Source organism: Bos javanicus, chromosome 23 (genome assembly GCF_032452875.1).
Source record: "Bos javanicus breed banteng chromosome 23, ARS-OSU_banteng_1.0, whole genome shotgun sequence".
Classification (NCBI taxonomy): Eukaryota; Metazoa; Chordata; class Mammalia; order Artiodactyla; family Bovidae; genus Bos; species Bos javanicus.
The window spans coordinates 5,542,540-5,686,718 of record NC_083890.1 but is presented as its reverse complement, the minus strand read 5'-3'; the positions used below and the strand labels follow the sequence as shown (position 1 = coordinate 5,686,718).

Sequence of the window (144,179 nt, the reverse complement as noted above, 5' to 3'; positions counted from 1 at the left end):
AGTATTAGTACTCATTTCCAGATTTCTTCGGAAGTCTTTCTATCTCTGCTAAGTGATGTGACAAACGCTGTGTGTTCCTGTGGGTCACAGAGCTCTCCGTATCTCTGAAAAGAGGGTTCTGGAGTTGTACTCTACAATGTAGGATAAGGAGGATACAGTACAAAAGAAAGCTTAATCCCCCTTTGGCTGGGTGATTCATTTCCTGGTGGAGGTGTAATGGAGCAATTTTCACATGATAGACACCCACACCGTGGCCTCCGTCTGCCTCTTGTATGTAGAAAAACTTTAGCCCAAGAATAAACTTCATTTGAGAAGTGAGAAAATGCAGAAACAAAGGAAAGCAGTCAAACAAAATCAAATAATAACAGTTTAGTCATTAAGCAACTCAAGGATTTTAGTTCCTCTTCAAGGGCTACAGATAGTAGGTGCTAAGTCAATTCAGTCATGTCTGACTCTTTTTCACCCCGTGGACTGAAGCCTACCAGGCTCCTCGGACCATGGGATTCTCCAGGTAAGAATACTGGAGTGGGTTGCCATGCCCTCCTCCAGGGGATCTTCCCCACCCAGGGATCAAACCCACATCTCTTAAGTCTCCTGCATTGCCAGGCAGGTTCTTTACCACTAGCACCACCTGGGAAGTCCATTATAGACAATATTCTGAGCCACATCCTTTGTGCTCAGACATACTGAGCACCAGGGGTAAGTTAACTATGTGACGACCAAACTCCCGTAACAAGAATTTCAAGAAGTGGCCTCAAAGAAATGGGAACAAACCAACCCTAGAACTGAAGATTAACTGTATGGACTTAAACCAATAAAGATGACGCTGCTCAGACCACCAATGACCAATTTCAAGATGACTGTCAGAGTTGACTGTGCTGTTTCTGCCTCTGGCCCCCTCCCTCCACTGATACACCCCTGAAACTCCCCTTTAAAAGTTCTTGCTCCCCTGGCTGGCAGAGGGAAGTTTGTGTTTTTGGGACATGAGTTCACCTTCTCCCCAAAATTGCTGACTTCCTCAATAAAGCTACCTTTCCTTTTACCCAACACTTATCTCTTAGTATTGGTCAAGAGCTCTTGAGCAACGAGCTCTCCAACTTGAGATCTATAACAGAAGTGATACCTGAAAACAGGTGTGTCACTAAGCAAGACCAGGATTCTACAGACACTGTATAACCGGGGTCCCCGATCCCTGGGCTGCAGAGCAGTATTGGTTCACGGCCCATTAGAAACCAGACCTCACAGCAGGAGGTGAGCAGAGGGCAAATGAGGGACACTTCATCTGCTCCTCCCCACAGGTCCCCCAACTGCTCGCATTACCGCCTGAACCAACGCCCTCCACCCTGTCTGTGGAAAAATTGTCTTCCATGGAACTGGTCCCTGGTGTCAAAAAGCCTGGGGACCACTGATGTACAGGACTGTTAGCACATGGTGATTTATTAAATGTTTAACACAGCAAGATCATGTGAAGAAGCATTGAAAAATGAGTGTGGCATTACTTTTCACTGCTCTGAGCCCTGCAGGAAGGAATCATAGGTATTCTCTACCTTCTCAAGAGGACAAGCTCTTCTTCTTTGTAAAGTAGATACTCCTTCTTCACAAGAAGACGTCAGGAAAAAAAAAATGCTTTTGTGTTTTATGAAGAAATTGCAAAGGGAGATGGAAACCCTGGTGGCAACTCTTTATGACTTTTGGAGCAAGGAGGCATCCGAGGAAGAGAAAGTTACGGCAGCTTTGCATTCAGAGTTGAGGTGTGGATGTGGGGAAGGGCATAAAACAGGAGATACCCATCAAGCAACAAAGAAGTTTCAGGACTGAAGTTTTGGAAGCAATACAGGGGCCTGAGAAAGCTTATTTGAAGTTTCTTTCTTAGGAAACCAGTGCTCAAAAACAAGCACATCTTCCTGGGTACCTGTGAGCACCAGGCATGTGGTGAGGAGCAGGGAACGGGGGCACCAAGTAAGCAGCACAGCCTGGAAGCCCAAGCAAGGGGCCCCCAGGACAGAACCCGGGCTCGAGGAGAGAGTGACACATGGAGCGGTCCAGCTGGAGGGTTCCATTGGTTTGGGCGGGAAGCTGAGGAAGACCCCCTCATCGGTGACACTTCAGCATCAGTGCTCACCAAGATATTCTGCTCCCATTTGGAATTGAGGTTGCTATGGAAAGTGTGGAATTTTTTTTCTAAACCAAAGAAGCACATGAGCCTGCATGTTTATATAAATTTAGGGATGGAAAAGCAGTTCCTGGAAAAAAGGTTGATAGAGGTAGTAGCTGTGGCTGCATTAAACTCGATTCAGTAATCCAATCTACTTTCATTGTTATTAAGAGCACTTAACACGAGATATGCCTTCTTAAATTTTGGGGGTTCAATACAGTGTTAATAACTATAGACAATAAAGCAAAAGATGACAGGATCAGTGTTTATGCAATACCCAAAAGTCTCTTTAGGTACAGTATTTAAAAGGATCTTCAATGACTGTATATAATCCTTGCATCGTGTATTTTGAGAGCCCTCCCCAATTTTAGCAAAGCTAATATGACTGATAACACAGACATTAAAAGCTCCTTTCTCTTTATGATACACCTGTAACTGTTAGACAGGTGAGTAGCCTGTATGCAGAATGTTAAAAACAGGCTAGGCTTTCTTAAGCATTTTCTATATAGTTTAGGACTTGGGATAGTATTGATTCGATTAGTAACATATAGTATGTTACACTTATACAGAATATTTTAATCTATTGATTATGTATGTATTGCCTAGTGGTATCAAATAGAGATTAAAACATGGTAAGCAGATAGAAGGACAGCAAGCATAGTCCTCAAAGTGTCCCACCAGTGGGTAATTTATGGCTTTCTCTAATCTAGTTAATTCTTTATGCCTTGTTTCTCCTTTGTAAAGTTGAAATAATACTACTTGTTAATATTTATAGACTATGCTTCAGGATACTATGCTTTGGGAGAAGGAAACAGCTACCCACTCCAGTATTCTGGCCTAGAGAATTCCATGGACAGAGGATCCTAGCCAGCTATAATGCATGGGATTACAAAGAATCCGATATGACTGAATGACTTTAACTCACTTGGGATACTCAGATGAATGATGTAATTAGATACATATATGACACATAATTTAACGACCACTTCACTTCTTGGGTTCAGTCACTCAGTCATGTCTGACTCTTTGGAACCCCATGGACTTCAGCATGCCAGGCTTCCCTGTCCATTGCCAACTCCCTGAGCTTGATCAAACTCATTTCCATTGATGAGTTGGTGATGCCATCCAACCATCTCATCCTCTGTCATCCCCTTCTCCTTCTGTCTTCAATTTTTCCCATGATCAGGGAGTCAGCTTTTCCAATGAGTCAGCTCTTCGCATAGGTGGCCAAAGTATTGAAGTTTCGGCTTCAGCATCAGTCCTTCCAATGAATATTCAGAGTTGACTTCCTTGACTCTTTGCAGCATTGACTCTTTGCTGTCCAAGGGACTCTCATGAGTCTTCAACACCGCAGTTCAAAAGCATCAATTCTTCAGCATTCAGCTTTTTTTATGATCCGACACTGACATCCTTACGTGACTATTGGAAAAATCATAGCTTTGACTAGATGGACCTTAGTTGTCAAAGCAATGTCTCTGCTTTTTAATATGCTGTCTAGGTTGGTCATAGCTTTTCTGCCAAGGAACAAGTGTCTTTTAATTTCATGGCTGCAGTCACCACCTGCAGTGACTTTGGAGCCCAAGAAGATAAAGTCTGTCACTGTTTCCATTGTTTCTCCATCTATTTGCCATAAAGTGATGGGACCGTATGCCATGATCTTCATTATTTGAATGTTGAGTTTTAAGCCTCTTTCACTTTCATCAAGAGGCTCGTTAGTTCTTCTTCACTTTCTGCCATAAGAGTGGTGTCACCTGCATATCCAAAGTTATTGATATTTCCCCCTGCAATCTTGATTCTAGCTTGTGCTTCATCCAGCCTGGCATTTTGCATCTAATTTATATACTTTGCATATAAGTCAGATAAGCAGGGTGACAATATGTAACCTTGATGTACTCCTTTCCTGATTTGGAACCAGTCTGTTGTTCCATGTCCATTTCTAACTGTTGCTTCTTGACCTGCATACAGATTTCTCAGGAGCCAGGTCAGGTGCTCTGGTATTCCCATCTCTTTCAGAATTTTCCACAGTTTGCTTTGATCCATACAGTCGAAGGCTTTGGCATAGTCAATAAAGCAGAAATAGATGCTGTTCTGGAACTCTCTTGCTTTTTCTGTAATCCAAAAGATATTGGCATTTGATCTCTGGTTCCTCTGCCTTTTCTAAGTTCAGCTTGAACATCTGGAAGTTCTCGATTCATGTACTGTTGAAGCCTGATTTGGAGGGTTTTGAGCATTACTTTGTTAGCATGTGAGATGAGTGCAATTGTGTCATAGTTTGAACATTCTCTGGCATTGCCTTTCTTTGAGATTGGAATGAAAACTGACCTTTTCCAGTCCTGTGGCCACTGTGGGAGTTTTCCAAATTTGCTGGTATATTAAGTACAGCACTTTCACAGCATCATCATTTAGGTTTTGAAATAGCTCAGCTGTAATCCATCACCTCCATTAGCTTTGTTCATGGTGATGCTTCCTAAGGCCCACTTGACTTCTCACTCCAGGATGTGTGGCCCTAGGTGAGTGATCACACCATCATGCTTATCTGGGTCCTTAAGATCTTTTTTGTATAGTTCTGTGTATTCTTGCCACCTCTTCTTTTTTTTTTTTTAATTTTATTTTTAAACTTTACATAATTGTATTAGTTTTGCCAAATATCAAAATGAATCCGCCACAGGCATACATGTGTTCCCCATCCTGAACCCTCCTCCCTCCTCCCTCCCCACACCATCCCTCTGGGGCGTCCCAGTGCTCCAGCCCCAAGCATCCAGTATCGCGCATCGAACCTGGACTGGCAACTCGTTTCTTGCATGATATTCTACATGTTTCAATGTCACTCTCCCAAATCTTCCCACCCTCTCCCTCTCCCACAGAGTCCATAAGACTGTTCTATACATCAGTGTCTCTTTTGCTGTCTCGTACACCAGGTTATTGTTACCATCTTTCTAAATTCCATATATATGCGTTAGTATACTGTATTTCTGTTTTTCCTTCTGGCTTACTTCACTCTGTATAATAGGCTCCAGTTTCATCCACCTCATTAGAACTGATTCAAATGTATTCTTTTTAATGGCTGAGAAATACTCCATTGTGTATATGTACCACAGCTTTCTTACCCATTCATCTGCTGATGGACATCTAGGTTGCTTCCATGTCCTGGCTATTATAAACAGTGCTGCGATGAACATTGGGGTACACGTGTCTCTTTCCCTTCTGGTTTCCTCAGTGTGTATGCCCAGCAGTGGGATTGCTGGATCATAAGGCAGTTCTATTTCCAGTTTTTTAAGGAATCTCCACACTGTTCTCCATAGTGGCTGTACTAGTTTGCATTCCCACCAATACCCCAAGACACATATTAATCAAATTAACAAAGATCAAACACAAAGAACAAATATTAAAAGCAGCAAGGGAAAAACAACAAATAACACACAAGGGAATTCCCATAAGGATAACAGCTGATCTTTCAATAGAAACTCTTCAAGCCAGGAGGGAATGGCAAGACATACTTAAAATGATGAAAGAAAATAACCTACAGCCCAGATTATTGTACCCAGCAAGGATCTCATTCAAGTATGAAGGAGAAATCAAAAGCTTTTCAGACAAGCAAAAGCTGAGAGAATTCTGCACCACCAAACCAGCTCTCCAACAAATACTAAAGGATATTCTCTAGACAAGAAACACAAAAACGGTGTATAAACTCGAACCCAAAACAATAAAGTAAATGGCAACGGGATCATACTTATCAGTAATTACCTTAAACGTAAATGGGTTGAATGCCCCAACCAAAAGACAAAGACTGGCTGAATGGATACAAAAACAAGACCCCTACGTATATTGTCTACAGGAGATCCACCTCAAAACAGGGGACACATACAGACTGAAAGTGAAGGGCTGGAAAAACATTTTCCATGCAAATAGGGACCAAAAGAAAGCAGGAGTAGCAATACTCATATCAGATAAAATAGACTTTAAAACAAAGGCTGTGAAAAGAGACAAAGAAGGTCACTACATAATGATCAAAGGATCAATCCAAGAAGAAGATATAACAATTATAAATATATATGCACCCAACACGGGAGCACCACAGTACGTAAGACAAATGCTAACAAGTATGAAAGGAGAAATTAACAATAACACAATAATAGTGGGAGACTTTAATACCCCACTCACACCTATGGATAGATCAACTAAACAGAAAATTAACAAGGAAACACAAACTTTAAACGATACAATAGACCAGTTAGACCTAATTGATATCTATAGGACATTTCATCCCACCTCTTCTTAATACCTTCTGTTTCTGTCTCTATTTCTTTGTGAATGTGGAACCTAAGATTGATGAGGGTAAGTGATGTGCTGAAAATAGTATTATAAGTTAGGGACAGGGCTAGAAATATAGACTAATGATTATAAAACTAACTAGTATAAATATGAATAGAATCAAATTCAAATCCAGAAATTCCCAACTATTTGTTTTATGTAGAGCTTAATGACAGGTTTGGTAAATTTTCAAAGAAAGCCACTCACATACTAAACAGATCAGATCAGTTGCTCAGTCGTGTCTGACTCTTTGCGACCCCATGAATCGCAGCATGCCAGGCCTCCCTGTCCATCACCACCTCCTGGAGTTCACTCAGACTCATGTCCATCGACTCAGTGATGCCATCCAGCCATCTCATCCTCTGTCGTCCCCTTCTCCTCCTGCCCCCAATCCCTCCCAGCATCAGAGTCTTTTCCAATGAGTCAACTCTTCGCATGAGGTGGCCAGAGTACTGGAGTTTCAGCTTTAGCATCATTCCTTCCAAAGAAATCCCAGGGTTGATCTCCTTCAGAATGGACTGGTTGGATCTCCTTGCAGTCCAAGGGACTCTCAAGAGTCTTCTCCAACACCACAGTTCAAAAGCATCAATTCCTTGGCACTCAGCCTTCTTCACAGTCCAACTCTCACATCCATACATGACCACAGGAAAAACCATAGCCTTGACTAGACGAACCTTTGTTGGCAAAGTAATGTTTCTGCTTTTGAATATGCATACTAAACAAGAGTATTATAAAACTTTTTTTTTATTCTAAAGTTCTTGCATTTGGTATACTCTATCATTGGTTTGCCAAAATCTGTGAAAATTCTATGGATAGAATGAGACAGTAATTGGAGAATAAAGTTACAATGGAAATGCTATAGGTGCTAATTTGAGATATGAGTATAACATCTAACTCTATTTCCTTCAGTGAAATATATTATGAGTCTTACAAATCTTGAATTAAACATTTCTCTCCACTATTGTCATCTCCTGAAGTTTCTCAAAGTCCAAAAATTTTTTCTCAAACTTTATTCTGCACACATTTTGCAACATCTCTTTCAGGTGTTACTGTAATTTTCTATTGTCGTAACAAATTACCACAAGCTCCGTGGTTTAAAGCAACACAGCTTAACCATTTACAGTTCTAGAGTTTAGGAATCCAGAATGGGTCTCACTGGCCAAATATCAAGGTGTCTGCAGGACTGTGTTTACTCTGGAGATTCTAGGGGTATAATCTTGTTTTCTTGCCTTTTCCAGCTTTTAGAAGCTTCCTCTTCATACTGTTGTTGTCTCTCTGCTTCTTCCTCTTCTGCCTCCTCCTTACATCAATCACAACCCTTCTGATTACATCCCCTCCACACACAAAATAACACAGGATAAGATTATCAGCCTTGATCCCATCTTCTACCTTAACACTTCTCTGTCATGTAAGGTAACATATTTCCAGGTTTTGGGGATTTGAGTATGGACATCTTTGGAAGGTCATTAATCTGCTTACCACAGATGTTAAGAATTAAAGATCCTCAAATGACTAGTAGATATAGGAATAGTCACCATAAATAGCCATATTAACTTCAAAAGTTCAGCCCTCTTTTCATTATGCCTAAATGTCAAGGCTATGGTTTTTCCAGTGGTCGTGTATGGATGTGAGAGTTGGACTATGAAGAAAGCTTAGTGCAGAAGAATTGATGCTTTTGAACTGTGATGTTGAAGAAGACTCTTGAGAGTCCCTTGGACTGCAAGGAGATCCAACCAGTCCATCCTAAAGGAATCAGTCCTGAATATTCATTGGAAGGACTGATGTTGAAGCTGAAACTGCAATATTTTGGCCACCTGATGCGAAGAGCTGACTCAATGGAAAAGACCCTGATGCTGGGAAAGATTGAAGGCAGGAGGAGAAGGGGACGACAAAGGATGAGATGGTTGAATGGTGTCACTGACTCAATGGACATGAGTTTGGGTGGACTCTGGGAGTTGGTGACAGACAGGGAGGCCTGGCGTGCTGCAGTTCATGGGATCACAAAGAGTTGGACATGACTGAGTGACTGAACTGAACTAAATGTCATACTAATTACTTAGACAACTTTTTTAAACTCAAACGTTTGTATCTTATATTTTTTCTGATCATTAATGAAGATGAAAATACCCCTGTCTGATAATTATTTGAAAACATACAATAAATGGAATCATATATGATCAGTACCACCACCAGCCAGTCAACATAAGCACACAGAATTTGAAAGTCTGCCTGGTAATATGAGTAGACAGACAAGGAAAAATGTATTCGGGCATTTTAAAATAGAAAACACAGGTTTATAATGATGGTGAATCGTTCCTTTCTCATAATTTATATTGGAAAGTGATCACACATATTTTATGCTCCTTGAGAATTTTGTTCTTTTTTTTTTTTTTTCCCTTAATCAATACATCTTTGCATTAAAACTGGAGAGAAACTTTGTGACAGGCAATTACAGAATCATTTTTAATTTTAAATGTAATCTGTGTTATGTGATTATCCAAAATATGTTGATTTAAATAAATACATTTCTGAAGGAGTTTGCCAACTTCTCTTTTTGAAATATAAGTTCTTTCCTCATTATTTATTGAGGACACTGCTCTTTCCCAGTAACTCAGCATCATCATTTGCACATTAATTTCTGATCAAGATATTAAATTCTGCTATTCTTGTTTTGAAGTAATATTTTCACTGTTGCCTACTTGCAGTCCTAATCAATCAGTACCAACATTACTATAAGAACATATCTTAAGGATTGTTGTTTGTTGTTTGTAGTCAGTAAGTCTTCTCTGACAGTTTGCGACCCCATGGACTGTCGCCCACTAGGTTCTTCTGTCCATGGATTTTTCCAGGCAAGAATACTGGAGTGAGTTGCCATTTCCTTCTCCAGAGGATCTTCCCAACCCAGAGACTGAATCTGCCTCTCCTGCATTGGCAGGTGGATTCTTTACCACTGAGCCACCTGGGAAACCCATCTTAAGAATTAGTCCACACTAATTTTTTTTTTTTTTGGAAATCAAGAAAAAGAAAATCAGCTCACATTTACTTTACAAAAGCTTCAAAATGTAAAGCTTATTTAGTTCCCACCTTAATCCTGTGAGTTGAGTACTATCTTAATCTCATTTCCCAAGTGAGAAAACTGAGATGTGGGGAAATTAAATAATTTGCTCAAAGTTGGGTAGATGGGAGTAGTAAAGCCAAATTTCAAAATCAGATAGTCTGGGCTGGGTTTCCACCCACCTGCTCAGCGCTCTGCCTGGAGTGTTTTATGGGAAGCACATGAGTTCCCTTTGTGCCTTGGGGGGGAGCTGTGTGACCCACCATACCTAACGCTATCACTCTGACAGATTCCACTGGGAACTGGAGGGCACATTTGATAGACAAGGAACCACTGGGTGTGAGGGCCTCTATTCCCAAAGGGGGAAGAGGAGGAACAAGTCTTACCAGCCCCAGACAGAAACTAGCAGAGTCCTGTTTCCCTAGTCCTGCCTCGTCAGCCTTGCCTCCTCCTAGCTTCACAATGCTGCTGGTGCCCTGACAACAGCCCTTACATCACTGTGTCCTTCCCAGGATCCTAAAGCACCTTTGTAACACTTACAGGAGCAAGCCCCAACAGCTCTGTCTGGCTCAGGAGATCTGTTTCATCGTGTCTGTCTGATCTTCTACTTCTTCCAAATGTAGATTTCCCAGTTCCAAAATCTCCTACTCATACCTTACTTTTCTTTTTCTCTAACAAGTTATAGCCAATCCCACTGACTTCAGCTTGAAAACATACTCCAAATCCAGGAATTTCTCAACACCTTTCCGGCCACCACCCTAGACCGCATAACCCTCATGCCTTGTTTGGACCATTGACACAGCCGCCCGACTGGTCCTGCTGCTTTCTCTCCTCCCTTTCTACAGAATCCTCCAGACACTGCAGTCCTAACCTTTCACAGAAGTTACTCTCTGCTAAAATCCCCGAGTATCCACCTATACCACACTGGATAAAAACCACGAGGCTTTACCAAAATGTGCAGAGCTTAACATAATCGGGCCCCAGAAATCTCTGACTTAATTGCTTTCCACTCTTACATGTGAGCAATTTGTACCAACCACTTGGGACATAATATTTTTCATAGGTGTGCCTATAGACTAATTTCAAAAATTTTAGTATCACTCCCTGGAACAGTAAGATAAAATAAGATGGAGCCCTTGGATTTTATATAAAAATATTGATTGAAATTCCTGGGGGTAACAGTCATTATTCTAGTTGAAGTTGCAGTCTTTGAAGAAATGCAGCTTTTTTTTATACACGTCTTTATTTGGAAAAATTAAGAATTAAAGATCATCATTAAGTTCTCCTACAGCTTTAAAAAAATTCATTTTAACTAGATATAATGTACCACTAATAACAATGACACCAAGGTTGTTACTAATTGTGCAGGTGCAGGAGGGCCAAGAGGAGCTGCTCCACGTTCAAGGTCAGGAGGGGCGTCTGTGAGGAGATACCCCTCGTCCAAGGTAAGGAGCAGTGGCTGCACTTTGCTGGAGCAGCCGTGAAGAGATACCCCATGTCCAAGGTAAGAGAAACCCAAGTGAGACGGTAGGTGTTGTGAGAGGGCATCAGAGGGCAGACACACTGAAACCAGAATCACAGAAAACTAGCCAATCTGATCACACAGACCACAGCCTTGTCTAACTCAGTGAAACTAAGCCATGCCGTGTGGGGCCACCCAGGACGGGCAGGTCACCGTGGAGAGGTCTGACAGAATGCGGTCCAGTGGAGGAGGGAATGGCAAACCACTTCAGTATTCTTGCCTTGAGAACCCCATGAACAGTATGAAAAGACAAAATGATAGGATACTGAAAGAGGAACTCCCCATGTCGGTAGGTGCCCCATATGCTACTGGAGATCAGTGTAGAAATAACTCCAGAAAGAATGAAGGGATGAAGCCAAAGCAAAAACAATACCCAGTTGTGGATGTGACTGGTGATAGAAGCAAGGTCCGATGCTGTAAAGAGCAATACTGCATAGGAACCTGGAATGTCAGGTCCATGAATCAGGGCAAATTGGAGGGTAAACAGGAGATGACAAGACTGAACGTCGACATTCTAGGAATCAGCAAACTAAATAGACTGGAATGGGTGAATTTAACTCAGATGACCATTGTATCTACTACTGTGGGCAGGAATCCCTCAGAAGAAATGGAGTAGCCATCATGGTCAACAAAACAGTCCAAAATGCAGTATTTGGATACAATCTCAAAAACGACAGAATGGTCTTTCTTCGTTTCCAAGGCAAACCATTCAATATCATGGTAATCCAAGCCTATGCCCCAACCAGTAACACTGAAGAAGCTGAAGTTGAATGGTTCTATGAAGACCTACAAGACCTTTTAGAACTAACACCCAAAAAAGATGTCCTTTTCATTATAGGGGACTGGAATGCAAAAGTAGGAAGTTTCAAGAAACACCTGGAGTAACAGGAAAATTTGGCCTTGGAGTACAGAATGAAGCAGGGCAAAAGCTAATAGAGTTTTGCCAAGAGAACGCACTGGTCATAGCAAACAGCCTCTTCCAACAACACATGGACATCACCAGATGGCCAACACTGAAATCAGATTGATTATATTCTTCACAGCCAAAAATGGAGAAACTCTATACAGTCAGCAAAACAAGACCGGGAGCTGACTGTGGCTCAAATCATGAACTCCTTATTACCAAATTCAGACTTAAATTGAAGAAAGAGGGGAAAACCACTAGACCATTCAGGTATGACCTATATCAAATCCCTTATGATTATACAGTGGAAGTGAGAAATAGATTTAAGGGACTAGATCTGATAGATAGAGTGCCTGATGAACTATGGAATGAGGTTCGTGACATTGTACAGCAGACAGGGATCAAGGCCATCCCCATGGAAAAGAAATGCAAAAAAAGCAAAATGGCTGTCTGAGGAGGCCTTACAAATAGCTGTGAAAAGAAGAGAAGCGAAAAGCAGAGGAGAAAAGGAAAGACATAAGCATCTGAATGCAGAGTTCCAAAGAACAGCAAGGAGAGATAAGAAAGCCTTCCTCAGCGATCAATGCAAAGAAATAGAGAAAAACAACAGAATGGGAAAGACTAGAGATCTCTTCAAGAAAATTAGAGATACCAAGGGAACATTTCATGCAAAGATGGGCTCGATAAAGGACAGAAATGATATGGACCTAACAGAAGCAGAAGATATTAAGAAGAGGTGGCAAGAATACACAGAAGAACTGTACAAAAAGAGCTTCACGATCCAGATAACCACGATAGTGTGATCACTCACCTAGAGCCAGACATCCTGGAATGTGAAGTCAAGTGGGCCTTAGAAAGCATCACTACGAACAAAGCAAGTGGAGTTGAAGGAGTTCCAGTTGAGCTATTTCAAATCCTAGAAGATGATGCTGTGAGATGCTTACTCCTTGGAAGGAAAGTTGTGACAAACCTAGATAGCATTTTCAAAAGCAGAGACATTACTTTGCCAACAAAGGTCCGTCTAGTCAAGGCTATGGTTTTTCCAGTGGTCATGTATGTATGTGAGACTTGGACTCTGAGGAAAGCTGAGCACCAAAGAACTGATGCTTTTGAACTGTGGTGTTGGAGAAAACTCTTGAGAGTCCCTTGGAGTCCATCCTAAAGGAGATCAGTCCTGGGTATTCACTGGAAGGACTGATGCTGAAGCTGAAATTCCAATACTTTCACCACCTCACGTGAAGTGTTGACTCATTGGAAAAGACTCTGATGCTGGGAGGGATTGCGGGCAGGAGGAGAATGGGACGACAGAGGATGAGATGGCTGGATGGCATCACAGACTCAATGGACATGAGTTTGAGTGAACTCCGGGAGTTGGTAATGGACAGGGAGGCCTGGCGTGCTGCAGTTCATGGGGTTGCAAAGAGTCAGACACAACTGAGCAACTGAACTGAACTGAACTGAAAGAGAAAGAATCTTTAAAGATAAAGAAAAAAAAAATCTGATTCTGGCTTATCTTTTAGTTTGATTATCCGATTTTAATTTTTGGTAATACCCAGCAAAAAATGAACCTGTAAAGTAGCTCCTCCTTTTCCTTTTTGAAGTAAAATCACTCCTACAACTAAAAAAAGAAGACTTTTCTTTATGCTCTATCTCAGTATACATTTCAGGAAAGTTTCCACAATGTGGTTTTTATGGATATTTAAAAAGTAAAGTCCATTTTACTGATAAATAAACTTTTATAAAACTGAATAAATGAATGTCTTCTGATAAACTTTTCTTATTTAAGGTTGACCTGGTTCTTGCAACCAGGACTCAATAGAAAAGAAAAGTACAAAAATGTTAAATAACATGATGAGATAATTATTATTTTTTTTAATTATGGTACAACATACACAACAAAATTTTACCATTAATGCCATTTTTAAGTGTAGAGTTTAGTGGAATTAAGTGTTTTCACATCATGTAATGCCACCATCCATTTCTGTAATATATTTTTGTCATTGCAAGCTGAAACTCTATGTTCACTAAACCTTAATTCCCCATTTCTCTCTCCCCAGCCCCTGGTAACCACTCTTCTACTTCCTGTATCTATGAATTTGGCTATTGTAGGTACCACAAACAAACAGAATCTTATATTTGTCCTTTTTGTGCTTGTTTTGTTTAACTTAACATAGTGTTTTCCAGTTTCATCCTTGCTGTAACATGTATCAGAGTTTCTTTCAGTTTTTATGCTGAATAATATTTCATTGTGTGTGTATACCACATTTATTTTATCCATTCATCTGTTGAAAAACATTTGAGCTTTGTCCACGTTTTGACTATTGTGATTAAGACTGCTTTCAGCCTCTTTGTGTGCACACCTCCTAGTGGGATTGCTAGGTCTTATTCTCTTTAATTCTGTTTAATTTTTTGAGGAACTGCCATACTGCTTTCTACAGCAGATGCACCATCTTATATTCCCATCAGCTACGCCCTATAGTTGATATTTCTTCACGTCCTAACATTGGTTGTTTTCTACTTTTTAAAAAATAATCCTCTTACTTGATGCGGGGATAATTCTTTTTTAATCTCAGAATAAGGAAGACTTTTGGCTTCTCAGGTGCCTCAATGGTAAAGAACCTGCCTGCCAATGCAAGTGACATAAGAGATGAGGGTTTGATCCCTGGGTCAGGAAGATACCCTGCAGAAGAAAATGGCAAACTGCTCCAGTATTTTTGCCTGGAGAATTCAATGGACACAGGAGCCAGGCAGGTTACAGTCCACGGGTGGCAAAAGAGTCTAAACAACTAAAGGATACTTTTCCAAATATGATATAAAACCAAAACGGAGAGAGAGAGAAGCCATGAAATATTATGTTGATGAATTTCATTACTCAAAAGCAAAAATTTTTAAGGTTTCTGCAAGGCTGAAGTCACCTTAAGAAAAATCAGTATAAAGACAAACTAAAAAATAATTGTAACTTTCAGACAGAGTTAATTTCCCTAGCTTAGGAAAAAGCTCCTTCAAATACTTAAGGAAATAATCATAAACTAATGAGAAATGGGCAAAAGATATAATTAAAAATTATAAGAATAAGAAAACATAAATAGATCGTGAGTATATGAAAGATGAGTCTTAGGTCATCCATCCTCAAAATGATATCTACTGCATTAGGCCAAAATAAAGATTCAGTAGTAAGTACACAGTGAGTACATTTCATATATTTTCATTAACAATCCAAAATTTCTGGGAAGTAGAGCACAATCCACATATAACTCAGACAAAAAGAAAAATCGTTCTTATTTTGAATTCAGCTAACATAATTAATTTCTTTAGGACAAATCAGGTTAAGACATTATTGTATAAGCCAAGTTATTGAATTGCATTGTTAAGTTAGTTCAGTAGAGCAGCAACTTACAGAGAAGTGAAAGAAAGTGAAAATGTTAGTCGCTCAGTCGCGCCTGACTCTTTGCAACCCCGTGGACTGGAGCCCACCAGACTCCTCTGTCCATGGGATTTTCCAAGCAAGAATACTGGAGTGGGTTGCCATTTCCTTCTCCAGGGGATCTTCGCAACCCAGGGAGCGAGTCCGTGTCTCTTGTGTCTCCTGCATTAGCAGGCAGATTCTTTACCGACAGAGCTACCAGAGAAGCCCAACTTATAGAATGGTTGCTCCAAAAAGTATATAGGGAAATTTTTACACCAAACATTTATTTCTGAGGAGAAACCTTGGAACTTTTTGGAACTTCCAACACCCTCATCACCAGAGTTTGAAATAGCTAATCACATTATTCATACATATGAAAATCTCTAAAAGTCTTCACTCATTATGAAAAATGTGGTTTCAGTGAGTCCTGTAACTATTTAAGTGTAATTCTAAGATTCCTCATTAACTCTGAGAATGATTCTTCCTTGAGCAAAATTTCTTGGTAAGAAAAATATATTTAAATTTCATGAACATTTTATATGGGAGGTATTTAATTGTCATGTTTCACATCAGAGGGTCAGAAAGATCAAGAGCATTTATGTAAGAGCCCTTCTCATTTCCCCCATGAAACTGTCAGGGAGAAAGTTTTCCTCTCCTCTTCTAAGATCTTTTGGCCGGTAAAAGATTTAAATTGACATGAAACAGATTAGCAGCAGAAAATCAAATAAAAGTTTAATAACAAATATACATAGGAGAGACTCAGGAAAACTGAGTTACTCTCCAAAATGAACCAAAGCCTTCACCTTAAAATACCATTTTTGGATAAAGATGAAAATAAGATGTTGCAGGTAATGGTTGGGATTTCAAAGAGGAGGAAGGCAATTCATATAGAGATAGAAAAGCTACTGTTTGCTGGGCTAGGCAGAGGTGCCTGGATGCAAAGTGGACTCGGACCTCTAGGTTCTGCCAAGTTCTCTCCACCATGCCCAACTCATATCGTTCCAGATATCTCTGTTAATAGCTCTGTTCTGGGAATGTTACCAAATCCAAGCTCTGTCTTCTCATTGTGTGATAGACCAATAATCAGACAAGGTGTTGAGGTAAGGCACATGCTGTGTGTGTGCTAAGTACTTCAGTTGTGTCTGACTCTGTGGGGCCTCATGGACTGTAGCCTGTGAGGCTCTTCCGTCCATGAGATTCTCCAGGCAAGAGTACTGGAGTGGGTTGCCGTGCCCTCCTCCAGGGGATCTTCCCCACCCAAGGATCAAACCCACATCTCATGTCTCCTGCATTGGCAGACAGGTTGTTTACCACTAGCACCACCTGGGAAATTCAAGGTAAGGAATAGTGACTTTACTTGGAAAGCCGACAGACAGAGAAGATGGTGGACTAGAGTCCTAGAATACCATCTTATCAGGGTCTGGATGCCAGTTTCTTTTATAGAACAGAAGAGGGGGGAGTAAGAAAGTAAGTTAAAAGACGTTACTCTTGCAAAATATCTCCTGGCTTGGCCAGCATCAGGGAGGGGATGTATTAATTTCTTCTTTTCTGTAGCCACTCACAGATGGGCCGGGTCAGAATGTGTTCCTTTGAGCTGGACTTAGGCACTTCAGTTTAACATTCAGGCAGAGGGGGCAAGGCTTGCCACGGGAACCTGAGGTTTCCCCAACCTCATATATACTTTCATCTATAGACAGCATCTTTGTAGTGATTATAAAGCAAAAGCAACAAAGGGCAAAGGTTGTCCAACAAGAAGTCAGAATTTGCTCTTTCCTGGTGTAGAAACAGGCCCTTTATCTAAATCCTGCTAGGCAGTGAGGGGGCAATAATGAGAAAATCTCCCTGAGTCATGTTCTTACAAACAGTCTACACTAATCCTCATGCCAAAGAGACACATTTTGGGATGACAAACTTTCCTCCCTTATAAAACCACTATTAAATGAGCAATTAATATTCATATAAAGGGAAAGCTAAAGTTAATGAACTCAAAAAGTTCTTTTCTACACTAGATGTTAGCTTTTTCTCTGACTCCCATTAACAACAGAATGGGAGAAAATAATAGCAAATGAAGCAACCGACAAACAACTAATCTCAAAAATATACAAGCAACTCCTACAGCTCAACTCCAGAAAAATAAACGACCCAATCAAAAAATGGGCCAAAGAACTAAATAGACATTTCTCCAAAAAAGACATACAGATGGCTAACAAACACATGAAAAGATGCTCAACATCACTCATTATCAGAGAAATGCAAATCAAAACCACTATGAGGTACCATTTCACACCAGTCAGAATGGCTGCGATCCAAAAGTCTACAAATAATAAATGCTGGAGAGGGTGTGGAGAAAAGGGAACCCTCTTACACTGTTGGTGGGAATGCAAACTAGTACAGCCACTATGGAGAACAGTGTGGAGATTCCTTAAAAAACTGGAAATAGAACTGCCTTATGATCCAGCAACCCCACTGCTGGGCATACACACTGAGGAAACCAGAAGGGAAAGAGACACGTGTACCCCAATGTTCATCGCAGCACTGTTTATAATAGCCAAGACGTGGAAGCAACCTAGATGTCCATCAGCAGATGAATGGATAAGAAAGCAGTGGTACATATACACAATGGAGTATTACTCAGCCATTAAAAAGAATACATTTGAATCAGTTCTAATGAGGTGGATGAAACTGGAGCCTATTATACAGAGTGAAGTAAGCCAGGAGGAAAAACATAAATACAGTATACTAACGCATATATATGGAATTTAGAAAGATGGTAACAATAACCCGGTGTACGAGACAGCAAAAGAGACACTGATGTATAGAACAGTCTTATGGACTCTGTGGGAGAGGGAGAGGGTGGGAAGATGTGGGAGAATGGCAATGAAACATGTAAAATATCATGTAGGAAACGAGTTGCCAGTCCAGGTTCGATGCATGATGCTGGATGCTTGGGGCTGGTGCACTGGGACGCCCCAGAGGGATGGTATGGGGAGGGAGGAGGGAGGAGGGTTCGGGATGGGGAACACATGTATACCTGTGGCGGATTCATTTTGATATTTGGCAAAACTAATACAATTATGTAAAGTTTAAAAATAAAATAAAATTGGAAGAATAAAAAAAAAAAAAAAGTAATTGGCTTCCTTGGTGGATCAGATGGTAAAGAATCTGCCTGTGATGTAGGGTTTCAATTCCTGGGTTGGGAAGATCCCCTGGAAAAGGGATAGGGTTTTTGAACTGTGGTATTGGAGAAGACTCTTGAGAGTCCCTTGGACTTCAAGGAGATCCAACCAGTCCATTCTAAAGGAGATCAGTCCTGGGTGTTCATTGGAAGGACTGATGCTGAGGCTGAAGCTCCAATACTTTGTCCACCTCATGCGAAGAGTTGACTCATTGGAAAAGACTCTGATGCTGGGAGGGGTTGGGGGCAGGAGGAAAAGGGGACAACAGAGGATGAGATGGTTGGATGGCATCACTGACTTGATGGACATGAGTTTGGGTGAACTCCGGGAGTTGATGATGGACAGGGAGGCCTGGCGTGCTGCAATTCATGGGGTCGCAAGGAGTCAGACACAACTGAGTGACTGAACTGAAATGAACCCACTCCAGTATTCTTGCCTGGAGAATCCCATGGACCGAGGAGCCTGGCGAGTTACAGTCCGTGGGGTCACAAAGAGTCAGACACAACTGAGCAACCGACACTCCCTATTAGATATTGAATGCCTTCTCTGTGTGCCAAATGATGCTCTTGATGTTTTTAGGTAGAATCGTGAGCACATGTGATGAAATCCTCACACTTGGAAAGACTCCATGGTAATAGGAAGAGACCACAAAAAAGGTAAAAGCAAACAAAGATGTAATAGAGTACGTGTTGCAGGAATGAGTTCCCTTTCCAGGGTGTGAGGGTGGGCTCTTGTCTAACTCTCGGAAATTAATTGTCTGAGGAGACACGTGTACCGACAAAGCAAGAGATTTATTGCGAAGGGACACCGGGTGGATAGCAGCAGGATAAGGGAACCCAGGAGGACTGGTCTTGGGTGCCCTCAGCCTGAAACATCTTGAAGCAGGGTTTCCATCCCTGGCCAGCAGTTGAGGTAGGGTTGCTGCAGTGAGACCCGAATCCTAGCCACTATACCAGTGGTCAGTGACAAAGCCCTGGCTCTTCAGCTTTGCAGAAAAGTATTCCTACAAGAGAGGAGTGAAACCAGTAGCGTTTATTAGGGGAAAAAGAGTACAGTACATGTGGATAGACACACAGGTGTCCTCGGAGAGAGTAGTGCCCTTATGGTAGTTTAAATCACTTTTATGGGGCATTTCTTCTGGGTTTCCTTTGGCCAATCATTTTGATTTGCTGACGCTGAGTCCTTATTTGACATATTTCAGGATCCTCCCATGTGTGCGTGCATCTCTCAGCCAAGATGGATTCTAGCAAAGAAGACTATGGATAAACTTGGCACCACTCCCCATTTGACCTCCAAGGAGTTTTCTAGTCAGGAACATCTCCTTGACTTCAAGAATAAGAAATACGTGGCCTTTTATCTCTTATCTGGGCAGGGCCCAGCCTCCTCTCTCAATTGTCCTGCTATTAATACTTTGGAGTTTCTGACGCATGGTCCTCTCTCCTAGCATGAGTATCTCTCAGCCAAGATGCATTCCAGAGTGAAGGATTCTGGGTAGTTGGCAGGACATATTATCGGCTGACATCTCCTCTTTCTTTTTGGCCATTCCTGAGTTCTCCTGGTTAGTTTCCAGTGGCAACACCAAGTGCCTTATTGATAACATGACCATGGGCATGGCTCCTGAGGCAGATTGTCGGTTAAGAAGACTAGAGGAAAAATTAACAACAACAACAAAAACACTGGTGGCCAGAGCATGTAGAAGAAATAACCTGTGTGGATACCATACTCACTGGGAATCCGAGAAATAACCAGATACTAGAGTCGTCAACGAATCAGACAGGGTGTCTAAGAAGCCTGTAGATGACACCAACAAGGAGAGACACCAGGTGGCCAGACTACCCATGTGCTCCTTCAACTGGGCTGCCTTAGCTGCCTGAGTGTCCTGGAACCTCGGGATAATCGTCTGGTGGATGTGTTTAATAACATGGACCTATTTTATCCACTTTCATTAAGTGCTGACAATATAATAGGCACTGAAGAAGGAAGGATAATGAGGATGGCACAGTCTCTGGTATTAAGAAAATCCATATAACAGGGAAGCTGGGCAGGAAAACAAATGGTAATGCAGTAAAAATGCATTCCAGCAACGTATGGAATATCAGCAAAGGAAATCGTGAGAGTGGTAAGTTTTTTAAATGAAATCATTCTGAATCACACAAGTCATCCCTGGTTGTAGTTCAAAACTGGATCCACCTTCCCACTGATTTTCTCAAAAATACTTAGTGAGTACAACATAAAAGTGTACACAGTATGGTAGAAGATACAAAGATATATTAGACGGAAGCTCCCTCTTTACATTGAACTGTATTATGGTAGGTCATGCTATAGGTAAGGTTTCCTGTGATTCATTTTCTTTTCCAGACCTTTTTATGTAGGTAGCTATGGAGGTTCTATGTAGCTAGGGGCAAAGATGTTGTTTCCTGTTACACCAAATTGTCTGGGTCATGTAAGCATTTGTTCAAAATTTAAAATCAGAGTATCACCTAAGAAAAATATCAGGGGAAAGCGAAACCGGATCCTGAAGACACAGTATACCAAGTGTTATCTCTCTGAACATAATCACAAGATTGTCTCCGAGAACTTAAAATAGGGTCAGTATCTGTGGGGTATCATTATTTTTGTTTGTGGGGAATATTTGGATCAAATAATCATATCTGTCAAAATGACTCATAATGCCACCTGATGGTTGGTATTTACTTCTTAATAGCAATCATACCATGCTACTGAATAACCAATATAAAAAACAGAACTAAAAAAAAAAAACAAAAAACTTACCTCTCTTCTTGGAATTATTCCAACCTTTTCTGTTGGAAGTTTAATATATCATAGTTCATTTAAGGAAACTCATTATTTATTGTCTTTAATTTATAATAATTTGCCTGACATTTATAATAATTTATTTATAATCATTTATAATAACTTGGACTTCCCTAATAGCTCAGTTGGGAAAGAATTCACCTGCGATGCAGGACATCCAGGTTTGATTCCTGGGTTGGGAAGATTCCCCTGGAGAAGGGGAAGGCTGCCCACTCCAGTATTCTTCCCTGGAGAATACATAGGTGCAAGTGAACAGAACCCAGCTAGTGTTTGGGCACACACTCAATGAAGCTTAATTGAATTTACAGAGACAGAGAAATGGCCTGAGGTCTGGATTGGTGTTAAGCCGCAGAAGACAATGGGATTAGGGCCAAGTCATCAAAAATCTCTTTCCATCTCCCTTGTTTTTCTCTGCACATCTGGATTGGCTTTTCTATTTCTGCTTACTGGCTTCCTCTGCTTCTCATCTTTAAGATGAAATGGTGTTGCCACAGACCCTGAGTTTGCATGTTGTGGTTCCATTCACACACCATGACTCACTAGCTCATTCTCAAGACTGTATTTAATATGGAGAAAGTGTGATCGGCCCAGCTTGGCTCAGTAAGCTCTTCCTGATTTCTTGTTAGGATCTAGAAACTGATGCAGTTTAACGGTGGCTGCCCTCTCACCATCTGGATGCTTGAGAAGTTCCCAGGCGAAGGATGATTACTGTCAGCCTTGCAAAAGAGACATGTCCTAGTCTTGACTTCTCGGCTCATCTATGTCTTTCTTTCTACATATCCAAAGATATCCTACTCATGATTCAATTAACCAATGCATAACAACAAACGCTTAACTATTTCATCACTGGAGAAATCCTGAATTAATAGTCATTACTTTGCCCAGAGGCATAGCATAGGGGATAGATCAGGACTTTTTAAGACAGGAACAACTCAAACTAACATAACTAAAAGGGAAATTTGTTAGATCATTTAATTTGGAATTTCTAGGTTCAGGTTCAAATAGATTTCAGAGTTCAGTTTTCCAATATGTACAGCTCTACCTCCACTGCTTCCCTCTGTATATAGCCTTAATATTCCCAACTACAGAAGGATATTCTCCATGAGTCTAGAGAAGATATGTCACTATTAGATTCCTGGTGTGATATCCCAGTTACATCATGAGAAACACTGGGCTGGAAGAAACACAAGCTGGAATCAAGATTGCCGGGAGAAATATCAATAACCTCAGATATGCAGATGACACCACCCTTATGGCAGAAAGTGAAGAGGAACTAAAAAGCCTCTTGATGAAGGTGAAAGTGGAGCGTGAAAAAGTTGGCTTAAAGCTCAACATTCAGAAAACGAAGATCATGGCATCTGGTCCCATCATTTCATGGGAAATAGGTGGGGAAACAGTGGAAACAGTGTCAGATTTTATTTTTCTGGGCTCCAAAATCACTGCAGATGGTGACTGCAGCCATGAAATTAAAAGACACTTACTCCTTGGAAGGAAAGTTATGACCAACCTAGATAGCATATTCAAAAGCAGAGACATTACTTTGCCAACAAACGTTCGTCTAGTCAAGGCTATGGTTTTTCCTGTGGTCATGTATGGATGTGAGAGTTGGACTGTGAAGAAGGCTGAGCACCGAAGAATTGATGCTTTTGAACTGTGGTGTTGGAGAAGACTCTTGAGAGTCCCTTGGACTGCAAGGAGATCCAACCAGTCCATTCTAAAGGAGATCAGCCCTGGGATTTCTTTGGAGAGAATGATGCTAAAGCTGAAACTCCAGTACTTTGGCCACCTCATATGAAGAGTTGACTCATTGGAAAAGACTCTGATGCTGGGAGGGATTGGGGGCAAGAGGAGAAGGGGACGACAGAGGATGAGATGGCTGGATGGCATCACTGAGTCGATGGACATGAGTCTGAGTGAACTCTGGGAGTTTGTGATGGACCGGGAGGCCTGGCGTGCTGCAATTCATGGGGTCGCAAAGAATCGGACACGACTGAGTGACTGACCTGATCTGATCTAATTGTATAATCCAGTGGAAGACTCATGATTGATCTGTCTTGGTCATACACCCACCCAAGACCAATTGGTCTATTTAAGAAAAATGGAGTTCAATCTATTTGTATCATGTTATTTTTGCCTGAAGAATTCCTTTTTAAGATACCGATTTATGTATGAGGACTCTTTGTGTTGCAAGGAACAAAACCCAACTCAAATTATATTTAAAACATGAACAATGATTTTATACTTAGCTATTTCTAGGACACAATCATCTTATTAAGTGTCCTCTCCCCCACCTCCCAATTACTTAGAGTTTATTTTTCTTCATAAGTTGACTTTATCGCATTTCTCTTTATCATTCCTCCATAAAGTTAGGAAAGGAAAAGGCTATAGTTCCCCATTTCAGCAGAAAGACAGCTTCTAACTTCTCTAACTGTATCATGATATATGGATGTCATCTTAAACTTTATAAAATAATCCTATACTTCATTTAGTGATGCATTCATAAGTGAAGAACCAAGTATCAGAACAGACATGGGAATGAAAATTGAGGAGACTGCTTGCCTTTCCAAGATCACAGAATGATCTGTGATGCAGTTCATAGGGGCTGTGTTGGCTACATGGATCCTCATATGATTCTGTATATATTTTAGTCTGGTTAAGATATTTTAGGCTTCCCTGGTGGCTCAGAGGGTAAAGCATCTGCCTGCAATGCAGGAGACCTGGGTTTGATCCCTGGGTTGGGAATATCCCCTGGAGGAGGAAATGGAAACCCACTCCAGTATTCTTGCCTGGAAAATCCCATGGACAGAGGAGTCTGGTGAGCTACCGTCCATGGGGTCGCAAAGAGTTGGACACAACTGAGGGACTTCATTTTCACTAAAGATATTTTATGATTAAAAACTTAAATGCTACTAATGTTGAAATTTTGAGTCTAGAGACAACTTGTAGATGGCCATATGTAGATGATTTGAGCAGTCTAGTCTTTTATTTATTTATTTATTTTTTCATGTAAACATGGAAGGCCAGATCATTCACTTACCACTGTGGCTGTGAAGAGAGTGAGAAGGTACTGGAGTCCTCAGCCCCATTAGATCCCAAAGGATCAGGGAAAATACAGTGTTCCCAAAATGAGGATGTTGGTTGGACAAAATATCTAAGGACTGTGTCAGTCACTCGGTCGTGTCCGACACTTTGTGACCCCAGCAGACTGTAGCCTGCCAGGCTTCTTTGCCCATGGAATTCTCCAGGCAAGAATACTGGAGTGGGTTTCCATTCCCTTCTCCAGAGGAACTTCCCAACCCAGGGACTGAACCCTGGTCTCCTTCCTCACAGGCAGATTCTTTACCATTTGAGCTACAGGGACGTCTATCTAAGGGGCATTACAATTAGTTAATTTTCTCTAGGTGAAACTCATTCTTTCTTGAGTTCATTTTCAATCTGTTCTTATATACTGCTACCAAAAAGTATAGCCTTAACCATAGCCAACACACTTGAGAAACAATGGTGGGAGGAAAACAGAATGAATCTTTAATGAAATAAATCTTGATCTTTTCCTTGTATGGTGCCCTTCAGAGGAAGACTCCTCTGTGTGGGTGTGTGTCTGCATATACACACAGGTATGTGGTCATCACTTGCTTCCTGGTGCTGTTGAAGCTTAGATCTGAGAGGAACCCAAGGGGATAATACTTCCTCCACTCTTTGTTATCATGGGTCACTGTTCCTCAGAATTTCACACTGTTTCTGCCCTGAAACTTCCTGAGTTGCTTTTTAAATTCATTTGAGGGGACTTAAATTGCTTACAATTTTTTTTTTTTTTCCCGCAAGACACTGCTTATTAGGACACACTCCAAACCCTATTTCACCATGAAAGCTCCCTGCCTATGATAATGAGTTATGACCAATGCTTATCATCCTCTGCTGATTGACCTTGGCCACAGACCATAGACGTGTAACAATGGGATGAGGAAGAAGCCTTTCTTAAGCATGACCCTGTCCTGCTCCTTCCTCCTGACAATGTAGTGATGGAATGAATCTTAGGATGGAACACAAAGACGACTACTTCTGGGGACAAAATGCTAGAAGACAGCTTTGAAGACATGGGGAGGGAGGTGGGTGGTAAGGTATAATACACATACACCCAGTATTTTGATTTTGTACTTTTAAGATCATTGCATCAATCTTATCCATAGTACCTGGTGTATCCATCTACTGCATGTGATTTATGATTAATTTTTTTGTTTGGGTCTCAAATATGGCAGAAAGTGAAGAGTAACAAAGTAGCCTCTTGATGTGTATGAAACAAGAGAGTGAAAAACCTGGTTTGAAACTCGACATTCAAAAACTAAGATCATGGCATCCGGTCCCATCACTTCATGTCAAATAGAAGGGGGAAAAGTGGAAGTAGTGACAGATTTTATTTTCTTGGGCTCCAAAATCATTGCAGATGGTGACTGCAGCCATGAAACTAAAAGGCACATACTCCTTGAAAGGAAAGCTATGACAAACCTAGACCACATACTAAAAAGCAGAGACATCACTTTGCCAACAAAGGTCTGTATAGTCAAAGCTATGGTTTTTCCAGTAGTCAAATATGGATGTGAGAGTTGGACCATAAAGAACACTGAGTGCCATAGGATTGATGCTTTTGAACTGTGGTGCTGGAGAAGATGCTTGAGAGTCCCTTGGATTGCAAGAAGGTCAAACCAGTCAATCCTAAAGGAAATAAAGGCAGAATATTCTTTAGAAGAACTGTTGCTGAAGCTGAAGGCCCAATACTTTGGCCACCTGATGCAAAGACTCAATTCATTGGAAAGGTCTCTGATGTTGGGCAAGATTGAAGGCAAAACGAAAAATGGGTGGCAGAGGATGAGATAGTTAGATAGCATCACTGAAAAGACAGGGATTTGAGTAAACTCCAGGAGAAAGTGGAGGACCAAGGAGCCTGGTGTGCTATAGTCCATGGGGGCACCAAGATCAGACACAACTTAGCGACTGAACAACAGCAACAATTTTTAATCATTGACCCAGATTTTCTTTATCTGCTTACAGACAAATGCAGGACTGGAACATATCCTGGGTTAAAACAAAACATTTCAGGGTGCACACAGCACACTTCCATACATATCGTTATTTGTTACTGTTTCCACCAATGTTTCTTTTTTGGTAAGCACACTAAGTGTTGAGAGCCAAACAGATGATAGTTTAATCAAACACTTCACACTGTGGCATGGTACGGACTATCAGTTTCTCCTTCTGGAATGCGGAAATCCACCCTGCATCTGACTGTCTTGACAGCCAGTTCTACATTCTCGGCAGGCCTGTTATCCTTTCTCAGCTCTTTTAGTTTAGTTCAGTTCAGTCACTCAGTCGTGTCCGACTCTCTGCGACCCCATGGATCGCAGCACGCCAGGCCTCCCTGTCCATCACCAACTCTGGGAGTTCACTCAAACTCACGTCCATCCAGTTGGTGATGCCATCCAGCCATCTCATCCTCTGTCGTCCCCTTCTCCTCCTGCCTCCAATCCCTCCTAGCATCATAGTCTTTTCCAATGAGTCAACTCTTCACATGAGGTGGCCAAAGTACTGGAGTTGCAGCTTGAACATCAGTCCTTGCAATGAACACCCAGGACTGATTTCCTTTAGGATGGACTGGTTGGATCTCCTTGCAGTCCAAGGGACTCTCAAGAGTCTTCTCCAACACCACAGTTCAAAAGCATCAATTCTTCAGCACTCAGCTTTCTTCACAGTCCAACTCTCACATCCATACATGTAGGTTATTAGTTAGAATTTTTAGATCTTGAGTAACAGAAGCCAGATTGTATTTGCAAATGTAGGAGTGAGAGATGCTTTAAGAGGGTGAATGTACCTCTCCAAGCCTAAGGATGGGATTGTACTGAAGCCCACAGCAGAATCTGGACCTGGAAAGTGGAAAGCAACTAATGCTCAGTTTTAACTTTTGTCTCTACTCTGCTCTGGGCTTTTGTGAATTTATCCTCTTTGCAGATAAGTTCTCTTTGCTTTCTAATGGAAGTCCCCTACACGTGAACCTTCATGTTGCAAACTTTACAGGACGCACACATGCATTCGCACGTCCAATCATGGAAGTTAGTTAGCGTGTCTGGTGTGCAGTGTCATCTCTGTGCATCCTCTAAAGCGGTTGTGCTTTGTGTCTTTTTCCATATAGTACTGTATAGGGCACAGTGGAGAAAGCAATGGCACCCCACTCCAGTACTCTTGCCTGGAAAATCCCATGGGCAGAGGAGCCTGGTAGGCTGCAGTCTATGGGGTCGCTAGGAGTCAGACACGACGAACAACTTCACTTGCACTTTTCACTTTCATGCATTGGAGAAGGAAATGGCAACCCACTCCAGTGTTCTTGCCTGGAGAATCCCAGGGATGGGGGAACCTGGTGGGCTGCAGTCTATGGGGTCGCACAGAGTCGGACATGACTGAAGCGACTTAGCAGCAGCAGCAGGGCACAGTAGTACAGTATCTTTATTTCAAGCCCAGGACATCTGGAACCAGCATGAAAGCAGCTGTATATAGCTGACTGTTGGGTACCTAGGCTTACGGTTGGACTTTCAAGTTCTTGAAAAGGAACTCATGTGAATATAGGGGACTTACTGTACATGACTCAGTATGGCTTCTTGCAGGCTGGTTTTATATTAATAGCTCTAGATAGATACTGAGGTTGTCTCTAGATTCCAGAAAATCTCTGATTGGCTTCCCCCAGTCCACAGGTTGTGCGAGCTGAAAACCTAATGAAGTGGAGCAGTTATTTTGAAACATCATCTCCTCTTTTTAGGACATGATCATACAAGGTGAGCCATCAGAATAGAGTTTTGTAATGTAGAGAATGAGGCTGCTTCTGCCTAATTCATCTCAGAGCTTGTCTCTGCTTTGATGTTTGAAATAGGTGTGGCATGACTGCAGTAACGATAACCATAGTCATATTGGACTTTTGTATGTAATTGCAGGTTTTCTAAGCTACCTAACATCTCTTTGAGGTTGGTCAGTATTATTATAATTATACCAGATTTAGGGGTATGGATTTGTAGACACAGGCATTTAAGATGCCATGCTAAGGGTCATGACAAATCCAGGATTTGAAGGAAAGTCATCTGGCTGTAAAACTTGGGCTCATAAACTTTGGTCATATTGGATTTAAATCTTTTTTCCATCTGGATTTCTATTTTCTGCTCACCATTTCTCACTCAGATGCTCTAATGTCCCAGCTGAATTTTATAATAGATTTTTAATTGAAAATATGTTCTTTATATAATAACAAATAGCAATATAATGTGACTCCCTATAGTAAAAGTATCTCTTAGATTTGTCACTTTTTTCTTTGTTAAACATTCTCCCTTAACTTCTTTTCTGTAACTAATAATCATGATGATGGTTTTATTTTATTATTTTTTTAATTTAATTTATTTTATTTTTTAACTTTACAATATTGTATTGGTTTTTCCATATATCCACATGAATCCACCACAGGTATACACATGTTCCCCATCCTGAACCCTCCTCCCTCCCCATACCATCCCTCTGGGTCGTCCCAGTGCACCAGCCCCAAGCATCCAGTATCGCGCATCAAACCTGGACTGGCGACTCATTTCATATATGATATTATACATGTTTCAATGCCATTCTCCCAAATCATCCCACCCTCTCCCTCTCCCACAGAGTCCAAAAGACTGTTCTATACATCAGTGTCTCTTTTGCTGTCTCGTATACAGGGTTATTGTTACGATCTTTCTAAATTCCATATATATGCGTTAGTATACTGTATTAGTGTTTTTCTTTCTGGCTTACTTCATTCTGTATAATAGGCTCCAGTTTCATCCACCTCATTAGAACTGATTCAAAAGTATTCTTTTTAATGGCTGAGTAATACTCCCTTGTGTATATGTGCCATAGCTTTCTTATCTATTCATCTGCTGATGGACATCTAGGTTGCTTCCATGTCCTGGCTATTATAAACAGTGCTGTGATGAACATTGTGGTACACGTGTCTCTTTCAATTCTGGTTTCCTCAGTGTGTATGCCCAGCAGTGGGATTGCTGGGTTTTGTTTTTATTTTTAGTTTCATTTTCCTTGTAAGCAGAATTGGAGCCTTAAGGAATATCTGCTTAAATGAAGTCTAGTGTATTTAAAATAATCCCCTCTGGGGAAATAAACTTTTGGTTGGAATATGGTTGGTGGTGAAGACAGAACATGGTGCTATTCAAAAGTGAGTCTGTTTGTGTTTAAATATGAGTGACTTCATTCTCATGATTAGAGAGAAATTAAAAGATACATTCTGATATGTGAAGTTTGAGCAATTTAGAAGTGTGATTTCTGAAACTCACAGTCCCCTCTAACACCACATCAACTCAGTTTTCAGAAGGGAAAGAGGAAATGGAAGCTCCAATACTTTGGGCACCTGATGTGACGAGCCGACTGATTGGAAAGAATCTTGATGCTGGGAAAAGTTAAGGGCAAGAGAAGAAGGGGGTGACAGAGGATGAGGTGATTGAAAGGCATCACTGACTCAATGGACATGAAAGTGAAAGTCGCTCAGTCATGTCCAACTCTTTGCGACCCTATGGAATTCTCCAGGCCAGAATACTGGAGTGGGCAGCCTTTCCCTTCTCCCGGGGATCTTCCCAACCCAGGGATTGAACCCAGGACCCTGCATTGCAGGCAGATTCTTTACCAGCTGAGCCACCAAGGAAGCTGGAAGCAACTCAGAGACAGTGAAGGACAGGGAAGCCTGGCATGCTGCAGTTCATGGGGTCACAAAGAGTCGGACCCGACTTAGGAACTGCACAACAACAGCTACAGGAAATAATAAGAGACAAAATGTGAGAACGCAGGCACCATTTGGAAGAGTTAAAGAGAAGGTGCTCTTGGGTTTAATATGTCTTTCACCTCCTCATTCATTATTCGTGTATATTTCAACTAGGATTTCTTTTTTTATGGGTTTATTTTTCAATCAGGAGCCAATTAAGGTTATGACACTATAGGTGACGTGATCATGACTAGATATTTGATCTTAAGGAGTTACTGTTAAACATTTTGAGTGTCGTATTTTCTTTTTAAAAATGTTATTTATTTTTAATTGAAGATAATTGCCTTATAATACTGTGTTGGTGTCTGCCGTGTATCAACATGAATCAGCCATAGGTACCCTCTCTCTTGAACCTCCCTCTAACCTCCCACCCCATCAGACACCTCTGAGTTATGACAGAGCTCGGATTTGAACTCCCTGTATCACACAGTAAATGTCCACCGGCTATCTGATTTCACCTATGGCGATGTATGTTTCAATACTACTCTCTCCATTTATTCCATTTCCCCCTATTTGTCTACAAGTCTGTTCTCTATGTCTGCATCTCTACTGAGGCCCTGCAGATAGGTATAGTTCAGTACCATCTTTTTAGATTTCATATGTATGTGTTAAAATATACCTGTCTTTCTCCTTCTGACATACTTCACTCTGTAAAATAAATTCTAGGTTTCTCCACTTTATTAGAACTGAGTCAGATGTGTTCCTTTGGAGGCTGAGTAATAGTCCATTGTGTATACATACCATGACTTCTTTATCCATCCGTCTGCCAGTGGATATCTTGGTTGATTCCATGTCATCATTACTGTAAATAGTGCTGTGATGAACAATGGGGTGCATGTGTCCTTTTCAATTATGGTTTCCTCAGGGTATATGCCCAGTAGTGGAACTGTTGGGTCATGAAGTAGTTATATTCCTAGTTTTTTAAGGACTCTCTGTACTGTTCTCCATAGTGGCTGTATCAATTTGCATTCCCACCAACAGTGAAGAGGGTTCCCTTTTCTCCACACCTTCTTTAGCATTTATTATTTGTAGATTTTTTTGGTGATGGCCATTTGGACCAGTGTGGGTGATACCTCATTGCAGTTTTGATTTGCGTTTCTCTAATAATAAGCAATGCTGTGCATTTTTTCGTGTGTTTATTGGACATCCATATGTCTCCTTGGAAAAATGGCTGCTTAGGTCTGCCCATTTTTTTATTGGGTTGCTTGTTTTTCTGGTATGGAGCTGAATGAGCTATTTGCACGTTTTGGAGATTAATCCTTTGTCAGTTGTTTTGCTTGCTATTATTTTCTCACTTTGGAGAAGGAAATGGCAACCCACTCCAGTGTTCTTGCTTGGAGAATCCCATGGACAGAGGGGCCTGGTGGGCTACAGTCTATGGGGTTGCAAAGGGTTGGACACGACTAAGCAACTAACACACATTTTCTCCCATTTTGAGGGTTTCACCTTGTTTATAGTTTCCTTCAGTGTGCAAAAGCTGTTAAGTTTAATTAGGCCCCATTTGTTCATTTTTGTTTTTATTTCCTTTACTCTAGGAAGCAGGTCATAGAGATCTCGCTGTGATTTATATCAAAGAGTGTTCTGCCTATGTTTTCCTCTAAGAGTTTTATAATTTCTGGTCTTACATTTAGGTCTTTAGTCCATTTTGAGTTTATTAGGCTGGTAGGGAGTGTTCTAATTTTATTCTTTTACACATAGTGGTCCAGTTTTCCTAGCACCACTTAATGAAGAGACTATCTTTTCTCCACTGTATATTCTTGCATCTTTTGTCAAAGATAAGCTGCCTATCAGTGCATGGGTTTCTCTCTGCACTTTCTATCTTGTTCCATTGGCCTATTATTTCTGGTTTTGTGCTCATGCCATGCTGCCTTGGTGACTGTAGGTTTGTAGTATAGTCTGAAGTCAAGCAGGTTGATTCCTCCAGCTCCATTCTTCTTCCTCAAGATTGCTTTGTCTATTCAGTGTCTTTTGTGTTTCCATACAAATTGTGAACTTTTTTGTTCCAGTTCTGTGAAAATTACCATTGGTAGTTTGATAGGGATTGCATTGAATCTGTTGATTGCTTTGGGTAATATAGTCATTTTTATAATATTGATTCTTCTAGCCCAGGAACATGGTACATCTCTCCATCTGTTTGCATCATCTTTGATTTCTTTTATCAGTGTCTTATAGTTTTCTGCACACAGGTCTTTTATCGCTTTAGGTAAGTTTATTCCTTGATATTTTATTATTTTGTTGCAGTGGTGAATGGTATTGTTTCCTTAATTTCTCTTTCTGATTTTTTCATTGTTAGTGTATAAGAATGCAAGGAATATTTGCGTATTAATTTTATATTATACAACATTGCTATATTCATTGATTAGCTCCAGTAATTTTCTAGTGGCATCTTTAGGGTTTTCTATGTATAGTATCATGTTATCTGTAAACAGTGAGAGTTTTACTTATTTTCCAATCTGGATTTCTTTTATTTCTTTTTTCTTTTCTAATTGCGTTAGCTAGGACTTCCAAAACTGTTTTGAATAATCATAGCAAGAGTGGGCATCGTTGTCTTGTTCCTGATCTTAGAGAAAATGCTTTCAGTTTTTCACTGTTGAGAATAATGTTTGCTGGGGTTTGTAATATATGCCCTTTATTATGTTAAGGTATGTTCCTTCTATGCCTATTTTCTGGAGAGTTTTTTTTTTTAAATCATAAATGGGTGTTGAATTTTGTCAGAAGCTTTCTTTGCATCTATTGAGATGATTATATGATGTCTATCTTTCAATTTGTTAATATGGTGTATCACATTAATTGATTTGTGTATACTAAAGAATTCTTGCATCCCTGGGATAAGGGCCCACTTGATCACAATGTATGATCTTTTTAATGTATTTTTTGATTTTGTTTGCTAAAATTTGGGTGAGGATTTTTGCATCTGTGTTCATCAATGATGTTGGCCTGTAGTTTTCTTTTTTTGTGGTATTCTATCTGGTTTTGGTATCAGGGTGATGGTGGCTGGTGGAAAGGTTTTCAATCCTCTTCCTTAGCCACTCTGCCTCTGGGACTCAATTGTGGTTTTATCGCCACCTCTGCATGTGGGTCATCCACAGGAGTCTGCCCTGAGACTGACTCAGCTGACTCAGTGGCACAGCTGCTTGGATCTTGGGGACGCTGGAAGCACCAGGTGTGCAAGGGCACAGGTGGTCGTGGGCACAGGTGAGATGGCACTATTAGGGTTTTTTCCCAGCCTCTGTCCGCTCTGCCCCAGTGAGGACCAGGCATGGAGGTGGTGCAGCCACTTGGGTCGTGGGGAACCTGGCAGCACCAGGTGTGCAGGGAAGCCAGCGGCCACAGGCACAGCAGATACGGTGCCCGTAGAGTCCTCTTCCAGTTTCTGGTGGCTGGCGTTCAAGGGCTTGTCTGGCTGGCCTTCTTTGTTGCTTGGCACAGCAGGTGCTCAAAGGGCGCCCCTGGCTGATGTCCTTATCTGTTGGTCAGCTAATCAGGCTCTAAAAGGCCACCCTCCCTTGGATTTTCCTCTGTTGGGCAGCTGCTGGCCCCTGCAGGTGGGGAGAAGGAGAGGCTATAGTGACGGCTCCACCGCCTTCGCGTTCGGTGACTCTGCAGAGTTGCCTTGCCTCCTCAGCTTCCCAGCTCTCCTCCAAGGGCCTTCCCTGCTGTGATCTCCCCCCTCACATCCCCTGGGGCCACCTCCCCACAGTCAACAGCAGTCCACACCCTGACTGCCCTCCAATCCCCACACTCCAGCTCCCAGCCATAGCAAGTACCAGAGGACCTGCATCCCTGTCCAGGGTGTGAAGGCTGCTGCGTGGATTGTCCATGCAGATTGCACCCCATTCAGACTGTTACAGATCAGCTGCTTCCCTCTCCAATGGCCTCAGATGCCTCTGCTCTGTCCCAAACTACTGCTCCTACGTGAGGATCTCACCCCTGCTTCAGTTCCTCTACTCCTTGGGAGCAGGTCCAGTCTCACTCTCCCCCTCTTCTTCCCTTCCTCCCTTCATCCTCCCAAGTTTTGTGTGGACCTATATATTCCTTTCTGGTGGTCCGGGATACTGCCAGCTCTCAGTTGGCGCTCTGTGAGATCCTCTGCATCTAAAGATGTATCCAGATGCATCCATGGTGGGAGAAGTATTCCACATCCACCTACTCCTCTGCCATCTTGTCATCTCTCCATTAGTCATATATATTTTGAACCCCCTATTATGCACCAGGGATCCTGTAGTGGACAGGAACAAATAGATGCTTATTCCCTGGGAACTAAAGGAGTGAAACAATTGCATAAATTATAATTACCACTGGGACTTCCTTAGTGATCCAGTGGTTGAGAATCCACCTTCTAATGCAGGCAATGCAGGCAATCCCTAGTAAGGGAACTAATATCCCATAAGCTGATAGGGAGCTAAGTCTGCCCTCCTCAATCAGTGAGCCCAGGTTTCACAGTTAAGACTTGACACAGCCAGAAATAATATAATTAAATAAATGATTAAAAAATATAATTACCATAGTTTTGAGGAAGGAAAACCACATAGAGATATATAAACTTAGAGCTGACCCAGTCTAAAAAGCCAGGAAGTCTTTCCAGTGGAAGAAAGGGTTACATTTAACTCAAAGGAGAGGTTCATAGTAGACCTTCCTTAAATGCACACAGATGTTTATTGCAACCTTGTGAATAGTAGAAAAATAAAAGAATGTTACAGTAAATCCCCTCCATAAGAACCAGTGGAGGCAACCTAGATGTCCATCAGCAGATGAATGGATAAGAAAGCTGTGGTACATATACACAATGGAGTATTTCTGAGCCATTAAAAAGAATACATTTGAATCAGTTCTAATGAGGCGGATGAAACTGGAGCCTATTATACAGAGTGAAATAAGCCAGAAAGAAAAACACCAATACAGTATACTAACACATATATATGGAATTTAGAAAGATGGCATCTGGTCCCATCACTTCATGGGAAATAAATGGGGAAACAGTGGAAACAGTGTCAGACTTTATTTTTGGGGGCTCTAAAATCACTGCAGATGGTGACTGCAGCCATGAAATTAAAAGACACTTACTCCTTGGAAGGAAAGTTATGACCAACCTGGATAGCATATTCAAAAGCAGAGACATTACTTTGCCAGCAAAGGTTCGTCTAGTCAAGGCTATGGTTTTTCCTGTGGTCATGTATGGATGTGAGAGTTGGACTGTGAAGAAGGCTGAGTGCCAAAGAATTGATGCTTTTGAACTGTGGTGTTGGAGAAGACTCTTGAGAGTCCCTTGGATTGCAAGGAGATCCAACCAGTCCATTCTGAAGGAGATCAGCCCTGGGATTTCTTTGGAAGAAATGATGCTAAAGCTGAAACTCCAGTACTTTGGCCACCTCATGCGAAGAGTTGACTCATTGGAAAAGACTCTGATGCTGGGAGGGATTGCGGGCAGGAGGAGAAGGGGAAGACAGAGGATGAGATGGCTGGATGGCATCACTGACACGATGGACCTGAGTCTGAGTGAACTCCGGGAGTTGGTGATGGACAGGGAGGCCTGGTGTGCTGCGATTCATGGGGTTGCAAAGAGTTGGACACGACTGAGTGACTGAACTGAACTGAACAATATACCTGTATATGAGACAGCAAAAGAGACACTGATATATAGAACAGTCTTTTGGACTCTGTGGGAGAGGGAGAGGGTGGGATGATTTGGGAGAATGGCACTGAAACATGTATAATATCATATATGAAACCGGTTGCCAGTCCAGGTTCAATGCACGATACTGGATGCTTGGGGCTGGTGCACTGGGACGACCCAGAGGGATGGTATGGGGAGGGACGAGGGAGGAGGGTTCAGGATGGGGAACACGTGTATACCTGTGGCGGATTCATGTTGATATATGGCAAAACCAATACAATATTGTAAAGTTAAAAAAAAAAAAAAAGAACCAGTTCCATCCTGAGACTGTGTTTTTAAGTCCAATTTGTTCATTAAGTCCAGCAAAGTTAGCCAGGTACCCAATGAACACAGTTGGCTATATAGTACTGTACTATAATAAGTTTATAATACTTTTCACATAAGTAATACATAAAAACTAACACAAAAATGAAGAACACATTTTTAATCTTGTAGTACAAAGTACAGTAGCACAACAGCTGGCATACAAGGGCTGGCGTTGAGTGAACAGGCAGGAGGAGTTATTGGAGGATGGAGAGGAGGTGGGAGATCTTGGAGCTGAAGGATCGTCGGCAATTGGAGGCAGGGGGCACACTGCTTTCCACTCAGTCTTACAGCATCTTTGAAAATTCGCAGCTTTCAGGTTCATATGTAGGAGACTTACTGTATAAGGTTGCACATTTTTGGCAGAGAAGTGATAAAGAGATGAAAGCTTTTGAATTTTAAGAAGCCCACACTAGTCAAAGCTAGAATTAGACACTGTAAGGATAGGGATGGGTGGTGAGTAATAGCAACCGTGCAGGGGGGCAGAAGGGAAGACAGGAGAGGGGGCAGGCATCACAGGATAGAGATCCACAGAGCAGATGTGGGCAAAGGGATGAAGGGCAAGTAAACATGATATGTCTGGGAGACAGGGATACAGGATTGCAGACAGTCCCAAATTAGACCTTCCAGAAGAGGCAGGAGAATTGGCAGTTTGCTCCTGTTTTCACACTCCCCGCCCCCTCATTGCTTTAATTGCAAAAGTACAAGCTACATCTCAGACCTCAACTGCCGTCTGTGAAATCCACTCCAGGTAGGAATGACCTTGAGAACACCTAGAGCAATCACTACTGATGTATCTCTAAATAATTCATACAGCATAGGAGAGTGATGAATGTTAGTGATCATGTTAATAGCACTGGTGATCGTGGCTGCCGCATATTGCCACTCTAAACTGCCTTCGGAGACTCACATTCATCCATAAGAACGATAATATAGCTAACGATATTTCAGAAGGGAAACCTTTGTAAAGATATTTAAACTGGGCAATTTTCGTACATCTTAGCAAATAGTGTTTCACACTAATGGAAAAAAAAAAAGTAGGTACAATAATCAGTACATTTCATTAAATATCTTCTGTTAACATCACTACATGTTCTGTCCCTCTATTTCCTTGCATGATTATGTATTATACTAGTAAATACTGGAAAGATTTTTAAAGTTATGTGTGGAGGTCATAAAAAATGTAAGCAAGCTATTTGTTCTGCCCAAATTGAAGAGAAAATGCATTTGTGAGAAGGTAGGAGAAAGAAATGGCAACCCACTCCAGTGTTCTTGCCTGGAGAATCCCAGGGACGGGGGAGCCTGGTGGGCTGCCGTCTATGGGGTCCCACAGAGTTGGACACGACTGAAGTGATTTAGCAGTAGCAGGACCTAATGGGCTATTTAAAAATATAAGAGGATGGTTTTCTCCATTTTAATTACCATTTTGTTTCTCTTTAAAACCAATGATTAATCCACACATGTATCTATTTATATATAACTGCATTTTTTCCATACCTCTTTTCACAAAGACTCACAGCATCGTTTTGGACTTTAGATTGTATTTAAAATTCTTCCATCTTTACACACACATGAACATACACACACACACACACACACACACACACACACACACACCAAAGATTCAGATAAACAGCTGATTTCTAGGCATAACTACTATGCCTAATTAACTTTCCACCCTCTGCCCTAACTAGTGTCTGGTATGATGCCTTTCCTACAGAAAGTTCTCAAAAAATATGTGTTGAGTTAACGACACTTACCTTATGAAACAAATTAAATGTGGAACATAGACAAGATGTTCATTTCAATGATTTCCACAGTCGTCATACGTGAAATGTCATAAGACAATTAAACTCATGTGATTATTCATCCAACAGTGCTTTTTGCCCAACACTGATAGGGATTTTCCTTCTTAATTTTCCCCAAAGTACTAGGGGAAAATGTTATTGATAAGCACAGCTAGTTTTTTATTGTTAGATGTGACATTCTTTCTGTATCAATGGCTTTATCTGCCTAGAAGGCATTGCCTTGAAGTGTGCTAAAATGTTTATTTTAAAGCTCTTGAAAGGACCAGAAGCTTAGTGCTCCTTTGGTCTATAAATAATGGCTGATTCATTGAAATTGCTTCTTATCATTTTTCTAAGACATTTTGAAGGGACACAGGTTTGTTAAAAGCAAAATAAACAGAAAAAATAGTCACTGAGAATATAAATTTTCTTATTTTCCAATAAACTTTAGCTGTTTTTTTCTCTTCTATGATTTCTCTCTCTTATTTTTCTGCATACTTCTGTGCATCTATATATTACTCTGTTATTCTATTTCATTATAGTTTGTCTTCTCGATTAAATTACAAGTACTTCGAGGGTTAAAAAAAAGTACCTCATACTGTTTTGAAATGCCTTGTGTACGTGAACTCAATACGGGCAATAGATGAAGCTCTGTTCAATGAAATTTCAGTGCCGCTATTTCGTTCTTGGACCTCAGCCTGAATTTTGCGGAATGGGATAAAGATGGACTCGCTGTTTGATCAATAAATATTGTCTTTGGAGCCTCTTAGTCATAAATACCACCTTCTCACTCATCTTGTTTGTTATGTTTTAAGTATAAAATTATTTGTAAAATCCTACTTTTAGTTCCTGGTTTCAATCTATGCTGCTGTTTAAAAAAATAAAGGTTAGAACATACTCAGCAGAGTTTTCACAGGAAAGACTGAGGTTTATGTGTTCTTTCCCACACTGTCTGGATCTTATTCCTTTCTGTTCTTTCTATCCTTTGCTGTTTCCTTTTCACAATGTTTGTAGATTTAGAGAGGTCCCCAGAAATAAATTTCACATGACCCTGTTCCTGAAAAGTAGGAAGACTACTTTTCACATACATGGCTCGTTTATTTCTTTTCCCCACTGACAACCTTTAGCTACTCTGGTTATTTCTTATTTCATTCATTTAAACTTCCACATCCGCTCTGACCCCAAATGATACTGATTTTCGGTCTCAGTGGTTGTCAGTTGGTCTCCTTTCTGTCGTCACTGCTGCTACCCTGCCACCCTTTTGAGACCACAGCTGGCCCAACTGCTCTTTCTTACACTCTAGAATTTATCTAGATGGGAAACAACTATGAGATCAGTCATTATTCCACCATCAATAGATACTAGGTCTGCGCTTTGCAGCTTTACAATCAGGAATCTTCACAATCCGAGCCCAAGTGTAACAATAGTGGCTGCTTATTACCACACATCAGTGCCCAGATCAGGGTTTTACAAGTACTATTCCTAATTCATAATTCTTACAGCAATCCTAGGCAGTAAAAAACTATGATCGCATTCTGCAGGTGAGGAAATATCTGCAAGCTTTATTCCTAAACTTACCTTTCAACGCAGTCCTGCACAACCATGGCCATGTGTGGCCACGTCTGTGCAGGGTCCCAGAACTCACTTTTACTTTCTTGCCTCTAACCTTTCCTCTGTGATCTCAGCACCTAGTTGTATGTCAGCTTCCATCTTCTGTCAAGTTTGCTTATCAGTCAGGACTCAATTCAAATTCCAACATTTCTGTGAAATTCTGCTTGCATTCCCCAATGATCTAAGCAGTTAATCATTTCTTCCTCTTGCCCGGAAAGCACCCGGAGCTTTCCATTTAAAGTTCCTCTCACTGGCTTATGCTAGTTCTGTTTGCTGTACTTGTGTCCTGTCCCCTCGTCTAGCTTGCAGGCTCCTTAAGGTGTCATGTCAATTTGATATAGTCTCTTAACCCATTAAAGATGGAAAGCCCTTAGTATAGGGCCTTTAATACATTCTTCCTCTCTTCTTATAGTTTCCTCTCTTTTATTGTTTAGAATAATTAACATCTTAGTAGATATCCTTCTTTGCGATTTCACTTGCTTTATGTACGAATGTATATCTTAATAAAATTCAACTTCCCATGGGCCCTTTTAATTTGTTTAGTCTAAATACTCTTGTTTTTAAAATAAGATAAGCATATATTTATTAACGTAGTTTCAGGTGCTTATATTTGAGAAGGAAATGGCAACCCACTCCAGTACTCTTGCCTGGAGAATCCCATGGACAGAGGAGCCTGGCAGGCTACAGTCCATGGGGTCGCAAGAGTCAGACATGACTTAGGGACTAAACCAGCTGCTCACAGTAAATGAAAATCCACACAGAGAACATGGATTGAGTGAGTCAGAAGATTGCATGTGAAAAATGAAGAGCAGAATTGCAAAAAGATTAAAAGGTGAAACATGGGAATTGGCAGAAAGAGAAGAAAGAAGTTAAATGTGTAAAACAAGAATATTCTCCACTTGCTGTTAAAGAAGAGAGACTACAGATCACAAATAGCACAATCTGGAAGCTTAGCTTTGCAATGTGGTGGGACTTACTGTTAGTTTCCACCTTTGTCTTTTGCTCTGTTTCAACATCTAGAAAATGTAAATTTCATTCGCCTGCATCTACTCATCATTCAGGAGGACCTAACTCAAATCTCAAAAGTTTAACATTTTCCTCAAGTTATTTATTTCGGGCAAAATAACCATAAAAGTCATTTAAAAAGTCAATGCCAGCTTATGATAATTGACACATCCCGCCAGAAGTTCAAAATATGCCTATTTTTTCCTAAAGATTCATTTTTCTCCCTACTGGGATGCATTTTAAACATTTATGGCAAATGGCTAGACCTTGAAGACAACGCAATGATACACTTATCAGAAACACTCGAAACAGATTTACTGAGATGTAGACGAGAAAATATAAAATTCGTTTTATTAATTGCTGCAATTATATTCAAACCAAACGAGAGTGTCTCTCGGTCCGGTCCACAACATTGCTCCATGGCACCCCACCGAGTGACCTGCTTTTCGCTCAGGCCTTCCTTTCATTCCAAGTCAGTAGGCAGGACAATCCAAAGACAGTCCCACATCTCTGAAATACTTAAAATTCTTCTCTCTTCCAAAAAGGTGACTTCACAAGCATTTTGTCTGACACCTTTCTACTGCCTGCTCCCCTCCAAGTCCGGATACACTCGGGCGGGCGGCGGGGTAGGGTCTGCAAGGCCGGCTGCTGATAAGAATTATCTCCGGGGAGCCGAGTCCGCCGGGTCCCCGGGGGTGGTCCCAGCCCGGCTCCCACCGCCCCGCCCCTGCTGCATTCCTGAGCCGGGAGCGCACCGGGGAGGGGTTCCGCCCCCCCCGCGCGCTCACCCCCGGCCAGGTGAGCGCCGCCGGCCTCCGGGGGGTCTGCTCACCCGGGCCCGGATGCCGGGACCTGTCGAGGCTGGGTAGCCCCAAGGGCGGACAGAAAAAGAAGGGTTTTCTACTTTCCCGGCCGAGGGCTGGATGTCTGGGTTCGGACAGGTTCCGGGACGCTGGCCAGCTGCGCGCGCTGCGGTGCGACCCGGCGCGGGACCTGTTGCAACCCGTCCCCACCCCGCCCTCGCCGGCGCTGCACCTGGGCCCGGGAGGCGCGGCCCGGGCGGGCCCGCGCTGCCCTCCGCCGCCCGACGCGCAGGTGACTCCCCGCCTCCTGCGCCCTGGGCCTCCTGGGACGCGAACCTTCGGCGCGGGCGCGGCTGTGCACGGCGCGGGGCGCTCCCGGCCGGTGAGTGGGGTCCTTGCTCCCGATCCTCCCTGGAGGGTGCGGGGCGACGACGGGGGCGGGGACCGCCGACACCCCCGGGCGGCCGGGAGGGCAGGGCGCGCGCGCGGGATGGGACGGTTGCGGGCGTGCAGAGTCGGGTCCTCGCTTTTCTGCTTTTCTTTCCTGGGCGCGCGGGTTAGGAAGTTTGCAAAGTTCCGTCTCTGGCGGCCCGCGTTCGGCCGCCCCAGGGACCCGCGCCGCCCGCGGTGGGCTTTGGATCCCGTTTCCTCGTGGCTCCGGGGTCCACGGCGCGGGGGGTCCCGGAGGGGCGCGTGTGCGGGAGCCGCGGCTGTACAGCCCGTGGGTGTACTTCAGATCCCGCGTGGGGAACCGAGCTCAAAAAGGAAAATCCAAGTTTGCCTGGACACCCTCTCCCGTTTGTGTGGGTCCCGCCTCTGCTCTCAGAGGGGTCCAGACTTTAGAAACTTTGAGTTTCCCGGCCCCTGGGTCTGTGACCTTGGCAAGCTCGCCGGGTCGTTCTGCTTCCTATCAGATTCTGAGAACCGCTGCTGAGGGTGCTGGTGGCCCTCAGAGGAGAGGCGATTAGTGCTGGCGAGTCGCATGGAGACGTTAGGCCTGTTCTTTGTGTCCTGTTGGGAGAATGATTACCTCCATGGGGCGTGGGGGTGGTGAGGAGCAGGTAACATGTGTGTGTCAGACGTTGGAATTACGGGTGAGTGAAGACAACAGTGCTTTATAGAGAAGAGGCTGGCGGTCCGGGAGCACAGGTCTGCCTGGGGACTGTGCCCAGAGGGATGCGGCTATAAAGTGGAGTTAAGAGCTAAAGTCTTAGGGCTTCCCTGGTGGCTCAGCTGGTAAAGAATCTGCCCGCAATGTGGGAGACCCTGGGTTCAATCCCTGGGTCAGGAAGATCCTCTGGAGAAGGGAAAGGGTACCCGCTCCAGTATTCTGGCCTGGAGAATTCCATGGACTGTCCATGGAGTTGCAAAGAGTCGGACACGACTGAGCAACTTTCACTTCACTTCACTTCAAGAGCCAAAGAGGCCGGAACAGTAGAAAAGAGCCGTGCTGGTGGCCAGTAGTCGAGAGGAGGCTGGATGTCCCAGGGCTCCTTTCCAGATTCCCCTAGAGATTCTTCTGCCAGGTTACCGCCAGGCACCTCCCCTCTCCCTTGTGTTATCCCCAACACAGGGAGAACCCCAGGGAAGTCCATGATTGATGCTGAATCAGACTTGACAAGAAATAGGCTAGGAAACAGTGAGGAAAGAGAAAGCTGGTCTTTTTGGTCTTCCAGAATAACCAAAGAAGGGGGAGTGGTGTGAAACCAGATCGGGCAGGGGTGGGCTGGGCCCTTGGTTTTGTTTGATTTCTCCCTGTCTTCCTACTGTTCCCGGAGTGACAGAGGCCCCCACACACCTTCCAGTCAAAATTGCGTCCCTTGGTTTTGAGTTTAAGGCCCACGTGGTATACACACCTGTGAGGGAAGCTGGCTGCACCCAGCAGAGCCTGCCTGAGGGGCTGGGTGGATCCTGCCTTTCAAGTTGGTGCCTTCTAGACCCCAGATGCTCGGAATGTATTGTGGGAAGCATCACCCATTGAACAACTGCTGAAAGGGATTGCACACAGGAAGACAAACCACACCTCTTGCTGCTGACTCAGTGATGTTTTTTTGTGATCACTCTTTGGAGGTTGTTGCTTTAACCATAACTGACTAAACTCCTTGGGATGGGTTAGTTAATTTATTATTCTTTCTATTATATCCCCTCCTGCTACCATACTCCTTACAGTTTGTGGTGGAGCTTTTCTTGATCGTGACTTAGTCATCCTGTAACAACTCACCTCCTGCTTCCTGTCCACTGCATCACACAACTGTGAGTTTCCAGGCTGGGAAAGGAAGGATCCTTCGAGTTTGGAGAACCTTGTGCTGAAAATGTGATTCCAGTAAATCAGGCCTCTTCCATAATATAAATCTGGTAGGAGGAGACCTTTTGAAAAGGCCCCACACTTAGCTTAATTTAACTAATTATTTGTAAACTTACAAGTTGTCCTTGTATAGCTAGTTAGGTAAGTTCATGTCTCTCCCTATGTAACTTGCCAAGTGTAAGTGTTCCAGGGATGTTTCACAATTTCACAGAGTCTGTGAAACACAATGTTTTAAATATACTTTTGATTGTTTAATTATTTCTAACTTGGAAGTGCGAGGTATTGTAGGACTCTGTTGGTGAATTTATTGAATATCAGAATGCCACCCCCCCCCCCCACCACTGCCACCACCATGGAAACACAGTTCTAAATGATGGATTTTAAGGATACCATGGGTTAAATTTTATACAGATATCACCTAAGCTCCATCAAGAATTAAATCCACCAACATTTCTCTGAGCAAACATGCCAGAGCCTTCAGGTGACTCTTCCTTCCTACCACCCTGCAAAGTAGAGCCGGGCTCCAAAGGGGATCAGCATCTGCCAGCTGGGAGATGAGTACTCTGGGTGGCTGATCCTGAAGGTGGGGAATGGTGGAATGGGGATGCATGGAGGTGAATTTGAGTGGGAGCCAGTTAACTTCCATTAGGAAAGGAGGGTTTTTGAGGAGTTGAGAGGCTAGCGCATGTAAGAGGTTAGGAACAGGGGTTGAGGGAGGCAAAAGATGTTTTGAGCAGTTGGATGCTGTGAGGAAGATGCACCTGGGCTGGAGAGATGATCCAAAGATAAGGGATATTCACCCGCTGGACACATCTACTTTGGGACTTGCTTGAGTCACATGATCGTGGCTAATACAAGGAACCTTTTCCTCGGGGGACATCTAATTACTACCCAGTTTGTGTTTTATTTTTCATACTGTCCTTAAGAGTGAAGCCAGATGTCCCCTAGAGGCACAGGGCATTCATCTTCTGAGCTGTGTGTCAAATAATTTGTAGGCTGAGCCCATCCTTGGTGTAGGTACGGTGGTAGTGGGCAGTCTCTCAAGGACTGGCGTAGGGTCTGGTGTAACCTCCATATTTCTAGCAGCAGCCTATATTTAAATTTTTTTTCAATGGCGTTCTTTCTTTGGCTGCTGTGGGACTTAGTTGTAGCATGTGGGATCTTTTTTCTATGTCATCCTTCGTTGATGTGTAAAGACTCTCTATTTATGGGGCTTAGTTGCTCCGCGGCATGTGTGATCTTAGTCCTCTGACCCGGGATCAAACTTGTGTCCCTACATAACACGGTGGATTCTTAACCACTGGGCCACCAGGGAAGTCCGAGCAGCATGCTTTAAAGAATCTAATACAAAAGTTATGCACTCATGATGTGTAAAGGTTATAATTTTGTGCTTCTGTGCCCCTGTTGTTCATTTTCTAAGTCGTGTTCGATTCTTTATGACCGCATGGACCGCGTAGCACACCTGTCCTCCACTATCTCCTACAGTTTGCTCAAATTCATGTCTATTGAGTCAGTGATGCCATCCAACCATCTCATCCTTTGCCACCCGCTTCTCCTTTTGCCTTCAAACTTTCCAAGCATCAGGGTCTTTTCTAGTGAGTCAGCTCTTTGCATAAAGTGGCCAAAGTATTGGAGTTTCAGCTTTAGCATCCATCCTGCCAATGGATATTCAGGGTTGAGTTCCTTTAGAGTTGACTGGTTTGATCACCTTGCAGTTCAAGGGACTCTCAAGAGTCTTCTTCAACATCACAGTTCAAAAGTATCAATTCTTTGGTGCTCAGCCTTCTTTATGGTCCAAGTCTCACATCCATACATGACTACTGGAAAAACCATAGCTTTGACTACATGGACCTTTGAAGGCAAAGTGATGTTTCTGCTTTTTAATATGCTATCTAGGTTGGTCATAGCTTTTCTTCCAGGGAGTAAACGTCTTTTAATTTCATGGCTGCAGCCACCATCTTCAGTGATTTTGGAGCCCAAGGAAAGAAAATCTGCCACTGTTTCCATATTTCCCATTCTCTTTGCCATAAAGCGATGGGACTGAATGCCATGATCTTAGTTTCTTGAATGTTGAGTTTCAAGCCATCTTTTTCACTCTCCTCTTTCACCCTCATCAGGAGGCTCTTTAGTTCCTGTTCAGGCTTGTGCTCTATGCATTTATTAAACATACATATATTGGCTATGATGCCCTCACCAGTGTGTTCTGCTCTGGGAATATGGGGTTAGCATTGTTTTTGGCTCTCAGGAAGTTCATTGTTATGAACCTAATAATGAGTACAAACAGATATTAATGGATCAGGTTCCTTTATTTAGTATTCCCTTCATGCTCTCTAAAGATCCCTGCAGATACTGTATATGTTCACTAATAATTTGTGAACTTGGACATTATCAGACCTGAGTTAGTGGTGATTTTGGCCAGAGTATTTAAATTCTCTTGGCCTCTCAAGTTTTCCAGTGATGCCATGAAGGGCTTGAATACTTGATCACTGATGTGTGTCATTCTGCTCTGAAATTCTCTGTGATCACTTTTATTTGAGGGTTCAATAAAATAACGTTAGCTAAGGTCTCCCCAGAGTGTCACTGGAACCTCATTATTTCCACTTCTGTTATCCAGCTTTCATTTCGGAGAGTTTTAGATCTCTATTTATTATTCCATTGCTTCTCAGATTGTATAAGCATTACTCACTTGGGGAAGAAAAGGCAGTTTTCAGAGCACTACGGTGTGGCATCTTCCACCTCAATGGCCATGATAGAATTGCTCACCATAGGGTGTCTGACTGTTATCTGTATACACGCACAGCGATGATGGCTTCACTATGAACAGCGAGTTCCTCTAAATGCTCAGTCTCATCTGACTCATTCAACAGCTGTTTCCTGATTTTTTTTTTTTAATCTACGTCTTTCTCAAATAAATGTAACTCCTGAATTGTTTGAGAAAAGTCAAATAAAGTTAAGGTGTTTTTAAAGTTAGGAACTGTTGACAGCATTCCCCAATGATTTCCTTTTTAATTTTTTATTATTTCTTTCAGTCTCAGCCCTTCCTTTGCTTTTTAGTCTCTTACTGCCCTTTAACGTTTTTGTCCTGTCTTAGCATTTCTGACCCCTCTTTGCCCCTTACTGTTCCTTCTTGCCCCTTCTTTCTTTGCCTCGGTCTTCTCTCTCTTTTTTTGCCCCTCTCTCTTTCCTTCCTCTCCTCTTTTCTCTGCCCTGCACGCCCAATCCCTGCTTCTGTCTGTCTGTTAGTATTCCCTTCATGCTCTCTGAAGATCCCAGCAGATACTGTATGTTTGCTAATAATTTGTGAATTTGGACATTATCAGACCTGAGTTAGTGGTGATTTTGGCCAGAGTATTTAAATTCTCTTGGCCTCTCAAGTGTTTCAGTGATGCCATGAAGGGCTTGAATACTTGATCACTGGTGTGTGTCATTCTGCTCTGAAATTCTGTGTGATCACTTTTATTTGAGGGTTCAATAAAATAATGGTTTTTGTTCATCTGTTTAAAATCTGTCTTCATTTCCATCTGTCATCTTTCTCCATCATTTCAAGTCTCTATCCTTCCACATTATATGTTTCTAAAACTCTGTAAAATAAAATTACATTAAAAATATAAATTACAAGGGAAATTTTATTCTCTAACAGCCAAAATATGTAATAAATATGATTTCCACTTATACTTTAATATTAAATACAGTGTTTAACAATACAGTTATAGCATTTTTATGCATTTAAAAATTTTGTTCTTTTCCTTCCCAGTGGAATAGATGTACAGTGATCATCTGGCTAAAACTAAAGATTTGCCTCATTTGGCATACCTAATAATTCCATCTTTGCCTTGATTGTATTCCGCTTATTAGATAAGCATTTTGTCGCTACCATGGAGACTTCCATTTTTCTGTTTTTCATAAACTTATAGAATGAGTTCAAGTTGGAATAAAATATTCAAATAGAGTGCAAATAAGACAGTAAAAAGAGGGTAATGATGTTATTGAAACTGCATATTGGCGTGCTGACAGCCTTACTGGGCAGGAAATTGAAATATTTGTTAATGGCTGGATTAAAGACTGGATTTGTCACAGAAGAGTTACTTTGAGTGTTAGTGTCTGATGCAGAAAAGTTCACAGGGCAAAAGAACTAAGGAGGGAACCACTTATACATATAATTGAATATTTCTTTAAAAAAAAATCTCAGCAGGAAAATGACACAAAAGAAAATTAAAAGAATACCCTATGTCTACAATTTCCATGTCTGTTAATGCCAGGCAGAAAGCATCAGCCTCTAGACATCGAAAGTGACACGAACATTGCTTTGTTACAAAAGCATTTGTTTGTGCAATTGGCCACTTCTTGTACACTCACATCTAAAGGTATTCCTGAAAAATCAGTCACATCTGGTCCATCCTCAAAGGCCTAATTCAGAACCCTATTATTAAGACAGTGTCTTCACACTATTTTACACTCTGTGTTGTGTTTATAGAATAGATTTACTCCCATCTAGCAGGTTACACCTTGTACGTAGTAGAGTTAGGACAAGAAACCTAAATGGAAAAGAGCACAAACTCTCTTCAAAACCATGGGATCCTGAATACTATTCCTCAGAAATTTGGCACAAGAACCCTTGACCATCCTGAGTAAGATATCACATGTGGAATACGTGACTTGATAAAATCATTAATGATTCGAGTTAAAGAAACAAATTGTTATCTTTGATTTTAATATCGTATCATTGCAAAATAATAACATTATTTGAGGGAGACCCAAACAGTTTATTTTGTTTACATTTCATATGAATGACTTTTAATGTTTTTAATTATGATAAAAGTCACATAATATAAAGCATACTGTTTTAACCATATTTAGCTGTACAGTTCAGTGGCACTAAGTATACTCATATTGTTGTATGCAGCTCTCACCGTCATCCATGTCATGAATTTTTCACCTTTCTAAACTGAGACTCTGGCCCCATCAAACACTAACTGCCCATTCCCCGTCCCCCTTCCTCCCCGCATTCCTGATCTCCTGACATCTACCCGTGTACTTTCTGACTCTATGAATTTGACTGTTCTAGTTATCTGGTATATAACTGGAGTCAAACAGTATTTGTCAGCATCTAATGTATATTGGAATGCATTTTTCAGGTTATCTTAACATATGTCCTGCAAACATATTGTACCTTCTTTTTTCCCCACCTCAGTGCTATACATGGTACTCATTGGTTATCTATTTTATTCATACTGGTGTGTTTATGTCAATTTCCAATCTCCCATTTTATCCCACCCCTCCTTTTCCCCCGCTTTGTGTCCATCCTATACCTGGATAAAACCATAATTCCAAAAGATACGTGCGCCTCAGTGTTCCTTGCAGCACTATTTACAATAGCCAGGACATGGAAACAGTGTAGATGTCCATTGACAGAGGAATGGATAAAGAAGATGTGGTACATATATACAATGGAATATTACTCAGCCAAAAAATGAACAAAATCGTGCCCTTTGCAGAGACAGGAATTACTTTCTTGGTTTGTGTAAAGGATGGTTACAACTGAGGCTTGCTTTCTTGGTTGGTATAAAGGATGGTTACAACTGAGGCTTGCCTGGTGGCTCAGATAGTAAAGAATCTGCCTGCAATGCAGGAGACCTGGGTTCGATCCCTGGGTCAGGAAGATCCCCTGGAGAAGAGAATGGCTACCCACTCCAGTATTCTTGCCTGGAAAATCCATGGGCAGAGGAGCCTGGCCGGCTACAGTCCATGGCGTTGCAGAGTTGGACACAACTGAGCGACTAACACACACACACACCCCTGAAACAAACAGAAGATAGGTTTTGATAATGTAACCAATGATAACACACTTTCAGATCAGTGCTAAGTTCTTTCCACTTAGAAGTGTACATTGTTATAGGTATTGCCTTTTGTTACACCCTCCTACAGTTATGGAGAGAGGTCACGGGGAACCGAGGTTACTGTTCCTATGAAATCCTTAAGACCTAGGGTCCATTATACATTCCAGCAGCATTTTATACATTTAAGAAATGTGTTTATTTAGACCTCATTAACTGATTTCTTTGTGTGCATGTGTTTTATAAACAAACGAAAGGAACCAGTGAAGAAACTTATTGAGAAAATAATAAAAGGGCTGACTTAGTATGGGCTCTTTTTCCAGTCACATTTTGGGGCGGTGGATTTCTGGGAGGAAATAAAAGAGGAATACTGTACTTCAATTGTGATATCTAGGAAGGCTTGATTAAAAGTGACTCCCTAGGGAAAAGACAAATAAAAGACTACTAGAAGTTGGTATTGTTTTAGATGTTCTGATTTTTTTTTTTTATGGCTCTTCACACAAATTGAAACTAATATTTTTCTGAGCTGGATATATTATTACCATTTTTTAGCATTTTAATGAAATAAATGTGTGTCAATTTGTACAGTATCCACATCATCTTCACATGGTTTTAAATGTTTACTTTGTAACAGTCCAAGATTATTTTTTTGCTGCTAAATATTTATAACACCTTGAATTTCAATGGCTGTTCCCAACATACCTTCACAAAATACATTTTCTCAAGGCATTGTATTCAGAAGCTTCCATTTTTTAAGTACACTGTTTTTACTGAGGTATTGGAAAGCCTCTTATAGTTCACGTTGGGGCACAGGATTATTATGTTTTCCTACAGCTCCTGTTCTTCTGCAAATGTCAATGTGAGCCAGATTGACCTTTTATTACCTTAAATAGACTCAAAAGGTGGGCCAGGAGTGCATTTAACACATGTTCAACCTTCCTCTCCAGGTGGCCCTGTTGCCTGCCATGCCCTGGGCTAAATATATCAAGTCTTTATTATAAATTCTGCTAAAGTTCAGAAACTGAGGTTGAAAGATCCTGAACCCCACTTCCTGTGGGATCAGGGAACTGTAGATGGGTATTGTGAAGTGAGAGGAAAGGCAAGGCAAAGAGGTGAGCAGATGGATGGATGGATAGATGGATGGATGGGTGGATGGGTGGATGGATGGATGGATGGATGGGTGGATGGATAGATGGATGGATGGATGGATGGATGGGTGGATGGAAGGATGGATGGATGGGTGGGTGGATGGAAGGATGGATGGATGGATGGGTGGATGGATGGATGGGTGGATGGATGGATGGGTGGGTGGGTGGATGGAAGGATGGATGGATGGGTGGGTGGATGGATGGATGGATGGATGGGTGGATGGATGGATGGGTGGATGGATGGATGGATGGATGGGTGGGTGGGTGGATGGATGGATGGATGGGTGGATGGATGGATGGATGGATGGAGGCATAGAGATGGGTCCATAGATATTTCTCCTTTGTGATTACACAGAGAGAATAAAACACAAGAGGAGAACATGAGACATGAGTCCTATCCAAGACAGTGGGGATATGTACTAAGCACTATGATAAAGGCACTGGTAAATTAGAATACTGTTTGGTGGCCTTTGAGGGGTTTCCATTCTAGTGAGGAGGGTACAAGCCGTGACAAGCAAATAAATACCTTTGCTATTTTACAGCATGGTAAGTGATATAGGTTAAATAAAACCAGGTTAGAGAATTAAGCACGGCAGACAGGGTGTTGTTGTTGTTTTTTATCAGCAGTCTGGAAGACTTCTGTAAGGTCGTAACATGTAAGAAAGGAGTAGATGAACAACTAGTGTCAAGATCCTAAGAAGGGACTGAACTCATAATATTAAAGGTCAAGAAAGAAAGGTACCCAGGGAAGATGTCGGAACCGATTGACTATATGGATCTGGAGCCTAAGGGAGCAGTCAGGTCTGGGATTCGCCTGTCACCTGTGGACAGATGTGTTCACCTGTAAGGTTCCTGGGGAGAGTGTTGACAGAGACGGTTGAGGACAGAGATGAGTGTAGCTCCCAAGTTCAAACGGGAAGATGGGCCTTGAAGACATTTGAAGGTAATTCTCAGCTGCTGTCCTGGAACCCAGCACAGAGGATATCTCAGCTGTGTTTTTTCAATATTGTTGGCTCTAACAACTGTCACTATAAAAATCACTTCCCCTAACACTCTAGCAGTTCTCAAGATGAAAGGAGATCCTCGTCCTATTGCAAGTTTTGCCTGCCTTTAGAACAGAGAGATTTACATCTTGGAACCATAATCTGGGTTTGTATCAGGGTAACTTAAGGGATAAACTGAAACTTCACTGTGTGGTGTGTTATCAAGTTGTAAAAAGAAATATAGACTTTGAAGCTTCTCAGGGCTGCTCAGGAATATATGGTTTACTCCAGTTTCATGTTAATGGCACACCAAACATGTATAATCATAATTCATTTAAACACCCAGTGAATCCTTTCTTCCTGCTGAAATGAATCTGTTTAATAATAGAACTGACATTAATGACACAGGGAAATGAGTCATGCTTTACAGCTAATTTGTATCACTATTTCTGTTGAAAAATGCAAGACTTAGAACTTTATTTTGTTAAGATGAAGTGCAGAGAAGTCACTTTTGAGAATGACTTTAACATAATTAAACGCTTTAAAATACAAATGTTAGGGAGAATCTCCAAGTGACACAATAACATCTCCATACTTCTGATAAAGTGCTCATTTGAAATTAATTTTTTTTTGATAGAGAGCATGGATTTATTTAAGAACTTTTACAGTACTCATTGGATTTCTGATTATTCTCTTAAAGTGCTTTACAAAAGGGTAATAATTTGTATTACCGAAAAACTAAGCTCCACTTAGCAGAAACAAATAGGTGCTTACACCTTTCAAGTTCTGCACAAGCATGCGTGAGTGCTTAGTCACTTCAGTCGTGTCTGACTCTTTGCAGCCCCATGAACTGGAGCCTGCCAGGCTCCTCTGTCTGTGGGATTATCCCAGCAAGAGTACTAGAGTTGTTTCCACACAATCCTACAGAGGATCTTCCTAACCCAGGGATCGAACTTACATCTCCTGCATCATAGGCAGATTCTTTACCACTAGGCACCTGGTAAGCCCCACTCCAGTATTCTTGGGCTTCCCTTGTGGCTCAGCTGGTAAAAAATCTGCCTGCAGTGAGGGAGACCTGGGTTTGATCTCTGGGATGGGAAGATCCCCTGGAGAAGGGGAAGGCTACCCACCCCAGTATTCTGGCCTGGAGAATTCCATGGACTGTATAGACGATGGGGTCGCAAAGAGTTGGACATGCCTGAGTGACTTTCACACTTCATGCACACACCTGAGAAGCCCAAACATTATACAGAGGTTTTAGCATTTTTAAAAAATTATACTTCAGTATTTTGGGGCCTATCATACTTTGCATGTGTGCTAAGTCACTTCAGTCCTGTCTGACTCTTTGTGATCCCATGGACGGTAGCCCGCCAGGCTTCTCTGTCTGTGGGATTCTCTAGCCAAAATACTGGAGTGGGTTACAATTTTCTTCTCCAGGGGATCTTCCTGACCCAGGAATCAAACCCATGTCTCTTTAAGTCTCCTGCATTGGCATTTGATTAAAGCACCACTTTAATCCACTCTAATTCTGTTTGAGTTTTTAAGGTAATATGTGATTAATTGGTTATTTAACAGTTATGTCCATCCTGAGCACTGATGAGTGTGCTAAACAGGCACAGTCTCCTCGATCACAGGCTCCTAGCCTTAGGAAAGAGGTAGAGAACAAGGCCTTTACATGACGCACCACACAAGATGCTCAGTGCTGGAAGTGCTGTGGTTGCCCCTTGCCCTGGCCATGGTCCTGACTCCCTGAGAGTTGGGGATGACGCTGCATCTGTCTCCCTCAGCTACTTATTTAAGACCGCATTAACCACATGTAGTTATTTTCATTTTATTTTCTTTATGGCCCCTGTAACAATATTGCTTTATTTTTTGTATGTTTTGTACCTGTTCATGTGTTGCTTTGTAATAGTTATTAGACTGTTTTATATGCAGTGTTTTGAATTACCTACTATAGTCAACTTAGCACATGAATGAAAAAAGAAGAGGGTTTTCTAAAGTTAAAATTAACTGTTGGAATAATTGTTTTATCAACTTTCTTTTTCCCCAGTGGGAACATCCTCTTCCCTAGTGTGAACAATATATATTCATTGATAAAAGTGTGTGTTAGTTGCTCAGTTGTGTCCAACTTTTTGCAACCCAGTGGATTGTAGCCCACCAGGCTTCTTTGTCCATGGGATTCTCCAACAAGAATACTGGAGTGGATAGCCATGTGCTCCTCCAGGAGATCTTCCTGACCCAGGGATCAAACCCAGTCTCCTGCATTGCAGGCAGATTCTTTAACCATCTGGGCCACCAAGGAATCCCATATATTCATTGCTAAAAAAGTGAAAGTCACTCAGTTGTGTCCAATTCTGTGACCCCATGGACTATACAGTCCATGGAATTCTCCAGGCCAGAATACTGGAATGGGTAGCCTTTCTTTTCTCCAGGGGATCTTCCCAACCCAGGGATCAAACCTAGGTCTCCTGCACTGCGGGTGGATTCTTTACCAACTGAGCCACAGGGGAAGCCCAATTCATTACTAAATATTTGGCAAATACAAAAATGTGTAAAGAGTTTTAGAAACAATCACCCATCACGCCACCGCTCAAAGACAAGCACTCTCATTTTTATGTGTGTTTCCTTTTGATTTTGGATGAATTTTCTTAAGTTATAATCTTGCTCTTGAGTAGTTTGGTAGCCTGCTTGTTGTCCATATGGCATCCCAGCAGAAGTGAGAAACACCTGTCTTGGCTTTTTCGTTCTTTTGTTTTACATTTGAAAATGGGTGTGTTTAATGTTGTTTATTTAGCTTCAATAAAATGAAGCTGAATGGTGGAGGCTGACCCAGGAGAATCCAGGACAGGACTTAGTAGGTAGGTCTTTGTCACACCTGGGTGAAACATGCTTTCTTAACCCCCTCCATGCTTCCAAGTGAAGTTCATGAGTTTGTGGGTATCTATTCCAAATTTTTTTCAGCAGGCAATATAAATGTCATCTTAGAGTTTTAAAGCAAAAGGTGTGCCCCCAGAACCCAACTTGTGACATGTTATAGGACTCTGTCCAAAAATGTGTCCTTTGCCTGAATACATACAGAAAGAGAGTACACAGGTAGAAATTAAGAAAAAAAAGGAGACTTATTACTAAATAAAATCCATCCTATATGACTGCCTTACAAATTTGTAGCAGTATTTATGGCAGATAGATAGTAAGGCTTTTATAGAAACCCTTTGCCATCAGTACAGGAACATGAGGTTTGGAGTCATGAAATGACAGTGACCAAGGTCTTACGAGTATGTGGCAGAGCAGAAGTCAAATTCTAGGCTGTTTTTCCCATTCTGGGTCACTGAACCAACCTCTGATTTGTTGTTTGCCTTTAAAATCATTCTCCTTCCCTATTTCATGTAATTAAAGATTACCCTAATATGTCTCTCTTTGTGTTCTCTTTGGATGAACAATTCCATTTTTCAAATATTCTTCACGACATAATCTTCCCCCTACCCTCCTCCATCCTGTTTTTAATATAAACTTAAACTTTAAAATTTATTGTATTGTGTTTCATACTATCCAGTTGATTTATTATCTTACTGTGTAAATACTTACTATGTATATCATTTTGAATATTGAGTCTGTCATCTAACATATATGTTGTTCAATTCTGTAAACTTTATCAACGTTTTTCTATTTATTGGTACAAATAATTGTCACACACATTGATCAGGACCAGGCTGAGGTGGAGCGTTTTTGGCACAAGATGCAACCAGTTCGGGTTACCTTGTTCCATTCCTTGGATCTTTTGGTGTGCTGATGTCATAATAAAAACAATTTAGGAATAGGTCAGATATTGGTCCAAGAGGAATTTGCCTTAATTTCTCTTTCATTTTAAGCCATGCATAGAGTAATTCTCTGCAGTTTGACTATTAAGTACATGTTTTCTCAGTAAAGTGTTTATTCTTTCTCCTACATGTTTCTCTACAGGAATTACTCAATAAATGCTTCCAAATATAATAAATGACTGTGTTTTATTGTCATGAACATAAATTCATGGTCTTTATGTTCTTCCATTTGAACTATAGTATAGACTGGGGATGCCAATATATTGAAGAGCAGCCAATAAGAAACCAACCCTGGAATTATTTTGGTGTGAAAGTGATCGCCATGCAATTCCCCAGGTACAAGAGATTAAGGAAACTGAGAAATGATTAGATAGTGAGCAAATGATATTTTCATCAGGATTTATAGAACGAGTTGCAGCTGCTTAGTTTTGTCCTTTTCATGAGTTTGATAAGATGGCTGATTCTCTTGATGACCACGTATGGAGGCATTTGCACCCACTCTAACTGCGTGTGCCACATGGGCATATCCGCTTGTGGGCAAGTCTGCACCCACACTGCATGTGCCACAGAAGCTTGAATTCCTTAGCTTGCTCTGCGGAAGCCTGTGACCTGCACTTCCGGCCATTTTATGAAGTCAGCTTAGAATCTTAGTATGTTTGGTTGCCGCGATTAGGTATCTGATTGCCCTTGGCAGATTATTATAGTGAATTTTAAATTTAGTAGTAGCTTCTTTAATGTTTTCATGGTCATCTTAAATTTCTTAAAATCAAAGTCAAACATAATATTGGCAGCGCTGGTGATGGATGGGGAAGCCTGGTGTGCTGCAGTCCACGGGGTTGCAAAGAGTCGGATATGACCGAGCGACTGAACTGAACTGAAAAATTTGAAGAAAGAAGAGTTATTTTCAACTGTTGTCCACTGTAGATTACGATTTTATCAGTCAAGGATGTTCTGAAACAAGCCTTTATAAAACATTTTCTCATCTTCTGTAAGCAAACATTTTGATGCACATCATAGAGTCAATGCCCGCTCCAAAAAGAATGATTTGAGGTATCTTTTCCCTCAATATTTGAAAGACTATCAAATGTCCCTTAAAGAAATTTGCCATAACATTGAAGTTTTGTCAGAAAACTTGTTTTATAATAACACACTAGAAAAACAATTGAAATCATTTGTGAAGGGTAAATTTATTTTTTTAAGTTCCTTTATTTGACATTTTTAAGATTTACAAATAAAAATAATCCTATGTATGTTTATGTTAGCTTTCTAGGGCTGGTGTAACAAAATGCCACAAATTTTGGCCTATAACAATAGGGTTTATTCTCTCACAGTTCTAGAGGCTAATAGTCTGGTGTCCTTGGGACCCTGTTTTCTTGGAAGCTCTAGGGGATAATCTGTTCATGACTTTCTCTTAGGTCTGGTGTTGGCAGTAATCTCTAGGATTACGATCTCTGCCTCGTCAGTCACCAGGAGTTATCCCGTGTATTTGTCTATGCCTTGTGTCTTGCAGAGAATACCCTGTTTCCAAATGAGATCACATTTACTGGTACTGAGGGTTAGGTCTTGAACATATTTTCTTGGAGGACTCAGTTGAATCCATGACAGCACTGTTGTGGTTCAGTTGCTCAGTCATGCCTGAATCTCTGCGACCCCACGGGCTGCAGCACACCAGGCTTCCTGTCCTTCACCATCTCCTGGAGCTTGCTCAAACTCCTGTCCATTGAGTCACTGATGCCATCCAACCATTTCATCCTCTGTCGTCCCCTTCTCCTCCCGCCTTCAATCTTTCCCAGCATCTGGGTCTTTTCTAATGAGGCAGCTCTTTGCATCAGGTGGCCAAAGTATTGGAGTTTCAGCTTCAACGTCAGTCCTTCCAATGAATATTCAGGATTGATTTCCTTTAGGGTTGACTGGTTTGATCTCCTTGTAGTCCAAGGGACTCTCAAGAGTCTTCTTCAACACCACAGCTCAAAAGCATCAATTCTTCATTGCTCAGCTTTCTTTATGGTCCAACTCTCACATCCATACATGACTACTGGAAAAACCATAGGTTTGGCTATGTGGACCTCTGTTGGCAAAGTAATTTCTCTGCTTTTTAATACACTGTCTAGGTTTGTCATGATTTTTCTTCCAAGGGGTGACTCCTTGCAGTCACCATCTGCAGTGATTTTGGAGCCCCCCAAAATAAAGCCTGTCAATGTTTCCATTGTTTCCCCATCTATTTGTCATGAAGTGATGGGACCAGTTGCCATGATCTTCATTTTTTGAATGTTGAGCTTTTGGCCAGCTTTTTCACACTCCTCTTTCACCTTCATCAAGAGGCTCTTTAGTTCCTCTTTGCTTTCTGCCATAAGGGTGGTATCATCTGCATTGGTTGAATAGAAACAACCTAAGACTGAAGTTGGTAACAGGACATCAGGGACATTGGCAATGCTTATCTCTCTGGGATTTCTTTCAGCCAAAACCCTGATTTGGGGCCAGCTGCTTGCCCATGAGCTAATCATAACCTCAGACTATCTGTTATTTAAGAAGCTTATAATTTCTCCTTGGAGCATTTTTTCCACCAACTTCTTATATCAGAAGTCTTTCCAATGATGGTTCTGTGATCAGAAACTGTAAACAATGGAGACTAGGTTTAGCTGTTGGCTTAATACTACAGTTGACAAAACAGCGTTAACACTGCTGATGGGATGACAGAGACTCTGTCTTTTTCTGAATCCTTAAAGACTTTTGTGACCAAATGTTTTATATCTTTAGAGTAATTATACTGTAACATTATGTTAAAATGTAAAATAGGAATACTAGTATAATACTTCATAGGCATTTGCCTCATTTATTTCTTAGAATGACCTAATGTCATGAACATGTAACTGAGCAGGACCTATGGGGCCTTCCTGGGACAGACCCCTCTCCATATCTTCTGCTTGAGCACCTCTCTGAAGTACCCCCATCATAACAGCATCTTGTATTTTCCCAAGTTTTTCAGACCCTAAAAGCCACCACCAACTGAAAGAAATTGATGACCAGGAGTATATAGCCCCAGACCTTTTGGAGCCTGAGGACTGATGGTGCTAACCCCTGTGACACCATGCTGGTACCTCACCATTAACCAGAGAATTGTGCATCAGATGATACATTCCTTGAGATGCTTCTGCCTCACCTGCCTTTAAAAATGGCATTTCAGGGAGTTCAGGGTTTTTGAGCAGGACCCACACATTGTCTGTTCAGGACCCTGCAATATACCTTCCTCCAAACTCTGATGTTTCACTTTGTTTGACCTCACTGTGGATCAGGACACAAACTTGCATTCGGTAAGAGGCACAGACTGAGGCTTGCGTGCGCAGGTCACTTGTCCACGAACTTCACAACACGGCAAGTCCCCTACATACAAATGAGTTCCATTCCAAGAGTGCCATTTGTAAGTCCAATTTGTTCATAAGTCAAACAAAGTTACCCTAGGTACCCAGCTAACACAATCAGAGGGCAAGCTGCAGTTTCACCCACCCTGATGTTGCTGGAATACACGTTCGCATCTTTGAAAGCTCAAAACTTAAAAGTTCATATGTAGGGAATTGATTGTGATTTGGGAAGCAGGCTTTAAACCTAGTGGTGTGACCCTGAACACAAGCTCTCACCCTCCCAGTTATATGTTATTTTTATTTTGTTTTCTATTCAAGGCAGGTGAAATTGCTAGTGAGCACAATTTGTTTTAAGATAATTGTAGATTCTTCTCGTGAGGTTCATAGCGGTTGATCAGGCATCAGAAGTTAGTCCACTGTATAGCTGATGAATACTCCATGATATGGGGGTACCACAGTTTCTATAAAACTCAACTACAAAAGACGTTTGAGTTGTTGCCAGCTTGGGGCTGTTATAAATAAGACTGTTGTGAACATTCGTGTACAAATCTTTGTGTGAAGGTCAGTTTCCATTTCTCAGGATCAACCCTAGGAGTGCAGCTGCTACCTTGTATGAGTTGTATATTTAGTTTAATAATTGAAATGTCCAAACCATTTTTTAGAGTGGCCTATGCATTGAAATCTATTCTTTTATACCTTGTTTATACATTTTGTATTTACAGATTTCATTTTTGGAATTTATAACTTCCCACAATAATCCTAAAGTTTGATAGCAAATGCAGTATGTGGTGGTTTGGGGGTCTGGCTTTGAATCATGTGTTTTGGGAGTCTCTTTTTCTGGAGTGAGTCAAATAATAGATGAGCCAAACAGTCTCCTCAGCTTTTATATCACGGAGAGATTTTATTTTTCTTTTCTCGTTAACTCTATCCTGTGAAAAGAATATACATGAAATAGTATATGAAAAGAATGTACTTTCTAAGAATTTTTAATGGTTATTGATTAAATGATGCTAAATTTTTCTGTGTTTAAAGGCATACCCAATTCATTTTGTCCTCAAATATAACCCTTTGAATATTTAACAACTGAACTCTTAAAGTGCTGTACTGAGTCTATAACTAATTGCTGCTGCTGCTGCTAAGTCACTTCAGTCGTGTCCGACTCTGTGCGACCCCATAGGTGGAAGCCCACCAGGCTCCCCGTCCCTGGGATTCTCCAGGCAAGAACACTGGAGCGGGTTGCCATTTCCTTCTCCAATAATTAACTACAGGTGCTATTTTATTGTGGTAGCTCTTTATGTAGGAGCCATTGCTTTGCTCTCTCCCATTAACATTTATGTAGCTGGCTCTTTTATAAGTAGCCCCCTGTAAACAGCTCTTGCAATAAGTGAGTAGGTCTCTAGACTATGGTTGAAGGATAGCTTCTCTCCAGCAGGACAAATCAAGTGTATTTATTTCTTATCTTAACTCTTATACATCATATCTCAACTTCAGTACTTACGGCTGTTGAGTTTTTCCTCTGGTGTGTTTTATCTGCATGGTATCTGGTTTTGCTCTTGATTAGTCCTATAGGGTTTCACTTTTATTCTCACTTCCAATGGTTTTTTCCTTCATAATTAATTTTTCATATGTGTCCTCCTAGTTTTATTTTACTTTCATAATCCCTCTGATCTCTGTGATTTCTCAGCTTACACATAGTTCAAGAATGAAGTTTTTAAAAATATTTGCAGTGTATATATTTGCATAGGTAAAGCTCAGAAATGAATTAAGTATTTTTTAAAGCACTTTATGCATTTTGATCTCCAGATGGAATAGGCAGGTAGCATCGCATGTTTTAGGAATTCAAAAGTTAAATTTTGAAAGTTTAAAAATGAGTGCTGAGGAGGCCTGGGACTGTTACGAACAGTCATCAGTTACCTACTGTTTTTAATGATTACAGATGATCTCTGTGATTTCCTGTGACCACTGGATGTTTGTCCCTTCATGGACTGGACTTATCAAATGAAAACTACTCTTCACTAAACCTTAGGAAACTAAACTTTGATCAGATTAATTCATTCTGTCAAGCAAATAAAAACCTTATTTCTTTGTTAATAAATGAGTGTTAATGTGCAAAAGAGAACTTTAATGAACACTGCAAAGGTCATTATTTAGTAGTTTAATACTGTGCACAGGAAGTGAGTGACTCGATGAGGATTTCTCAACCTTGGCACCATTTGCATTTTGGACCAGATAATTCCTTACTGTGGGCGGCTGTCCTGTGCCTTGGTGTGGACTTCGCGGCGTCCCTGGTCCCTACACACCACGGCAGTAACACACCTCCCCACACGTCCTTATTAAGAACATCTCCAGACATTGCTTGTGCTTAGAGTCGGGGTGGTGTCAAATCTCTTCTATTGAGAACCCCTGGGCACCTATATAAGATTGAGACATTTATGAAAGTTTCCTTCTTAACATCCTGGTACATGTCAATAGATTAAGTTGGATGTAATGAGGTAATAAAATAATCAAATTTTACTTCTTTATAGCTTATCTATCAGTCTAGCAGACAGCTTAGTCCTTATTCCTCCAGCCCATGGAGGAGTGAGAGCATGTTACCCCAAAACTGCACCATAATTCCATGGGAGGCAGGAAGACTGTGTTGCCCAGAACTCCGATGCCATGTTGCAGAGATGATGATGGTCCCGGGACCCAGGGACAGTTCCAGTTGCCTTGGCTTTGGAGCCAAGTTATGGCTCAAGCTGAGAATCCTCCAGGAAACTGAAAGTGTGTTCTCTTTTTTTCTTATGTCAGATTTAATCTTTAGGTTTCATTACTGCTAGATTTTCTCTGTAAAACCTCCAAGCCTAGGGATGGAGGCAGGCTTGTCTCCATCTATTTACATAAAATAGTAAAGTAAGGTACCCTGAACCCCGCTCACTCCCCAGTCTGGCTTCCTATACACTGGATCTTTTCTGACCTTTTCTCCCCCAGCAGAACTATGGCCCTGTTTATTGTCCATTCCTCCATGACTTCTGTCTATGGTTAGTGACTCTTGTTACGTATTTTCAGATGAGGAGTTAATAGTAATGGCTTCCAGATTAGCTTTTCGGTAAAGCCGAGAGAAGTAGAAAACTGACAACTACGCAGGGCCACTGACAAAGACGTTTTTAGTCAGAAAAGCCCTGGAGTGCTTGTAGCACATCGTAGAGCAGTACTTTGTCTGCATCCACACAATGGAGCTTGTGACTTCCAAAGCCTGGAAAGTCCCCCATTTGATGGACATAAGGTCCAGTCCAGTATCTGACCAGGGAGTGAGGGAATGAATAGCACTTTGTGGGCATTGTGAGGGATGGGGCGTGGGCTTGGGTAGGCAGATTTTCCTTTCTAAGAGAAAACTGAATTGTCTTTGATGCCCTGAATTTCTTTGTCACCTGTATGCTGTCAAGCCATCAGATTTCAAGTCTGTGCTTTGCACCATGGCTTGAATATTCTTGTCACGTCCTCACTGGGAGTTTGAAAAGAGAAGGGCTCTCTCAGCTCCTTATCCCTCCTCTACTCCCCTGATACTGCCAGACTAATTGTCTTGGGCACAAGTTTTGCTGAATCACAACAATCTCCTGTGGGCCTCCACACCTGGCTCCATTTGGTCTATCCCCCTCTATCTCCTGCCACCAATACAAGGATCCTGATTTCCAGCAGACCAAGTTGTCTTTTTTTTAAACCAACTGTGAATGTACCAAGCTCATACCTGTTCTGTGCTTTTGCTTATGTTTTACATTCTTGTGTGGGATGAAAATATTCCTTCTTGACATCTGATCATATTTTTACTCATCATCCCAGGTTCAGCTGAAGCCCACCTCCTCTCTAGGCTAATCATAATGCATCTCTTCTATTCCATATTGATCTCGACTTGCTTTTATTCTGAAAGCATTGACTACTCACAGTACTCGTTTTAGCCCTTAGCAGTATATGTCTTTGTTTAAAGTGGTAACAAACAGCTTTGTGTGTATAGTTCACCTCTTCATCTTATTAATACATCCCTGGAAGGCAAGTGTTTTGAGCTTTTTAAATTTCATAAGGATATATGCTTAACAGATATTTGGTAAAGATTTATATAAATGGCCGACCAGGCATTGGTTTTATTCTGATTCTAATCATACCGTGTGTAATCTCAGATTAAATTTAAGAAGGATGGGCTTTCAGAATGTCAGAGGAGGAAGGTATATTTCCTTAGATGAGAAACTAGAGTTAGAGGTATCTTGGGAAGGGATTTATCAACTAGGAATGTGTAAAAGGAAATCAGTTTAACTTATTTGGATTATGGTATTATGTGAATAATACCATAATAATTATTGGGATTATGTGAATTGTGGTATTATTAATGCCACTTTGAATATAAAATGTATGTTATACTGAGCCAGTAGTAGAAATGAATAATGACTTTAAGACATTTGATTTCCAAATTCTGATTTTGATTTTCTTCTTTTTAGACATCCAGATACCTCTCTTTCCTTCACGAATGGACATTTGAAAGTGCCCTTGTCAAAGATTCGCAAGCATGGAGTCCTCATCAATGCTGTCCTCCTTGAATGACGAGTGTAAATCAGACAATTACATTGAACCTCACTATAAGGAATGGTACCGAGTGGCCGTGGACACGCTGATTGAACATGGGTTAGATGCATACAAAGAATTTCTTGCCAAGGAACGAGTGTCAGACTTTCTAGCTGAGGAAGAAATTAATTACATTTTAAACAATGTTCAAAAAGTTGCACAAAGCACGTCACATGGTCCCGATAATTCCTGCGATGACGCGTCATCTTCAGGGACTTACTGGCCTGTGGAGTCCGATGTGGAAGCCCCAAATCTTGACTTAGGCTGGCCTTATGTAATGCCTGGACTCTTAGGGGGGACGCACATTGAGCTCCTCTTTCATCCACCAAGAGCACAACTGCTTACGATTAAGGAAACCATTCGGAAGATGATCAAAGAAGCAAGAAAGGTAATATTTCTGTCTCTAGATGAAAGATATGAAACGTTGGAAATCACCAGAGTAGTATCAATACAGCAGTCTCCAGCCATTTTGGCATCAGGAACCAGTTTTGTGGAAGACCGTTTTTCCACAGACCAGGGTAGAGGGGGCGGGAGGAATGGTTTGGGGATGATTTGAGTGCATTACATTTATTGTGTGCTTTTTTTTTCTGTTATTCTTACATTGTCATATATAATGAAATAGTCGTGCCACTTGTCGTAATGCAGAATCAGGAGGAGCCCTGAGCTTGTCTTCCTGCAACTGGCCAGTCCCATCTGGGGGTGACAGGAGACAGTAGCAGCCCAGTGCTAGCATCACTGCCTCAGATCACCAGGCATTAGATTCTCATAAGGAATGAGCCATCTAGATCCCAGTAGTTCACAGCAGGGTTCATGCTCGTCTGAGAACTAATGCCACCCCTGATCTGAGAAGAGGCAGAGCTCAGACTGTAAAGTGAGCGATGCAGAGTGGCTGGAGAAACACACGAAGCCTCGCGTGTTCACCCTTCACTCACCCCCTGCTGTACAGCCCAGTTCCTAACAGACCTCAGACTGGTAGCAGCCCGTGACCCACGGGTTGGGGACGCATGGTATAATAGATACATATATTAATAAGAATCTCTACATATATAGACTATGCTTGTTACTTTCAGGAAATATACATACAAATATATAGGCAGGCTGTACTTCTCATACGTTGCAAGTTTCTGAGATCAGGTGTTGTGTCCCTGTTGCAGGTGGAGATTTCCTTCTCTTCATCATGTTCATACATCTAAGAGATCTTCATGCATGATATGTAAGGTGTATGGACTGGAAATGGGATGCTTTGATGCATTCATAATCTAAATCATTTAACTTTTCCTTAATCTCTGAAAGGAAATACGTGATTAGTAAATCTAGGAAAACTTTCCTTGTTCATAAACGCGCAGAGCCCTAATTCTTGCTCTGCTGCTGCTGCTAAGTCGCTTCAGTCGTGTTCGACTCTGTGCGACCCCATAGACGGCAGCCCACCAGACTCCCCCGTCCCTGGGATTCTCCAGGCAAGAACACTGGAGTGGGTTGCCATTTCCTTCTCCAATGCATGAAAGTGAGAAGTGAAAGTGAAGTCGCTCAGTCGTGTCCAACTCCTAGCGACCCCATGGACTGCAGCCTACCAGGCTCCTCCGTCCGTGGGATTTTCCAGGCAAGAGTACTGGAGTGGGGTGCCATTGCCTTCTCCTATTCTTGCTCTGGATATAGTTTATTTTGGTAAATAAAACATTTTGTTGTTGTTCAGTTATTCAATGCTGTCTGACTCTTTGCAACTGCATGAACTGCAGCACACCAGGCTTCCCTGTCCTTCACTATCTCCTGGAGCTTGCTCAAACTCGTGTCCATTGAGTCAATGATGCCATCTGACCGTCTCATCCTCTGTTGCCCACTTCTCCTGCCCTCAATCTTTCCCAGCTTCACAGTCTTTTCCAATGAGTTGGCTCTTTGCATTAGGTGGCAAAAGTTTTGGAGCTTCGGCTGCCGTCTTTCTAATGAATATTCAGGGTTTATTTTCTTTAGGATTGACTGGTTTGATCTTCTTGCAGTCCAAAGGACTCTCAAGAGCCTTCTCCAGCACCACAGTTCGAAAGCATCATTCCTTGATGCTCAGGCTTCTTCATGGTCCAGCTCTCACATCATTCATGACTACTGGAAAAATCATAGCTTTGACTGTATGGACCTTTGTTGACAAAGTGATGTCTCTGCTTTTTAACACGCTGTCTAGGTTTGTCATAGCTTTTCTTCTGAGGAACAAGTGGCTTAATTTCATGGCTGCAGTCACTGTCCACAGTGATTTTGGAGCCCAAGAAAATAAAATCTGTCACTGTTTCCATTATTTCCCCATCTATTTATCATGAAGTGATGGGACCAGATGCCATGATCTTAGTGTTTTGAATGTTGAGTTTCAAGCCAGCTTTGCAATTTCCTCTTTTCACCCTCATCAAGAGGCTCTTTTCTCTTCACTTTCTGCCATTAGAGTGGTATGATCTGCATGTCTGAGGTTGTTGATATTTCTCCTGGCAATCTTGATTCCAGCTTGAGCTTCATCCAGCCCAGCATTTCACATGATGTACTCTGCATACAAGTTAAATAAGCAGGGTGACAGTATACAGCCTTGACGTACTCCTTTCCTAATTTTGAACCAGCTCATTGCTCCATGTCTGGTTCTAACTGTTGCTTCTTGACTTGCATACAGGTTTCTCAGGAGGCAGGTGAGAAAATATTTCTTTCTCAGAAGGTAGTCTTGTTTTCCCTTCTCTAAGAATTTCCCACAGTTTGTTGTGATCCACACAGTCAAAGGATTTTGTGTAGTCAATGAAGCAGAAGTAGATGTTTTTCTGGAATTCTCTTGCTTTTTCTCTGTTCCAACGGATGTTGGCAATTTGATCCAGAGATCCTCTGTGTTTTCAATCCAGTTTGAACATCTGGAAATTCTCAGTTCACATACTGTTGAAGCCTGGCTTGGAGAATTTTGAGCATTACTTTGCTAGCATGTGAAATGAGTTCAATTGTGTGGTAATTTGAACATTCTTTGACATTGACTTTCTTTGGGATTGGAGTAAAAACTGACTTTTTCCAGTCCTGTGGCCACTGCTGAATTTTCCAAATTTGCCGGCATATTGAGTGCAGCACTTTCACAGCATCATCTTTTTAGGATTTGAAAGAGCTCAACTAGAATTCCATCACCTCCACTAGCTTTGTTTGTAGTAATGCTTCCTGAGGCTCACTTGACTTCAGACTCCAGGATGTCTGGCTCTAGATCAGTAACCACACCATTATGGTTGTCTGGGTCATTAAGACCTTTTTGTATAGTTCTTCTTGTATTCTTGCCACCTCTTCTTAATCTCTTCTGATTCTGTTATGTTCATACTATTTCTGTCTTTTATCGTGCCCATCTTTGCATGAAACATTCTCTTGGTATCTCTCATTTTCTTGATGAGATTGCTAGTCTTTCCCATTCTATTGTTTCCTTCTATTTATTTGCATTGTTCGCTTAAGAAGGCTTTCTTATCTCTCCTTGCTATTCTTTGGAACTCAGCATTCAGATGGGTATTATCTTTCTTTTTCTCTTTTGCCTTTTCCATCTCTTCTTTTCTCAGCTATTTGTAAGGCCTCCTCAGACAACCATTTTCCTTTATTTTTTTTTTGGGGGGGGGGCAGGGTGGATGGTTTTGACACTGCCTCCTATATAATGTTATAAACTTTCATCTGTAGTTCTTCAGGCACTCTATTAGATCTAATCTCTTGAATCTATTTATCCCTTGAATAAAGCATAGATTTTCTTATTTATTTCCTGAGTTGTGTGAAAACAGTATTTAGTCAGGCTTGGTAATGTAAAATTCTGAAGTAACTTTCTGAGGTGTTTAGCATGTTAGAGTGTCTGTTTTCTTTATGAAATATTTATATTGGCTTATCAATCTCAGAAATTCTATCACAGAGCTCAGACGAAACTGTAGAAATATTTTTTAACTAACATCATAAAGCTTATTGAGAGCTTTCTATGTACTCAGCACCATGATAGGTGTTTTGGACATTACAACACGATTTCCGAAGTTGTTTATTGAGTTTTAAAATACATAAACGAAAGATTATGATCATTAACTATGAAGTGTCTATTTCTTAGTTATGGACACCGTGTTGTTGTCGTTGTTCCGTTGCTAAGTAGTGTCTGACTCTTGGCGACCCCGTGGACTACAGCACAGCAGGCTCCTCTGTCCTCTACTATCTCCTGGAGTTTGCTCAAACTCATGTTCATTGAGTCAGTGATGCTATTTAACCATCTCACTTCTGCCACCCACTTCTCCTTTTGCCTTCAATCTTTCCCAGCATCAGGTTCTTTTCTAATAAGTCAGCTTTTTGAATCAGGTGCTTCAGCTACAGCATCAGTCTTTCCAATGAATGTTCATTGGATTGACTAGTTTGATCTCCTTACTGTCCAGAGGACTCTCAAGAGTCTTCTCCAGAACCACAGTTCAAAAGCATCAGTTATTCAGCATTCAGTCTTCTTATGGTCAAATTCTTACATTCTTACATAACTACTGGAAAAAAACATAGCTTTGACTATTCAAACTTTTGTTGGCAAAGTGATATCTCTGCTTTTTAATATGCTATCTAGGTTGGTCATAGCTTTCCTTCCAATGAGAAAATGTCTTTATTTCATGACTGCAGTTACTGTCTGCAGTGATTTTGGAGCCCCCAAAATGAAGTCTTTCATTATTTCCATTGTTTCCCCATCTGTTTGCCATGAAGTGTTGTGACTGGATGCCATGATCTTAGTGTTTTTCATGTTGAGTTTTTGGCCAGCTTTTTCACTCTCCTCTTTCACCTTCATCAGGAGGCTCTTTAGTTCCTCTTCACTTTCTGCCATTAGAGTGGGGTATTATCTGCATATCTGAGGTTGTTGATATTTCTCCTTGCCTTCTTGATTCCACCTTGAGATTCATCCAGCCCAGCATTTCACATGATGTACTCTGCATATATGTTAAATAAGCAAGGTGACAATATACAGACTTGACATACTCCTTTCCAAGTTTTGAACCAATTCTTTGTTCTATGTCTGGTTCTAACTGTTGCTTCTTGACATGCATACAGGTTTCACAGGAGACAGGTAAGGTGGTCTGGCGTTCCTATCTTTTTAAGTATTTTCCACAGTTTATTGTGATCCACACAGTGGGCCTATACATACTCTGTACATCTATGGATACTTCTCTATGTACACTATACAGTAAGAAATTTAGACCTAAAAGGGGTTTGGGATGCAGACATACCTGGCATTGCTTTCTTTCATGTCTATGAGACACAGAGATGCTTGGGAAAGCGTGCTTTTAGGAAGTACAGAGGTATTAGATTCCTTGAAACCCACAGGGACATGACAGTTTGCAAGACAGGCAACTAAGAATCTCTAGTTCTCATTAAGGAGACACAATGTTCCAAGACCAATGTCACATGCAGGCTTTGCAAAGTAAGGTGATTTTTTACCCCCTTAAATCTTCAAAACTCAAATAAGCTGACTTTGTACTCATATTAACCCCTTTAGCAGGATTACATTAAGAAATCACTCATCTATTCTAGTTGTTAAAAATTAGCTGTAGAATCAGGCCCATGGTAGGTATCTAGACTTTCACTGAATAAGTTGAAATAAGTTATTCACTTATTTCAGTGAATTCACTTATTCACTGAATAACTATGAGAATTTTAAAAACTGGACTATTCTACGCTCTGTAAACAAATTCTACAGGTGTATTTTGTAAAACAGCACAGCTCGAGAATATATACATATACTCATATATAAACTCATATATATTCTCGAGTTGTGCTGTTTATATATACTCATATATAAACTCATATATATTCTTGAGTTGTGCTGTTTTACAAAATACACCTGTAGAATTTGTTTACAGAGCATAGAATAATGCAGTTTTTAAAATTCTCATAGTTCAATTTATATATAAATTCAATATATTAGTTCAGTATATACGAGTCCTTGTATAGGTAATATAGAGCTTTCCTTGTAGCTCAGCTGGTGAAGAATCTGCCTGCAATGCAGGAGACCTGGGTTCGATCCCTGGGTTGGGAAGATCTGCTGGAGAAGGGAAAGCCTACCCACTCCAGTATTCTGGCCTGGAGAATTCCATGGACAGTATAGTCCATGGGGTCGCAAAGAGTCGGACACAACTGAGCAACTTTCACTTCACTTTCACTTCATAGATAATATAACAAATACCACGTAGTAATATTTGTGAATTTCTGTTTGGGGAGACAGTATGCTTTTGAACTACAGTGTTAACTGAAAAATGCATCAGTGAAGCTTCATATTTTTATTATGTTAATCTTTGCAGTTATTAGTTCATCAGCCTGAACCCCAGGCAGTCTCCTTTGGGGCACTGCACATCTGTGATACAAAGTGAAATTCAGGAGCTAGCCTGAGTTCTCAGGCAAGCACTCAGTGGACACTGAACATTAGTCATGACCTTCTGATGTATTTTTGTTCTAATGTGACAGCTATTTACTTAGTAAACCTTTAACAGTAATATCCTCTGCCTGGTCATTGTCTGCTGGGAATTCCCACTTGAATTAGCAAACAAGGAACTCAAAGTCCAAATGGTAAAACAATAATATGATGCTTTGCTTCTCTTTCACCAATTCCAAGTGGCATAAAATAAGGAAGAATTTTACCTTTACACTTACCCAAGGTATGTATATTACCTTGCATACATATATCTATTCTGAATTCAAAGAAAGAGAATTATTTGAACTTTATAAGTTGAGTAAAATGAAATTGACTATAAATCACAGTAGATAACAGTGGTTTTCTGTTATTTTCCCCAAAGCATTGGAGAATGTGTTTGTTGCTTACCAGATTTAATACATATTTTGACCAAATGGGCTATAAATATATGAGATGTATGTTATGCTAGTATTTTGGAAGTTTCTTGCTATGTCACAATGTTAATTTAAAGATTTTTGAAGGATCCAATACTCCAGAGAAGACACAGTTATTGACCACATTTTTAAACAATTTTGCACTGCTTGCCCATAAGTCCTGTGAAAAATGTTAAAATAAGAAAAGAAAATATTGCTGTGAAATATTATGAAATCGTAGCTTGTCAAAACACGTTGCCTTGGAAATATTCTGCCTGCTTTTCATGACTCAGCAGCTGAGTTAGGCTCTTGTAAACCTTCAGATTCTAGCCTATTAGTTGTCATCAAAAACTTCTTGTTTCTGAACTATTTTCAGGGGATGAATTCTCTTTACTGATAACTGTCAATGAATTGTCACGAGAGGATGAAATGTACAAAGAGGATTATCTTTTTTTTTTTTCTGATAAAGTACTTGAATAATGTTTATTTTGGAGGACAGAATGAAGTTCCTTGCTTCCACATTTCTTAGGGAAAGTCTTTTGTTTTTTAATTTTGTTTTTGGCTGTGCTGTGCCTTCATTGCTGCTTGCCAGCTTTCTCTAGTTGCACTGAGCAGGGCTCCTCTCTGGTTGCCTTGCACGGGCTTCTCACTGCAGCAGTTTCTATTGCTTCAGAGCGCAGGCTCTGGGGTGCACGGAGCTCTGTAGTGTGGGGTGCAGACTTAACTGCCCTGTGGGGTGTGGAAGCTCCCCGAACCGAAGATCGAACCCATGTCCCTTGGATTGGCAGGTGAATTCTTAACCACTTCTTCACTGCCAGGGAAGTCTATGGAAATTCTGTTCTTAATCATTATGAGACTATGGAGCTATGAGGTCGTAACAAGTAATGCAAGGAACCAGCATAGCTGAACCCAGTAACAATCTCAGAGAAGAATTTAAATTTGTTTTCACTATTCTGCTTGCAAATGAGATAAACTGCTTATGAAATAAATGTCATTTAATAGAAAAAAAATAAAAATAAAAAGAATTCAAAAGCAGTTTTCTTAGAGGTCCAAATATTTGAAGTCCTATCATAACCACCAAACTAGCCTTCCAGTTCCTTGAGAATGGAAATAAAAATGATGCTATATCTCATCTCTCTTGTCTGGGAATATTTTGTTTTTGAACTTTGCTAATTTATTGCATTTGCTTTATCTCTGAATCATTCTGCTTTTATAAGAAGAATATAATCTTTATAGCATTTCAAGGATTCATAGATTTGTATTTATTAATTTTATTTTTGCCAGTTGTCACTTACAAGTTGTTCAGAAAGATGTTTTCTTTTCTTTTTCTTTTGCAAATTTGATTATTTGAGAAGTTTCCTATGAGAAAATCCAGTTGTAGGTAGTACCTTGTGCCCTAAGAGGATCTTATTTTTATTTACTGGCTCTTTGTTAACCTCCTTCTATTTATGTTACTGTATGGTTGACATAATTATATTTGGTTCAACTTTATAAAGTCTGATAGCGTCTAGCAAGACTTTTCCCAGGTAATTATTTGGCTCTCAAGAAGTGTTCCCAAGATGATATATGCATTTATTACTAATTACCATGAATACCTCTTATGAAAATGTCTCCTCTAATTACTTTGAAAAGTCATCTTTCATTAAAGTCACTTTTCTTATAGCCACTCAGTGGTAGATATCCATAAAGTCATCATTTTTGATCATCTTGAATATGTAAATGTTTAAGCAGATACTGCTGGTTTTTGTTTCCTAATTCTAGCCTAGTGTCTTCTGTGGGATGTGACTCTTACTCTTGTGAAATATGGAGAAGTCACATAAGCAAAAATCTAGTGAGAATTAGGCCAGCGTGATCCCCAAGGTGCTCAGACCTGCATCTCCTGAGTTAAGTCTTGGTTGCTCCCTGAGTCACCGTTCCTGGGTGTGTCTGTTATGGCCTCAGGATCCTTAATACTAACAGAAACTGAAGTACCGGGTGGCCCCATTGCCTCAAAGTGAAAGGTGGCTGATAATGGAGACTTTTCCCGGGACTTGATGGGTGCAATCAAAGTGCTGGCGGCTTGATAGCTAACCAGTTGTGGATTGAACAAGTCATGGTGCCTCTCCAGGTATCTCCACTTGTTTAATGAAAGACACAAAGCGAAACCTTTTAGGGTTTTTTAAATCGAATGTTCCTGCCCAAATCTCTAACAGCAGTTACGAAGTCACGATGATTTCCGTGTGTCATATTCCTTCATTACGTGGGTAGAATTCACTGTGTCACTTTCACTGCCACTTCTTTGCAGTCGTATCCTGCCCAGCTAAGGGATATTTATGTGTTTATCCCTGCCTTTATTATCTCGCTCCTGATGTGTCCAATGCTTATTAAGAATTTCCTCTCTGTACCCTTCTTATTTCAACACTCACCATGAACATTTCATTCTTTAAATTTGAGTCAAAATTAGTTTCTTCCAGGAAATAGCTTTTGCTTAGTCAGATTTAATGACCGTAGTATCCTGTGACGTTAATTTAATAGCTTTTCTTTGAGTAAATGCATTATATGTGTGTGTAAATGTGTGTGTGGATCTGTGTCTGTGTGTCTGTGTGTGTTGAGGAAAGAGAGAGAAATCTTGTTAAGAATCTTTTTTTACAAAATTTTTATTGGTGTAGTTATAGTTGCTTTACAATGTTGTATTAATGTCTACTGTACAGCAAAGTGAATCAGCCATATGTATCCATATATCTCCTCTTCGTTGAATTTCCTTCCCATTTTAGGTCATCACAGAGCAATCAGTAGAGTTCCCTGTGCTGTTCAGTAGATTCTCATTAGTTATCTATTTTATACATAGTATCAATAGTATATATATATAAATCCCAATCTCTCAACTCGTCCCATCCCCCCTTCCCCTTTGGTATCCCTACGTTCTCTATATCTGTGTCTATTTTTGCTTCATAGATAAGATCATCTCTACCAGTTCTTTTTTCAGATTCCACATATATACATTAATATGTGTTTTGGTTTTTCTGACTTATTTCACTCTGTATGACAATCTATGGGTCCATCCATGTCCCTACAGATGACTCAGTTTTGTCCCTTTTTGTGAATGAGTAATATTCCATTGTATATATACACTACATCTTCTTTATTTCATCTGTCATTGGACATTTAGGTTGTTTCGATGTCCTGGCTATTGTAAACAGTGCTGCAGTGAACACTCACTGGGGTACATGTGTCTTTTTCAATAATGATTTTCTCTGGGTATATGCGCAGTGGTGGGGTTGCTGGGTCATGTGATAGTTCTATTCTTAATTTTTTAAAGAACCTCTATCGTATTCTCCATAGTGGCTATCTCAAGTTATATTCCCACCAACAATACAGAAGGGTTCTCCTTTTTCCACACCCTCTCCAGCATTTCTTGTTTGTAGATTTTCTGAAAAAGTCTTTTTTAAATTACACTGACTTTATCATGTCAACTGTCATTGTGATTGCATGGGAATACTCTTTCTATGTCAACCCTGGTCCTGTTCTCCTATCTTCCACTACTACCAATAAACTTGATATTAAGTATATAATTTTTAACACAGTTACTTAAGGAAGAGGAAAGAGGAAAAAAATACTCTTTCAGTTCAGTTCAGTTGCTCAGTTGTGTCCGACTCTTTGCAACCCCATTGACTGCAGCACGCCAGGCCTCCCTATCCATCACCAACTCCCGGAGATTACTCAAACTCATGTCCATTGAGTAGGTGATGCCATCCAACCATCTCATCCTCTGTTGTCCCCTTTTCCTCCTGCATTCAATTCATCAGGGTCTTTTCAAATTAGTCAGCTCTTTGAATCAGGTGGCCAATGTATTGGAGTTTCAGCTTCAGCATCAGTCCTTCCAATGAATATTCAGGACTGATTTCCTTTAGGATGGACTAGTTGGATCTCCTTGCTGTCCAAGGGACTCTCAAGAGTCTTCTCCAACACCACAGTTCAAAAACATCAATTCTTTGGTACTCAGCGTTCATTATAGTCCAACTCTCACATCCATACATGACTACTGGAAAAATCATAGCCTTGACTAGGCAGACCTTTGTTGGCAAAGTAATGTCTCTGCTTTTTAATAAGCTGTCTAGGTTGGTCATATCTTTCCTTCCAAGGAGCAAGCGTCTTTTAGTTTCATGACTGCAGTCACCATCTGCAGTAATTTGGGAGCCCCCAAAAATAAAGTCTGCCACTGTTTCCACAGTTTCCCCATCTATTTGCCATGAAATGATGGAACTGGATGACTTGATCTTAGTTTTCTGAATGTTGAGCTTTAAGCCAACTTTTTCACTCTCCTCTTTCACCTTCATCAAGAGGCTCTTTAGTTCTTCTTCACTCTCTATCATAAGGATGGTGTCATCTGCATATCTGAGGTTAGTGATATTTCTCTTGGCAATCTTGATTCTGGCTTGTGCTTCATCCAGCCCAGCATTTCTCATGATGTACTCTGTATATAAGTTAAATAAGCAGGGTGACAATGTACAGCCTTGATGTAATCCTTTTCCTATTTGGAACCAGTCTGTTCTTTCATGTCCAGTTCTAACTGTTGCTTCCTGACCCGCATACAGATTTCTCAGAAAGCAGGTCGGGTGGTCTGGTATTCCCATGTCTTTAACAATTTTCCACAGTTGATTGTGATCCACAGAGTCAAAGGCTTTGGCATAGTCAATAAAGCAGAAATAAAACTCTCTTGCTTTTTTGATGATCCAGTGGCAATTTGATCTCTGGTTCGTCTGCCTTTTCTAAAACCAGCTTGAACATCTGGAAGTTTACGGTTCACATACCGTTAAAGCCTGGCTTGGAGAATTTTGAGCATTACTAGCATATGAGATGAGTGCATTTGTGTGGTAGTTTGAGCATTCTTTGGCATTGTCTTTCTTTGGGACTAGAATGAAAACTGAACTTTATACTCTAGTCCTGTGGCCACTGCTTAGTTTTCCAAATTTGCTGGCATATTGACTTCAGCATTTTCACAGCATCATCTTTTAGGATTTGAAATAGCTCAACTGGAATTCCATCACCTCCACTAGCTTTGTTCATAGTGATGCTTCCTAAGTTCCACTGACTTCACATTCCAGGAGGTCTGGCTCTAGGTGAGTGATCACACCATCGTGGTTATCTGGGTCATGAAGATCTTTTTTGTATAGTTCTTATTTGTATTCTTGCCATCTCTTCTTAATATCTTCGGCTTCTGTTAGGTCCATACCATTTCTGTCCTTTATTGAACCCATTATGGCATGAAATGTTCCCTTGGTATCTCTAATTTTCTTGAAGAGTTCTCTAGTCTTTCCCATTCTATTGTTTTCCTCTTTCTTTGCACTGATCACTGAGGAAGGCTTTCTTATCTCTCTTTGCTATTCTTTGGATCTTTGCATTCAGATGGGCATATCTTTGCTTTTCTCCTATGCTTTTTGCTTCTCTTCTTTTCACAGCTATATGTAAGGCCTCATCAGACAGCCATTTTGCTTTTTTGCATTTCTTTTTCTTGGAGATGGTCTTGATCACTGCCTCTTATACAAGGTCACAAACCTCCATCCATAGTTCATCAGGCATTCTATCAGATCTAGTCCCTTAAATCTATTTCTCACTTCCACTGTATAATTATAAAGAATTTGATTTAGGTCATACCTGAATGGTCTAGTGGTTTTCCCTACTTTCTTCAATTTCAGTCTGAATTTGGCAATAAGGAGTTCATGATCTGAGCCACAGTCAGCTCCTGGTCTTGTTTTTGCTGACTATAAAGAGCTTCTCCATCTTTGGCTGCAAAGGAGTGTTTGAGGTTTCTTGATTGACTTGATAACATTTATGGGCAAAATATTGTATCCTCCTTTAATTGCACAATTTCAAATGATGCTTTTTTTCAGAGAGACTTCATGGAATCTCATGAAGGCTCTGAATCGCAGAGTCAGTTAGGGCCAGGTTGAATCCCAACTCAAACAACTGTTTGCATTAGACATTGTACTACAACCGCTTTGAGCTTTAGTTTTCCCATCTGTGAAATGGATATGCTAATACTCCACTGGGTCCTGGTGAGAGCGGAATGAAGGGACTGACATGTTTACCACGTTACCCCCATACATTTGGTGCACGTGGTGTTGAGATGATAATGGTCATTACTCCTCCTCCTCCTCCTTCTACTTTTCTTCCTCTTACTATATTTTTCTAGACCTTTATGCTGTCAAAATTTCATCATCCTTTATTTTTGAATCACTGTGATTTGGCCTTTCTTTTTTAAAAGTGAGAGCGAATGAACAACGAAGTCCAGCATCTAAGAAGACAACATCTTACCAGGAATGGCAGCCAAGGTTATCAGCTGTTGGTGAAATGACTCAAATCCATTTCTGAAGTATTGTGGTGATTATGTAGCAGTGCATTAGCGAAGTGCATAGCGTTTTCCAAGGGTTATCGCTTAGAAGGTTCAAAACGGGAAAATATTGATTTCAACATAAGTGTGCATTCTTGAAAATACTACCTACTGTGAAGACAGCTCACATGTTACAAATTTTATACTCAGGATGTGCAGAAAAGGCATCCTCTTTAATGGACAGTTGTTCAGAATTGAAGAAAAATTCTAAACCACGCTAAGATCTGAAAAGATACAGAGTTTTGGTGAAAAGCTAAGGGGGAGGACGGGGAACATTGTTGTAGACCAAGAGGAAAAAAAAGAGTCATTCCATTTCATCTCTAATTTGAAAAGTGATAATTTTTTGGATTTTTATACAAAGATTCTATATTTATAAAAAAAGAAGAGCAATTTTTTGTAAGTTTTATTTTAGACTTGACATTTAGTGTCCAAAGTTCAAGTAACCCTGAGTTTATGAACTATTATTACTTACTAAATATTTCTGATATAATTAAAAAAGTAATAGAGGACATATTATTTAAGACTTACCCTAATTAGTCATCTCAGCTTAAAACTCTATTTTCCAGACCGAGAGGCTATTTCTTTTTTTTGCTTAATGGAAGCAATAAATCTGAAATGTATGAGAAAATACAAATAAAATTGTTATATAAGATCTCCAGCTTGCTTTTAATACTAAAGTCATGTGTAATTTTTGAGTTTCAGGTGTTTTACCAGGCTATGTCTTATCAGGTAAAATCTAAAAATCACCCTTGATTTTCATTTTTAACCCATTTTTATTTGACAGTGGCAATTTGGGAAAGAATTTACTTTTAAAAGAATACTTAAAATCATTTATAGGAGACAGTAAACTTATCAGAAACTCTGCCTTGGTGGTATTAACCTATACCTCTATTACCAGTTGGGGAAAAAGGTTTTAAAATTTGAATTATTCAGAGTGCACATGATTTATTTGATTAAGGGAAATGTTTTTAAGACCATTTTCTGCCCTCAGTTACTATCTTTTGGTATCCTTTAATTCTTTTTTTTTTTTCTTTACAATATGAGCTGTGAGAAGAAGTTCCCCTAGGACTGTGTGTGGTGTGTGCATTCTTTCTACTGAACTGTGAGGGAGACTGTTATTGACCACGGCACAGAACTTAGTTCAATGTGTTCTGGGATCTCTGAAGTAATTTATTTTTTAATGATAATTTCTGCTTACTCATTTTCCTTCCTGTCGTAGGATTAAAATAAAAAATGAACAGGTACTTATTGAAGTGTGTAACATTTTTCTGATATCACACCTTTAGTAGTTTTTGGAACGGCAGATCTAATTGTCATCATAAAACATTGTGATCATAAAACATTCGGTTTTCCTAATGTCTCAGTGATCCCAAAAGTTCATAGGGATAGAGTTAAGCAGTTGTGCAAACTCAGATGCTTTTTGGGGGAGAGACAGAAAAGTAATTCTGCACAACAGAAAGGGGCAAGTGATAGATATTCCAATGTGAAGTCAAAAGAACACGGATGAAGAGGACTTAACCTCAACTCTGTGGGCATCCCTGTTTAAAGTGATGAAATAGAGGCTTCCCTGGTGGCTCAGTGGTGAAGAGTCCGCCTGCCAGTGCAAAAGATACAGTTCAGTCTCTGGTGGTCTGGGCAGACCCCACATGCATGGAGTAACTAAGCCTGTGCACCACCGCTGTTGGCGCTGTGCTCTAGAACCCAGGAGCCACAGCTGCTGAAGCCCGTGCTCCACACGAAGAGAAGCCACGGCAATGAGAAGCTTGTGCTCTGAAGCTAGAGAATAGCCCCTGTGGCTGCAACTTAGAAAAAAGTGCATGCAGCAACGAAGACCCAGCCCAGCCAAAATAAATAAATAAGCCAAGTTATTTTAAAAATGATATAAATAAATTGAGATTTGCAGCTGATTGTGGTGATAAACTTAGAAACTCAGGTCAGATTGAAGTATCTTATCAAATGTTAACTTCCATGAGAATAAAGGGATGTAACTGTCCTATGCTTATCTGTCCTCTTAATGAGATGTGAAATGTAATGGGGGTGGTGGTTGCTTTAGGATGTCTTTTTGAGGTGAGGGAGGTTCTCGCAAAAGATTGAAGTTTTGAAGTCCAAGGATTTTTGCCTATTCTCCTGTAGTTGCCACAGATTCATCATGAGACATATACTTTATATCAACTTTTCATGTCGTTTAACTAGTCACTCTTCAATTTCTTGAAAAACATTGCTTAGCTCTTATTATCAGGACTGGAACTAGCAACTGATTTTTGAGGAAAGGATTTATGTTGTATAATCCAGTAATGGTAACATGCAATATTTGTGGAACACTTATGTGTCCTGTACTGTTCAGCAGTTTTCATGCACTACTTTAAATTGACCTTCACACTGCCCACCTCGAGAAGGGGGTACTTTTATGATCCATATGTTAATGGTGAATAATCTGCTTTCTGGTAATAGGCATGATGAGGTCAGTGGTAATGATCCAAAAGGATCATAATCAGAAAGTATGAATGGCGGCCTATTCCCAAATGGAGGTTGTAGAAGATCTGGTGAGAGGGTCTGGCCTGGAGTGTGGTTGGTGGCCATGTGGGAGTGCTGGTTTCTAAATGGACCAGGCACAAGGCCACTGTGGGGTTTGCTGCTGGAAGTCAGAAGTGACCGCCTGGAACCGACAGAAGACTGTGATACGTGGATGGGGTGTAGCACCTAGGATACAGACTGTGTTAGGACACACAGGAAAGAAACAAATTCTCTGGATTTCACACAAAGGAGACTTTAGAAGGAGTAATCAATGAGATTGTCCTTTGGACCCTGTTGTGTTCAGCTATGACTGGATCAGCCAGCCTTCGGCGAGCCTTAACAGTGATCAGTATAGCGGGCGGCTCACTCATTCAGCAAATATTTATTTAATGTAAACTGCTTGTCAACTACAGTTCTAAATTCTGAGGATACATAAGGGAATAAAACCCCAAAGAAACACTGTCTTTGAGTGGAGCTTATGGACAAATAGGGAGATTTAGGTAATAAGCGCAATAAATGAGGAATGCTATGGAGATAAACAGAACACAAACATGGAGGGGAAGGAGCATTGCATGGGGGCAGGGGGCAGTTTAAGATCTTAAATTGGATTCTCAGAAGAGGCTTCATCAACAAGGTGATGATGGAGTCAAGATTTGAGGAAAGAAGGAATGGGCCCTGCCTCTGCTTGTGGGCAGATCAGACCAGACATGGGGTAAGCTTTAGGGCAAGGACATGCCTTCTTGTTTATTAAAGGAAGAGTGTGGATGCCAGTTCCTGGACCCAAGAAAACAAAGGGAGATGAGCAGGTGAGTTCAGAGAGGTACCATGAGGTCCTCATGGACCATTACTAGGACCTTGGTTTATGCTCCATATAAAATGGGGAGCCACTGGAGAATTTTGGGCAAAAGAGAGACATGCTCAATTTGAAATATGCTGTATTTTAAAAGGATACATCTGGCTGCAGTATTGAAAACTAACTATAAGGGCTCAAGAATAACCTTGCTAATTTGCTCCAGTCGTATCTCATCTCAGACACTATCAAAGTAATGCTCAAAGTCTCCAAGCCAGACTTCTACAGTTCGTGAATCATGAACTTCCAGATGTTCAAGCTGGATTTAGAAAAGGCAGAGAAATCAGAGATCAACTTGCCAACATATGTTGGATTATCGAAAAAGCAAGAGAGTTCCAGAAAAAAACATCTACTTCTGCTTTATTGACTACGCCAAAGCCTTTGACTGTGTGGATCACAACAAACTGTGGAAAATTCTTAAAGAGATGGGAATACCAGACCACCTGACCTGCCTCCTGAGAAATCTGTATGCAGATCAGGAAGGAACAGCTAGAACTTGAAACAGACTGATTCCAAATCAGGAAAGGAGTGTGTCGAGGCTGTATATTGTCACACTGCTTATTTAACTTATATGTAGAGTACATCATGAGAAATGCTGGGCTGGAGGAAGCACAAGCTAGAATCAAGATTGCTGGGAGAAATAGCAATAACCTCAGATATGCAGATGACATCACCCTCATGGCAGAAAGCGAAGAAGAACTAAAGAACTTCTTGATGAAAGTGAAAGAAGAGAGTGAAAAAGTTGGTTTAAAACTCAACATTCAGAAAAATAAGATCGTGGCATCTGGCCCCATCACTTCATGGCAAATAGATGAGGAAACAATGGAAACAGTGGCTGACTTTATTTTTTGGGGCTCCAAAATCACTGCAGATGGTGGCTGCAGTCATGAAATTAAAGACACTTTCTCCTTGGAAGGAAAGTTATGACCAATCTAGACAGCATATTAAAAAGCAGAGACATTGCCAACAAAGGTCCATCTAGTCAAAGCTATGGGTTTTCCAGTAGTCATGTATGGATGTGAGAGTTGGATTACAAAGAAAGCTGAGCACCAAAGAATTGATGCTTTTGAACTGTGGTGTTGGAGAAGACTCTTGAAAGTCCCTTGGACTGCAAGGAGATCCAACTAGTCCATCCTAAAGGAAATCAGTCCTGAATATTCGTTGGAAGGACTGATGCTGAAGCTGAAACTCCAGTACTTTGGCCACCTGATGCAAAGAACTGACTCATTGGAAAAGACCCTGATGCTGGGAAATATTGAAGGTGGAAGGAGAAGGGGATGACAGAGGATGAGATGGTTGGATGGCATCACTGACACAATGGACATGAGTTTGAGTAAACTCCAGAAGTTGATGATGGACAGGGCGGCCTGGCCTGCTGCAGTCCATGGGGTCACAAAGAGTTGGACCCAACTGAGCGACTGAACTGAACTGAACTGTCTGACTCTTTGCGACCCCATGGAGTGTAGCCCTCCAGACTCCTCTGTCCATGGGATTCTCCAGGTAAGAATACTGGAGTGGATTGCCATGTCGTCCTCCAGGGGATCTTCCTGACCCACAGATTGAACCCCTATCTCTTATGTCTCTTGTATTGGCAGATGGGTTCTTTACCACTGGTGCCATTTGTGAAGGAACCCAAGAATAAACTTAGCAGAGGCTATTACAGTAATTCAGGTGTGAGATTATCTTGTCTTAGATTGCCATGATGGTAGCAGTGCTGATCAGATTCTGGATATATTTTAAAGGCACTAAGATACAAGGTATGAAATAAATTGAAAATATAAGATTACTCCAACATTTTTGATGTGAGCATTTTGGATGATGACATTGTCCTTGAAGTTGGCTTCAGAGTCATCAGCTTGTTCGAATCAAGATGCAGGCAGAGACCAAGTCACAGAGGCCTTTAAGTTATCATTTTTACCACAGCCCTGAGATAGCTGACTGGTGACTACAGCCACCACTGTCTAAATAGTGACTAGGGTTCAGATTATAATTTATACCCAGAGTGACTGGACTTGGAGACGGTCCTAGTCCTGAGGTCATTGGTAAGGAAGGGACTGGGACATAGCTGGATAAGCATGAGATACAAATAAGTAGGTAAAGAGAGCGTGTGAGATAAGAAGCCTGGCTGGCTGATGACCCAAAGCCTGATAAGGCAGGAGGTTACAAAACCTGCAGAGAAGCAGAGCCTCCCAAAGGCAAGTGTTAAGCAACCACATATGCTGATCTGGTGAAGTAAGACAACTGGGAAGGTGTTTGTTGGGACCCTTTCTTGAGAGGTCACTGTGGATCATATGTGTGGAGGAGTAGGAGATGTACCCTGGAGAGCTTGGCATTTTCGACAACAGGGAATGTGGAGGGAGCAGAGTGGGGCTGAAAAAAGAAGGCAGAGGGTGTTGAGATCAAGCTGTGAAGATCCTTCAGTCCCGCTTTGTGAGTATGGATAGTGGGAGGCCATGAGGTTTCTGGGTGATACCATCACATCTGGTCTTGCACATATTAACATTTTGTTGGTTAGTTAAAATGTAGAGGGAAATATAAGTAGGTTGTAACAAATGTTGGTATAAAGCTCACCAAGAAGCTGATAATGGCCCAGAGCTGAAGATCTCTTCTTGAAATGAGAATATATTATACCTTCAATTTCTTGCAGAGGTAGAATACTATAACTACTTAATTCAGTATCTTAAGGAAGGTGATTTGGGGGAGTTATTTTTAAATGTCCTAACTGTTTGATTTTAAGTCAATAAAATTTATTTCTGAATAAAAACTTACAACTATATACTATACTATATATAATTTATATGTATCTATTAAATCTTTGTTAAGTTCAAGACACTCTACTAGGTCATACAAGTGGAAAAAGAAATGCTTCAAGTGGTATAGAGTCTAGTATTTGGGGGATATGGTAAAAGATTTATGGGAGATTTATAGATAAGAGCTTGAGGGTATTGGCCATTATGTGAGTGACCTATGTGTTACAAAGGGTCTGGGTTTTATTCCAACTTTTTTACTCTATGTATCAGAGTGTTATAGAGATACTTCTTAAAGTTGCAAAGTAGAAAAATATTTTGCCAAAATATTTATTGGCAAACAGGGATTACTAGTTCAATGAATACATAGAATAAAAGTTTACTTTTTCTTATCATCAGAATATACACACTCCTTATAGAAAATATGGGGAAAATACAAGAAAGAGTTCAGAAAATAAAATCTAGGTATTTTCTTCCCTCTAAGATATAAATTGATGGACTGGAAAATACACACGCACCCGTGTGTATTTTATATGTGCGTGTAAATCTCTGAACACCCAATATTACATCTCTGACATAGAATGTTCATATGTAATATTCTTGAGATCATACTTGAAATTATGTATAACAATTTGCCTCCTGACTTTTCCACTTAGGACTTTTCCCATAATAAAATACTTGCTTTCCTGTGCCAATAAGCGGTGGCATAGAACAGGGGCAGTGAAGGGTGCCTGGGTGCAGGTAATAAGGAAGTTCATTGCCTCTTGGGAATTTGAAAACAGTAATAAGACTGAGTAAAAGGCAGTCTGCTTTTTTATGACACTGCAATGGCAGTTGTAAATAATATCAGTGATAATGTCCTGTTTCTCAGCAGGGCAGCCTCTGCTGTAGGCAGAGCAGGTCCTTCTGTCTAGGTCCGTCCCCACCCTCCTCCCACTCCTCTGTACATCAGTGCTGATATGATGAGAATCTCAGGAACATTCCTTTAGAAATGAAGAAAGCCTCATAACCGTCTTTGTGTAATTATTAGCTACTTAATAAGGACTCTCGAAGCTTTAAAAGCAGAGAAATCAGTAAGTGTACATTTTCTTTCTAAACTTTGTTTCAGGCTATATTTATGTCTTATTAATCATCACCTATCAATTTCCCCCTAATAAGTCAAATGAATATTTTAAGCAAGTAAATAAATGTGAACATGCAAAAACATTGCCATTTGGCTAAATATCAATCCAATATGTGCTACTGGAAAATCCATAATCATGGGAAACAATCAGTGTCTGTGTCACAGTACATAGTCATAATCAAGCCGCCTGAAATTCAAGAATGGTTACTTTAAAAAAAAAAAAAAAAAGAACAGAATATGAACCCAGTGACCATGTAGCCTTTTTACAATAAACAGTTGGAAATTTGAAGAAGCCCAAAAGTTCAAAGTCACTCAACTGATTAGTAACCCTCAGGACAGATTATCTTTAGGTGTCTTGATTCCATTCCCAAACTCTTACATCCTGGGTTGCTTCTCTACTGGGAAGGAGCACTAAATTTGTTCCTGACATTAATACTATCCAGCATTTATTGACTGGTACATGCCAGGCAGTATAGTAAGCTCTTTATATGTATTGACATTTATATTCACAGCAGCTCTCTCAGATAGGTACCTCTGTTGCCTCCTTTCATGGGTGAAGAACAAAGAGGTTAATAACTTTTTACTAGGATTTGAAGTAGGAAAGGCGATGCTGGAACTTGAACCCAGACAGAGCACCTAGTAGTCCTTGCCTATTGGTACCGGACAAACCACTGAATTCTCAGGACACTTTTGTGCAGGTCTTATTATGTTTGGGTCCTGATGATCTACCTGATGGAGTCCAGGTGGACAAACGTGGCATATACGAGGCTCCTCCTGTTGAAGGTGGCTCCTCCTCACCTTTGCCCTTTATCTCCTTCCTCATTCCTCCCATCACCTGACTCTCCAGTGTTACTGCACTGCCATTCTGCAGGCTTTCCATGGCAGCTGATTGTGTCCTGATTTTCAACATGATTATTCTCTGTGGAGCATCCCTTTGCTTATTCTTTGCCTCCCATTCATCTTTTAAAATCCTTGTTCAGTTTTACTTGCTAGCTGAGCTCTGATCAATTCCCTCACCAGATTTGGATTCATCAGTTGCCCTATGATATTGTCACGTTTATACTTGTCCTTGGGATTTTAGATGAGCTGTGTTCTCCACTCTACCATAGGGCTCAGGGTTCTTTACCCATTATTTTCTTCTTCTTCTTCTTTTTCTTAAAGATAAGTAATTGTTTAAAATTCATTTCCTGCCTTACAAATAGCTGAGAAAAGAAAAGAAGCAAAAAGCAAAGGAGAAAAGGAAAGATATAAGCATCTGAATGCAGAGTTCCAAAGAATAGCAAGGAGAGATAAGAAAGCCTTCCTCAGCGATCAATGCAAAGAAATAGAGGAAAACAACAGAATGGGAAAGACTAGAGATCTCTTCAAGAAAATTAGAGATACCAAGGGAACATTTCATGCAAAGATGGGCTCAATAAAGGACAGAAATGGTATGGACCTAACAGAAGCAGAAGATATTAAGAAGAGGTGGCAAGTATACACAGAAGAACTGTACAAAAAAGACCTTCATGGCCAAGATAATCACGATGGTGTGATCACTCAGCTAGAGCCAGACATCCTGGAATGTGAAGTCAAGTGGGCCTTAGAAAGCATCACTACGAACAAAGCTAGTGGAGGTGATGGAATCCAGTTGAGCTATTTGAAATCCTGAAAGATGATGCTGTGAAAGTGCTGCACTCAATATGCCAGCAAATTTGGAAAACTAAGCAGTGGCCACAGAACTGGAAAAGGTCAGTTTTCATTCCAATCCCAAAGAAAGGTAATGCCAAAGAATGCTCAAACTACCACACAATTGCACTCATCTCACATGCTAGTAAAGTAATGCTCAAAATTCTCCAAGCCAGGCTTCAGCAATATGTGAACTGTGAACTTCCAGAAGTTCAAGCTGGTTTTAGAAAAGGCAGAGGAATCAGAGATCAAATTGCCAACATCCACTGGATCATGGAAAAAGCAAGAGAGTTCCAGAAAAACATCTATTTCTGCTTTATTGACTATGTCAAAGCCTTTGACTGTGTGGATCACAATAAACTGTGGAAAATTCTGAAAGAGATGGGAATACCAGACCACCTGATCTGCCTCTTGAAAAAGCTATATGCAGGTTTAGAACTGTACATGGGACAACAGACTGATTCCAAATAGGAAAAGGAGTACGTCAAGGCTGTATATTGTCACTCTGCTTATTTAACTTCTATGCAGAGTACATCATGAGAAACGTTGGTCTGGAACAAGCACAAGCTGGAATCAAGATTGTCAGGAGAATTATCAATAACCTCAGATATGCAGATGACACCACCCTTATGGCAGAAAGTGAAGAGGAACTCAAAAGCCTCTTGATGAAAGTGAAAGAGGAGAGTGAAAAAGTTGGCTTAAAGCTCAACATTCAAAAAACTAAGATCATGGCATCTGGTCCCATCACTTCATGGGAAATAGATGGGGAAACAGTGGAAACAGTGTCAGACTTTATTTTGGGGGGCTCCAAAATCACTGCAGATGCTGATTGCAGCCAGGAAATTAAAAGACACTTACTCCTTGGAAGGAAAGTTATGATCAACCTAGATAGCATATTCAAAAGCAGAGACATTACCTTGCCAACAAAGGTCTGTCTGGTCAAGGCTATGGTTTTTCCAGTTGTCATGTATGGATGTGAGACTTGAACTGTGAAGAAAGCTGAGCACCAAAGAATTGATGCTTTTGAACTGTGGTGTTGGAGAAGACTCTTGAGAGTCCCTTGGACTGCAAGGAGATCTAACCAGTCCATTCTAAAGGAGATCAGCCCTGGGATTTCTTTGGAAGGAATGATGCTAAAGCTGAAACTCCAGTACTTTGGCCACCTCATGCGAAGAGATGACTCATTGGAAAAGACTCTGATGCTGGGAGGGATTGGGGGCAGGAGGAGAAGGGGACGACAAGATGAGATGGCTGGATGGCATCACTAACTCAATGGACATGAATCTGAGTGAACTCCGGGAGTTGGTGATGGTCAGGGAGGCCTGGTGTGCTGCAATTCATGGGGTCGCAAAGAGTTGGACACGACTGAGCAACTGAACTGAACTGATGTCACCATATATTCAACTCATGCAATCACCATAATAAAGAAGGTGTCACAAGATAATTTTTTAACTAATTTTATTAGAGTATAGTTGCTTTATAGTATTGTGTTAGTTTCTGTTGTACAACAAAGTAAATCAGACATACATATACATATATTCCCTCCTTTTTGAATTTCCCTCACATTCAGATCACCCCAGAGCACTGATTTCCTTGTGCTTTACAGTAGCTTCTCATTAGTCACCTGTTCTGTATATAGTATCAATAGTGTGTAATTGTCAATCCCAATCTCCCACCTCCTCCCACTCCCCCTTCCCCTTGAGTATCCATATATTTGTTCTCTGCATCTGTGTCTCTATTTCTGCTTTGCAAATAAGGTCATCTGTATCATTTGTCTAGATTACACATATACCTGTTAATATATGATATTTGGTTTTCTCTTTATGACTTACTTCACTCTATATGATACTCTCTCAGTCCATCCATGTCTCTGCAAATGACCCAATATCTTTCTTTGTGTATGGACTGATATCCAATATCCATTGGATATATGTACCACATCTTTATCCATTCCTCTGTTGATGGATGCTTGTGTTGCTGCCTTGTCCTGGCTGTTGTAAATAGTGCTGCAGTGAATACTGTGGTGCATGTATCTTTTTGAATTATGGCATTTTCTGGATATTGCCCAAGAGTGGAATTACTGAATCATATGGTAGTTATGTATTTAGTTTTTTAAGGAACCTCCATACTCCTCTCCACGGTGGCTGTATCAGTCTACACCCCCACCAACAGTGCTTGAGGGTTACCTTTTCTCCACACTTACTCCAGTATTGTTTGTAGAATTTTTTGAATGGGGCTTAGCGTTTGAAACTGTATTGAACGTCTTTACTCCTTAATCTCTAAGAACTGCTTCCCTGGATAAATCCTTGATGTGAGGACTTTCCAAGCGACTCCCTTTCAACTGCTAGCTTTTCCCCGGCAGAAGTCTAATGTAGGCTGTCATCTCTTTTAATCTGTTTTCTTCAGAGAGAGGAGAAAAAGAAAAAAAAAAAAAAAGAATCTATGATCTTAACTGCCCCCTGCTGTGCTATTACTCTGATTTCTATATCTTTATTTCATATTTATGGTTACTTCTCTCTGCTTTCCAGCATGACACTCTGAGTGAGTTGCTTGCCTCCATCCTGTTGCCGTTCTCTCTCTCATTTTTTAATCACTATACTTCCTTCGGGTGTAGGTCATCAAGTGTCTCTGCGTCTTTCTTTCTCCTTCCTCTCGCCTCTGCAGTCTGGGCCTGTGTTCCATTCCTTTCTAACCCGGTGCCTCAGCGTCCACTGTTGTGCACGTGGTTAAGACACTCCAGCCACTTTTTAACAAACCCCAGCCTCCTCAACTTCTCTGTAAGCACTGGTCACCTCTCATCTCTTGCCATTGTTCACCTTGACATTCCTCTCTCTTCATTCTGTTTCTTCCTGTCCTTTTGTGGCTGTCTTTCCCTCTCCTTAAAGCGAATGTTTCAAAGCTTTTAACCCCTGGCTCTGTTCTCTCTGCACGTTATCCCTCGGCGCGCCTTTCCCATCCACACCTCCTCCTGTTTACAGCTCTGGTATGGACTGTCTGCTGAATGTTGCCCATTAATTTTTTCTGACTGTCCCATATCTTTACCTACAGGGCTCACTGGGCTTTCAAATGCAGTTGTGTCCAAAAGAGTTTATGACGTTCACTGAACGTTTTCTCCTGTCTTCTCTCTGTGTGAAAGGCATCATCACTTTCTCTGATACCGAGGCCACCTTGGAATCACATGTGACTCAATCTTCTCTCACCGCACACCTCCAGTTTTGCCATCAGGCCCTGAGGTTTGGGCCTCTGCCACGACTCCCTCCCTCTAATTCTCTCCGTTGCTACCGCCCAAGTTCTGCTCTCAACTTTCCATGGTTAATTACAATAGTCCTTCTAACTCATCTTGCTACCTAACAATTCTGCTTTCTCCAGCATCCCTGCAGTCACTTGCCGGAAGGATCCACGTCATCCTTCTCTGATGACAAGCCCCTGTACCTTTGCTTTGTGTGAGTGCCACAGAAGCACCGAGGCATCCAGCATCTGCCCCTGTAGCTTTGACATCGGCCATTTTCTACCTTTAAATATTCGCTTCTGCCCTTCCCTCTTCCAGAAATGCTCTTCTTTATCTCTGCCTACTGGTACTGTATATACTTGGGGCACACAATCTTACTGTTGTCTGTGCTAATATGTCCACAACTCTTAACCGTCCTCCTTCTAAAAGTAGAGCTGAATTCCCTTCTCCTTGAGTGTGTTCTCGACTGAGTGACTCCCCTGTAATGAATAGAAGATGGGAGAAGTGAGACCAGGTGATAAGTAGGATATCTTGATTACTCCTCTCTGTCTGGATGATTTTTGCTTTGAGAGAAGTCATCTGCTGTGTCATGAGGTCCTTCAGCAGTTTATACTGCCAGTTTATACTGGCTCCATAGGGCCAGGAACCAAGACCTCCTACAACCGATGTGTAAATGAACCCCCTTGGGAGCAGATACTCCTAAGCCAGCCTCAGATGACTACGACCTTGGCTCTAAGTCAGAACCACCCAGCTAACTTAAGCCACTCTCACATTCTTCACCCACACAACTGTGAGATAATTAATGCTTGTTGTGTGAAGCCACTGCATTTTAGAGATAATTCTCTATTCAGCATTAGATACCTATTATAAGAAGCCTAGTGAGATGAGATTACATCTGAGAAATCTTTTGATTTATACCAATGATGTGTTCCTTGACACAGACTATTCCTATTATAGTTATTTGTTAATCCATTTTATAGTTGATGTATTAGGACATGTTTTTACAAGTCTAAACTGTTTAATAATGTGCAGAATGCATATTATGTTTAATAACTGTGCCAAATGCATCAGCACTTATAACATGAACCAAATTTCTGATATCAGTCAGTTCAGTAACTTAACACTTTATATCTTGGTTCTAGAGATGATCTTTGCCAAATCAGCTGCTGGTTGTTAAAAGACATTCTCAGCATCACAAGTTTCACATTTCCAGTGATGATATATGCCCGACATCTATGGACCAATTTAAAATGTTACGCTTCTACTAAATCAGGTTATATACAGAGTCAATTTCTAAATTAAATTGAAGGTCAAATATCTGAACAAAATGATGCAGATGGAAAGTGGCTTTTTATATTAAAAAAAAATCCTTCTAAAGTTTAGCACGTAGGATTCTCCTTTGACAATATCTATGTGAAGAGAAATACAAGGAACCTTTGGAGTCCTTTCTCATGCACATGTGAATACATGTGAGGCCTCAATATTTATTCCTGTAATCATCCTGCTCCTCTCCATTCTGAAAGTGGTTTGACACTCAAATTACTTTAAGTGTTACAAGTGCTAAAAAATAATTGGTTTTGTGTCACCTTACTTGAACCTTAATCAATATGTTTTATGGTGGTTGGAAAACTGTATTGTTTAATTATTCCATGAAAGAGACTGGTTTTTTTTTTCCATTTGGACGTTTACATTTGTCTGTTAGTTTGAGGGTTAATTTAAGGGTGAGAGAGAAGAGTTTCTTCCTGGCTCATATTTAATAGTGTGTCTTTTGCACTTGAATCCCTTAAGTGCTATGGTGTATGCAGCCAGTGACCTTCAGTCCATTGATTTAAATGACTTTCCCAGTGTCCCGTATCTAAATTCACGAAGCAACAGATCTGCCCACAATTTACAAACTCCAATTCCTAGAAGCAATTTTTTTTTCCTGATAGATGGTATATGTAGTCTATATGGATACTAATGAGTCTCTTAATTTTGTTTAGGATGATAATCACTAGGTAAATTGGGGAAATATAATCTACCTTCTGTAACATATCCTGTTTGTGATGTCTGCCAATAAAAAATGCACATATGCCAAAAATGGTATAAATACAATATAGTTTATGCAGGTGTCTTATATTTGAGAGAACATACTTGAGGAGATTTTAATTAAAAATATGTGTCATCTTAGGGAATATAAGAAACAGAACTCTACAGAAATGTGCCTTAGCCATCTGGTATTTGAATTAACATTTTTGTTCTTTACTGGAATAGAATACAAAGCCTGTATATCCAGTTTTCAGTAGATGACATATTAGAAAGAGTAGTAGACCCTTGGAATTGGGCTGCTAATGAAGAATGGCTTTGGCCAGAAAACTATTGGAAATAAGCAGGGTAAAATTTGGTATGATACCTTTCAGAAAGAAACTTCAGAATATGCAAATGTATTTGGCAGCTTAGGGCAGGGATCATGAATATGGGCATGAGCCCTGGGTCCCGACTGTCTGGCGTTCAAACTCAGCTATCACCTAGCCTTTTCTATGCATTAGGTCTCATGCTACATGCCTGAAAGGTTTTTATTTCATTCTTGAAAAGACTCTGGGGTATGCTTTATTTTCCCATTTTTCAAATAAAGAAGCTGACATTTCAAAAAGTTAAGTACTTTGACCAAGGCTAGCGTGATAGTTCCAAACCTGGAACCAAATTATTGCCAGGGCATTTATAGATACTTTATTGCCTTGGACTCTGTAACTCAGAAGGGATGTGGGAAAACAACCATGGTAACATCCAAAGTGTGGATGAGTGAGAATTTGAAGAGACGGTCACTGCTGGGCCTGAATAGAAGTTTCGGTTTGCCTGGGGCAGGTGTATTCTTGGGAGGGTAAAGGGACAGATTCGATACCCCATCAAGATCCCTTCTGGTTTTTTTTCATTTCAGTCTTGCAAAAATTGCTATTATACTGTGTTGCGGGCTTCCCAGGTGGCACTAGTGGTAAAGAATCCACCTGCCGATGCAGAAGACACAAGAGACGCAGGTTTGATCCCTGGGTCAGGGAGATCCCCTGGGGAAATGAATGGCTACCCAATCCAGTGCTCTTGCCTGGAGAACTCCATGGACAGAGGAGCCTGGTGGGCTACAGTCCATGGGGTCACAATGAGTCGGACACGCTGAGCACACTGTCCAGTCTGTACTGCGTCATCCTTCCTTGAGCCTTGTACATATCTTTTTATAATATACATCAGGTTTTTCTGTTCTCAGGTAGATGTGCTAGCTTGTGGTTCTGGCTTTTATTGTCTCAGGGCAGTTTGTGTTCAAACATGATTGTTGCGCCAGAGAATTTTGACATACACTCAAATATCAAGGCATCATATATTCTGAAAATAAACTTGCCAAGTTCATGTTCATAGTTTTTGGTTGTATGTGTTGTAAATGTGTGTAATGGTTGTCTCTGTTGAGAGAGGCTTCATCTAAATTGGGGGAAAATGGGCTCTTAAACCAAAACTTGAAAACCTTGGTTGTTGTTTAGTCTTTAAGTTGTGTCTGATTCTCTGTGACCCCATGGACTGCAGCATGCCAGGCTTCCCTGTTCTCCACTGTCTCCCAGAGTTTACTCAAGCTCAGGTCCATTAAGTTGGTGAGGCCATCAAACCATCTTATCCTCTGTTGCCTCCTTTTCCTCTTGCCCTCAATCTTACCCAGTATCAGGGTCTTTTCCAGTGAATCAACTCTTCACATCAGGTGGCCAAAGTATTGGAGCTTCAGCTTCAGCATCAGTCCTTCCAGAGAAAAGCATGGCAAAGCCTGAAAAAAAATCATTGGTTAAAATACTTTATACTTTATCAATTGCTTAAAACTAAAGTACACACCAGCATGCTACCTTTGCAGATCAGGCTGCCTATTTATAGCACTCATCTAGAATGATGCAGAGAATCAAGAAATAAGGAAATCAACCCTAGAACAGCCAAAGTAGACATGAAAGATCTACAGCTTTTTGGTGGAACAGGCCCCTTAGTCCCTTATGTGTCTGTGCATGCTCGGTTGCTCAGTCATGTACAGCTCTTTGTGACCCCAGGGACTACAGCCTGCCAGGCTGCTCTATCCATGGAATTTTCCTGGCAAGAATCCTAGAATCTTCCTGACCCAGGGAGTCCCTTATATTATACAAAATTCAAATTAGCTCTTAAATCTTTACAAACCCGATCAGATTACAAATATTAAATTAGAACACAAGGAGCCATGCTGTCAAGAAAGAAAGTGTTAGCTTGACATCCTGATAGCAAGAGAAACACAGTAAGAACCGTACGAAGGAATAACATAAGCGAAGCCTCACAAGGCCCTAGAATACAGCAACTGCCTCTGCAATCAACCTTTAATACTGTCACTGTCTTACAGTACATTTAAATACTATCAAATGTGAATCATATTCAGCCTACTACTATGCTTGAGAAGTCAGGGAAGATTTATTCTTTTTTTATTAACCATTTTTTAAAATTGAAGTATAGTCCATTTACAATGTTTTGTTAGTTTCAGGAGTACAGCAAAGTGACTCAGTTGTGTGTGTGTGTGTACACACACATGTATAGATATATATTGTTTTCCATTATAGGTGATTACAGGATATTGTATATAGTTCCCTGTGTTATACGGTAGGTTTTTGTTGTTTATCTATTTTATATATGTTTGTGTATATATCAAGAGAAAATTATTTTGTATTTAAGAATGTTATCAATCTAAAATTGATAGAATAAAAGCAACAAACATATTTTGGTGTTTAGTTACATTTCAATAATTATTAGGAAAATTTACCTGGTTTGAATTTACATATGTTACCCCCAATTCCTTGGAAAGACCTTCCTTAATAAAAATCAGTTGCATTTGTTAAAAATTAAACATAATTTGATATTATGGTCGAGTCTAGATTCTAAGAAATCACATGGAATCCGTACAGCCCAGAATAGTATAAGATTACTTTTGACACCATCCTGTTAGTGTTTAGTGAAATGTTGTTTATTTCCTTCCCTTTCATCTTTGTGGTTCTTATTTCTATTGTTCTTGTTTTCCTACTTGTTACTGCTACATTCCTTCCCAGATCTTTTTCTGAGACCCATTAGGTTACTTAGTCTGGTCCGCAGACCTAGGACAGCTTTAGCAGCCAGGACTGCTGCCGCCCTGGGGTGGAGTAATCCACCATGTGACCCGATAATAGAAAACATCAACAGCAGTATCTGGAAAGTAGGGAGGCCAGAGGTGGACGACAGTTCTGGGTACCACAATTAACCTAAAATAACATTTGCAATATTCTTGCTGAGAGTAAAAGCCTTGATTGCATAGCTGTATATCCTGAGTAGTTTAAATGTTTTAAATTGGAGAGCTCATAAAAAAAATAAATAAATAAATGAGATTAAAATTTCTGACATGTGCTTATATATTATTGTGTTCTCTACAAATCGAATATAGGGACAGAGGACTCACACATTTTTCTTACAGCTTTTGACAGAAACTCTGGTAACAATTTTTGCGTGAAAAATTCTGTGGATGTCTGGAAAAAGACAAAAGAACATGAAAACCTAGCTGTTACGTTAGCTGTCAAATTCAGGTCAAAGTGTTTAAGCTTTCATTTGGTGAATATCCTGGAACTTCCAGTCATTCTGTTTTTGTCTAGACCAGTAGGATAATGTGACGGTAAAAAAAGACATGTCAGTAACACCGATGCATCTGCCAGAAGAAGTATTAAAAGGCGTCTTTCTGCCAGAAGAATTAAGCAGGGCACATGCCAGCCAGTTCACAGCCAGCAAAGATTTTGGCAAGCAGATAGTGATTAGACATGTATGAAATAAAAATAGTACCTGTACTGTTTTCCTAATTAGCAACCTTGAAAGTTATGGAATTTCGATGTGATAATTATAGCATACTGAAGGAAAACAATCAATTATGGGGCCCCAAGAAAAGAGCAGAATAAGGGAAATATCCTCCCATCCTCTACTCAGGGTGGCCTTTCTTAGAGTGGCTAATGTATTTTCTTCCTCCTCCTGGGGGTATTTAGCGAAACTTTTTGTCTTATGTAGGGTTTAATTTCTAAGGATACAGTATGGTTTTCCTGTATATTGCCTGGGAATTAATCTGAAATGAACCAGAACCTTCTGGCATAGCTGAACCCACCTGTTGCTCCTGTCCAATGCTCTTTCCTGCCAAGCTGTCTGCAGCTCAGAGAAGAGTTTTCTGCCAACCCCACATCAGTGCAGGAAGCACAGGAGTCCATGGGAGGCTTATCACTGGCTCTGTTCAGGTGTGAAGCAGCCTCAAAGATGCTCAACACTTGGCAGAAACTCAGATTACAGAGATGGCTGGTCTTTGTAGGTCATGTGATATTTGTGAAGATTTGGGACAAAGGTCAGAAAGAATGAAGTGATGTGACTGGTGGAGACCTCAGGACTTCGCCATCTTAGTGTACTGAGCATTCCACATTTAGTACTTCCCCAGATGAGCATCTTCCTCTACCCCACTTCCAAATCAGATGTTGCGTTTACATTTTCTGACTCTATCACCATCTTATCACATGTTGAAAAAACATACAATGTCAGAGTTTTGAGCTAAGTTTTACTGGGGGCAAAATGAGGACTGTAGCCTGGGAAACATCATTTTAGATGATGTTGAGAAACTGCTCCGAGGTGGCGAGGGAGAAACTAGGATATAAAGGAATTTTGCAACAAAGGGCAGGTAGGTGGGAACATCAAAATATTGTTAACATCAAAATATTGTTGTTGTTCAGTCACTAAGTCATGTCCGATTCTTTGCGATCCCATTGACTGCAGCACACCAGGCTTCCTTGTCCTTCACTCTCTCCCAGAGTTTGCTCAGACTCGTGTCCATTGTGTCGATGATGCCATCCAACCATCTCATCCTCTGTTGCCCCCTTTTCTTCCTCCCCTCAATCTTTCCCAGCATCAGAGTCTTTTCCAGTGCGTCAGCCCTTTGCTTCAGGTGATCAGTGTATTGGAGCTTCAGGTTCAGCATCAAAAGATTATTGTTAATTAATGAAAACCAGATATGTCAAGTTAAGGAGTTCAGTGCTTTTCTATGTATGGGAAGATGCAAGAGTCTGGGCTCCCTGAAATCATTCCTTTGAATCTGGGGAGCTATCTGGGGCCAGTATCCTGTATTTTCACATCCTGGGTTTCCTCAGGGCTTCCCTCTTCACATTGGAGAGGCACAATTGCTGATGACTATGAAATCCTTGTTTACTGATGTGGCAGGAAATATTCCATTTCTCACATGCAATCAAAATAGTAACTCAACTATGCTGCTAAGTCACTTCAGTCGTGTCCAACTCTGTGCGACCCCATAGACGGTAGCCCACCAGGCTCCTCCATCCCTGGGATTCTCCAGGCAAGAACACTGGAGTGGGTTGCCATTTCCTTCTCCAAAACTCAACTATACTCCAATACAAAATAAAAATTAAAACCAAAAAAACTCCCAAAATAATAACCTTGAAATTAATTGATTTAACTCCTTCCTCTCTCCCATACTTCCCTACACCCATACAAATTTTTATGAAAACTTGGTTCTTTCACCAACACCCTGCCCCTAGTGCCTCTGCTCAACTTCAGACTTGCATAATCTCTTGTCTGGTCTGGTTTGGGAGCCTGTCCTGTGTTCCTCTATGGTCATCCTTCCTGTTGATTTCCCCTTAGCCTTTACATTTTAGTTAACACATCTCTGCTGAGCATTTCTTGAACTTCCTGGGTTTGTTCACTGTTACCTTCCAGGCTCCTGTGCACATCTGTGTAGCCCTTAATCTCTCTGTGATTCAAATCTTTGTTTATGCCTCTGTTTCTCCAACTAGACGCTAAAGTCCTTGAGAAAGGAACTTCATCTTGCATACTTTAAAATTCCTGATCCACAGTGAATACACAGTGTATTTCTTAAATAAAAATGAGAAATAGAAAGATGGGTCCTGATTTGTCATGAAACCCAAAATCAGTGGTATAAACTGATAAAGTAGAAATTAGGAAAGCCTTATTATATTTTACATGAACTTTATTACAACCTTTATGCAAATGGGAGAATTGGTTCAAGGTTTTTCCAAATATTTCTCTCTTAAGTGTCTTAGAAATCACATGCACTGAGAGTTTTGGATGTAATAGTAAATGCAGCAGCGTGAAGCTTGATTCAAAATGCTCATTTTATCCTTAGTCATACCAAGTAATAAAGTGCGTTTTATCCTTTGTCATACCCTATAATCCAGTGCCTTCTTTACTTAGGTCTAACTGTTCTGTTCAAAAGCTCATGAAAATTGCCAAACTGAATGCTTTCAAATGTTCATTCTCAGAGTTTCATGACTCAAAATAAATTGAGCTCCAAGGACCAAATGACTGACAGCACATTTTTAATCACAATGAAATGAGATGATTCAGTTTATTTTTTTTTAAATTTTTTTAAAATTTAATTTAATTTTATTTTTTAACTTTACAATATTGTATTGGTTTTGCCACATATCAAAATGAATCCATCACAGATATACATGTGTTCCCCATCCTGAACCCTCCTCCCTCCTCCCCCCCGATACCATCCCTCTGGGTTGTCCCAGTGCACCAGCCCCAAGCATCCAATATCGTGCATCGAACCTGGACTGGTGACTCGTTTCATATATGATATTATACGTTTCAGTGCCATTCTCCCAAATCATCCCACCCTCTCCGTCTCCCACAGAGTCCAAAAGACTGTTCTATACATCAGTGTCTCTTTTGCTGTCTCGTATATAGGGTTATCGTTACCATCTTTCTAAATTCCATATATATGCATTAGTATGCTGTACTGGTGTTTTTCTTTCTGGCTTACTTCACTCTGTATAATAGGCTCCAGTTTCATCCACCTCATTAGAACTGATTCAAATGTATTCTTTTTAATGGCTGAGTAATACTCCATTGTGTATATGTACCACAGCTTTCTTTATCCATTCATCTGCTGATGGACATCTAGGCTGCTTCCATGTCCTGGCTATTATAAACAGTGCTGCGATGAACATTGGGGTACACGTGTCTCTTTCAGTTCTGGTTTCCTCAGTGTGTATGCCCAGCAGTGGGATTGCTGGATCATAAGGCAGTTCTATTTCCAGTTTTTTAAGGAATCTCCACACTGTTCTCCACAGTGGCTGTACTAGTTTGCATTCCCACCAACAGTGTAAGAGGGTTCCCTTTTCTCTACCCCCTCTCCAGCATTTATTGCTTGTAGACTTTTGGATCACAGCCATTCTGACTGGCATGAAATGGTACCTCATTGTGGTTTTGATTTGCATTTCTCTGATAATGTGTGATGTTGAGCATCTTTTCATGTGTTTGTTAGCCATCTGTATGTCTTCTTTGGAGAAATGTCTCTTTAGTTCTTTGGCCCATTTTTTGACTGGGTCATTTATTTTTCTGAAATTGAGCTGTAGGAGTTGCTTGTATATTTTTGAGATTAGTTGTTTGTCAGTTGCTTCATTTGCTATTATTTTCTCCCATTCTGGAGGCTGTCTTTTCACCTTGCTTATAGTTTCCTTTGATGTGCAGAAGCTTTTAAGTTTAATTAGGTCCCATTTGTTTATTTTTGCTTTTATTTCCAATATTCTGGGAGATGGGTCATAGAGGATCCTGCTGTGATGTATGTCAGAGAGTGTTTTGCCTATGTTCTCCTCTAGAAGTTTTATAGTTTCTGGTCTTACGTTGAGATCTTTAATCCATTTTGAGTTTATTTTTGTGTATGGTGTTAGAAAGTGTTCTAGTTTCATTCTTTTACAAGTGGTTGACCAGATTTCCCAGCACCACTTGTTAAAGAGATTGTCTTTAATCCATTGTATATTCTTGCCTCTTTTGTCAAAGATAAGGTGTCCATATGTGCGTGGATTTATCTCTGGACTTTCTATTTTGTTCCATTGATCTATATTTCTATCTTTGTGCCAGTACCATACTGTCTTGATGACTGTGGCTTTGTACAGAGCCTGAAGTCAGGCAGGTTGATTCCTCCAGTTCCATTCTTCTTTCTCAAGATTGCTTTGGCTATTCTAGGTTTTTTGTATTTCCATATAAATTGTGAAATTATTTTTTCTAACTCTGTGAAGAATACCATTGGTAGCTTGATAGGGATTGCATTGAATCTATAAATTGCTTTGGGTAGTATATTCATTTTCACTATATTGATTCTTCCAATCCATGAACATGGTATATTTCTCCATCTATTAGTGTCCTCTTTGATTTCTTTCACCAGTGTTTTATGGTTTTCTACATATAGGTCTTTAGTTTCTTTAGGTAGATATGTTCCTAAGCATTTTATTCTTTTCGTTGCAATGGTGAATGGAATTGTTTCCTTAATTTCTCTTTCTATTTTCTCATTATTAGTGTATAGGAATGCAAGGGATTTCTGTGTGTTGATTTTATATCCTGCAACTTTACTATATTCATTGATTAGTTCTAGTAATTTTCTGGTGGAGTCTTTAGGGTTTTCTATGTAGAGGATCATGTCGTCTGCAAACAGTGAGAGTTTTACTTCTTCTTTTCCAATTTGGATTCCTTTTATTTCTTTTTCTGCTCTGATTGCTGTGGCCAAAACTTCCAGAACTATGTTGAATAGTAATGGTGAAAGTGGGCACCCTTGTCTTGTTCCTGACTTTAGAGGAAATGCTTTCAATTTTTCACCATTGAGGATAATGTTTGCTGTGGGTTTGTCATATATAGCTTTTATTATGTTGAGGTATGTTCCTTCTATTCCTGCTTTCTGGAGAGTTTTTTTTTTTTTATCATAAATGGATGTTGAATTTTGTCAAAGGCTTTCTCTGCATCTATTGAGATAATCATATGGTTTTTATTTTTCAATTTGTTAATGTGGTGTATTACATTGATTGATTTGCGAATATTGAAGAATCCTTGCAACCCTGGGATAAAGCCCACTTGGTCATGATGTATGATCTTTTTAATGTGTTGTTGGATTCTGATTGCTAGAATTTTGTTAAGGATTTTTGCATCTATGTTCATCTAAAATGGGGAAGGAAATAATCACTCAAGTCCAAGAAACCCAGAGAGTCCCAAACAGGATAAACCCAAGGTGAAACACCCCAAGACACATATTAATCAAATTAACAAAGATCAAACACAAAGAACAAATATTAAAAACAGCAAGGGAAAAAAAAAACAAAACAAATAAAACACAAGGAAATTCCCATAAGGATAACAGCTGATTTTTCAATAGAAACTCCTCAAGCCAGGAGGGAATGGCAAGACATACTTAAAGTGATGAAAGAAAATAACCTACAGCCCAGATTATTGTACCCAGCAAGGATCTCATTCAAGTATGAAGGAGAAATCAAAAGCTTTACAGACAAGCAAAAGCTGAGAGAATTCAGCACCACTAAACCAGCTCTCCAACAAATACTAAAGGATATTCTCTAGACAGGAAACACAAATAGGGTGTATAAATTCAAACCCAAAACAATAAAGTAAATGGCAACGGGATCATACTTATCAATAATTACCTTAAACGTAAATGGGTTGAATGCCCCAACCAAAAGACAAAGACTGGCTGAATGGATACAAAAACAAGACCCTGACATATGTTGTCTACAAGAGACCCACATCAAAACAGGGGACACATACACACTGAAAGTGAAGGGCTGGAAAAAGATTTTCCATGCAAATAGAGACCAAAAGAAAGCAGGAGTAGCAATACTCATTTCAGATAAAATAGACTTTAAAACAGGCTGTGGAAAGAGACAAAGAAGGTCACCACATAATGATCAAAGGATCAATCCAAGAAGATATAACAATTATATATGCACCCAACATAGGAGCACCACAATATGTAAGAAAAATGCTAACAAGTATGAAAGGAGAAATTAATAATAACACAATAATAGCGGGAGACATTAATACCCCACTCACACCTATAGATAGATCAACTAAACAGAATGTTAACAAGGAATCACAAACTTTAAAAGATGATTCAGTTTAAAACAAAAGTCAAGCCTGATGTATGAAACAGGTTAAAAGAGTTTATCCCATGATATATAGTTTATAGATGATTACAACATGCAGCATCACATTTAAAATCAACTAAAATTTTATGAAAATGCACCTTTGACGTGTTCAGTGAGAGCATGTACACAAAGGTATTCATGCAATGACTATTACGGCATACTTCAGGGTAAGGCACTACTTGAAAACAGGAGCGAAAGCTTGTCTCTCTTTAGATCATGGCCTTTCAGTGGATGGAGTGATGGGAAGAGAGTGAGGTGTCCCCCGCCTTATCCCAGCCCTGTGGCCCCAGAGCAGAATTCTGGGGGCCCTTTTCAAGCTACTCATTCACGGCCTGACAGGGGTGGTGGTGTACAACCTCAGTGTGTAAAGAAAGCGTTCACTTGATGGGAGTGTGGTATTCTTGAGGAGGATTGAGGCAGAAAAAAAATGAGAGGGCTACTGAAGAATGAAGTCAGCAGTTGGCAGGATTTCCTTCTCATATTTCCAGAAACACCAAAAATAAAACACTTTTTTTTTGTATTTTTACATACTCAGATGAAGCGTTCATAAAAATAATAGTTTTGGTGCCACAGATTCTGTCTTTGCTGTTAATCAAGTAAATGTTGATGACTGAGTGGAGGAAAAGGCACCTGTCAATGACACTACACACACACACACACACACACCCATGTGTATGTATAACAAATACACAGAGCAAATAAAATGCTTGATGGTGGAGGCTGAATTGACTGTGCTTTCGGCTCAAATGGCAGCATGAATCAAATAAGTTCTCTTAGCAAGAACTGAGAAATGCAAAAGCTGATGCTTGTGTTGGGCCATCCCACTGACCTGGTAAGAATGGCTGGGAAATGTGGGGTGCAGGGACCCCATGTGTAGCCACCCTGGCGTGTTCAACATTCAAAGCAACTCTAATTGTGTATTAGGAGTTTAAAGGGCAACCATAGGTCAACGTTTAAATTTTTTCAATAGATCATGACTCTTCTTTGACACTTGTCAACTTTACTGACTTACTGAGTTCTTGGCAACAAAAGCTTTTGTTGACACATATGTGGAAAGAAGTGAGAATCCGCCTATGTGTCTCACCAAATCAGTATTCTTGAATAAGCTACAAAGAAGAAGTCTAAAGGTTAAAGATGACACATGTCTCAGAACTCAGTTAATATCGATCCTGCTTTTTAGGCTATTCTTGAGTTCTTTGGCTCTCCTTTTAATACATTTATGTTTTCCTAGACTGGAAACACCGTGGGGACTGGGGAGTTGAGAAAACGTGTAGTTCAGTATAGAATCCCAGTCAGTAAGACTACCAGGTTGACAAAGTTGCTCAACATTTAAAAAAAAAGTGTATTACTATCCTCTTGAAGCAAATATGGTGAAAGCCTGTTACAATAAAGCAAGTAGATGATTGATCCTCATATCCCCTGAAACCATTATGTTAAAGAACTCCTTGTTGGGACTAAGCTGGTGGCCCAGCTGCTAAGACTCAGTGCTCCCAGTACAGGGGGCTCAGGTTTGATCCCTGGTCAGGGGGCTAGGTACCACATGCTACATGAGACCCTACCCAGCCAAATAAATGAATAAACATTAAAAAGAATTTCCTGTCAAAGGAAAAAATATATAACATGTTATATACTCAGGGGAGAAATTTTTTTTAATGTAATAATACAGCATTGCCATGCTATGAAAAGTTTATAAAATAAATTATGTAGGTTCTTATGAAAATAGTGTTGCTTTCTTTATTCAATCCTTTAATATTGAACAAAAGGGAAGAAAGAGCAGTTGCTGACTGAAGTTAGGTTGTTGAGGCACTAAGTTCTTCCTTGCAGTGGCTTTGAAGAGAAGTCAATATTTTACATTCAGAACATTTTTATTAATCAGATTTATAAAATAATGTAAGGTCATTAAGCACTTTAACTCTGACAGGTTGACATTGTTCAGTGATAGGTATGTCATTTGCACAGCAAGTAGCTAAGTTGACAGACTATTTTTCCATCCAGGAGTCGTCCCTCCTCTGCCTCCACTTCAAGCTGAAAGAGGTCAGCTGTCTTCCCATCCTTGGATCTTTCTTATTTAGGGAGGTTAAGACCAACTTCATTTTCACTCATGATTTGTGAATTGCCATCATTTGCTTGAATCACTTTCAACACAATTTTTTTCTTTCTTTTCTTTTTTGGTACAAAAATTTCAAATAGTTTATTTCCATTATTCTTCCTTATGTCTTTTGTTTTATATTGGCGTATAGTTGATTTACAATGCTGTGTTAACTTCAGGTGTACAGTAAAGTAATTCAGTTATACATATACATGCATCCATTCTTTCTCAGATTGTCTTCCCATATAGAGTTATAGAGTATTGACTAGAGTTCCCTGTAATATATAGTAGGTCCTTGTTGATTACCTATTTTACATATAGTAGTGTTTATCTGTTAATCCCAGACTCCTGATTTATCCCGCCTACCACACTTCCCCAATGGTAACCATACATTTATTTTCATGTGTCTTATTTCATCCAGCTCCCAGCTAAGGGGTTACCTTATTTCTATTTAGTCACTAAGTTGTATCTGACTCTTTGCGATCCCATGGACTGTAGCCCACCAGCTCCTCTATCCATGGGATTTTCCAGGTAAGAATACTGGAGTGGGTTGCTGTGCCATCCTCCAGAGGATCTTCCTGGCCCAGGGATCGAATCCACGTGTCTTCTGTCTCCTGCATTGGCAGGCGGGTTCTATACCACTAGCGCCGCCTGGGAAGCCCTTATTTGGTCAAACATTTGGTCCTGTGTGTCTGTGTCTTGTCTCTGACGTTGACATTCAATTGCCTGCTGTGAGAGACAGAATAAAGCTACTCCCCAATGTTGACTCCAAAAACAAGACCAATTCCCCAAGCACCCCCACCTTCTCTTTCAGAGCTGTGAATCTGTAAATCATGAATTCACTTCTATTAATCTTGGATCGTATTTCCATTGTTTGACCCTAACAACTTCGAGAAGTAGACATTTAATGAATTCAATATCTATTATATGGAATTTTTTCTTATCTGGAAATTCATTAGTAGGAATTGTCCAAGTCTCCCATGATCTCTGTCTTCAGCTCTATTGTGATCATAGTCTGAGAATTCTGTCAATTTGCTATGATTATGGGAGAGGCTACATGCCCTTCTTAATAATTATGGTTATCTTGTTTTCAACAATTTTCAAAACTTTCGTATAGGTTCTAAGATAAAAGAACTATTGAATTCCAGAAAGACCTCTTTTATTTTGTGAATCAGACTATCCTTTGATTTTATTCCTAGTTCTCCCCTAGTGATGGGCTTCCCTCCTAGCTCAGTTGGTAAACAATCAGCCTGCTGTGCAGGAGACCCAGGTTCGATCCTTGGGCTAGGAAGAGTTTCCTGGAGAAGGAAATGGCAACTGACTCCAGTATTCTTGCTTGGAGAATCCCTTGGACAGAGGTGCCTGGCAGGCTACAATCCATGGGGTTGCAAGAGTTGGAAACGACTTAGCAACTAAATCACCACTACTAGTGAGGTCCAAAATTTTACATTTATGTAACCTGTAGCTCACTTACTCAGGCAGAAATGTCTCATTAAGACAGAATTTGTTAAGGAGTGCTGTGTACTGTATTTACTTTCTCTATGCTCAGGAATCTTGAGGGACTCTTCAACTTCAGCCTCTAGGATAGAACAATATGATTAAAGGTGAATATTATATTATTTGATTTCATAAACATTTAAAACAAACACATTTGATAATCAAAAAAAAAAAAAATAGAACTAGTCTCACTTACAATAATACAGCAGAAGAATAAGAGGAAGATAGAAGACAATAAAAATAACCTGAAACAAATTTGGTGATTATTATTGTAGTTTTTTCCTATGTATATATTTCCATAAATTTAAGTCAGTGGGTTTATATCCTGCATAATGCTTGGAACTTGGCTTATTTTTGCCACTATTTTCCATGATATGACTGTACCATAACTGTAATGCCATATTATTTATTGGGCACATAGACTGCTTACAGATGTGTGTTATCACAGGGAGTGAAAGGTTGAATGTGTACATGTACATCTCTACATTTGAGTACCATCTCCATCAGGATGAGTCCAGGCAATTGGTCTGGTGGATGTGGTTTGGTACCTGTTCACTGTAAAGAACATTACCACATTGTCACTTCGGAAAATTGTCTCAATTTATACGACCATTGAGATTTTTTTCTCACCAGCTGACAACAGGGAGTGCTGTCAGTCACTTCAATTTTTTTGAGAGGCTGATAGGTAAAACACGATAGCTTGATTTGCATTACTGTCTGTTACTGAGTTTTTGTACTGCATCTCTTATGCTTTATTGACCATGTGTATTTGCTTTCATCATTTTTCTTTTGGAGTATTAGCCTTTGTTTATTTATTTATTTTATTTCCTAACTCCACTAACGTAATAACATAGTTCTTTCTTAACTGTTTGAAAGACACCTTTAATAGATTCTTGACTATATTTTTTAACTCATTATTTTTTCTGTTCCTTTCTATTGGTCTATTTTTAATATGCCATAGCATGCTATTTACTCTATCATAATACTACACTTCCAGTTATTCTTTCCTTTGAGTATTTCTCTGTAGTCACATTTCATTTCTAGGTGAATATTAGAATCACTGCTCTATATGCTTACAGATCATGTGTATATAGAGTAAGATCTAATGTCACTTCCTAGCTCCTCCTCACTAAGGAATTAGTGTCAACCCTTAACTGGTGTGATAGGAGTTCTTTGTTAGGCTAAAACTGTCCTGGGCACCCTAGATGGTTATTGTCTTACTCCATTTGGCCAAGATATTTGCTTTTTTAATGTTAATTAAACATACATTATTGCTAAAAAATGCTAGCTATCATCAATCAGAGCCTTTAGCAAGTTGTCATCTTTTTGAAATAGTAACATCAAGGATCACCAATCACAGATGAGAACAACAAATATAATAATAATGAAAATATTTGAAACATTGTGCGAATTGCCAAAATGTGACAGAGAGCCAGAAAGTGAGAAATGCTGCTGGAAATATGATGCTAGTAGACTTTGTTAAATAGCACGACCAACTCAATGAACATGAATTTGAGCAAACTCTGGAAGATAGTGGACAGAGGAGCCTGGCGTGCTATAGTTCATGTGTGTGATAGTTGCTCAGTCATGTTGACTCATTGCAACCCCTGGACTATAGCCCACCAGGCTCCAGTCCAAGGGATTCTCCAGGCAAGAATACTGGAGTGGGTAGCCATTTCCTTCTCTGGGGGATCTTCCTGACCCAGGGATTGAACCTGGGTCTCCTGCATTCCAGGCAGATTCTTTAGCATCTGAGCCACCAGACAAAATATCAGACATGACTTAGCAACTGAACAACAACAGCAACAAAAAGACTTGCTCAATGCAGAGCTTCCATTTGTAAAAACCACAATATCTGTGAAGTACAATAAAGCAGAATGCAATAAAATGAGGTGCATTTTTACATGGTCCCTAGCCTCAGAAATCTTTGCAAAATCCACAGTGAACTATGATGTCACCAAGTTGCAAGATATTTCCTATTTTAAGTCTCCTATGTGAAGTGAGTGAAAGTCACTCAGTCATGTCCAACTCTTTGCGACTGTATAGTCCTTGGAATTCTCTAGGCCAAATTACTGGAGTGGGTAGCCTTTCCCTTTTCTAGGGGATCTTCCCAACCCAGGGATCGAACCCAGGTCTCCCGCATTGCAGGCAGATTCTTTACCAGTTGAGCCACAAGGGAAGCCCCAAAGGGAAGTCTCCTATGACTAATCACAAATAAAGTCTTTGTTTGCATATTGTTTAACATCCAACTTTAACAGGTCAGTGGTCTTAAAAAATCATAAATGAAAGACTATTTCTCTCTTCAAAATGTCTACAAATTAGCTGGTCTCCTCAGATATTTAACAGTGTTAAGAAGCAATGGTCCGAAGCAATGTCTGCATACATGTGTTGATATGCAGACCATTATCAGTGAGTCCACCTGAGCAAACAAAACTTGTCCCAAAGCAATGAATAGTATCATCTTCCAAAAGTCCTAAGGTATTTTGTTGAATGAATTTACAGAAGTTACCATTTCTACATAGAAGTACTATTGTCCAAAGATTATTTATTGTTCTAACCTAGATGATTGCCTCCCCAATCCTTTCTAAGATAAACACTCTTCCACTGTAGCCTGCCCCACTCCTCCAGCCTCTATTTAATACCTCACAGAGTCTGGCAAAGCATGAGAGCTCAGTGCACTTTAGTTAAAAAATAAACAGATGGATAATGAATGCCTCTGCCCATTCTAGTTTGTTCCATGGATGGGCCAAATAGATTCTGGCTGTTAAGACATTAGACCTAAGTTCAGAAGGCTGAGTCTGTAGATACCTTTAGTGCTAAAGTTATGGGGCCAGCAAAGAGTGGGAACCAGGGTGGAGCTCTGGCCTAGGAGCCTCACGCAAGCCAGCGTTGGCAGAGTGGTTGTGGGAGTCAAAGTCTAACTTGTAGAGAAGCCAAGCAGTAAAAAGGAGCAAAGAAAATACATATTCAAGGGAACAAAGAAAGAGGAAGAAAGAGACAGAGAAAATGAGAAGTCCCACGCATGTGAGGTTTATCTTTCTCTGACTTTATTTACCTTGTATGACAATCTCTCACTCTATCCATGTTGCTGCAAATGGCATTATTTCATCTTTTTTTATGGCTGAGTAGTATTCCAATTCTGTATTTTTGTACTGCATCTTCTTTATCCATTCATCCCTGAACATTTAGGTTGCTTCCATGTCTTAGCCATTGTACATAGTGCTGCAGTTAATGTTGGGGTACATGTATCTTTTCAAATTATGGTTTCCTCTGTATATAAGCCCCAGAGTCAGATTGCAGGATACAAATGAATTTATATACAGATCAGAAATAGATCTACAGACATAGAATACAAATTCATGGTTACCAAGGAGCAGGGATAAATTAAGAGTTTGGGATTAGCATATACACAACTCTGTGAAACAGATAAACAGGAACCTACTGTATACCACAGGAAACTATATTCAAATCTTGTAATAATTGTAATGGAAAAGAATCTGAAAAAGATATACATCTGAATCACGTTGCTGAACTCCTGAAACTAACAAAACACTGTAAGTCAGCTGTGCTTCCATTTAGAAAGAGAAAGTGATAGGGAGGGGGTGGTGGGTGGGAGAAGGGAGGTTAGTGACCTGTAATGAAAAGGAAGGACATTCTGGAGAGGCCTGGAAAAGACCCCCCAGAGGCCGCAGCCACATGGGAGGCAGAGGGGTAGAGCTGGGGAGTGGCTGCCACCGCTGCCCTGATCTCGGTGCTTCCTGCAAGTAGAGTTCTGTGTTCCTCCCAAAGGGAGATGGAGAGGTGGAGAAAAGGACAGAAAACGTGGAAGCCTGGGGGATAAGTTGAAATCCCTATGGGCTCTGGCAGTGCCTCTCACAGCTGCCTCCACAATGACCTGGGGTCCTCGCCTCAGGAAAGAGCTTCCTCCCTTGTCCCAAGATGAAGCTTTCCATGTGTGTCTTTGTGCTGAAAGAACTGGATTAAAAATTCCAGGCTCTTGTTTGATCTGACCTTCCTGTTTTATCTCTATGGAGAACTGAAATTCCACTTCAATGGGATTTTCAAAAGACCACGAAGTACAGAATGTCTGGTTGTATTTAGAAATAAGCTAGGTCATTTATTTGAGTAAGAGCAGATAAAAGGAGCAGAACCTGTGACGATGAGCCTGTATTGGTAACACGCATGGGCTGAGTGAAGCTGGTGACTCTTACGGACTCAGGTTTGTTTCTTGCCCCTGAAAAATCAATGAGAGAGACAGAGAGATTGATATAAAGAAGTTGCCTTTAATCAGAATGCTGGGGAGAGGGCAGACTCATGTCCCCCCAAAACCAACTGTAAAGATTCTGCTTGACCATGAAAGTTCTTAAAGGGAAAAACGGGATAATCTTGGTGAATCACTGGGATAAGAAGTCAGGGTCCTTGCCATCCCTCCCTGTGGGCAGGCTTGCCACCTTGTGATCTTTCTTTAGTTGCTCTCTGGTTTACAGTTTATTTCTCAAGATTACTGAAGGGGAAGCTGGAGAAGCGATCTGGTCATCTGCTAATTACTTATTCTTCATTTCTACGTCTTTCATCTATGGAACAGATTGGGCAAGATTCGTGTGATTAATATTTGAAAAAGGTGCTTAAGACTGAGATAAGTAGAGGACTGAGGTTCCTGGTGTGAGGTTAGTGAGGAGACAAAAGGGAGTGCCTGCAGAGAACTCTTTTGGCAAAGAGTTCTTTCCTACCAGAAGCTGCTTATGCTGCCTTATCTATTTTATCTGATTTTATCATCTAAATTTTAATTAAGGAAAAAACCTTTCTAAACTTAGAACTCAATCTAGTAGAATTTAGAGTCAGAAGCAAAACAATTACTGGTTATTCCTGCAGTTAATAGGTGATTTTAAATCTATAATGATTTGATATGATGTTGCTAAGAATTATCTGTAAGATTTCATAAAATATTATGAATAAATAACAACATACTGAAATATCCATTTACATGTATGGCAAGTATTATGAAATCTCTTTCATTCAATGTGTATGTAAGAGCCTTTTTGATTAGACATTCTTTTCTTGGTTATATTAAAATTTGTTCTGTTTTATGAAGTGCCTATTTCCATTTTATTCTATTATTGTAATGTGTTTAGGGTAAATAGGACTATCAACTATAAAGCTCACTACAGTTATGTGGAGAAAGTCTATTTTTAGTATGAGCTATGCATTCCATTTCAGACAGTGCCTTTTCTTGAGTGATGGTTAACAGCAAAAAACAAGTGTTAGACATACTTTTCAGCCTTTTTTGTTATTTCTTCGGTGGCATATAGCCATTGTCTAGATTAGTCTTATCATATTTTAGTTAAATTAAACAAGATTATTCCCACCATTGTTTTATTTATTCTAATGCTATTTAAGAATGTATTATTTTTCTTAGACATAATTTTATTTGCTGATTTTAATCCTTTGGACTTGTTACCATGGAAAACAACCAAACGACTCCAAAGCATTGTTCAGTGTTGCTGAAATATATAAGCAGAAAATGCCAATGTGGCTAACATTTCTGGATGATGTCATAGCCCTGTGATATTCTCTTCAATTCCTTACTCTCTTTACTCCCATTTGATCTTGACTTTCAACTTCTGTGCCTAATGTCTCATTAGCCTGTAGCATGAGGAGCCGATGGCATGAGAGGGAGGAAGTAAGGGAGAATTCTTGGTGATATTTTCATAAGGAATCTTGTGTGAAATGTGAAGTTTCTTTTTTAACAAGCATAGAATCTCAGAGCTTGAAAGCACTTCAAGAAGGCAGAGTTGACCTAATTCATGCCTGTGCTCAAAAATGGTTTTTTAAAATTTCTGTGCAAGATTCCAGTTAAATACTGAACCAAACTTCTGAGAATGTGTTCAGTTTTGAAGAAATCTCAGAAAAGACATGCTTCCCTGGGGTTCAGATGGTTAAAAAATCCGTCTGCAATGTGGGAGACCTGGGTTCAATCCTGGGTTGGGAAGATCCCTGGGAGGAGGGCATGGCAACCCACTGCAGTATTCTTGCCTGGAGAATCCCATGGACAGAGGAGTCTGGCGGGCTACAGTCCATGAGGTCGCTAAGAGTCAGACATGACTGAGCGACTAAGCACACACATAGAAAAGAGACATAACGACCTAAGTGTTATGATGACTTATTTAGCTTGAGTGGCCATATGATTTTTATTAAAGGAATAGCATTGAGTTGATGTGACATAAAACCTGTCATGAAAGAAAATCAACTCGAGGGATTAAAAAAAAAATACCATTACTTATTTAAGGCTCTGCTTTACCAAAATTTGAAGGAAGAAAAATTAAATGGACTTCACACTTGTGAAACACAACTGTTGCTACCTCATTTATTGACCAAATGGAGCTCTCTGCCTTCTTGGCATTTCTTGTGGGGGGTGCGGGGGGGCGGGCGACAAAAAGAGGCTAGCAAATGCTGGCAATGATGCTGGTAAAAGATATCCTATTAATAGGAATTGTAACTATTGATTTCATTCAGCTTCAAATTCCTTATCTTCTCATCCCACTTTATTTTGTTTCTCCATTTGTTTATTAGGAACTAAGCAATTTTTTTTCCCATGAGCTATTCTACTTACACCTTTGCAGTACAGTTCCTTACCTGGCAAGAATCTTCCGTTTTCAGAAACATCCTAAAAATACAGTTCTGCCAAAATGAAGTAGAATTTTCTTTAAGCACTTTGAAACCTATCTCATTTAAATATTCTATATATTTTTAGAATGGATGAACATATGATATATTCTGATTACTTGATTTTTAAGTTCATTAGTGATATGGATTTTTCAAATAACCACTTGTCAGTTATATAAAGACAAAAATCTAGCCATAATTTTCATATCTCATATAATTTATGATACAAATTTATGAGACATATCTCATGTATTGGAAAGCATCCAGAGTGAGCTTATATACATTTTCTTTCCAGTTTTACTGAGATAGAATTGATGTACAGTATCATGCAAGTTTAAGGTATACAGCATAATGTACTTACATCATGAAATAATGATCACAGTAAATTTAGTAAGCTTCCATCCTCTCATATAGACACAAATGTCACTTGAGAACTCTTAGGATTTACTCTCAACATCTTTCATATATAATATTATCATAGTCTTAGTTATATTTATCATGTTTTACCTTATATCCCTTATATTTGTTTATCTTATAACTTAAAGTTTGTATCTTTTGACAATCTTATCTAGTTTCTCCTCCCCTCCTCTCAGCCTACCTCCTGCCTCTGGTAACCACAAATCTGGTTTCTTTTTCTATGAATTTGTTTTTGAGGCATAATTGGCCTAATCCACTATGTTAGTTGCTGGTACATAGCATGAAAGTGGAAGTGAAAGTCGCCCGGTCATGTCCAACTCTTTGAGACCCCATGGACTCTATAGTCCATGGAATTCTCCAGGCTAGAATACTGGAGTGGGTAGTCTTTTCCTTCTCCAGGGGATCTTCCCAACCCAGGGATCGAACCCAGGTCTCCCACGTTGCAGTCGGATTCTTTACCAGCTGAGTCATACAAGGGAAGCCAAGAATACTGGAATGGGTAGCCTATCCCTTCTCCAGCTGATCTTCCCAATCCAGGAATTGAACCAGGGTCTCCTGCATCACAGGCAGATCTTTACCAATTGAGCTATTAGGGAATCCGTGATTTAATATTTCTATATGTTCAAAATAATCACCATGGTAAATCTAGTTACCATCTGTCACCATTCAAAGATGTTATATAGTTATTGGTTATTTTCCCCATACTGTACATTTCATATCTGTGACTCATTTGTTTTATAATTTAAAGTTTATACTTCTCAGTCTCCCTCATCCATGTTTCTCTTGCCCTCAACCTGCTCCTCTCTGGCAACCACCTGCTTGTTCTCTGTATCTATGACTCTGTTTCTATTTGGTTATGTTCATTTGTCTTCTTAGAGTCCACATGTAAGTGATGGCATAGAGTATTTGTCTTTATCTGTCTGATTTATTTCACTTAGCATAATACCCTTATGGTCCATCTGTGTTATCACAAGTGGCATTATTGCATTCTTTCTTACGGCCAAGTTAATATTCCACTGTTATTTGTACACCACACCCTCTTTATCCATTCATCTCCTGATGGGCATTTAGGTTGTTTCCATGTCTTGGCTATTATAAATAATGCTGCAAGGAACATAGGGATACATATGTCCTTTTGAGTTGTTCTTTTCGTAGTCTTTAGATGAATGGATAGGCCATGTGGTAGCTCTATTTTTAATTTTTTGGGAAACCGCCATACTATTTTCCATAGTGGTGTCATTAATTTATATTCCCACCAGCTCTTCACAGGGTTTCCTTTTTCTTTGCGTCCTCATGTTGTCTTTTTGATGATAGCCGTTCTAATAGCTGTCTGCTGGGTTTTGTAAATGTTTGGAATAGAATCTCACCAATGAAGATTTGTACCATAGTGGCTCAGACATAGCTATAGACAGAGTGTAGAGACAAGGAGAATTTGATACTAGCTTAACCCGATGATAATATTGTGGGGATTGTCAGAACTTTTAGCCAAGATTCAAAAAATGGGGTACAATTGCATTTCAAGAATGGAACTCTGCATCAGAGTGTTCTTTGCTTTTCACTATCGATGCATTAACCACACATCTGGAAACACTGAACTCTGCCAAGGGATGGTCACCATGTTCTGGAACCTCCTTAGGTATACACATTTTCCCTGACTCAAGCAGTGGGTTGAGGGCATATGGCCTGATGGCAAAGTGCTGAACTAGAAGAAAACTCAGTTCTAGCTGTAGCTTTATCACTTATGGTGTGATCTTAAGTAAATACCTTAATATCCATGATCTTCAGCATTTGTTGCTGTTGCCACTGATGTGAAAATACTATTTATCCAGCCCAACTAATTTTTGGGGAAAGATGATTCTTACTAACACCTTCCATGTTACAAATGTTATTATTCTGTTCAGTTCAGTCACTCAGTCATGTCCGTCTCTTTGTGACCCCATGGACTGAAGCACACCAGGCCTCCCTGTCCATCACCAACTCCTGGAGTTTAATCAAATTCATGTCCATTGAGTCGGTGATGCCATCCAACCATCTCATCCTCTGTCACCCGCTTCTCCTCCCGCCTTCAATCTTTCCCAGCATCAGGGTCTTTTCCAATGAGTCAGTTCTTTGCATCAGGTGGCCAAAGTATTGGAGTTTCAGCTTCAGCATTAGTCCTTCCAATGAATATTCAGGACAGAGTTTCTTTAGGATGGACTCGTTGGATCTCCTTGCAGTCCAAGGGACTCTCAAGAGTCTTCTCCAACACCACAGTTCAAAAGCATCAATTCTTTGGCACTCAGCTTTCTTTATAGTCCAACTCTCACATCCATACATGACTAGTGGAAAAACCATAGCTTTGACTAGACAGACCTTTGTTGGCAAAGTTATGTCTCTGCTTTTTAACATGCTATCTAGGTTGGTCATCACTTTTCTTCCAAGGAGCAAGCATCTTTTAATTTCATGGCTGCAGTCACCATCAACAGTGATTTTGGAGCCCCACCCCCCAAAAAAATGTCTGTCACTGTTTCCACTGTTTCTCCATCTATTTGCCATGAAGTGATGGGACCAGATGCCATGATCTTATTTTTATGAATGTTGAGTTTTAAGCCAGCTTTTTCACTCTCCTCTTTCACTTTCATCAAGAGGCTCTTTAGTTCTTCTTTGCTTTTTTTCTATCTTTATTACCTGTGCCATTTAGGATAAGTTGTGGGACATACTTCATTTGAACAGCAGGCAGATGACTTTTAGGTGCCTTCTAGCTATTTCATGCAGGTGTACATACATAAAATAATTCCCAGAAAGAGAAGACCAATAACACAGTTGTACCATCAGTTCACGTGCTCCAACCTACCTCCATCACAGACTCTAAACTGTAAATGAAAAGTGTCAAGAGAGATTTCTGAGAAAGTAGTTTCTTTAGAAACAGTGGAAACAGTGGCATACTTTATTTTCTTGGGCTCTAAAATCACTCTGGATGGTGACTGCAGTCATGACATCAAAAGACACTTGCCCCTTGAAAGAAAAGCTATGACAAACCTAGACAGCATATTTAAAAGTAGAGATATTATTTTGCCTACAAAGGTCCATATAGTCAAAGCTATGGTTTTTCCAGTAGTCATGTACAGATGTGAGAATTGGACGATAAAAAAGGCTGAGCACTGAAAAACTGATGCCTTCAAACTGTGGTGTTGGAGAAGACTCTTCTTGAGAGTCCTTTGTATGGCAAGGAGGTCTAACCAGTCAATCCTAAAGGAATTCAACTCTGAATATTCATTGGAAGAACTGATGCTAAAGCTCTAATACTTTGGCCACCTGATGCGAAGAGCCAGCTCATTGGAAGGGGATGACAGAGGATGAGATGGTTGGATGGCATCACCGACTCAATGGACATGAGTTTGAGCAAACTCCGGGAAACAGCGAGGACAGGGAAGCTGACATGCTGCAGTCTGTGGAGTAGCAAACAGTTGGACTTGACTGAGCAACTGAACAACAGCAACACTTTCTTTAGAAAATCATAGAAATTCATAGGAATTCAAAATAAGAAGTGTAAATATTCAGTTATCTCATGGCATATTAAAAGAAAAATCTTAATAGCAAAAAAAAAAAAAAAAAACATTGGCTTATTTACTATTTGAAAATAACCATACTTGATGCTTCAGAGAAATAGCTTGAATAATTTAATAAATTTTATTGAGTTGTACTGTTAAACTGATGGGGATACAAAATGACTGAGGTATATTTTCCCCACTCTCCTCTAGCTTATTACTCCCTTGAAAGTAGTAAGTGAGCAACAAGGCTGATGAAATAAATGCTGTGCTAAATGTATTAAAAACCGTAGATGGAGCATACATTAGGATGTTATTGATGCAGGCTCAGGGAATCAGCAGCAGCTTTGTGAAAGAGGCCTGCAGGTAAACTTGGCCTTGAGAGGGGAGTTGGATTTTGATAAAGAGAAGGTGGGGATTTTAGACAGAAGGAATCGCAGGAGACATAGAAGATGCAGTGAGTCCTGAAATGAAGACAGACTCCACATGCCACTGTAAAGAGTTTACATTTGATTTTATAAATTACGTATTCTTAAATAGTCTGACTTATGGGTGGAAATCTGTAGAATTTGGAGGCCAGAAGCTCTCTCCTGACAACCAGCAGCCTGTAACGGTTTCCACGTAGCTGTGTCATGGATGGTTGACAATCCACAGACCCAAAGCCAACCTAACCGTAACCCTAACCCTTTCCAACCTCCCATCTGCCCGTGTCTGTCACTGACGACATCAGCCACTCAGTCATTCAATCCAGAAATCTGCAAGTTGTCCAGAAGTATTTTCTCCTCGTGTACCCCACTATCCAGTTGATGGGAGGTGCCAGCAGGACAGGGAACCCCAGAAGGAAAGTTTATGTTCTGTTTTTCAAAGTTTATTTTCTATTTTTCCCCCTTTCTCTCTCCCCCTTAAGTGACAGACTTGGGTTTCTATAGTCAGTTTACTTAACCATGCCCACACTTCTGTAAATAGTCTTTTCTTTAATTTCTCAACATTGAAAACTCTTAGGGAAATGTTTTCTTGACAGACGTTGGTATGATCCCTGTTGCCAATCAGATTCTGAACCTTTACCTCAGACTTCCAGGTGGTCCTTCTATGTTCAGACTACATTCTTCACACTACTTTTTGGAAAACTATCTTTTCTAAAAACATGTTATTATGACAGTTTGTATAGTAGGAGAGCATTCCTTAATGACAAACATATAACATGCACATTACGTAAATAACATCTCAGTTTCTAAAAGTGTGCAGGAAAGTGAAAGTGAAAGTGAAGTCGCTCAGTCATGTCTGACTCTTTGCAACCCTGTGGACTGTAGCCCACCAGGCTCCTCAGTCCATGGGATTCTCTGGGCAAGAATACTGGAGTGGGTTGCCATTTAACAGGATAAAAGAAAAAATACCATTGTCCCTGGCATAATTGTGAAATTATTGCAAGTTTCCCTTTTTTAGTCTGTTTTTTTAAAACAATCATTCTTCCCCTGGAGGTTGAAAGAGACCGATCATCTCTCTCTCGTTCTCTTTCTCACCCTGTGTGTGTGTATAATTATGAAGCACACTTGATAAATTTTTTCATGACATGAGAATATTGCTGTCTACTTGTTTGTTTACTTTCTGATCCAGACACTAGAATTGAAAGAAATTCTCCTAAATTTTACTTAGGAAGTTTGAGTTCAATGTGAAAAAAAGGCAATCTAATATTAAGTCTAAAAAGCCATGAGATTATCTTTTACCTGAATAATTAGCCCCTCTGAGAAAGAGGGGCTAGGGATCTTTTCTGATACTCATGAAACTTTCATTTCTTTAATTTTATTTCAAAACCAAATATGTCATTGACAGTGTTCTTTCTTATCAGATAGTTAAATTCACTGCACACCCTTTTCTACCCTCCTCCCAGAGGACAGATTCCTTTGGTTCTCTTCTTATCAGTTGGGAGGCTTTCTGTTGCCTTTGATCAGCTCAATAATAAAAGCTGAAGGTTAGATTTCTTATTGAACTGCTTTACATTTTAATGATTTGGATATTTTTTTCTTCCCCTATGATTATCTGAACTTTTTAATGCTTATCCAGTGTACTTTTCTTTTGCCATTTGATCTGTTTTCAGAAATAAAGTCTCAAGAAACCTAAATTCACAGGCATAGTTAACTTTTGTTCAAAAATATTTCACTGGCCCAGATTGAAACTCCACATTCAATTTTGTTAGAATGGAAGTACTTTTAAAATATTATTTGTGTCCTAAAAGATGAAATTATTTGACCTTTGGAAATATTTGAAGTTTAAATGGCTTTCAAATGTCATTTGACAAATTTGGTATAGTAACCAAATTTAATGTATTCAAGAGAATTTTTGTATAGTTTTTTTCCTCATCTCATTCTATTCCTATTCTTTAATCATTAGCTCCCATTTTGCCAATATTTACAGCTATGAGAGCTGCTCGAGGATATATTTATATAAAATATTTTATTTTTCAAGTAACATATTTATGTATAATATTAATCAAAGATAATACGTAAAGACATGGATCTTCCTTAATTTTATGGCTAAAATAATTTGGTTTAACTTAATGAAAGTGGCTGGAATAAATGTGGCTATCTCAGCTTTTGATAAAGGCAGTTTTATTTTAATAAAACCTCAATGTTCAGATGTAGTATAGCTAATAAACAGATTTTCAACCTAGAATTAGGGCAAGACCCTTTTTATGACCTACTGAAGGAAAATAAATTACACTTTAGAATTTTCCTAGTAGAGAAAGTAAGGATTTTCACAATGAGATTTTAATCATATTAATGAAGACTTCGAAATGCTAATAAAATAGGAAACTTGAGTCTTGTTTCTGTAGCCCAACTGATAAACATTCACTGCTTTGTATCTAAATATTGTTTATCTATATAGAATGAGTATCATTAGGTGTTCAGAATACTTAAGAAACTTGGAGTGTGTCGCAGACAAATTATTCAGGAAATATTCTAAGTAATGTGGCTAATTGTTTTCAATCAAGGTTGATGATACCCTGAAAATTAGTTATTCCCCATCTCTTAGCTTTTAGAATGACTGTTCCCTACCACCAAAGGTATGCTGTCTCTCAATTTTCAGGCATCAAAGTGAAAAATAATACATGGTTCTGAGAAGCAAGTGGTAAAAAAAAAATTATCCAAGAGAGAAAAGAGAGCAGTAGAGTTAAATAAACAGGGGATTAAGTTCATATAACTTGACTACAGGGTAAAGACACAGGAAGACTTACACTTGATACAAAAATGCTACAGCAATAGTTCATGACTATGTAAAACTCCTTCATATTCAAATTTCTTATTCAAATAGAAATTATTGGATAAATAGGACCTGTGGTATTTTTGGCACGCTATGTGATTGATTTCTTTTTTATGTCAAGTTAATTAATTGTTGATATTCAAGAGACACAATTATTGCTCAAGTAAAGAATGCGGTCTAGGGAGGAGCTTTCGGGTCAGTGATCCCAGGGTGGCTTGGACGGGGCACATAGACGCTCACAGACCCTCCCTGAGCATCTTTTCCCCTAAGCCAAGCGCGGGCTCCAGTAGCCGTGTCTCATGGCCTTAGCTGTTCCAAGGCATGTGGAATCTTCCTGGACCAGGGATCAAACCTGTGTCCCCTGCATTGGCAGGTGGATTCTTTTTCTTTTTTATTTATTTTTTTTTTAATTGAAGGATAATTGCTTTACAGAATTTTGTTTTTTTCTGTCAAACCTCAACATGAATCAGCCATAGATATACATATGAAAGTGAAAGTGAAGTTGCTCAGTCGTGTCTGACTCTTTGCGACCCCATGGACTGTAGCCCACCAGGCTCCTCTGTCCATGGAATTTTCCAGGCAAGAATACTGGCGTGGGTTGTCATTTCCTTCTCCAGGGGATCTTCCTGACCCAGGGATTGAACCCAGGTCTCCCGCATTATAAGCAGATGTTTTACCATCTGAGCCACCAGGGAAGTCCTGTATATACATATACCCACTCCCTTTTGAAACTTCCTCCCATCTCTCTCCCAATCGCAACCCTCTAAGTTCATACAGAGCCCCTGTTTGAGTTTGCTGAGCCAAACAGCAAATTCTCATTGGCTATCTATTTTACATATGGTAATGTAAGTTCCTATGTTACTCTTTCCATAAACAAAGGAATATTATTCAGCCATATAAAGGAATGCATTGGACTCAGTTCTGATGAGGTGGATGAACCTAGAACCTATTATACAGAATGAAGTGAGTCAGAAAGAGAAAGATAAATATCATATTCTAACATATATATATATGGAACTAGAAGAATGGTACTGAAGAACAGATTTATGGGACAGCAGTGGAGAAGCAGACATAGAGAATGGACTTAAGAACATGGGGAGAGGCGGGCAGGTGGATTCCTAACCACTGGGTCACCAGAGAAGTCCCTAAACTTCACATTGATGACAAGGCTCCACCCACCTGTCAACTCTTTGAGGAGGCTGGTGTCCATCTGCGACTGCACATCTTTGGATGCTCACTCCCACAAAGGTAGAAGTGTCCCTTCTGAAGAGCAAGATGGCGGAGGAGCAGGTGGACATGAAGTACATCTCTTTCCACAGATACATCAGGAATACAACGTCAGACACAGAGTGTGTGCAGAACACCAGCTGAGAGTGGACAGGAGTGCCTGACCAGAGGAAAAGAATGTATACTACCACGCAAAACTTGAGATCAAGTGCTGAGCCTTTGGAGAGGGAGCACTGACTCCAAGACCGTAGACTACCAGAGAACTAACCCTAGGGAGTATCAAATAGTGAGAACTCACACAGAGGAAACCACTGGAACACAAGACTCGGCATCTCCCAACCACCAATAGCACCCTGTGCAGGACGCCTCATCTAAATAACAAACAAAACAAACTACAAACCTGATCATCAGCAGACAGGACCACCACCTCACTCAGCCTTGCCCATCAGAGGAAAAACAAACAAACACTCAGCTCAAATCTCACTCTGTATGAAGCTTATACAAACCACTGGACCAACCTTAGGAGGGCAGAAACCAAAAGGAAGAAAGAATTCAACCTTGAAGCAGAGAAAATAAGACCTCAAGCACAATAAGTTTAAAAAAAAAAATGAAAAGGCAGAGAAATACTATACAAATGAAGGAACAAACTAGAAACACAGAAGTCCAAATCAACGAAGAGGAAGTAGGTAAACTATCTAAAAAAGAATTCAGAAGGATAATAGTAAAGATGATCAAAAAACCTTGAAAACAAAATGGAGGAAAGGCAAGAATCAATTAACAAAGACCTAGCAATAAAAAATAAACATACAGAGACAAACAACACAATTAATGAAATTAAGCAGAAAAATGAATCAGTGAGCTGGAAGATAAAATGATGGAAATAAAGTAAAAGAATGAAAAGAGCTGAGGATAGTCCTAGAGACCTCTGGGACAATATCAAACACACCAACATTCAAGCTATAGGGGTCCCAGAAGACGAAGAGAAAAAGAAAGGGTATGAGAAAGTTTTTGAAGAGATTATAGTTGCAAATTTCCCCAACATGGAAAAGGAAATAGGCAATCAAGTCCAAGAGGCACAGAGTCCCATACAGGAAAAACCCAAGAAGAAACATGGCAAGACTCATACTAATCAAACTAACAAAGACTAAACACGAAGAAAGAATATCAAAAGCATCAATTCTTTGACCCTCAGCTTTCGTTATGGTCCAACTTTCACATGACTCTTACATGACTATTGGAAAAACCAGAGCTTTGACTATACAGACATTTGCCAGCAAAGTAATGTCTCTGCTTTTTAGTATGCTGTCTAGGTTGGTCATAGCTTTTCTTCCAAAGAGCAAGTGTCTTTTAATTTTATGGCTGCAGGCACCATCTGCAGTGATTTTGGAGCACAAGAAAATAAAGTCTGTCACTGTTTCTATTGTTTTCCCATCTATTTGCCTTGAAGTGATGGGACCAGATGCCATGATCTTTGTTTTCCGAATGTTGAATTTCAAGCCAGCTTTTTCACTCTTTTCTTTCACTTTCATTTTTCATTTTCATCACTTCTTTATAATGGTGGTGTCATCTGCATATCTGAGGTAATCGATATTTCTCTTGGCGATTTTGACAGACACCCCTTTATATTGCAAAATTTTAAATAAGATAACAGCTATTCCAGCCAATGGATAATTATGTTACAACCAAAGGAGGGATCCTAAAAGCCTCTGGAAAACAAGTTACTTCTGTCAGTGTACCTAGATCTAGATCCTGACCCGTTGGTTTGGCAGGCCATGCCCAGGACCCTTGTCGGGCCACTTTTCAGGAGAAGGCACTTTTCAGAAAATGCTAGAAAGACAAGAACTTGTAAGAGGGCCGAATTGTGAAATCAGTAAAATGACTATGACTCTTCTTGCTGTTTCTTGTAAGCCTGCTCAGGATTTCAAAATCTGAATTTTGAAAGATACAAACATTTAGTCCCTAACACTGGTGTATAAATACTTTCAATCACATAACACAACGCAGAAACAGAGGGAAATGATTTATGCAACCCTTCTGAGTTGTCAAACATGTACTAGTTCTACAAAAGTATGTTGTACCTATAACAGAGCCTAGACATTCCCATTGAAGATTTCTGTTGACTTTTACTACAGTGCCCAGGTGTTTTTTGTTTTTTTGTTTGTTTTTACTATCACCAGGTCATGGTCAGTAAGGTTTTAAAAAGCTAAGTACAATGTATGTTTTAATCCAATTGCTGAGTAATTAGGCGTAAGTGAATAGTTATTGAAACACAGCATTTTATAACTTGATACACACACCATCTTCTGTGGATAATTTAATATATAGAGAAGGAAACGGTAACCCACTACAGTATTCTTGACTGGAGAATCCTGTGGACAGGGGAGCCTGGTGGGCTGCTGTCCATGGGGTCGCACAGAGTCGGACACAACTGAAGCAACTTAGCACACGTGCATGCATGTATGTGTTGGAGAAGGAAATGGCAACCCACTCCAGTGTTCTTGCCTGGAGAATCCCGGGGACAGAGGAGCCTGATGGGCTGCTGTCTATGGAGTCACACAGAGTCGGACACGACTGACGTGACTTAACAGCAGCAGCAGCAGTAGTAGAAGTCAGTGAGACTCAGAATCATTTCAATGACTTTCCAAAGATTATGAAATTCATAGCAGACCAAATCAGCTGATATCAATTTAAATGTTAGTAAACTTATATGTGTGCAAAAATTATTGTATTCATAATGAATGTGAAGTCAAGTGGGCCTTAGGAAGCATCACTATGAACAAAGCTAGTGGAGGTGATGGGATTCCAGCTGAACTATTATAAATCCTAAAAGATAATGCTATTAAAGTGTTGCACTCAATATGCCAGCAAATTTGGAAAACTCAGCAGTGGCCACAGGACTGGAAAAGGTCAGTTTTTATTCCAATCTCAAAGAAGGATAATGCCAACAAATGTTTAAACTACTGCACAATTCATTTCACATGCTAGCAAGGCAATGCTCAAAATCCTTGAAGCTAGGCTTCAACAGTACGGGAACCAAGAAATTTCAGATGTACAAGCTGGATTTAGAAAAGGCAGAAGAACCAGAGATCAAATTGCCAACATCCGTTGAATTATAGAAAAAGCAAGAGAATTATAGAAAAAAACATCTACTTCTGCTTCGTTGACTATGCTAAATCCTTTGACTGTGTGGTTACAACAAACTGTGGAATATCCTTAGAAATGGGAATACCAGACCACCTAACTGCCTCCTGCAAAACCTGTATGTAGGTAAAAAAAAAAAAAAAAAAAAAACAGAACCAGACATGGGGAAATAGATTGGTTCAAAATTCTGAAAAGAGTGTGTCAAGGCTGTATATTGTCACCCTGCTTATTTAACTTATATGCAGAGTATACATCATGTGAAATGCCAGGCTGGATGAATCACAAGCTGGAATCCAAACTGCCAGTAGAAATATCAACAACCTCAGATATGCAAATGATACCACTGTAACAACAGAAAGTGAAGAGGAACTAAAGAGCCTCTTGATGAAGGTGAAAAGAAGAGAGTGAAAAAGCTGGCTTAAACTGAACAATCAAAAAACTAAGATCATGGCATCCTGTCCCATCACTTCATGGCTAATAGATGGGAAAACAATGGAAACAGTGACAGACTTTATTTTCTTGGACTCCAAGATCACCATGGATGGAGACTGCAGTCATGAAAGTAAAAGTTGCTTGCTACTTAGAAAAAAAGCTATGATAAATATAGACAGTATTAAAAAGCAGAAACATCATTTTGCTGACAAAGGTCTATATATAGTCAAAGCTATGGTTTTTCCATTAGTCATGAATGATGTGAGAGTGGACCTTGAAGAAGCCTGAATTCCAAAGAATTGATGCTTTTGAATTGCTGTACTGGAGAAGACTCTTGAGAGTCCCCTGGACTGCAAGGAGATCCAACCATTCCATCTTAAAGGAGATCAGTCCTGAGTGTTCATTGGAAGGACTGATGTTGAAGCTGAAACTCCAATACTTTGGCCACTTGATGGGAAGAGCTGACTAATTGGGAAAGACCCAGATGCTGGGAAAGAATGAAGACAGGAGGAGAAAGGGACGACAGAGGATGAGATGGTTGGATGGCATCACCGACTCAATGGACAAGAGTTTGAGCTAACTCTGGGAAATAGAGAAGGACATGGAAGCCTGGCAGGCTGCAGTCCACGGGGTCACAAAGAGGCGGACATGACTGAACTACCGAACAACGAATGTAAAGCTGAAACTTATCCAGTGCATACACTATATTATATGCGAAATTTCACACAAAATGCATACTTTCACTTAGGCTGCAGTAGGATAAGGACCAAAATCACCTATTCTTAATATCAGCCTCTTATTTCTAAAATTCATTGCTTTTAACAGGCATTACAGATTTACAAGGAGAAGGCAATGGCACCCACTCCAGTATTCTTGCCTGGAAATTCCCATGGACGGAGGAGCCTGGTAGGCTGCAGTCCATGGGGTCACTAAGAGTCAGGCACAACTGAGCAACTTCACTTTCACTTTTCACTTTCCTGCATTGGAGAAGGAAATGGCAACCCACTCCAGTGTTCTTGCCTGGAGAATCCCAGGGACGGGGGAGCCTGGTGGGCTGCCATCTATGGGGTCGCACAGAGTCGGACACGACTGAAGTGACTTAGCAGCAGCAGCACAGATTTACAAATATATATTTCTTAAGTGATCATTTAACTTAATTTCTATTAGTCGGTTTTAAGGTTTTCCAGCTGTGTTGGTTTTTATTACAAATTTAGTTATTAAAGTGTTCTTTATTATTATTATTATTAATTTGTTTTTTAGCTTTTCTCCTGTTGGAAGAAAGTAAATCCTCTTCCTGTATATATGTAGGAAATTACCAAGAAAGTCTGAATACTTTCAAATGGTGCTTAGTATTTTGAAGCATAAAAGGTCTAATATTCACTTTTTCAATTTTTGAAGGTGATGCTGACAGTTCTGTAACTACAGAATATTAACCCAAAGTATACTTACATTTCATTAAGTATCTGTGTCATATAAAGGCATATACTATTTTGTGTGGATATTTTATTTTTCAGGATTTATATTCCTATCAAGATCACATCTAAACGTATATCAGATTTGCAAGACCCTTCATAGGAGCTATACAGTTAAATCCTAAGTAAATTTGCTCCATATTCATAAAGCGGATAATTTTTGTGCTTATATTTAGGTTAATCCAATAAACATTTATTAAAATATTACTGTGATCATCATTCTGATCTTTGCCTCTATGCCTGTAATGCTAGTCTTCCAGTTGTATGGCTAAAAATTATCTTCATTGATTTTTTAAGGCTTATTCACGAAGCCCCCCCAGTAGTGTATGCCATTCTACTTTGTACTCACCCCTAACATTCTTGTAGAAATAGAACATTTTTTTCCTTTCTCTGAATTATTTTTAGAGTGTATTACATAACAACTCATTATTTCCTTCTCTAAATGAATTAAATTGTATCATGAAGTTACCATAAATATTTTGTCACTATTTATATTATTTTAATTAATTGTGTCTAGGTCCCTTCAGGAAAATTTACTAATCTGAGATAAATAACTGTAAACTCATATCCTTGAATCAAGTTCTTTGAAACTACTAAAAGATGTAAGATATCTCTCAAATCTTAAAAGTGACACAGAATACCTTCCTAAAAGTTTTCCAAGTCTCATGTTGCTGAGGAATGCATTTGCTTGTTTACATTTCCAATTTATCAAAAAAGAATAAAAGTAACTAATGAAGAGGCAAGAGAAATTTAAAAATACGTTACATGGCAGTTTAATGAATCCCATTTAATGTAAATGACTTCTGTGTTGACTTATAAAATTAATTAATGTACCCTTTGATAAACCTTGTACTAATCAAGTGTATCATTTTTATTTCATTCAGTTCAGTTCAGTTCAGGTCAGTCGCTCAGTCATGTCTGACTCTTTGCAACCCCATGAATCGCAGCACGCCAGGCCTCCCTGTCCATCACCAACTCCCGGAGTTCACTGAGACTCACATCCATCCAGTCAGTGATGCCATCCAGCTATCTCATCCTCTGTCGTCCCCTTCTCCTCCTGCCCCCAATCTCTCCCAGCATCAGAGTCTTTTCCAATGAGTCAACTCTTCGCATGAGGTGGCCAAAGTATTGGAGTTCCAGCTTTAGCATCATTCCTTCCAAAGAAATCCCAGGGCTGATCTCCTTCAGAATGGACTGGTTATTTCTACAGCACAGTCTGATTTAGCTAACTAGCTTGGAATGTAATACCTTCATATCAGATTTGGCATAGCTCATTTCTAATTATCATTCCTTTCCATGAATGTAACCCACCATTTAAAAAGGTGGCTACATTTTATATTTTATTTTGCCTTTCTTGGCACAGCTGAAATTCTCTGTAGACTTCATATAATTTTTCTAGGTATCTATTGAGGGTACTGGGAACCAGAAATCCTGATAAGGTACCTGGCTCTGCTACCATCAGATAAACTTGTCAGAAATGTGTAATCTGGTCTCGCGGATCCTGATGTATTGTGTTATCTGTCATGCAAGAGAGACTGGCATTTGTTCTATCTTATATGTGCTAGAATCATCCATTGGCTGAATGGCTTCAATTACTTTTAACAAACAAAACCCTCATTTATCTGTCATACATTTGTGTTTGTTTCCAAAGTCTGAAGTAATTTGTTACATGATTTTTTCTGGAAAATTATAAATAAATTCTTTAGATATGCTGGTCATTTTTTTAAAAATGCCATATAGCATGATACTATTTTTCTATTTTAAAAAATCCCATTTTAGTTAAAAAAAAATGAGTGCTAGTCTGCTCCAGACATGGTTTTTAAAGTTATTTTGTAAAATCAGTTTGTAAAATGGATACTTTCATTTCTTTATGTCAATGTCCATATACCATCACATCACTCATTACTGCATCATAAACACATTAATAATTGTGGATGTGACTCAAGGTTTTTCACATGTTTGATTTTCTTTTTTTTCTCTTTTTTTAATTTAATTTTATTTTTAAACTTTACATAATTGTATTAGTATTCTAAAGAGCATGTAGAAGACACAGATGAGGCTGTTCTTACTAGCTTCTCCCTTCTGGCACCTCATCTCAATTATAAATAAGGAAAGGGTCATGGGAGGCCATTAGAATGATTGAAATTATTCTTCCTAAAGAAAATCTGATTGAAGTATGTTTTATTGATAGTTTAAAGAATGTCATCTTGTCTTGCTTGAACATGGTCCAGTGTTTTGTTCTAGCATCTTATTGGATTAAACCAGTTATTATCCATGACCTCTTCATCTATGGACTTGCAGTGTATCCAGCACATTATCTTAGTGGTTGCTGCCATGTGCCTATTGCCAGGGCATTTCTTTTCCTTCTTGTTTCTTGACCATTTTTGTTCCTTGGTGTCTGTAAATCTTTTCAGCAGTTCTGGTGGCAATTTCAGTATGTGTGTAAAGGATCCTTCTAAAGACCAATTCCTTTTCCTGCTCTCCTCCCATCATCTTGTCCTACATGCATCTCAGCCCTGACTCCCAATCAAGTCCTTGATAGCATCACAGTCTGTAACTGCAGATCCTGTAGGACCTAATTCATCCTCCTCTGACCAACATTCCTGCTTGTATTTCTGGCACCTGGTACCTCTGGAACCTGCTAATATCCAATGTCCACTTATTCACTTATCTATCTTTGTGCTGTGGAAAACAGCATATAAAACACTCATGTACCATCAACTGGCTTTCACTTTTCATCACCATTTGTGGTTCACCTTTTATAATGTGAATTAAATACAAGGCAACAGTTTTATCTATACTATATTAATGTGTATATTTAAAAGAAATGATATATATTACCTTTTATGATTGTATTGCTGTTATTATAAAAAATTAATGGCAATTCCTTAATATTTAACTATCGTTTAGCCCCAGCGAGACCTCCCATTCACTGATCCTACCCCTGTTTCCCTGCCTCTCATATCTGTGACACCATCTCTCCTCTCTTATCGAGTTTAAATCCCAGAGTCAATCGTCTTAGCTATTGCACATTATATGTATGTGCGTGTTAGTCACTCAGTCATGTCCAACTCTTTGCAACCCCATGGACTGCAGCCCATGAGGCTCTTCTGTCCATGGTATTTTCCAGGCAAGGATGCTGGAGTGGGTTGCCATTTCCTTCTCCAGGGGATCTTCCCGACCCAGGGATCGAACCTGGGTCTCCTGCACTGCAGGCAGATTCGTTACCATCTGAGCTACAAGGGAAAACCCCTACATTACACATCTTCTATCTCGTTCATCATTAATTTTCACTCTTCACTGGAGCATTTCAGTTGACTGCCTGCTGCATGACTGCTCCCCTCTTCACAACCACATTGACTGGTCTCATTTTAAATTTATGACTTGATGGGTTCTTAATGCTGCCCTGCAGTTACACTGTCTTCATGACCTATTGCCTTTTCTATCATCTTAGATGACCACTTGATGCCCCTTTCGTCATACCGCTTACATGTCTTCCATAACCCAAGGTCTTCCCATCTCACAAAGAAAATGGCAGGATTCAGAGAACATCATACCCCCCGCCACCACAAGCACCACACCTGCCCTCCCACCACCACCTTCTACCTGGCTTCTGCCTTGGTAGTACAGTGATCTTTTACTGGCCTTTGTTCCCTGTACTTTGATTATTTTACCCCTATAGCCTATATTTTATTGCCTACTCTAAGACTTTCCTCCAGAAACCCCCAATTCCCCATACCACCTCCAACTACCTCTTGCATCATTAATTTTCACTCTTCACTGGAGCATTTCATTAGCACACAGACCTGCTGTTACTTCTCTCACCTTAAAATAAAAAATACAACTTCCACTGACCCAGCTTAACCCACTACTACCGCTCCATTTTTCTGCTTCTTACCATAGCCAGATTACTCAGAGTTACCTGTACGTGCTGTTTCCAGTGTCTGTCCACTCAAGCTCTCTTAAAACCCTCCCTAGAAAGCTTTTGATCTCACTGTTCCACTAAAACTACACTGTGAAGTCATCAATAACCTGTATATTACTAAATCCGATGAATGCTTAATCCCCGTGTTACTTGGCCTCGTGGCATGATAGCACACCCTTGAGGACACTCTTCTTGTTAACACCTTGTCTTGACGTGCCTCTCAGGATGCCCGCTTTTTTTAGCCTTCCTTTGCTGCCCTACCCTTATACTAGACCACCTAACTTACTCGTCTCCCTTGTTGACTTGGATTTAATTATCATCTCTACCCCATGACACCCAGCTGACAGTTCTGCCCTAGACCTCCCTACACAGCATTCCCCTTGAATATCCAGGTCCCTTGACTTTTTAATCTTTTACCTAAAAGTTACTCCAGCTGTACCCTCCCCTTGTCAGTTGATGACAACTTGGTCCCTGAGGTTAAAGAGCCCCAAAATCTTAGAGTCGTGCTCTTTTCCCCTCTTTCTCTCTCATCCCACATTCAGCCTGTACAGAAGTCCTTGCAGCTCAAAGCACCCCGTGTTGATGTTTCTGCTCATCACTGGAGGTGGCTGCTCCCAGTACTGTTCTAGTCCGGGCCACCGTAACCTCCCACTGGAATCGCTCTGGTGGTTCTAACTGGCCTCCCTGTTTCCATCCTGCCTCCCAGCCTTACCATCTCTTCTTAACACAGAGGCCAGAACAATCTTTTTCAAACATAAATGAGACCATATTATCGCCTCAATAAAAACTTTCAACAGCTGACATTTTATTTAGGAAAAAACACAGAAAGCTTTGTAACATCTTCAAGGCTTTCTTATAAGTTTTTCCATTTCTTGTTTTATTTACCACCCTTGCTGTTCCTTAAACCTGAGGTAGGACCTTTGCACTGTGGGGTCCCCCTGCCTGAGATACAATCTGTCAGGATATCCACCTGAAGGGCTTTTTCACAGGACATTCTCTCAGAGATGCCACAGACCCCCAATTCTCCATTTCCAGGAACTCGTGACCCTCCTCATCCTGCTCTAATTTTTCCCCAGTAAACATTATCTTACAGCTTATCACATAATTTCCCTCTTCGATGCATTGTTTATGGCCTCTTTCCCCACTTTGTAAGCTTCGCAAAGGGCAGGGATTCTGTCCTTCGCATCTGGCATGTAGTGGGTGGTCAGTTGAATGACTTCCACTTCTTTCAGCGTCATTTCATTCCCCTTGCTTCTCAGAATTAGTAATGGCTCTGTTTTCAACAGTTAACTTGGACTCTCTCCATTTCACAGGCCTGCTCCTTTAGGATATTTCTCTCTGCATTTACCTTTTAATCATCTGTTTTTGTTCTTTTTTTTTTTTTTACTTGTTCTGTCTGCGCTGCTAATTTTAGGCATATGTATTTAATTTTCTGGTCTTCAATTCTCCTTATACCTTTCTTATCTTTGGCCCTTTCTCAGCTACATTTCTATTTCTAGAAGATTTTTTTTTTCTGTCCCCGTTCACCAAGACTTTTATTCCTAACAACTAGTTCCAGAATTCTTGCTTTCCCCTGGAAATATTTCCCATGAGAAACATTAGCACTAATTTCCACCCTTCACCTAACTGCCCCCTCCATCCACCCTGCAGACAACCTTGAGCACCATGATTCACATCTGCCCTTCACTCAACATTCCACTGAAATGCAGATTCCCTTTGACTTAAAGCTAGTATGAAATTATTTAATGGGATAAATCTATATATAGTTTATTTTCAATATATATTTAGCTATTTTCTATTTTATCCACTTTTTTTCTGAAAGCAAGCACTTTCTTGGTCTTAGGTATCTAACATTGTTTCCTATTCGTATCTTTAACAGGTCATTGCCTTAGCGATGGATATATTTACAGACGTGGACATTTTCAAAGAAATCGTGGAGGCATCAACTCGAGGAATATCTGTGTACATTCTGCTTGATGAGTCCAAGTTTAGTCATTTCCTGAGTATGACCGAGAAACAGGGCTGTCAAGTTCAGCGTCTCAGAGTAAGAATTCTGTACTTTCTTTTCTTCAGGTGCTCTATCTCAGTCAAATGAATGGCACAGTGAGCTATGTCCCTCCAGATGTACACCGTATATTTAAGGTGGGGACCACAGAAGGGTCCCCTTGTCCTTTTCAGATTACGACTTCATCATCTTCATGATGGTTTTATAGGATGGTTTTCTTGGTGGTGGGGCACTGAAGCTCCTGAGCTAACTTTGCTGTCAGTCATAATTAATGTTTCAGTTTCACGTGGGCAACCATGAAACAACTGACTTGAGTGATTCTTTCATTCAGCAGATGTGTCTTGTCACAGTCATTTCAGTGATGTCTGAGTCATCAATATGAAGCTGAATTTTCATCTTGTTCTGTTGTCATAACCTGAAAGGAGCTCTTGCAGTAGGACCCTAAGAGATTTATAAAACCGTCATGTATAAATGATTTGTTATATTAAAATGCATTATTTAAGTGACTATTTTATTTGAGTGCTTTCTTTTCAGGTTTTGTTTTAAAATGTACTTTTCCCTATCTTTATTGTTGTTGTTATATGTTTAAAGAAATTACCTGTGTACTTTTATGATTAAAAAGTTTTTATATTAATATATTTTACTTTTCAAAATATCCCCACTCTAACCATAATAGTTACTTTATTTTTACATTCAATTCTAGAATATTCGAGTGCGGACAGTAAAAGGTCAAGATTATCTTTCCAAAACAGGAGCAAAATTTCATGGAAAAATGGAACAGAAATTTTTGCTGGTTGACTGCCAGAAAGTTATGTTTGGTTCCTACAGGTAAGGTCATTGTATTTACACTCCAGTATTATCAATCATTTATAAAATTTATGAGTTTCAAACTTTAATGTAATCTGCTTAGTTATTTCTTAAAAGTAAAAGAAGAATCCTCGCGTGGAAAACTTGGAGAGACTTGCGTTTCAGTTCTGGCTGAAAGAATATTAAGTCATCAGCAAGTCACATAACTTACTTAAATTCTTCCTCTCCGAAATGAGAGAATTGAATAATATCTCAGGTTCCCTAAAGCTTTATAATGCTTAAGGTGTTTTTGTTCCTTATGAAAACAGTATGAAGCATAATAATTGTTCATATAAATAGAAACTGTATCACCTGGAAGAACCTGCTTAATGGATTGCTCTTATTTTAGTATATGGAGACCCTGATGATTATTATGCTGTAATCAGAGCGTTACTGAAAAATCATTGAAGAGTCTGACTGTTTAAATGCTATGGTGGGTGGATTTTCCAGCCCCAGGTCTGCTCCTTGGCATCCTTCTATATTACCACTGGAGGAATATATCCACTTCTGTTCTAACTTGGCCCTTGTGTTTCATTCGCAGTCCTTACAACGTATCTGCAAGGCACTTGTTTTTATCTCCATTTTATAAATGAGGAAACTGAAGTTCTAGAAGGTTCAGTGGCTTGTCTAAAAACATCAGAGCTAAGGACCAAAAGGCAGTTCAGGTCTGGCAATCAAGTCCAGGTCCAGCTGGCTCTAGAGTAAAGTGCTGCCTTAAAACTCCCTTATGAATTTCAGACATAGATCTTGAATGGGTCACACAGTAAGGCCATAACAATAGGCAGATAAAAATGCCAACAAACACCTGAACTCCTAGGTCACCAGAGCACAGTAGATTCACCACTAAAGGCTGTGGGAAAAGTTCAGGAGAGCTGTGGATGTCAATAGGATAAGGAAAGGGAAAAGTTTGCCTCTTGTCTTAAGAACTTAAAAGTCCAGAAGGAGGAGGCAGCGCATTGAAGGGAATAGCCATGGGCAAGTTACTTCGGTTGCGTTAGTTTCTTCCTCTGTAAAAGGAGCATAATCATAGAACCTACCTCGTGTCATGAGAATTAAATGAATTAATGCATCCAAAACCCCCAAAGTCAGCTATTATTCTAGGCATGTTTTAACTGTTAATATTTGCTCAGGGATCCTGTAGTGAAAATCCTCTTTGCAGTTTTAAAGGAAACTGTGTTAAGAGCAGTACTTGAAGTTAATGAATTATTGCAAAGACTCATTATTTGTATATGTATTTGTTCAGACCCACTTGGTTTTAGAGGGGTTTTAATTAAAAATTTTAATTAAAATGAGAGTTCACTTGACTTATAGAATGGTATTACTAGTTAATCTCATCCTAATAAGTGCTTTCTATTTTTATTATTAACTTGAGTTTGAAGATTATCTTCAGCAATAACTTCGTGTCAGCTTTGTCTTACTATTAGTAGGTGATATCTTTTGAGATGACTATGACTAAGCTACTTTAAAACTGGTGTTGGGAAGAACAAACAAATAGCTACAGAAACTCTTTATCTTCTCATCTACATCATAAGACAGAGGCAAAACTTAAGTTACTATTTGTGGAAGTGAATATGGACTTGTAGGACCACAGATTATTAAAATTCATCAAAACTATTATCTAACAACTTTTCTCTCTATTATTTCATGTTAATCTCAAATAGACTTCTTTTAAAAAATGATGCTTGTAGCCCTTGCCATTTTGGATTTTTTTTCTGACTAATCATTATGGATTTTTCTTATCATCAGCAAATATGAGGACAGGATCTGGTGGAACAGTTATGAACTGGTTTTTGTGGCAACTGGTGAAAAATGTACACCTTTTTGGGTAAAAACAGCTTGTAAGTCACTGTTCTGGCATTGCCATTGTTTTCCTTGTAGGCAAATTCAGAATCCTCCTTCTTGATGTTGCTGTTTTTATTGGAGTATAGTTGCTTTATAGTGTTGCATTAGTTTCTACTGTACAGCAAATTAAATCAGCCATACATAGACATGTATCCCCTCTTCCTCAGATTTCCTTCCCATTGAGGTCACCACAGAACACTGAGTAGAGTTCCCTGTGCTCTACAGTCAGTTCTCATTAGTTATCTACTTTATACATACTTTAATTCATATTTATTTGCATAAAATGTCCTTATATGCTAGGCTCCCAGCATTTCTAGAGAGGTCTGGCGTCTGTAGTCCCATGTCACACACTGTGTGACAGCTCACACATTGTCAGGACAAGGTTATCAGGAAGACACAGCGGTCTGGCTGCATCATGATAGCAACAATGAGGACATAAAAAACACACAAGCTTTTCTTGACAATGTATATTGTACATTGTGTATTATATGTATACAGTGTATATTGTAATGTGTATTGTACATTGACTATGTAAATCAAATCTTGAATTGGATACCCTCATTTGAAATTGTCATAGTGAAACCTGGAAGATACTTAGTATTGTCCACAGGTTTGACTGAGAGAGAATTTTGTAAGTTTTCTTTTTTTTTTTTTTTTTAATCTTGTGATCTCTTTGCTTTGCTTTCAAGATTTCCTCCACTAGTTTAAAGATTTTATTTTGCTGTGGACCATTTTTAGAGTCTTTGTTGAGTTTGTTACCATATTGCTTCTGTTTTTTGTTTTGGTTTTTTGGCCACGAGGTATGTGGAATCTTACTTCCCTGACCAGGGATCAAACCCTCACCCCTTGAATTGGGAAGCTGAAATCATAACCACTGGACTGTCAGAGAAGACCACATCAGTCTGTTCTATAGCTTTTTACTTCAACTAAGTATAATTTGCTTTCTGTGTTCAACCAAAACATGACCATTCTTGTTCCCTTTCTTTTTCCATGTTTCTTCTTTCCCCAAAATGGTTTTCCCACTTTTCAAATCTGAACTTCCTGGCTTCTAATTTCTGTCAAAATACTGCCAAACTCTTACTGTCTCTGGGGATATCCTCCTATTTGAAAGCCGATCATTCATGTCTTTGCTTGCTGTTTTTAGCAAATTTTATATTCATATCTACAGTTGGATTGAAAATTCCTGTAACAATTCACTTTTGTACCATTTCTTGTAAGTCATCCTGGTTGCCACACATCTGTACATAAAATGTATCTTGACGTACTCTGCTCATACCATGCATTTAGTGAGCACGCTAGAAAAAACTGAACATATTAGAATTAGATTTTTAAGTCGCACACTGCTGCTTATATTTTATATATTTTATTGTTCTGTACATTCTTTTAATATTTCCATCTGCCTTTGTTACTGTCTTCCCTGTATAAACAGTATGCTCCTTTCATATTACCCCTCCATTATATCATGTCCATTTTTTTGAGGCACAGCATATTACAATGGCTTTTTCAGCCCAGTGTCTCTGTATGTTACATTATCAAGATTTTCTAAAATAAGATTTAAAATTATATATGAAACTTCAAGACAATTGTCTCATCTAAACTCTGAGAAGGAGATTTAGAAATTCCACGAAGTACAATAAAGGCATTTTTGTACATAAAAGCAATTGTACTCTACAAGCAGAGATCTTAATTGGCATTCTAACTGGCTTGGTTTGTGCGTACTGAATTTACTGTGGACACTGAGTGAATTGAAGGATGCCTTTAGTGGCTGAGGCTGCTGCCACAAATCCTATGTCTGTTTCCAACTTCTAGCACCCTAAACTCCATGTACTCTTAAGACACAGAGATGAAATACGTGCATTAGCACAGACTGTCCTACATCCTGACATGTTATGACCATAAGGAATTGTAATGATTATACTGTCCTTATTCTCATTCTGGCTAGGAAGAAACTAATGTCCAAGTTCATGTGGAACAGTTGGCTTGGAAGAGGCCAGTTTTCTCAACTTTTCCTCCAATACCAGGTTGCCTGCACCTGACCAGGATGCTGCATATAAAGTAGAATGCCATATTTTGCTCCATAAAACCTTAGTAGGAAAAAAAAAAACAAAAACCTTAGTAGGCAGAGATGCAAAATGTACACTCAGCTTTCCTTGTACTTCTCAAAATGATGGATGGATTCAAAGCCAGGACTTGAGTTGCTTTGTTATTTAAAATATGAATACAGGAGTGAGGAGACATATTGCAAAGATAGAACGACTGGAGCTCTAAATTATGGTAATTAAAGAAAACAAAAATACTGTTTGTCAACATTAAATGACACATGTTAGTAGGGCTAAGTATTGTCAGCACAGTTAACATTTGCCAATTTTGATTTTTTTTTTTCCTCCAGCTACATGTGGTCATTTGAAAAAGCGCATCTCAGCATGGTTCAGGTCATCACAGGACAACTTGTCGAGTCTTTCGACGAGGAGTTTAGAACTCTCTACGCCAGGTCCTGTGTCCCCAGCTCTTTTGCCCCGGAAGAGTCAGTCAGGGTGAACCGCGGCAAAGCCCTCTGGGAGAATGGCACTTACCAGCGCTCCGTGTCTTCCTTAGCATCTGTTTCCAGCCAAAGAAACCTTTTTGGCAGACAAGACAGCATTCACAAACTAGATTCTAGCTACTTCAAAAACAGGGGGATATATACTCGCAATGAACATGACAAATACAACATAAGAAATCACACATACAAACCTCACTTTGTTCCAAACTTTAATGGTCCAATCCGTCAGCATCAGCACAGTCAGTTAAATGAAAATTGGAAGAGGCACAGTTATGCCGGGGAACAGCCAGAAACGACGCCATACTTGCTGCTCAACAGGGCTCTGAATCGAAATGTTAATGCTCCTGGGAACTGGAAAAAGCCTTCAGACAGTCTCAGCGTCACGTCGTCATCCCGGGGCGGCTACGGAGGCCGCCAGCACACACCTGCCCAGAGTTTTGCTGACCGCCTTGCCCAGAGGAAGACGACCAATCTTCCAGAAAGGAATTCCAACGTGCGGAGGTCTTTTAACGGGACAGATAATCATATTCGCTTCTTGCAACAACGCATGCCAACCCTTGAACATACCACAAAGTCATTTTTGCGAAACTGGAGGATTGAGTCCTATTTAAATGACCATTCAGAAGCTGCCCCTGATTCCAACGGATCTGCTCCGGCCGACAGGTTTGAGGGCTATGAGGGACATGAGAATTTGAAAGCCAGCGCCCTGTACACTCACTCTCGGCTTCGTTCTTCTCTCGTGTTTAAACCCACTTTACCTGAGCAGCAGGAAGCCAACAGTTGTACAACTGATTCCTCAAATTCAACTGTCGTTGGTTCCCAGGGAAACGACACACCTAAAAAGATCCCAGACACCCCAACAGGCGCACAGCTTATGACAGACAAACCCCCAGAGGAGGCAACACCCAAGTCCTCACTGCAGCCAGAGGCACCAAAAATGCACACCTTACAGGTTCCTGAAAGCCACCCACCAGCTTTAAACCCAACTACAAATGGCCCTACGGAGTCAAACAACTATTTGTATACAACCTTGTGTGCAAACAAGCAGACAGAAAACCCAAAGAATCAGCAAAATGAGAATCTGCTTAAAAGGCGCAGTTTCCCTTTCTTTGACCATTCAAAAGCCAATATGGATCATGGAAACAGTAAGCATTATGTGTATAGCACACTTACCAGGAATCCAGTGAGACAACCAGAAAAACTGAAAGAGGATTTGTTAAAAAGTTCTAAAAGCATGCACAGTATGACCCATGGTGTGGAAGAGGAGGAGGAGGGGGAAGAGGAGGTTCCCAAGGGAGATCCTCCAAGTGGCACTGGTAACAAATCAATTTCCATGGCTGCATTGCTTGATGTGAATAAAGAGGAGCCCAACAAAGAAGTCACTTCCAAGAAAGAAGTGAAGGGTTCCCCCAGTTTTTTGAAAAAGGGATCTCAGAAGTTAAGGTCATTACTTAGCCTTGCCCCAGAAAAGAAAGACAATCTATCCAAAAACAAAGCACCTGCCTTTTACAGAATGTGTAGTAGTTCTGACACCTTAATTTCTGAGGCTGAAGAGAATCAAAAACAAAAAAAATCAGAACCCAAAAATGATTCATCACCTAGGAGAAAGCATTCCTCTTCATCCAACTCTCCAGGCAGCATCCACAAGAGTAAGGAAGATGTAGCAGTACATTCACCCAAGAGGATACATTCTCCCTCCGATGAAAGTAACAAAACCATAGCTTCTTCAGGTCCAGCTGAAAGCAAGTTCTCAGAAAGAGCAGGAGATGCCTCTGCCCCCAGATTCAACACTGAGCAGATCCAGTACCGAGATTCAAAGGAGATTAAAGCAGTTGTTGCTCCTGAAAGAAAACCAACTTCTTCTCCAAGAGCAAAGCCCAATGATGAGCTTCTGAGAACTCATTCAATTGAGCGGCGTGTTTACAGTCGTTTTGAGCCATTTTGTAAGATTGAAAGCTCTATTCAGCCAACAAGCAACATGCCAAATAGCAGTACACACCGCCCAGAAGTGAAATCCTCAACCATGGGCAATAGTTATGGCAGGTCCAGCCCAATGCTTAATTATAACACTGGTGTTTACCACTCATTTCAGCCAAATGAAAACAAGTTTCGAGGATTTATGCAGAAGTTTGGAAACTTCATACACAAAAATAAATGAGCTACTGTAATCACAAATAGACTTTAAAATATAAGATCAATGTGGCTATAAATATTTGTCCAAAGAACACTATGGAATGTTAGCATGGAAAAATTAGCATATTTTTGTAATATGCTGATAGATTTCTATGGGGGCAGAATTTGAGGTATGATATATGTTTACCAACTCACATATGTACAGTATTGTTCTATGTAATAAAATTAGTTGTGCTTAATTCCACTATAGATGGAATGTCTATAAATACATGATTTTTAAATGGCAAGACAAATATAATGAAATTGTTTTCTTCAGACTAAAGATCTGCTTGTCTTAAATGGAAGCTTTAGTGGAGAGGTGGTGTATGGATTTTAGCCATTCATTGCAAACTCTTTCCTTATTAAAGATGATCATAACACTGTCAGCAGTCTTTTATACTGTGTCTTTGTGGGGTTTTCATATCTTCAAATTATGAGAAAATAGGACAAAACATTTGTCATTTTCAATTACTTTTAAATTCTACAGGATAACTTGTATTTTATTAATGCTTTATTCATTTTTCTGTGAAACTGGTAGGGCAACAGTAGTACAATTTAAACTATTATAGCTCAGCACATTTTTTATCTGAAATATTTGCAAAGTATTGGCCTCAGGTATTTCAAATTAATCATATAAATTAATTTTCAGAATGTGCTTATTTCCACTTTGGACCAAGGGAAACTGTTGCCACCCTGCTGAGCTTTTGTAGTCATTCTTTCCTTCAAACTTACAGCAAGCCAGAAGGAATTTGGAAAACCTAAATTATTCCCCTCCTTTTTCTAATATGAAGAAGACTTTAAAACTGTAAACTTCCACATAAATTTTATCTTGGATTAGTATGACAGTTGGGGAAGGCAATGGCAACCCACTCCAATACTTGGCCTGGAAAATCCCATGGATGGAGGAGCCTGGTAGGCTGCAGTCCATGAGGTCGCTAAGAGTCAGACACGACTGAGCGACTTCACTTTCACTTTTCACTTTCATGCATTGGAGAAGGAAATGGTAACCCACTCCAGTGTTCTTGCCTGGAGAATCCCAGGGACGGGGGAGCCTAGTGGGCTGCCGTCTATGGGGTTGCACAGAGTCGGACACGACTGAAGTGACTTAGCAACAGTAGCAGCAGCAGTATGACAGTGCTTAGGTGTTTTGCTTGCAAAACTCTTTGCTTGCAAAACCCTTTGCTCTTTCCTATACTATGCCAAATACACTCCAACCGCATAGTGTTTTCTTGAGAGCACCCTGATGACAATGAAAAGTGCTACATGGCCTGGTTCTTCCATGACCTTGGGGCCTGGTTGAAACTTTTAAATCTTTCTATATTTTAGTTTGATGATGATATGTAGTTTATAAGATCCCCTTTTGCCTTTCTTAGAGTAATGAAATAAAAGTTCCATATCCATTACAGAGACTGTATAACTTGGCCTTTTTTTTTTTTTTTTTTTCATTCACAAAGAGCAGAATTCAAGAAACAATGCATCATTTTAGAGTGGAAAGTGTTTCTATGACACATTTTTTTTTAGTGGGGGACAGGTGTGGCTGTGCAGCAAGGTGTGTAGGATCCTAGTTCCCTGACCAGGGATTGAGCCTGCAGCCCCTGACATGGAAGTATGGCATCTTAACCACTGGACCACCAGGGAAGTCCCACAAGTTAAGTGTTGGTCACTCAGTCGTGTCTGGCTCTTTGCGACCCCATGGACTGTAGTCCCAGGTTCCTCTGTCCATGGAATTCTCCAGGCAGCAATATTGGAGTGGTGAGCCATTCCCTTCTTTAGAAGGTCTTCCCCACCCAGAGGTTGAACCTGGGTTTCTTGGGTTGCCAGCAGATCCTTTACCATCTGAGCCACCAGGGAAGTCCCACGGGACACTTTAAATATAGTGTTTTACACCTTGTAAGTTGCTATATGGACAACATGTTTTAAAAATTCAAAATTCAGTCAAATGTTAAAAGCTACATCATTACTAAGTAAAATAATGTTAAACAATGTTATTAACATGATTTTCCACAGTATGTTAAAACCATGATAAGAAACAGGACAAGAAAATAAAGACAGCAGGAGCAGAAACCCAGCATTCACAGATGAGGCCCTGAGCTAGGATCTGAAGTCCTCAGAGCAGTATTTTATGGGTACCATTTTCCTCATTATTTGTAGGTGATAATTGCGACATTGTGACTCAGAGAGCTAATGCCCCAAACCACATCACCAATACGCCATGGTACTAAAGTGTCTGCAACATTCTGTCACATGTTACCTCCCAAATATGTTCAACACCTGCTTCACCCAAACTGTCGAGAATTAAATGAGAGAACGTTTACATTTCCTGACTCAACATCAGCCAACTAGGAAAGGTTTAGTTGAATTCTACCAGACTACCAAGCATATGCAGAGCTTAAAACTCTCTTAGTAGGTGAGGCTGCCCTCTGAACATAACCTAGGAGTCCACTTTTAATTGCTAGGCAACATTTTTGACCTCCTTCCAGTTGATCTTTAACAAGGAGAGGAAGAGAAAAGGAACTGGAAGTGAACTTGCCCCTAAAATGCTTTTGCTCTAGAGAAGGAACTCCACTAGGTTAGGAGCTAGGCAATGAATAGAATGCAAGGTTAAGTATATTGTCTCATTACATATTCACAGTTACCCTGTGAAGTTAATACCTCCTTTTTGCACATGAGAAAACTAAGCCTCAGAAAAGTTGTGTAACTTTTCAAGAGCTCAACTCTCTTATCGGTAGACGCAAAGAGTTGGACACGACTGAGCGACTGAACTGAACTGAACTGAGGGTTTGAGTATAGAAGCCTGTATTTTTAATACTATACCCACATCATAACTTGCTGGCTTCTACTCCACTCTGCTTGAGGAAACCTCTTTTTTTAAATTTTATTTTATTTTTTAAAGTAGTTGTCTTTCTCTTTAGCCATCTCTTTAAGAGTTGCAAAAATAAACAAGTAACTACAACAGGAGCATTTGATACACACAAATCCAGAATATGGTACTCAATTTCACATCATTCATAAAAGTTGGTTTTAAAACTCCCTTATAACATAGGGAATTTCCAACTGCTATAACATGAATATCTATCTGTTTGTTTTGGAAAGCTGAGTGTAATAGACTGGAAAATTTGCACACTTCCTAATAATTCAACAGTATACAAATAAAACATTAAGAGTGAACAGACATTTTTCACAGGAAAAGTAGTTAAGTATATTTACCAGAAAAAAAATGAGTTTTTTTTTTTTTTTCTGTTGAGACAGTTTTATTCTCAGCAAAATACACATGTACACATATACTATGACAGCAATTTTAAACTTTAAAATATATAGAAATTTCTTAGGGAAAAAAAAGGGGGATCCTTATAATCAAATAAGGAATTCAGTCGCAATAAGAAAATGTTTTTAATTATTTGTGTGTTAAATTTTAGAGCCATCTGACAATTGTGTGATCTATTAGACTTGATGTTTGATGAGTGAGATTTTTCATTTTGTTCTTAGAAAAATTTGCTTTTGTGATTCTGGACCATATTCATTTATGGATTTATCAAAAGCAGAACCTGGGGTTAACCAAGCCGATTTGGCTTTAATGCTATCCATTCTTTCTTATTGTTAGATGGGGCTTCTTTCAGAGCTAAGGGCTAATGGGCTGTCATTAGGCAGCTCTGAAACTGAAAGTCCTGAAATTTACAGCAATGCAACTGAAATTGTATAAAGCTGAAATTACATAAAGACGGGAGTTTTAATCATGTTTAATTACATGCAAAAGCCTGTTCTTTTTTTCCACAGCAGTTGCCATCATTTCTGGAAACAGAGAGAGCTTTTAAGTAGTTGCTGAGTTCCCCTTCTCACTGATGGAGTAGGAAGCCCAGGGTTTCATTCCACTCACCTGTGAGGTAGCGTGGGCTTTTTCACAGCAGATTCACTTCCTTCTCTGCCTTTTATCTTTGACTATTCTCCTTCTATTTTTTTTCCTCCACAAATATCTGTATGTCAGCCTCTATACATGCTAACTTTCCAAAGTTTCTGAAGCTGAGGAACTCCCAGGGTTAAGACAAAGCAAGCACATAATGCTTCAGATCATTTACTCAGGGTTTTGAGTTTTCAACAGACACACCCAGGCTTCATAGATGCAGTCATTTCAAGCAATATGTTTGCTTTTTCTCCCCATGTTATTATTGGTGGAAAGATAATGTCGCTTGGATGTACTTCCATATTAAAGTTTGGAGAGACAGTTTTTACTCTCTACATAATGTATAGGTTTGTAAGCAGAAACTCAAGAAATTAGGTATGATTTCAAAATAATTCTTGGCAGATAGTTTCAGAGCAGTTTAAGTGCCTTTGTCCTGAATACTCTGGTATTCCTCTGTTTCAGGGATTGGGGCTAGCCACAATTCTATCACGGTGTGTTGAGGTCTGGGTTTATTTCAACATCTACTTTTGTGGAAGCAGATATCTTATTTAATTGAGATGTGCTCCAAATAATTTTGAACTCTGGCTGTACTTAACTATAACTTTACTCAAGATTTTACAGTTATTCAAATACTATTCCACAGATATTTTTCTTTTGTGAATATCTGTTGATTCTTAATGTGCCTTAAAGCTAAGGGATATAAAGTAGAATCATTATTTCATATAGTGTGTGACTTATGTGTGATGCTGGTTAGACATTTTTTTTATCATAAAATTCATTTTGGTTCTAGAATATTTAAAAAGAAAAAAGTGAAATTATAAACCAAAGAGAGTCAACTTTTTATATACCTACAATGTTAGCAAATATTCTTCCAAATTTTGTTGTTAGATCTAATAAATGAATATTAAATAATTTTGTACAAAATCAATATATTGTATTTTATTTACTTTTTATCTTCATACCATGTATTTCACCACTGACCCTGATGTTTTTCACTTAGTTATTACATCATGAATTTAGATTTTTACATATTTCAAAATATTTCTCCATGAATTTTGGAATTATCTCATAAACATTATTTTTATTAACTACTATATTTCATATAATAATTTATCCAGATTTGATATTTAGTGATGATACTCTTCCCTTAACAGTGGTACTAAGTTGTTCTTTATTGAATACACTTATTTGATCAGTTAAAATAGGTTTGAGGCTTGGAATAAAGTGTTACTATGTGGGAAATGATAGTACAAAAAGTAGTTTGGTGTGATGCATAGTATTCGATTTTATTATTAAGCTGAATGCTGCAGTAGAAAAAGTGTCTGTTTTTTGTAGATGACACCACCCATGGAGGCCTATCTTGCACCATGGAAAATAAGTTTAAAAATAACCTAGGTAAGTGAGAAAGTATTTAGAAATACAGAATGACTTTACATTTTTAAAAATCAGAAAAATAGCCCTACAAATATAAGTTAAATGGTGAGTTTGATACCTGGAGCCTCTGTAAAGCAGGGCATTTCTTTGTGGTTGCAAAGCTAAAGAAAATGAGAATGTAATGCTAAAGAGGCCAGTACAACAAGGGGAGTACAGATGTTTTTACACGGAGTGGAGTATAGGGAAGAATGTATGTTCAGAAGGATTCTCTCTTTATACTAGGGTCAAGCTTGAATAAAGGATATGTGTCACCTGGAACAAGAGCTGTTTCTGTTCAAATACACAAGCACACCTCAGAGGTACTGAGAGTTCAGTTCCAGACCACCACAATAAAAGGAAAATGCAGTAAAGTGAGTCACAAGAATTTTTAAATTTCCCAGTGTGTGTATAAAATTCATGGCTTCCTAGGTGGCACAACGGTGAAGAATCCACTTGCCAGTGCAGGAGACCCAAGAGGTACGGGTTCGATCCCTGGGTCAGGAAGATCGCCTGGAATTGGAAATGGCAATCCACTCCAGTATTAATATTTTTGCCTGGAAAATTCCATGGACAGAAGAGCCTGGTGGGCTACAGTCCATGGGGCTGCAAAGAGGTGAACATGGCTGAGCACAGCCCAGCAGCAGCAGCATGAAGGTTTTGTTCACATCATACTTTAGTATATGTATGTATCTTAATTCAAAACACTCTTTGCTACTAAAAGATGCTAAACATCATCTGAGCCTGCAGTGAGTCATAATCCTTTTGCTAGTGGATGATCTTGCCTCGATGGTTACCGACTGATCAGGGTTGCTGACGACTGGGGTGTCTTAAAATAAGACAACAGTGATGTTTGCCACATCAAATGCCTCTTCACTTGAACACCTAAAGACCATTGTAGGGTTATTATTTGGCCTAATATCAATATTGTTGTGCCTCAGGGAATGGGAAGGTCTGAGGAGAGAGAGAGAGACAGGGGAGAAGGTCAGAGGAGAGTCAGAACACACACATTTATGGTTCTAAGTTTACCATCTTACATGGACATGGTTCCCAGCACCTCAAAACAGTTACAATAGCATTGTCAAGATCACAGATCACCATAACAAATACACTAATAATGAAAAA

The 144,179-nt window shown here is 40.0% G+C and overlaps 1 protein-coding gene across 1 annotated transcript; it reads left to right on the top strand.

The window, feature by feature from the left end:
* Positions 1 to 41,662: 41,662 nt before the first annotated feature.
* On the top strand, positions 41,663 to 138,132 carry FAM83B (family with sequence similarity 83 member B). Its single transcript, XM_061397814.1, has 5 exons — positions 41,663 to 41,738; positions 63,273 to 63,784; positions 130,219 to 130,383; positions 131,048 to 131,172; positions 135,422 to 138,132. Exons 2-5 carry the CDS (start codon positions 63,341 to 63,343, stop codon positions 137,730 to 137,732), a joined length of 3,045 nt encoding a protein of 1,014 aa, XP_061253798.1. The 5' UTR covers positions 41,663 to 41,738; positions 63,273 to 63,340; the 3' UTR covers positions 137,733 to 138,132.
* The last annotated feature ends 6,047 nt before the right edge of the window (positions 138,133 to 144,179 follow it).

Coding starts and splice junctions, on each gene's coding strand:
- FAM83B (XM_061397814.1), top strand. CDS start 63,341: ATGGAGTCCTCATCAATGCTGTCCTCCTTGAATGACGAGTGTAAATCA. Junction 130,384..131,047: donor GTCAAGTTCAGCGTCTCAGA/GTAAGAATTCTG, acceptor ATTCAATTCTAG/AATATTCGAGTGCGGACAGT. Junction 131,173..135,421: donor GTTATGTTTGGTTCCTACAG/GTAAGGTCATTG, acceptor TTTTTCCTCCAG/CTACATGTGGTCATTTGAAA.